This window comes from Cricetulus griseus, chromosome 3, assembly GCF_003668045.3.
Source record: "Cricetulus griseus strain 17A/GY chromosome 3, alternate assembly CriGri-PICRH-1.0, whole genome shotgun sequence".
Taxonomy (NCBI): domain Eukaryota; kingdom Metazoa; phylum Chordata; class Mammalia; order Rodentia; family Cricetidae; genus Cricetulus; species Cricetulus griseus.
This window is the reverse complement of record NC_048596.1, coordinates 54,581,997-54,725,319: the sequence shown is the minus strand read 5'-3', so window position 1 is coordinate 54,725,319 and position 143,323 is coordinate 54,581,997. Positions and strand designations below refer to the sequence as shown.

The window sequence follows — 143,323 nt, the reverse complement described above, 5'->3', positions numbered from 1 at the left end:
GTGCCACTGCTGCCCAGCTCTTTTTTTTGGGGGGGATTATTCTGCTTCTCATTTCTCTGTCTGATCTGCACACTAGCATTCCCAAGAGAGATAGTTAGAAGTAGAATATTAATAGCAGAGTTGGTTCAGAGGGAAGCCATGGAGGTTTGTTCACCTCCCTATACAGGAGCTACATGGGGTTGGTGAGTGTGTCACTGATGCAGTTTTCTTTTATTAAGCACTGTTGGTGGATAAAAGAAAATCCCATTAATTGTTTCTGTCACACCATAGAGAGTATATAGGCTTCTGTGAGGGCATGAACTTGGATATTTGACTAGACATTTTGCAATTGATTGTGGCTATTCAACTTGGATAAGAAGACTATTAACCTAGGGGAGAGCGTTTTGTTCCCTTTTCTAGTACAGGTTCTCTTAGGCCATCTTGGACATCAAGCAGCCTGTGGAGGACCCTCTGTGTAGCCTTACCTGGGCAGGGAGTGGTGCTCCAGGAACCCTAAGGCTGGGTAAAGGTGCCTCTCAACCCAGGTCACCTAAGTATAGTCTAAATAAACCTCTCCTTTAGTGTTGAGAGTGCCAGAAGATTTGTAGACCTTTCCCTCTTGTGGCAACCAGGCCAGTGGATATGTGTTGATTTAAGTGTTGGTGTCCTGAAGTTTGAGGCAAAGCCCAGCCAGTGACATTGGACAGCAGTTCTCACTCACTGGGAACCAGAACCAGGCTGCCCTGGCCTGGCTCAGTCTTCCTTGGAGCTTAGTTCCAGAATCCACACTTAACCTCTTTTCTTAATTTATCAGTTCCCATTCCCTCAAGTTCCTTTCCCTTAGGTAGGAAAAGGAAAAGGCTATTTCTGGAAACCTGTGATGATTTTCAGAGGTCCTTCTCCTAAGCAGACCCTTCCCACATACTTTCCTATGTGGACTAGGAGTTTTGCATTTTAATGGTTTACTGGAAGTCACAAAGGGCCAGGTCCATCGTGCACTTTCTGCAATACCATCTTATTCTCCCTTTAGGTTTATTTCCATAACTATTTACCCAGTTGGAATTGACAGAGCCAGCAAAGAGAACCTGCCCCTGCGCAAAGGTCATTTCTTTTTGCCAAGCCCTGCCAGCAATAGTGTGTATTCCAGCAGACCCGGTGGCTAAAGAAATGCAGGTTGGTGGACTTGTTTGCTGGCATGAGGGGGCAAAAGAACAGGACAGGGGAGGCTATGAAGAGCTGGGGGGTGGGGAGGGCAGGGTGGAGAGATTCAAGCAGTTGCTGGCACCAGGACTAAGAAGAGAGGAGACAGACCAAAATGGGGCCTTCAGCTGGAACCAGGCATCATCACCCACCAGTGCATACTTGTTAGAGTTGGGACTGCTGCCTGGTTACCCTTTCTGCTCCTGTAGCACGAGACTTTGAAATATGTAGTGGGAACCTTGGAGCCTGGCATCCTGCCCCCTGAGGTCCCTGGCCCATTTCCCCAGAGTTCCCCTGAGGAGAGACCACCAGCATAGCCTTTTGTGGGGTGGGGATGAATCACTCCAGACCCTGGTCTCTGTGTAGCACTGCTGTGCTTTGGGCACTGCTAAGTAGCTGAAGGAGTAGGTTTCAGACCCCTACTGGGAACACTGTAGGAAACACTGTCATCAGAAGCCAGCAGAAGGCCAGAGCCTGTGTAGTCACTGCTGTGATCATACTGTGGGGAAAAGCACAGTGGCTCATGAGCACACCCCAAGCCCATGGGGGCCTCCCTTCCCTGTAGCTATCTGTCTCCTGCAGCTGGCAGCTTCAGATCCACAACTTGGCAGGACACCTGAACCTTAGGCACATTGCAAACTCTGAGTTATTCCTCCCTGTGGAGGGTGAAAGAGGAGGCTGAGCAGCCCTTCCTGTTGCCCTGCTAGGCCCATTGCTGGTGCTGCCTGATGACCTGGTGAGCCTCTTTTCATTGGCCCAGTCTAGGGGCTTGCAGGGTGTTTCCTTTAACCAGCTCTGGGTAGAGTCCTTGTGGGTAGCAGAATTGCCCCTAGGGGACAGAGCCTGTATAGAGTTGAATTCAGCACTTGAGCTGTGGTTACCTGCCTGAGAATTATCTGGGTTTGTTCTCAATCCACGTTGCCTGATCCCAGCCTCTTAGTGAAGTTTTTCCTATGTGCTTTCTTCCTGGCACCTCACCTGTGGGCCTCACTGAAGGGCTGGCCCAGTAAGATGGCACACAAACAAAATACCCTATTCCTCAGTAGGCGTGAGCAGTGAAGACCCAGGCACTTACTGAGGTTGGTGTTTCCCAGGTGGCTGGATAACTCCAGCATGGCAACAGGAAGTACTTAGGCTTTGAATTCCTAACCCATTTTTGAGGACATCCCTCATATCCCTTCAAACCCATGATGTGTTGACTGTATTTTTAGAAGTACCTCCATTGGCCGGGGAGAGTGGCTCCTGGCCCAGGCTCACCTCAGGGCAAAGTCTGAGGTTTCTTTGTCCATATGCTCACAGTTCTCATCTTGTGTCCTTTTGGCACATTGACCCTTTGGGGTGCTCTGAGTTGTCCGCCTGTGCAGGAATAGCTAGTGTCCCATGTGATTATTCTTCTAGTCTGTGTCTAAGCCCCATTCCCAGGAAACAGTTATGATTTTTCCTATATGGAGCCTGTGTTACTAGGCTATCAAAATGGTATTGGCATAGTAATATTGAGTTCTTAATATATACAGATCACACACACAAAAAAATGTTTCCCTGGGGCCCCACACATCTAGGGGTACCCTGCCCAGGGGCTGCCTTTGTGTCTTCTGTTCTGCTTGCAGCTCTGGGCCTGGACCAGAAAAGTGGATAAGGGCCTATTGTTTGTCCCTGGGGCTTGAATGGCACTTTGTTTTCCTCCTTCAGCTCTAGCCAAGTGGCTTTACTGTGGCTACGGGTGCTGGTATTACAATCTCATTTCAAATAAGAAATCTATTCCCAGAAGACCTCATGCTGCCTACTGAATATTATGGGCTTTGAGCCAACTATGGTGGCGGCTGGGTAAGGGCCCATTATGGGGCCAAGAGAAAGTATCTTCCCTATCAAGTACCTGGAGCTATTAATACTTAACTTGGGTCTAGGTGAGAGAAATACAGGGAGGATTTGTGGATGAACCAAGCTGGGGGCAAAGGCAGAGGATGTTGGCTGTGCTTCCCTCCCCTCTCTGTCCTCTATCCCTTTGTCTGTAGTCATCATGACTGTCACATGGGTCCTCTAGTTGGAGGTACCTGTTTTGACTGATGATCAAAAGAAGAGAAAGGTTGCACAAGGCTAGGTGAGTTGGATTTGGCAGTTAGGAAGCAAGGCTGTCCAGCCAGCTTTATGCAGGTGCAGGTCAGCTCCCACCTGGTCCTGAGAATCACATCTGCTCACTGCTCTCTATAAGTTACACAGCAGGGCTCGCTGTTTGCTTTGTTCCCTACCCCCAGGATAGTAGCGAGTACTGTCCTCACTCACTCAATGGTTCTTAGAGGGCTCCCCAGGCCCTTTCAAGTCCTCAAGCCCAGTTCAAGCAAGTCTTCAGAGCAGAATAATTTTCCTAGCTATACTGACATATTACTTTTATTTTCACTAGTGATGTAAAATTAGGGGAGGCAAAACTACTGACACTTTTTCAGTAATCAGGCTGCACATCCCAGACCCTTGCTCTCCACCTCATTTAACATTGGCTTTAATGAAGCAATGAAGCAGATTCATGTAATCAACATTAGTGTGCTGTGCTTGGGCACATATTCTTACCTTTCTGTGTGATAAAATGGGAACTAAGCATTCTATTTACCAGCCATGGGGGTTGTGTGGGAAAAGAACTCATCCGGACCTATGAGTTGTACAGTGAACTTTATGGGTTTTTAGAATGCACTGCTGTAAAACTGTGGTTATGACCATGGTTACACAGATTTGAGTGCTTTCTAAACTGTTTTATTTTTCCCCAAAAGTGAACATTGATGAGTCTGTTGCTTCAAAGGAAACAGCTAATAATACCATGGCCTGTGGTAAAGTTAGAGCTTGCAAGAACAAATTAGAGTTTGTCCTGAGCTGATCAACTTTGAAATATCTAAAGGCTTTTTTTGATGATATTCACCTTGGTGATGATATTATAAGGTGGCATTCTCTTAATTCATTTTAGTCTGTACTGTGTTCCTGTCCAGAAGAGCAGCATAATTCAGAAAGCCAGTATTTTCCGGATGACCAGCACATGAGATTATAAAATTATGTTGAGCAAAACGACCCATTTACAAATTGAGACAGGCCAGTGAATTTAAAGTCACAGAGTCGGAAAAGTTCATGAGGTTTGAGATTCCTTGTCACAGTGAACTGCTTGTCTTTTGAGTTTAGATGTAATGTCAAGGGGAGTGACCTCAGTCATCGAGAGGTTACTAAAATATTTTTCTTTTGCATCTACATTCTGGGCTAGTCTAGGCTTTCCTTATAATCAACATCACAGTAGATTAAGTCACAAGTATACATGTGATGGGTGCTAGGGATTGAACCCAGGACTTTATACAAGTTAAGTGAGTGCCCAGTCTTCATTAATTTTTGGTAAATTTTTTGTGTGATTCTATGGGTATAACCCAGGGCTTCATGTATGCTAGGTAAGTGCTCTACCATAAAATTAAACTAAAGCCTTAAATTTTTTTTGTTTTGTTTTTTTAAGACGGGGTTTCTCTGTAGCTTTGGAGCCTATCCTAGAACTGGCTCTGTAGAACAGGCTGGTCTGCCTGCCTCTGCCTCCTGAGTGCCGAGATTAAAGGTGTGTGCCACCACCACCCGGCTGCCCTAAAATTTTTTTAAAAAAAGAACAGCTTTATTGATATGTAATTCATGTAAAATTTAGTGTGTGTGTGTGTGTGTGTGTGTGTGTGTGTGTGTGTGTGTGTGTGTGTGTGGTAGTGGGTATGCAGGCTAGAGGTTGATATCAGTTGTCTTCCTCAGTTGTTCTCCATCTTAGTTTGGTTTTGTTTTGTTTTTCAAGACAGGGTTTCTCTGTGTGTAGTACTGGCTGTCCTAGAACTAGCTCTATAGACGAGGCTGGCCTCAAACTCAAAGAGTGATATCAACCTGCCTCTGCCTCCCAAGTGCTGGGATTAAAGGCTTGTGCTACTACTGCCTAGCCTCCATCTTGGTTTTTGAGACAAGCTCTCTGAACCTGGATATTACCAATGTTGTTAGTTTAACTGCTCAAAAAGCCTCAGGGATCCTCCTGTCTCTGCTTCCTCAGTGCTGGGTTACAGATGTACACTGTTTCTTGCAGCTTTTCCATAGGTGCCAAGAGTTGAATTCAGGTCCTCATGCTTGTGCAAAAATCACTTTACTGCCCGGTTTTTTTTTTTTTTTTTTTTTTTTTGAGACTGGGTTGGAATTAGGATTGTCCAGGGAATGTGTATTTTAGTCTTATCTATTTTTTTTTTTTTTGAGACAGGGTCTTATTCTGTATAGCAAACTGACCTGGAACTCACTATGAAGCTCAGGCTGGCCTCAGATTTGTGGCAGTTTTTCTGCCCCAACCTCCTGAGCTGTGCGATTATAAGCATGAGCTACCATACACAGCCCTGCCCCTTTTTTATACAAGGCTTCATTATGTTGTTCAGGCTGATCTTGAACTCAAGAACTCAAGTGATCACCCTGTCCCAGTCTCCTAAGCAGCTAGGACTATAGGTACAAACCACTGTGTCTGGCTAGAATTTACCTCCCACCCTTTGTTTTGAGACTTGAACTTACCATCCCCCCCATCACTGTCTTCCAGGCGCTGTTTTTACAGATTTGACTGGCAAAATTCACCCCTCTAAAAGTGTTGTAATTCAATAGTTTAAAATTCAGTGGTTTTTTAGTATATTTACAGAGTTGTGTAGCCATCTTCACTATCTAGTTTTAGAACATTCTTATCACTTCACAAGGAAACCCTGTGCCCATTAGCAGTTACTCCCTGTTCATCTCCCTTCCCAGATCCTGACATCTACTATGTACTTTGTGTCCCATCTGGACACTTCATTTAAATGGTTGTATTACTTGTGCTTCTTTGTTTGTTTGTTTGTTTGTTTTATTTTGGTTTTCGAGACAGGGTTTCTCTGTGTAGATTTGGAGCCTGTCTTGGAACCACCTCTTGTAGACCAGACTGGTCTCGAACTCACAGAGATATGACTGCCTCTGCCTCCCAAGTGCTGGAACTAAAGGCCTGCACCACCACCACTTATTTGTGCCTCTTTGTATCTGTTTTCTTCCACATAGGTTGTTCTCGTATGTATGTATGTATGTATGTATGTATGTATGTATGTATGTATGTATGTATGTATATATGATTTATTAGAGTGGCTGTGTACTAATGGGAAGTCCAAGAATCCAGGTAGGCAGTTCAACTGGATGGATGGATGTTTCAACTGGTCTTCAGTATACACCAGAATCCTGAGGAAGTAGGCTCTAATGCCAGTGAAGGAATGGACTTGCCATGGAGAGAGCAAGGACAAGCAGGCAAAGAGCAAGAGCTTCCTTCTTCCATGTTCTTTATATAGATTGCCACTAGATTAAAGGTGGATCTTCCAACTCAAAAGATACAGATTTAAGATGAATATTCCCACTTCAAACTATTTAATCCTAGTACTTGGGAGGCAGAGGCAGGCAGATCTCTGAGTTCCAGGACAGCCTTATCTACAGAGTGAGTTCCAGGACAGCATGGACTACACAGAGAAATCCTATTTTGAAAAACCAAAAAGAAAAAGAAAGAAAAAATATTTCTCACAGGTGTGCCCAGATGACTGTGTTTTAGTTAATTCTATATGTAGTCAAGTTGATAACCAAGAAGTAGCCATCCCCAAACTATGTACAGTTAAGAAAACTCCAAAGCTCAAGCTGTAGTGCTAGGAGAAGGGAATGAATGGTGAATCCATATAAGCTTTGTGCAGGAGGCAGAGTTGAGGACTTGATGGAGATGGAGAGGCTCTGTCAACACTGGCCTAGAACATTCACTGCTTTGTCTAGAGGCCCCCTTCTTGGGATAGAAAGATGGGGGAGGCCTGGAAGCCTCAGCCCAGTGACCCCCACTGTCAGTGCTATGGTCTTGTGGTGATAAACTCTAAGGGATGGAGTGGCCAAGGGTGGTGGGCTTGGTAGTAGAAACTCATTTGCCACATTGAGAGCTTGCCTTTGTCAGCATGTGGTAAATTTGTTAAGTGTGGTGATCATTACTTTCTGTTTCTCCATAGCACACAATAACATTTCTGCTCTGTAGTGGGGTCTTCCTTACAATTTCTAAGTAAAAGAAATTCTCCCTGTCCTCTACACAGAAGTCACACAAGTTCAGTGCATCTTAGCTGGATTGGGGTGATGGGGTTAGCAAAGAGCTTTGTCTTTAGAGGGCCCAGCTGACGTGGTAGAATGAGCAGCTCTTATAAGATGGACCGGGAGTGAGGACAGAAAGACTTGGGACAGCCACAAGCTCTGTCCCTTGTCTGTGTTCTCTCTCCTGGAGCTGAGCTTGGAATGTCTCATTCCTCACTCAGAATCATCAACTGGCTGTGCCTGTTGCACCAGCATTAGTAGTGCAAATATCTGAGCAAACCTTTTGCAGAGCAGCAGAGAATGACCTGGCTTCCCTTTTATGGAGCCAAACATACCCCACTTTTTTTTTTCAGAGGTGAAGAAACAAACAGACAAAAATCCCCTACTACCTGAACTATCTGTCTTCTTTATCCATGGCTTCTGCATTCAAGGGATTGAAAATATTAGGAAAATATGTTAATGTTGTTGCTGGTGTATAGTATATTGTTCTGTATTGGTTGCTGGCTGTGTCTACACTGAGCACACACAGACTTTTTTTGTCATTATTTCCTAAACAATACATACAGTATGACAACTATTTGCATAACATTAGCCTTGTGTCAGGTATGAGTCATAGAGATGGTTTATGTATATGGAATGTGGCCAGGGAGTCACATGCGTGAGGCACATCATTTTTTGAAAATAGGTTTTGGTATCTGAAACAGTCTTGGAATCAGTCTTGGAATCAGTCTTGTTTTGGTACCAGATGACTGCAGTACTGTTGGTGTTTTGGGGTATTTCACAGTTGGGGGGGGGATTTATTTGTGTGCATGTGCTTGCATGAGTTTGTGTACCACGTGAGTGCAGGCGCTCACAGAGGCCAGAAGAGGGCATTGGATCCCCTGGAATTGTGCTATGAACCACCTGGTGCAGTTTTGAGGATGGAACCTAGGTTCTCGCTAAATGAACCATCCCACCAGCCCCATATTATTGGGGAGCAGTGCTAGATTTTTCTGCATCAAAATTGAAAACAACAAAATGAGTGAATGTCAGGCCCCTGTTTCCCCTTCCAGCCTGGTGCACATAGCTTGGACCCTCTGCCACCAGAACTAGAGTATCACCTAGGTTGAGCCTAAGCATTGCCAGTATCCCCTGAGCATCCTGGGAAAGGGATATCTCCTTCCTACCTGAGGCCTCTTCCCTACCCAGGGAGACTCACCCTAGAGCTGGTGCCTTTTCCCAGCTAAATTGAGCGAATCAAGGTATAACTAATGTTTTATGCTCATGAGATTCTCAACTCTCCCCTCAGTGCAATGGGGGAGGGTGTCAATGTCCTATCCTATATTTTGTCCATGGCATGAGAATGAGAATGTTGATGTCACATATCTAAAGGGATTCTCAAGAGAGTGGCCAAGATCTGTTGTAGAAGTGTCTCCTCAGCCGTTTGTGGTCCTAGGTCTTGCTCCTTGGTGGTGCTCAGGCCCCATGTGACCAGACCCTCCAGCTCTACATTCACCCAGTGACTTAACCCCCAGCAGCAATTGTCACAGGTCAGTGCAGCACTGGGAGCAGGGCTACTGTGGCTTCTCAGTGGAGCTTTCTAGATGCTGCTCTCTTCTCATCTTCTTGGGCCCAGCTCTGGTTTGAATGACTTGGGCTCACCTTGCAGAATCAATGTCTACTTGGATTTGTCAAGATTACTTTGTGGAACCACTCTTCCTTGGAGGACAGGAAGGGAAGGAAGCAGAAGCTGATATTATCAGCTCTAGAAAAAGATGAGAAGAGGCAGAGGCTTGACTGCCAGGTGAGTGAGGCCCTGGAGGTTTCAGCTTCCACTGGCTCTCCAGGAGAGTTGCATCCAGACTGTGCCCATGTGGGACCCTGGCCTGGCCCAGGGCAACCTGTATTTTATTAGCAGTTTCTCTGGATGTTGCCAGAATCGGGGGAAGGGGAGGTCCATTTAGTACTTACCCTTCAGTTCAGGAGGTCATATAAAGAGAACAGTAGGATGTTGACTGTGCTGCCCGAAGTACCCTTGTCAAAGCTCAGCTGCTTTGTTTTTTTGTAATGGCTATGTGCCTAGTGGGAGGGGCCCTTCCTTTCCTCACTGAGTGGTCTTAGGGCCAATACCACAAAGGCAATCTTTGTAGCATGTAGCATTTAAAAGGCTACTTGTTGATGAAATCTGGTGCAAGCTCACAGGCCTCAGGTGACATGGCCTGGTGAGGGATTGTTTCCTGTTCCCAGATGAACAACTGAGGTGACATTCAGTCTCAGCAGGAAAAAGGAAGCTCTTAGCCTCCTCCACTGCTTCTCCTAGACCAGCTGCCTCATTTCTTTCCTGGCTGGCTTTCCCAGTACTCCTGCCTATGAAAATTCAAATGTCATTTACTCCTTCAATGGGAACCATGAAAAATTGCCTTCCTACTACTCTCTCACAGCTCTTCACCTGGTTTTGTTTCTGGTTTGAGGCCTCTCTCTCTCTCTCTCTCTCTCTCTCTCTCTCTCTCTCTCTCTCTCTCTCTCTCTCTGTGTGTGTGTGTGTGTGTGTGTGTGTGTGTGTGCGCGCATGTAGCCATTGTTACTCTCACTCTGGAACAGAGAGCTTTCTAGACATTCTAGGGACAGGTCTTAGGGATGGAAATTGAGTAGAGGGGAGGGTGGACTAGATCATGTCTCAAGGGCCTGTGGGAACATCTGTGGTTGGAGATGGCAAAACCTTGTTTTGGACAAAAGGATATGGGCTGTAGATCCAAAGCTCTGGGTCAGCCTGCCTTCATGTAGTGATAGCTGTTAAAGGAACACAACAAGGGTCCCTTGTGGAACTGACACAGCTGCTGAGGTCAGGGGAAGGTCTGTTCTCAGTCTAGTTCCAAGTCAGGGCCACCCTGGGCTGTGAGGTGATATCTGTGAATAGTGGAGCCGAAGGCACAGCTTCCAGTGGGCATGTGGACACTGTAGGGCAAAGGCCAGCTTCCTAAGGCACGAGGCCTCCTGAACAGCAGTGAAGGAAAATGCTGCTACTGGCCTGTGAGTAATACTCATTGCTCTGTGTAGGGTCAGAGAGCTCTCAAATTTGCTTGGGAGGAAACCTTTCCCTCAGTTCAGGATCGCCGATAAGCGTGGCTTCTGGCTCTTTATCTAAACTGCAAATAGTCCAGATGCTGCCAAGTCATGGTAGCAACTCAGGAGCTGGGAGGCTATGTGTGTGCATGTGTGTACAGGAGGCAGGTGAGGGTAGGGTGGAGGTCAGTATGACTTAGTAGTTTTCCTCTGTCAGGTCTCAAACCCCCTGTATCAACACTTAATAGGGACTGTATCATTTCTGTGTGGACTAGATGGGACACAGGATTTACTCCTATCCTATGACTTTGTTCTCCATTCAGGAAACCTATCATTAGGAAGGGGGGTCTGAGGCAATGATACAGTCTCTATTAATCCTGATACTGGGGAATTGAACCAGTGACCTCATGCATGTTGGTTGAGTGCTTTGTCACTGAGCTACATCCTCCAGCCAGAATGATCCTGATGAGAATGAAATGTCACTTTCACAAAGGCCCTCTTATCTGTTCAGTTTATCTTCAGTCCTAATAGGCCTCAGGCTTTGTGAAAGGCTCTGTCAAGATTGAATGAATGCTTCCTCCCCTACTTTGGTGACTTAACCCTGTCACCTTCTGCTGGGACCTCACCACTTGCTATCCACCTACAACTGTCCTTTCTGTGGCTCTGAGTGTTCCCGTACCCCAGGAAGTCCTGCTACCTGCTTCAGATCTTTTTTGAGCTCTTGTCAGGTGGCATTCCAGCAGTATTCATTTGCCCTCCTCAGCCCACCTGGTTAGTTCATTTGGTGGTTTCTCCACCTGCCATTTCTGTGTCCCATTCCTGGCCTTCACTTATCTATTCTGGAGAAGGGTGTTTTCTTTCTTTCTTTCTTTCTTTCTTTCTTTCTTTCTTTCTTTCTTCCTTTTCTTCTATTTTTTTTCTTTTTCTTTCTTTTTTCTTTTCTTTTCTTTTCTTTTTTTTTTTTTGAGGTGAGTACAGCTGGCAGAGAAAAGCCGTGAAGGGCCTGAGCACTGTTTTTGTTTTGTTTTGTTTTGGTTTGGTTTGGTTTGGTTCTTCGAGACAGGGTTTCTCTGTGTAGCTTTGGAGCCTATCCTGGCACTCACTCCACCAGGCTGGCCTCACAGAGATCTGCCTGCCTCTGCCTCCCGAGTGCTGGGATTAAAGGCATGCACCACCAACGCCCTGCCTGAGCACTGTTTTAATAGAGAAAGGATGACTGTGGGGCTTGAGGGCACACAGCTCCTTTCCAGCCAAGATCCAAGTGTGTGTCATGGTTTGCCTGCCACCTCTATGCTGACCCCCAGTCATGGGCACCCTGTCCCATACTGAGCTAGTGATCTTTCCAAATCAGGCTTTGCTTGATGTGATGAGATTATTAGTTTGTAGCATGTTTTACCTCTCTGCCAAGGGCAGTTTACATGAATTCTCATACTTAATGTCCCCAAAAGAATATCTGAGCCTGAATTATTCTTATTTTTCAGTTTCAGGCAAGTGAGCTTCCCCCAGGCAACCTGGTTTATAAACACTGGGGGTAGGGATTAGAATTTGCTGGACCCTGACCTGAAGCAGAGCCTGTGCAACAGGAGCTGTTGGGGGGTTGTTTTTTCACTCTGGTGCACTCGCTGAACACGTGTTAGTGCCCTGCCAGCCGAGCCACGGTTTTCTACAGTGGCCCTCCCTCCTTGACCCTTTCACCCTTCTCAGCTGTATCACAGCTTCTTCCAGCTCTCCCTCCTTCCACAGTGGTACCTTGGTTACTTTCTCTTGAATGAGGTACTTTCTCATGTAAAAGTTGTTTCAAACCCCTACCATTTGAGATTCTAAGTTTCTTGGAGACAGAGGCAAAATGCTCAGTAAAATGGCTTTGATCACATGGAATCTAGTCTTCATCCTTTGAGTACACTTATCATTTATAATTGTTGAAGAGATAAGACAAACAGCCAGCAGGGGGTGTTGAGATTTAATTTAGCTCAGTGGTAGAGAGCCTTTAGGCCCAATTTGGTCCCTAGCTTGGGGGTAAGGGTGGTAGACAGACATGGACAGAAAAGATGGGACAGTACGTACCTTTAATCCCAGCACTCGGGAGGCAGAGACAAGTAGATTTCTGTAAGTTTGAGACCAGTCTTGTCTAGAGGGTGAGTTCCAGGACAGCCAGAGCTGTTACACAAAGAAACCCTGTCTCAAAAACAAAACAAAAAACAAAAAAAACAAAACAAACAACTCCCACCCAACCCCCCAAAAAGAAGAAAAGATGGGACAAAAATCACAATTAGCAGGTTTATAAGAAAATGATCAGTATTCACCAAGGGGCTGTAATCAAATCCAGGAGACACCTGTTCCCTCAAGAGTGAGTGCTATCAAAGGGACAAGTGAAGCTGGACATGTAGCAACAAGCCTGTAATCCCAGCATTTTGGAGGTAGAGGCAAGAGGATCAGGAGTTCAAGGCTAGCCATGAGCACATAGAGAGTTCTAGGCGTAAAGGCATATACCACCAAGCCCACCTACCCCTTTATTTTATTTATTCTTTTTTTTTTTTTTTAAAGATTTTGTTTGTTATGTATACAACATTCTGCTTCCATGTATATCCGCACACCAGAAGAGAGCACCAGATCTCATAACGGATGGTTGTGAGCCACCATGTGGTTGCTGGGAATTGAACTCAGGACCTCTGGAAGAGCAGCCAGTGCTCTTAACCCCTGAGCCATCTTTCCAGCCCTTTTATTTATTCTTTAAATTTATTTATATTTTATTTTATGTGCATTGGTATTTTGCCTGCATGTATGTCTGTGTGAGGGTGTCAGATCTTGGAGTTACCGATAGTTGTGAGACACCATGTAGTTGCTGGGAATTGAATCCATGTCCTCTGGAAGAGCAGTCAGTGCTCTTAACTGCTGAGCCATCTCTCCAGCCCCCAGCCCTTTATTTTTTCACTATTACAAATTTTTTGTAAATTTTAAGATTTTCCCATGTTGACTTCAGAACAAAAATTTATATTAAAACTGTATGTATATATTAAGAGTATAAGAATGATCAATACATGTACATACAATGAAATTTATTTTCTTTTTCTTTCTTTTTGCTGTTATTGTGTACCGTACTCAGAGCCTAACACACCAGGCAGGTGCTGTACCGACAAGCTATAACCTTACCACTGTGTAACATATAAATCCAGTTGTATATATTACCTACTCAAGCATTTCTCATCTCTTTAAGGTATAAACACTGAGAGTCCTTCCTAGATCTTTGAAATATTCAATGCTAAATTGTACTGCTGTAGCTACGCTATATGGAACCATACACAAGGTTGCTTTTCTCTACTTCAGTGTAGCTCAGTGCCCACTCCAGCCCTCTTTCCACTGCTTTCCTCAGCCTCAACTCCCGTGAAGTCAGTTGTTTACACTCTATACTAGTCTTTTTGTACCTAGTTTATTCTACATAGCATAATGCCCCCAGTTCTATGTTGTCACAAATGACAGGATTTCATTACTTTTTATGGCTCAATAATGTTCTGCTGTGTGTATGTACCAATGTTTTTAATACAGCCGGGCGGTGGTGGTGCATGCCTCCATTGACAGACACCTAGGTTCCCATGTCTTGGCTCCTGTGAACAATGCTACAGTAAACGTGGAGTGCGACTGCTTCTTCTATCTGAATTCATTCTTTTGTCCCTGTATCCAGCAGTGAGAGTGCTGGTTCTGACTGTAGTTCTTTGGTTTGGTTTGGTTTGGTTTGGTTTGGTTTTTTGAGACAGGGTTTCTCTGTATAGCCCTGGTTGTCCTGGAACTCATTCTGTAGACCAGGCTGGCCTTGAACTCAGAGATCCGCCTGCCTCTGCCTTCTGAGTGCTGGGATTAAAGGGGCATGCCACGGCTTTGTTTTGTTTTTTTGTGTTTTTTTTTTAAATTTTATTTATTTATTATGTATACAGTTTTCTTTCTTTGTGTGTTTTTTGTTTGTTTGTTTTCAAGACAGAGTTTCTCTGTGGCTTTGGAGGCTGTCCTGGAACTAGCTCTTGTAGACCAGGCTGGTCTCGAACTCACAGAGATCCGCCTTCCTCTGCCTCCCAAGTGCTGGGATTAAAGGCATGCACCACCACCGCCCGGCTGTATACAATGTTCTATCTTCATGTTTTGCCTGTATACCAGAAGAGAGCACCAAAATGTCATTATAGATGGTTGTGAGCCATCATGTGGTTGCTGGGAATTGATCTCATGACCCCTGGAAGAGCTGCTAGTGCTCTTAACCTCTGAGCCATCTTTCCAGCCCCCTGTTTTTTATGTTTTTGAGACTATTACTATGGAGTTCTGACTGTCCTGGAGTTTGTTATATAGTCCAAACTGTCCTCAAACACACTGAGATCCTCCTGCCTCTGTCTCTGAGTGCTGGAACTAAAGGTGTGTGCTACTATAATTCAGCCATAGTTCTCTTTTTAATCTTTTAAAAGCCTCCAACACTGTTTTTCCTTGTGGTTGTGCTAGTTTACATTCTCACCAACAGTGTGAAGGGTCCTATCTCCCCACATTGTTTACCAATATTTCTTGTTTTTGTTTTAGTTGTTGCCCTTGTTTTTCAAGAGGGTCTCATGTAGTAGCATTTGGGAGGCAGAGGCGGTGGATCTCTGTTGATCTACAGAGTGAGTTCCAGGACAGATAGGGACACACAGAGAAACCCTGTCTTGAAAAACAAACAACAAATCAAAAAAGCTAGGCCTTTTTATGCTCAGCTGGGAGAGACAGTTGAGCCTTTAAGAGCACTTAACTGCTCTTTCATAGGATCCTGGGTCTTAAAGGGAAAGAGCTGATTCCCTGAGCTCACTTCCTGTTCTCTATCGACACTGCTTTGGCTCACTGGCCTCTAGATCTTACAGCATGGGAAGACCCTGGCTCCAGGAGAACATTTGCATTCTAATTTGATTTTATTTTGGTTCAATTAAGTATGTTTGGAACCTACAACATGAGTAGGCACCGAGCCAGGTTCCTTGTGTGGGAAAACAGACTCTGACATTGAATGGAAGTAAAGATGCTGGAGTTTGCTACTTCCTGTGGGTCCCTCTGAGCTTCGTTTTTCTTATCAGTAAAATTCCGGTTGATTTTACCCCCATGGGATTATGGTGCAAATTAAATGAACTAAAAGGTGCCCGGCATAGAGAAGGCAGGAAATGAAAGTTCTTTTGCTGTGCCCCTGGAGCTACTTGTGTATGCCACATTTACATGACAAAGAGGAGGCAGATGTGTGTGGGTGGGCAGCAGACTCTGTCCTTCACATAGATCCAGGACACCTAAGTCCTCCTAGTACCAGCTCTTACCTATATATTACGTTTTAATACATCTGCTACAGTAGAAATCAGCAACAGTAATTGTTACAACAAAAGTTATGTGAGTGTGGTCTCCCTCAAAATATTTTGGTTTTACTCTTGTTATTTTGAGACAGGGGCTAGATAGTCCAGGCTGGCCTAGAACTCCAGCTCTTCTGCCTCTGTCTCTGCTGTTGTCTCCCGAGTGTTGGAAGTGTCTCTCTCTCACACACACCATTTTCAAAACCTCTCACTGTACTTGCCCTCCTGTGCTACCGTGAAACTACATAGACCTAGTGATGTCATGAAACAGGCCTAGTACCTGGCCCTGATTTTTGCAGTTTGAGGTTCAGTAGCAAAACATTCTTGAATTTCTTTTTTAATTCTTCATTGTTTCACAAGTAGAATCTTTTTTTTTTTTTTTTTTTTTTTTGCCAAAGATCTTAGCAATTTCAGCCTATGATTTTTTTTTTTCTTTCTTACTAAGAACTGTCATTTAAAGGAAGCATATCATGGCCTCTTGCTGCCGTTGTACTTGGGGCCATTGGTAAATAAATGAGGGTTGTCTGTATGCAGTCTTTGCTAATTTAGACTGCCACATAACTAGCAGGCAGGTAACATATACAGCATGATTTGCTGGACAAAGAGATGATTCAAGTCTACCCAGGGCTGAGCAGGACCAAGAGATCTCATATTACTCAGAACACACAGATCAATAATTTAAGAATTGCCAGACGGTGTTGGCACACACCTTTAATCCCAGCACTCAGGAGGTAGAGGCAGGCAGATCTCTGAGTGAGTTCCAGGACAACCAGGCTTATACAGAGAAACCCTGCTTCAAAAAACAAAAAGAGCTGGGTAGTGGTGGCGCATGCCTTTAGTCCCAGCTCTCGGGAGGCAGATCCAGCCTGGTCAACAAGAGCTAGTTCCAGGACAGCCTCCAAAGCCACAGAGAAACCCTGTCTTGAAACCCCTCAAATAAATAAATAAATAAATAAATAAATAAATAAAAGAATAAATGAAGAGCTGGAGAGATGAGCAGCAGTTAAGTGTGCACATTGATTTTTGCAGAAGGTCCAAGTCTGTTCCTGACATCCACCTCTGGCAGCTCACAACCTCCTGTAACTCTAGCCTATGGGTGATCAGAGTCCAAAGCATCTTCAGGGACCTTCACTTATGTGCACATGCCCGTGAATACCTACTCTTATTATTGCTCCCTTGCTGGAGTAGGGCCCAACCACAGCAGCTTCTGGGGAAAGTGGTTAGCCCTAGGCTTACTGCATTTATTTAAGAGACATGGTTTTGCTATGTTGCCAAAATTGGCCTCCAGCATTGCCCCCCCCCCACTGTGTGTGTGTGTGTGTGTGTGTGTGTGTGTGTGAGAGAGAGAGAGAGAGAGAGAGAGAGAGAGAGAGAGAGAGAGAGAGAGAAAGAGAGAGAGAGACAGAGAGACAGAGACAGAGAGAGACAGAGACAGAGAGAGACAGAGACAGAGAGAGACAGAGACACACAATATAGCCTGGAACTTACTGTGGAGCAGGTTGGCCTAGAACTCACAGAGATCACCTCTGCCTTCCCAAGTGCTGGTATCAAAGCCCTGCACCACCACATCTGGCATGTTTCTGCCTCCAGTTTGTTTGTTTTTGAAAAAAGGACTCACTATATAACTCTGTCCTGTCCTGGAACTCACCCTGTAGAGCAGGCTGGCCTGGAACTCAGAGATCCACCTGCCTCTGCCTCCCGAGTGCTGGGATTAAATGTGTGCACCACTAACTACCCCATGCCTCCAGTTTCTTAATCCTTCCTCCAGAGCCTCCTGTGCTGAGATAGTACAGGTGTGCATTGCCATATCTGGCTTACTTTTTATCTTTGTTATTTTGCTTTCATAAGTGATCTGTAGTTAGATGGAGAGGAACATTCCAGTTTGGAAGTAATTTTTATTTGACAAGTTTGAAGACATGCTTTGTACTTTTGTAGCTTCTCAAGTTGCTGAAAAATCCAAAACTTTTCGGATTTGTGACTGCTCTGTGTTCCTCAGCACATCTTGATCCTGGTGTGTTTATCAGGCTCCCAGCCAGCCAGTCCCTCATTGTCTTCCCTGGGAGTTCCCTGAATTATTATTAATTTTTCTCTTTATTTTCACCATTCCTTCTTTCGGAAATTTACTTAACTTTTGGATCTCTTGAACTGACCCTCTCATTTTACCCCATTCATGGCTGATGTGCAGTTTGTCTTTTTGCTTTAGTTTCTAGATTTCCTTTCATCTTAGCATCTCAACCCTTCTGTTGATGTTTCTGTTTGTTTTCAACATACTTTTAATTTCCTAGTGCCCTTTTCTCTGAGTAGTTCTTTAAAAACATGTATATAATATCCCATTGTTTCAGGGATATGGTCTTATTTCCCTGAGGGTTTTAATGATGTGGTTTTTCTTCTCCCTGCATAGTCTACTGCTTCTAAATTGCTTTTTTCCTGCAACTTTCTTTCCATCTCTGTACTCTTTGAACAAACCAACCCAGTGATCTTAATTTGTCTGTATATTTTAGGAGTGCGAGATTCAAAAGCTGCCTTAGTCCATAGTGCAGGGGGCTCTGTTTTGCCTTACAGTAGGTAACGGGATGAACTGTTTGTGGGGTCTTACATCCAGAAATTTTTCCTCCTCTCTTGCTGGTGTTCTAGATAGAAATGGCCTGCAGGATAGGGCAGGGTACAGTCATTTACCTCCAGTCCCCAGCCCACAGCTCTATTTTTGCAAGATCTTCAGTCCTTCCACTATGCCTTGTGTCCCCAGCCCCTGTCCAGAGACCCCTGCTTTCCCTTTCCAGGGGGTGTATTCTGTTCTCCCTGGGGTAATTAAGAAAGAGGTCTATCTGCTGGTTGGCTTTCACTCCATCCCATTGTTTAATATCTGCTCCTTCCCTGGTAAACATGGAGTGGGGGTGGGGTCGGTAGGGATAATCAGCCTTTGGGACTGACCTGTGTTACGTTACTGTTGTCACCTCTCCTGTTATCTCTGTCCTTGAGTGGTTTGTATCTTTTAAGAAAATCTGCTAGTTATAGTGGTGAATCTGCTAGTTACAGTGGTGAATGCTTATCTCAAGAGGATGGGGTGAGGAGGAAGATCTCAAATTTGAAGCCATCTTGGACTACATAGTAAGATTTTTGTCTAAAAGAAATAAAATCTCGTTCCTGGATTGTGTTGGGACTTGTGGAGGGAGGAGTGTTGAAACACATAACTCAGACCCCAACAGCAGTCATGCACCAGGGAAGAGAGGGTGTCCCAAGTTGGGACCATATAGAAGGAAAAAAAGATGGTGATAAAAAAAACAAAACAAAACAAAAAAACAAAAAAAACCAGCAGAGAGGCAGGTGGGCTGCATGTGTAGGAGCCAGAAAGTGGAAGGATGGTGGAGACAGGCTGGAAAGCAGGCTGCTGTTGTCATGAGCACGGCCTAGAAGCGCCAGAAGGACACCTTACCTGTCAGTGGCTCCTGAGGTGATGGTTACAGGATTTTACACTAGTTCAGGGCCATCAGAAGAGGGTGAGCAGTGTGGGTTCTCAGAAATGGGAGGCAAGAAAATTGTGAGGGACTCAAGAGGTGAAACTAATAGTATTTCTTGAGTAGATGATGGGTGAGGGGAGGGAAGAGCTGAAGGTGATGCCAAAATTTAGTCCTTGAGGAGATTGTGTTGAGAAAGATCAGAGTGGGTGTTTGGCCTGGTTTTATGCGCATGTAGGGATATAATGGGGAGATGAAGAAGAAACCAAGTTCAGCTATAAAATAGATGTGTGTACATCAAAAAGCTGTAATTTTAAACCCCCACACTTCAACTTGCAAATTTCTGTGGTTGGGAGGGGAGCTATCAAGGGTAGCAAGGATAAAGTCAGTCTCTTAGAAGACAGAAGGACAATTTTCGAGTTGTTAAAAATTATCAAAGCATTTTTATTTTGTGATGCTCTCAGGCTAATTAGTATTGCCAGTGGCTTTTTGGTACTGAACATATCTACTCATCGACAGAGGGCCTGTTTCCCTTCTTTAGCTCTTTGCCTATTTTGACTGAATTCTAGGCCCCTAAACAGAGAAAGGAATTTTTTCATTTAAATTCTGTAGTTAAAAGGAAAGCAGAGCAGGGGCTGTGTTCATTGGCCTGGCCCACTGTGGAGGTGTTCTGTCAGTGGTAGATAGGGGAAGTGAGGAAAGGGCTCTGATGAGAGGTTTTGGTAATTCCTAGGGAATGAATGTACCAGCTGTGGCCACATTCCAGATACTGACATGATGCCATTGAACATGGAGCCAGAAAGCAGTAGCACAGTTGAGGGGACCAGTGAGATGAACAAGACCAGGCCGATGGCTCCCTCTTGGCAGCTTGTGGTGCCAGCAGGGCCTTGTCTTTGAGATGGTCTGACTTTTCTGAGCAAGGTTTCTCCCTGCTGCTGCCTCAGCCTCTCTGGCAAGCCTCTGCTTTCTTCCTCCCCTGTTCCTGTCTCATGCTACCTTGGCAGCACCCAAAGAGTCACCATTTGAGTGAAGGCTGACTGTGTGACAGGCAGTGGCCTAGGCACTTTACATATCTGAACTCACACTTTATAGGTGAAAAAAAATAGAGGCTCAGAGGTGAAGCAGCTTCCTGGGTTTTCCCTGCTGTGTTGTATTGACAGTTGGGAATCCTCTCTGCTAGTTTCTTTTCTTGCACTGTCCCTATAGCATCTCAACTCCAGTGGCTTGTTAGAGTTGCCAGACAAACTATAGGATGCTTGGTTAACTTAAGTTATTAAACAACAAATAATTCTACAGTATAAATATACCCTAAGTATTACATGAGATTTACTTATACTTAAGTAGTTTTTAGTGCTAGTCTGAAATTCAGGCTGGGAATGACTGAACCAGGGTTTTGCTAGTAGACAAGTACTCTGTCACTGAACTACACCCTAGTCCATTAAAGCCAGATTTCAACCAAGCATTTTACATTTTATTTTACTGCTTCTGGTATGACCCAGCAGACTTCTATTGTGTTTTTAGGTAGGGTATCATAAAACCTAGGTTGGCCTCAATCCCGAGATTGTCCATGATTGTCCCAATTCTCTGCCTTCTTCTTCAGAGGGCTAGGATGGCAAGCATGTACTGCTTGACTGGAAGATTGGTGAGGTGTGGGAGCCACAGTCATGCTGCTGGGTTTCTGTGGTTTGATGATCCTGGGCTTCAAACCTCTTATTTTTGGTACATCTTAAATTAGAATAGACTCAGTGTCTGAACCCCAAACTCTTGCTCTTTGTCTTTAAAGAAAGACTATTAGGGCCAGAGATGTGTGTGAATAGTGGTTTGCCCCTGTGATGCCAACACTTTGGTAGCATAAGTAGGAGGAACACTGCAAATTCCAGGTTAGTCTGGTCTACACTGCAAACTCCAGACCAGCTAGGGCTGTGAAGTGAGACCTATCTCAAAATAACAGCAACAACAATGACCACAGCGCTCTATAAAAACATGGCAGACTATAGCCAGAAAAGTGCCATGTCTCATCAAGACAAGAGGGTGACCTCAGCAGAGATCTTGTCTGGCATTGCTCTTCGCTTTTCTACAAAAGTCACTTGCAACCCACTTCTTTGAAAAGTGAGTTCCTTGAACTCCCTCAGAGGCAAGTGCTGCTGCGTTTCTCTCTCTCTCTCTCTCTCTCTCTCTCTCTCTCTCTCTCTCTCTCTCTCTCTCTCTCTCTGTTTTTCGAGACAGGGTTTCTCTATGTAGCTTTGGAGCCTATCCTGGCACTCGCTCTGGAGACCCGGCTGGTCTTGAACTCACAGAGATCCACCTTCCTCTACCTCCCGAGTGCTGGGATTAAAGGTGTGCGCCACCAATGCCCGGCAGCTGCTGCGTTTCTAATCTCAGTCTTTTGCTGCTCGCAGTGGGCCAGATGTTGTCTCCAAGTTTAATCTCAGTGCAGCTTGTCCTTCTTATCCCAGCTCCTGGAGCAGCTGTGGCAGGCAGGCGTCAGTAGGAGGCCATGTTGTCTACTCAGCCCTGGGCTGCTGTTCTGCTCTTTTGCCTGTGCTTCCCGGCAGTGATGCCTGTGCCTTAGCCTGGGTACAGTGATGTTTTACGATTGGGACCGTCCCAGAAAACCTATGCATTTATTCTTTTGAGGAGGTGTTCTTGCTCAGGTCAAGACCAGCTTTTTATCTGAGCCTGGAACTTGTTCATCTCTTATATTCTTTCTCACTTCAGCTCTTTCTTTCTTCTAACAATTGCTAGACATCCTCCATGCAGGTGGAAGTCTGCCACATAGGTAATGGAGAATGTCTGGAGTAATATAAACATTTATTACAGCTAGCAAAAAGAAAAGGACAACCAAGTCAGCAGAAAAAGTGCAAGTGAAGTGAACAGGCAATTCACCAAAAAGAAAAACTAAAATATGTCCATGACTTTGAGATCATCTTTAACTTCTCTAATAGAGAACTCACAATGAAAACAAAATAGGAGTTTGGGGTTTAGCACAGTGATATTGTACTTGCCTGGCAAACATAAGGCCCTGTGTTTAGTTCCCCAAATACTCAAAAAAAATGAGATGATAAAAAGTGTAAACAAAATATCATTTTATACCTACAGAGTTGACCGAAGTCAAAAGTCTGACGTAGGAGTCAGTGATGACTTGGAGGATATCTAGGAGTTCTGTTGTACTTCAGTGGTTGTGCAGATTGCTAGAACACTGCTCTAGAGAGTTTGCTATATTAATGTCGAAGTTTATAGTTCTCTAATGCAGCAGTTCCAATGGTAGGTCCGTTTCTAAGAGAAATTCTTACATTCCTTTGAATAGGGGTCAAGGCTTTTCTTTTTAAATTTTATGTGTATAGGTATTTGACTGCATGTATGTCTGTGTACCACATACATGTCTATTGCTGCTGAGGCCAGAAGAGGTGTTATGATCTCCTGGGACTGGACTTAGAAAGATAGTTGTGAGCTGCCATGTGAGTGCTGGGAATTGACCATGGATCTTCTGGAAGCAGAGACAGTATTCTTAATACTGAGCCTCTCACCAGCCCCAGCTTTCATTTTTAATTTTTGATTTGTTTGTTTTGATACAGGGCTTCATGTAGTTCAGGCTGGCTTCAAACTTGTTTGGTATATAGCTGAGGATGGCTTTGATCTTCTGATCTCCTGCCTCGCCCTCCTTTTGTGTTGGGATAACACTATCACAGATGGTCATTTTTTGACATTTTTAATTGATTTTATTATGACTTTTTAATCATTCACAAAAACAGAGCAGTTAGTGTATTGGATTTAGTGTGCCCGTCATCTTAGCTTTAACAATCATTCTTACAATCTGTGGACTGTGGCTTTGCTTTGGACCTTTAAGAAGAAGAAGATGCAAGGGTGTGTTGGCACTGCCTCAGTCTGTGTGCGGCAGTCTAGTGCTGTTAATAACACAGACACTATGGTGTAAGCAGTGGACTTTGTCCTCACTTCCTAGATGCCGGGAAGTCCAAGACCAAGGTGTCTATATGGCTTCTGCTTGGTTCCTATATCACTGTTCTTACTACACCCAGGAGCTGTGCCCCCAGGACTTTTTCACATGCCAAAGGCCACACCTGCTAACACCATCAAGTTGAGGAATCACTTGTGAGTGTGGAAGGACAGGCAGATATAATCAGTCAATGAACAGTGAGTGGGTCTTCATTTGGTCATGACTCAACCTGTTATATTGAGCAGCATAGGGCCACTGAAATTAACAAATTAGTAATAAAAAATGAGAGCTGGAGGCATCGTTTAGTGGTTTAATCCCAGCATAAAACAGACAAATATGTGTGTGTGAGGGGGTATATGCATGTGCACATATATTTGCTTGCCTGTATGGCAGGTTGTGGAGGCTGGAGGTTGACATCAGGATGTCCTCCTCTATTGCTCTCCACCTGTTTTTTTTTTTTGAGACATTTCATTGGACCTCAAATTCACCATTTCAGCTAGACTGGCTGGTCAGTGAGCCCCTGGGATCCTTCCTATCCCTGCCCCACAAGTGCTGGGTTATAGGAACACGCTGCCATGCCTGGCTTTTTATGTGGGTGTTGGGGATCTGAACTTAGGTCCTCATGCTCCTAACCAGAAGCACTTTACCCCTGGGTACCCTCTAATGTCATTCCTCAAGAGCTATCCATCTCGTTTTTTGAGACAGCATCTCTCCTTGGCAGCCAAGCCTTGTAGGCTAAGGAGCCTGGGTCCATCTGTCTCCATCTTCTCAGTGCTGGCATCACAAACTAGCTACCATATCCAGCTCTTAGACAGCTACTGGAAGTCAAGGTCCTCATACTTGCATGGCAAGCTCTTTATCAGCTGAGCTTTCTTGATATCCAGTTCTGTACTTATTGATTTTTTTCTTATGAAAGATTTAGTTCATGTACCACTCCCCTCAGTCTCAGATATGTACCACGTTTCTCTTCCTGCAACCCTTCAGCACAGTGATAGGCTTACTTTTTCATATATTAAATTATTCAAATCAAGTAGTCACATCTGAAAGTGTTTGCTATGGTAGTATTTCCTTGTCTAACCTCTTACTTTACTGGAGTTGATGTTTGCAGTTCCTTCTCCATCAGCTAATCTGCCTTTTTGTTGTCTAATAGCCATGCCACTGGGACACCTGAGCCTTCCACAGTCTGTTACCTTGTAAATCTGCAGGTGGCTCTGCATGCTTGATGGGCATTGGCATGGGGCTCACCAGGTAGTTCCCTTTGCTCCTTCTGGTGGCAGACAGGGACTTGGCATGACTGAGACCTGTATTTTATAGATATTTATTGATTGATTGAAACAGGATTAAAAATGGAAAAATAAGGGGACATGGGATCCCTGGGGCCAGTTGAAATCTTTCACCAATGGATAGTCAAAAATTACAGCATAATTTGCTATGGAAGTAGTCTACATAAACACAGTGATTTTCTTTTTTTAAATAGAGATATTTCAAATGAGAATGTTAAAATAGTAATGAATTTAAGGCCTAACTGTATTTGACCAAGGATGGCCTTTCTCCTTTCTTAGCTATAAACTTGACATTTTCTGAGAATTTCACAAATAAGACTAGAAACTTTCATAAGGATAAAAATTAAGATTAAAGGGGCTAGAGATATGGCTCAGTGGTTTTTTGTTTGTTTGGTTGGTTGGTTGTTGTTTTTTGGTTTTTTGAGATAGGGTTTCTCTGTGGCTTTGGAGGCTGTCCTGGAACTTGCTCTTGTAGACCAGGCTGGTCTCGAACTCACAGAGATCCGCCTGCCTCTGCCTCCCGAGTGCTGGGATTAAAGGCTTGCACCACCAACGCCCAGCTGCTTGATGCTCTTGAAGAGGACCTAGGTGTGAATCTTAGTACCTACAACTCACAACCGTCTATAACTATAGTTCTGGGGCAATCTGACACCCTCTTCTGTCCTCCACAAGCACTGCATACACATAGTATATTTACACGAAGGCAAAAATTAAATAAACCAAGGCTAGAAACTCCATTTGCAGCAAAAGACGTAAGACATGCCATAACCCTTTGTGAACCTCTTAAAGGCCATGGTTTTACCTTACCGGACTGTGACCCTACCCAAAGCCCTGAGGAACCACCCTTTGAACTCATTTACCAAAATGGAAGGAAAAACATTTCCTTAGAAACCTTTTGAATAATGGAATTTCAAAGGTTGGAAAGATATCTCAGTGGCTAGGAGCATTTGTTGTTTAGGCAAAGGACCTGAGTTTTAATTCCCAGCACCTTCATGGTGGTTTACAACCATCTGTAACTCTAGTTCTACGGAATTCTCTTCTGCCCTCCAAGGAGCCAAGCACACATATGATGCACGTACATACATGTAAGCAAAACACCTATGTACATAAATTAAAATGAACAAATCTAGCTCATGCCTTTAATCCCAGCACTTGGGAGGCAGAGGTAGATGGATTCTTGTGAGTTCAAGGCCAGCCTAATCTACAAAATGAGTTCTGGGACAGCCATGGCAGTTACATAGAGAAACTTTGTCTCAGATAAATCTAAAATCAAAAACAATGGAATGGGGGGCTGGAGAGATGGCTCAGTGGTTAAGAGCACTGACTGCTCTTCCAGAGGACCCGGGTTCAATTCCCAGCACCCACATGGCAGCTGACAATTGTCTGTAACTCCAGGATTTAACCCTTATACAGGCAAAATCGCAAATAAAATTAAAAATATTAATAGTAAAATAAATTTGAAAAACAATGGAATGTTAAGAACCATAAGGCACTAAGAACACTAAGACACTGAGATGCAGCTACATTGAGAAGCTCAGCCCCCACTGGAGTGTGTGCTGCCCTTTCTTTGTGTTAAAGCCCATCTTGTTTTTTCTGCCTTCTACCAGCTCATCCTGAAATTCTCTGCGGTGAAGTCAAGAATTCTAGGTCCACCTAAGCAGAATTCTCTGAGAGCAACCACTCCAGCTGCTACAGCTGGAAGCATGGAGGCCTGGCCTATGTCCTACTGCCATAGATGTGATGGTCTGACTGTGTAGGACATTCCAGGTTGGAAAGGGCTTCCCTCAGGAAATTGGAAACATTGGTCCAGGAGCCTGATGCATACCTGTTGAAGATTGTTCTATACAACTTTTTTCCTCTCTGCTCAGAGGTGGTTTAGGATGCAATACACCCCTAGAGATATAAGGTCTTAATCTCAATGTCACCTTAAAAGAGGCTTCAGTATGTGGATTAAAGACCTTGTCAGAGGATGGTTCCTACATACTATTTCAGGGGTCCTTGGGAGACAGAGAGAGTTACACCAAGAAGGTGATGTGGAGGTAGAGGCAGAAAGACATTGAAGTGATGTGGCCACAAGCCAAGGAGTGCCATCTGCCACCAGAAGCTGAAGAAGCAAGGAATGGGTCCTTTCTATAGACCTGCCCAGGAGCAGATTTCATCTAAACTGTTCCTGAATTTCTGGCCTCCCAAACTGCAAAGGATACATTCCTGTTGTCCTCAGACTTCAGGCTTTTGGTCATTTGTTACCATCACCTCAGGAACACAACCACGGGAAGCACATCAGGTTCCTCCCAATCCTTTTCCAGTTGGAGCTTTCAGCTGAGTGGGCCAGAGAACCCTTCGACATGGAAGGAAGTGGGTGTCTATCTTCAGCCTCCCAGACTGCTGTCGGTTGTTCCCCATCCTCTAGTTTTCTTCCTCTCTGGCATTCCCAAGTAGCCAGTAGCCAGATAGTAGACTCCCTGGATGTGTCCTTTATTTTCTTCTGTTTCATAGGCTAGTCTTTCTGGTGATGTTGTCCTGAACCGTCTTGTTATCCCACTTGTTACGTTAAAAACCTTTCTGCAGCTCTATTTTTAATTTCCTAGAGCTTTCTCTTGTTGCTTTTTAAAATAACTGCCGCCTCTTAATGGATGCAATCACTTTTCTTATTTCTCTGAGGAGATTAATTATAGTTTTTCTACGTGTCTGCTCTCCATATTATTTTTCCCTTCAAAATCTCCATTAAAACATTCCCAACTTTGTTTTGGTCGTTTCCTCAAGTATTCAGTGGCATTTGGCTGATCATTCCTATAGAATACTTCAACCCCAAAGTGCACTGAAGGTGTGGGCAGGTGAAGGTTGGAGAAGGCTATAGATGTGGACAGTGGTCTTCTCTCTGGGAGAGTGGATTGTGGGTAGGCTTTTCCAAACATCTGCATCAGTGGGTCTGGGTTGGCTTCTGTCATTGTAATGGCTTGGGAAGGCAGTGAGCTTAAGAGAAGATGACTACTTCAGCTCACCCTTTCAGAAGTGGTCCATGGCCTGCTGGGCCTGACTACAAAGGGAACATGTGGTAGAGCAAAACCAGCTGTCTCATAGCCAGGAAGGGAAGCTGGGAGACCATGGTCTCAGGATGCCTTTGGAGAACATCCCCCAGTGACCCAAAGTCCTTCCACTGGACCTCATCTCCCAGAGACTCTATTACAGCGGTTTTCAACCTCTGGATTGAATGACCGTTTCACAGGGGTCACACATTAGATATCCTACACATCAGATATTTGCATTACAATTCATAACAGTAGCAAAATTATAGTTATGAAGTGGCAACAAAAATAATTTTATGTTGGGGGTCACCACAACATGAGGAACTGTATTAAAGGGTCCCAGCATCAGGAAGGTTGAGGACCACGGCTCTGGCGCTTTCATGTAGAGCCACTCTGAGGATCAAGTCTACGTGCTGCCCATCTTGTAGAGTGCAGCCTCTATTGTCTGCTGTCACCAGTTGCTTCCAAGCTTTCTCACTTTGTCTTTGTTTTGTGCTCTTTAGGAAGGAAGTCCCAGGGCTGGCATATGGCTTACACTATAATCTCAGCCCTTGGAAGTCTGAGACAGTAGGAATTTGAGGCCAGCCTTGGCTATTAGTGAGTTCCAGGCTAGCCTGGACTACAAAGTAAGACACTTCTTCAAAAATAAATAAATAAATTCGGAGAAAAGAATACAATCCTCATTGGAAATAGAAATAAGCCCTTATGTTTGAGTTCACATCCTATTAGATCCTTTCCTGTTTTATTGAAAAGGAAGTCTTCTGAGGCCGGGCCCTCTAGCTTACCTGCCTTTCTCTTCTTTCCTAAACTTTGTGAAGGCTCTCATTGAAACTTTAGGAAGCCTGATGGAGTCTTGACCTCCTTAGCTTTCCACTTATCATTGCCTTCCCTCTCCTGACAGCCCCCCACTCCCTCCTGCCTCTCCAAGACAACTCAGGTCACTAGGGAGCTAGCTCTGTGGAACCTGGTGGCTGGTGGCTGGTGTTCTCCTGCTTCTCAGCACCCTGTGCCTCAATTCTGCTCATCCTCTTCCTTGGATCCCTTTCTCACAGCAGCCCCTTGCTGGGTGCTGGCTGCCTTCTTTATGTTGTCTCTCTCTCTCTTCCCCAGCCCTGTCCATGGGTGTTTCCACATGTCTCACTGGGACAACTCCCCCAGTTAGCTCCTGCTGAGTTCTCTACCACCTGTTCTCTCCACCTGGAAACTGGCAGTCAACACCATCCCTTGAGCTCTCCAGTGAGCTCCCAGCTTCTACCTCACCTGCGTCTGTGATCACTGATTTGTTGTCACTGTAATTCATCTTAAAACAGGAACCCAGAGTCTGCCTCCCTTCCCCCCTGGATCTTTGCCTCCTATCCAGTCACACTGCCTCTATCCTCCCTGCTCCCCCAGGGTCCTTATTCCCTCTCCCAGCCATCTCACAGGCATTAGAACACCTCCCTGACTCACCGCCTACTTCCATTCTTTCCTTCTCAAACAGCTTCCTCAGACCCTGCAGAATGGTACCTGCCAATAGCCACACTTCTGCTCCTCCCTGTCAGGTTATTCCACAGCGTCCTCTGAGGTTGGGCACAGCCTACTCTCTTCGCTAGCATGCAAACTCTTGACTTAGATAGAGCCCAGATATCTTCCCATGAGCTCCTTTTTAGCATCCTTGTTCCCTGCTGTGACTAGGACACTGACTAGGAGATTTACTCCTGTTGCCCCCGCCCCCCACATCACCCCCAGCCTCTCTACTACCACCCTTTTGCTGCCTGGCCTCCCTCCTCTGCTGGTCTCCTCTCCCTCCATTAACTCCTCTTCCCCCTCCTCCCTCCACTTCCAAGCTTAGTCTGTGATGTCTTTGCCCCTAGAGGCCTTCCTGCTGGCTCAACCCAACTTTCCCAGCAGCCTCACACACCACAGCCACAGCGTCACTGTTCACTTCTCTTTCTGCTGCCTCCCACTCACCTTCCCCAGCTGAGCCAGTCCTAAATAGCTACATGCTCTGAAACCCGGCTGCAGCTGCACCCTGCAGCAGGCTGAGCAGAGGAGAGAAGGACGCATTTGTACTACTGGATGTGTTCCCAGCCAGTGGTATTAGGGTCTGCAGAGGCCTGGCCACCTGTTGGGAGTTTGGTTGATTTCCCAGGATCATCACTTCAAAGGATTAACTCTGGGAAGCTTAAAACAACTGAGATTTTGGCTCTGATTTGAAGGCTAGAAGTCCAAAATCATGGCATCAACAGGGCCATATCCTTCTGAAGGTCTTGGGTCCTTTCTGACCGCTTCCAGATTCTTATGTTTGGCATTGGCACTTGGCTTCCTAGGCTTGTAGACCTACCATTATAGTCACATGGCCAGAAGCATCTTATTATCTTCTTCCATCTGTGTATCTCACTGTCCATGTTTCCCCATTTTTTAAAATTTATTTATTAGTTCTAGTTAAGGAACAAGCTTGTTTCACATGTAAGTCCCTTCTCCCTCTCTCTCCCCTCACCCCTAACCCTCCTCCCCCACATGTTTCCCCATTTTATAAGAATACCAGATATATATCAAGTTAGGAATGGCATCCAGTTGCTGTCAGAGTTCCTTGGTAAAGACTCCATTTGTAGATGAGGTCATATTCTGAAGTACAGGGGTAGGAGTCTAAGATATCTTTTTGAAGGGACACATTTTAGTCTATGTGTCCTGAACTAAGCAGGCCCCAGAGACTCTCAAGGCTTCTGAGAGTCTTGTTCTTATCCAGCCAAGGCCTTTCACCTTCCATCTTAGACCATGAAAGAAGAGTATATGAATGGAGAACAGGCCAACATAATTCTCTGGAAACTTCCTGGGCCATCAGTCACACCTGCCATCTGCCTTGCCTTACTGCAGACATGGTCCAGTCAGGTTTAGGATGGAGACTTTAGTGCTTCTCAACGTTCACCACAATCAGCCCTGAAACTTACTCTCCCCGCACCCCACTTCTCTGTATAGTGCTGGCTGTCCTGGAACTCACTCTGTAGATCAGGCTGGCTTCAAACTACCAGAGATCCCTCTGCGTCTGCCTCCCAAGTACTGGGATTAAAGGTGTGTCCCATCATTGCCCAGCTGAAACTTGCTTTCCTTAGTTCCCACCTTTAGCTTGTGTCTGAGTCCATTTGGGCACTTTAAGAAAATGCCAGAGACCAGGGAGCTTATAAATAACACACACTATTTCTTGTAGTCTGGAGGCTTGGAAGTTCGAGGTCAGGGTTTCAGCATGTGGATCTGGGGCAGAAACAAACATCCAGTCTGCCAGGTATTCTCTACTGCCCTGCCCTTTGTCCTGCCAGCAGCACACTGGGCTCTAAGCTTTGTGGAGGGGAGACTTGTATGCACTGTTAACTTGGGTGTACTGTTCCCAGAGGGAAACTATTAACCTTTGCTAAGCGCACAGTAATATTTCTGAATGAATTTTAACTGCCACACTATTTTGCAAACTGACTTTGTGGCCTGCAGTATGTATTCCTTGATTCATTCATTCATCATGCATTCATTCTTCATTGCCTGCCTCGGGCGTATATTTAATTTTGGTGCCAGGCACTATGCAGAATGTTATAGAGAGAGTAGAGGGATAGATAGGCCAAGGATATTGTGCCTGAGGTGCTCACAGTGCCCAGAGAAAGATGAGACAGATGAGTCAGCAAGTTGTAACATTCAATGTACCTTGCTAAGGACACAGGTTCGTTGCAGGGAGACAGGGAGACGGCCTCAGCAGGAGCCCAATGGGTGAGAATGAGATGGCTGCCCAAGTAGGGCTGTCAGAGCCAGCTGGTGAGATAAGGGTGTAGGAAGTCATTTCTGTTCAGAGTCCTAAAGGATGTGGAGAAATCAGGGTAAGTGCTCTTTCCTATTGGGAGTGGGGTGTAGGCATCAGGTTGGCAGTGATGGCTTCTTGCACCAGAGGGCAGTGTTGGCCTTGAGTTTGTCACTCTCCCTATGGCCTGGGACAAAGTGGCCATCTCCATGCCAGTGCCCTGTGACCTGTCCCTTGTCCTCTTTCTGCTGTTCTCTAGCCCTTGAGATACCTTCTTGCCTCCTGTCTCTGACTTTTAACACAGATAGAAGCTCTGTGTAGCAGCAGACACTTGGACTTCCTCCTTCTGTAGCATTTCAATAGAAGCTTGCTGAGTACTGTTGGACCACATAGGCACTAGTGATTGTAAGTGGCTCAGCTCTACATAGGGCCACTCAGAGCCCTTTGGGCTCAAGCTGCCACAGTGTTCCAGTGTTTTGCTGAAGCTCAGAGATCCTGCAGTGCCTGCAGGCTGGGCATCTCTGTTGTGCTGTTCTCCTGTCTTCTCTGTTACCTTGTGACACCTCCCACCTTTACCCTCCCACCCTCCATCCCCACTACCCAGAAATCTTAACCTCAAACTGTCCTTTCCCCTGTGCTTTGATATCAACTACTGTAGCCTAAAAAACCAGACATGTCCTCCTTTAATCTGTCCCTTTTGGCTGCCAGTTCCTGGGCCCCCAGCAGACATGTTTAGGATCCTATGGAGCAGCCTAGAGACAGAAGCATATCAACCAGAGGATGGCAGCCAGGGAGGAATGTTCTGCCAAGACTTTCTGGTTCACCCAGCCTACAATTGCTTGCAGTGGTCCAGTATGGCTAGGGTGGGCTGAGCTGGGGCCTGGGAGGAGGAAACAGGCTTTGTTGGTTAGTTTGCTAGATACTTGGGCCTGTTTCTGAGTTGTCCTTTCTTCTTACTGCACAGCTGGCTGCTTTCAAGTACACCTGAGTCAGCATAGGTAGTCAGGATCTCTGGTTCTTCAGAGCCACTTACTACAAGTGCCTCAGGCAGGAAGTCACCTTTCCCTTCCTTGTGACCCCTCTCCTACTTACTCTGTGAAAACAGATATAGTTAAGATCAAAGCCATGTAAGTTCTAGAAGGAACATCCCAGGGCCTTCCACTTGACTGCAGCACTGACAGGGCTGTTCTGCCCTGTTCCCAGCCGGGTTGTTCTGCTGGGGGCATCTCTTTGGCAGCACAGTGGCCATTTTATGAGGACCCAAACTGGCCTGACATGGAATTCTGTGCTGCTTCTGGTTGTAGGAGGCAGCCTGCAAGCTATATTTTAGGTCAGAAGGAGTGGAGTTTCTAGGGACATTTGATAGTTTATTGGGTAAATTGAAACTGTCCTGGTATTTCTGGCATACATGATCACTGGCACTGTTGCTGTCTTTAGTGTTCAGCACAGAGTGCTGATGGGACCCTGTGTGCAGGTCAGGAATTTGTTGTTTGTTTTAAATCATAGGTTTCTAGTTTGGGTATTTTGGGTGTTTAAGTGCCTGTCTAAAAAAAAAAATCACAGCTCAGTTCCATACTTGGGACTTAATTCCTATCAGGTCAGAGCTTCCATTTTGGAGGGAAGCATTAATGTTGGACTCAAACATGGCTGGTGTTAGTTAACCCTGAAGTGCTTGATTAATGATCTATAAAGGAGCCCTTTAAGGAATGGATCCCTTAGAATCACCTGCTGGCGCCGGGCATTGGTGGCGCACGCCTTTAATCCCAGCACTTGGGAGGTAGAGGCAGGTGGATCTCTGTGAGTTGGAGGCCAGCCTGGTCTACAGAGCAAGTACCAGGACACCCTCCAAAACAATTACAGAGAAACCCTGTCTCAAAAAACAAACAAACAACAAAACAACAACAAAATCACCTGCTGGCACCGGGAGCTTGGCAGTGGCTTCGCATTGTAGAGTCCACTCAGGCAGCACAACAGACCTAATGCTTGTGATGTTTGGACCTGTGCCCTGCCTCATCCAGCATTTTGTTGTAGGCACCATCCTAGCTCCATGATTTTCTGTTTGGAAGGGGGAATGCTGAGTTCATAGATCCAGTGCTGTAGAAAACTGAAGCAGTGGTGGAAAGTCTCCATGAGCTGCCTTGAGAGGGGAAAAGCAGGTGCTCCCTGCTTTTCTGTGGCTCATTCTTGCTCAAGAGAAGTTATTTACACATCCCCAGTGACAGTCACAGCAGTCTGATTTCCCTGTTCCTAATGCACAACCTGAGACCAGGGAAGGATCTGTCAGCCAGCATTTGCAGAAAATAGCAAATAGGCCTCTTCAGACTGCTAGCTCTCTGAAGAGGAACATGGGGTGAAGGGTCTTTGGGGAATAGTGGGTTGCTTGTCCTTTTTTTGTCATCTCCTCCATCTCTGTGGGCAAGAAAGGAGTTCTGCTTGTGTGTCATTCAAAGTAAGCAAGATGGTGTGGTGTCCCTGAGGCATGTGCCCTGTCCCAGTTGCTGTGCCTGCAGGATCCGAGAGTGCCTCCCCCATGTAGGAGGAAAGGCTTCCTTTCTGGAAGCTTCAGGCTTAGTGCAAACTCCAGGTGCACCAAGTAGGAGGGCTTTCCCTCAGAGGATTTAAATCAGATAGATTCTCAGTCACATTGTCAATGGGGACTTCAAGATAACGATCCAACCAAACAGGGCACTCTGTGGGCTAAGTGGAAGCCTGCCTGCCTTCCACTCCCACTTCTCTATCCATGCCATCATTTGGAATGAGAGTGACAGGAGACATCTGGGACAGTGACACCCTGAAGGTCTGTGTCTAGAAACACCTTCTGAGATGTGCTATTGTGAAGAAAGAGGCTGCTCACATCAGGATGCCAGGGCTTGGGCTTGGGCAGCTTGGATCCCCATTAGTACCCAAAACAGTAGTTCTGGGGAACATGGAGAGCATCTCACACCTCAGTGTCCACCCTAGGTCTTTTCACCACCCTAGGTGTCCTTCTCTCCTACCTGATCCCCACGCTTTATGACAACCCTAAGCTGTCCCTTCAGCTTTGGGGGATGTGGTGAGGCTCAGGTGCAGCTGGGTCAGCCTTGTTAGCTGTTCTCTGGGACCATCTCAGACCCTCAAACTCAACAGTCCAGTTAGCTGTCACATAGGTTGATGAGGGCCTCTGATGGGACACTGTCCTGCAGTGGGGTGTCTCTGGTTGATCATGATTCTGAAAGGCCCTGCTTATAGGCCTCTGAGGGCAGTGGGATTCAGTGAGGGCAAGGCTGGATTAGCAGTGGAGATGCTTCAGGAATAAAGTGGTGTGTTTGCTTGTCTGTATTGTCAAGGCCTTACCTTGTGTCTAGCATTGTGTTGAAATAGGGGAGAGGCAGGTTGGAGCAGAGGTCTCCTGTGACTGTAGTAGTGAACCAGCCTTCAGGGCAATGTGACCCTTGCTTCCTGTCATATCTAACACAGTCCCTCCCAAGCAACCCTTCTAGGTACCACTCTACCCTCTGTTGACATTTTTCTGCCTGGAACTTCAGGTGACAGTATGTCCTAAATCTAACCACGTAAGTCTGCAGCTGCTTCCTAGCCTTAAAATACCTGTCTTGTAGCCCTGCCCATCTGTGAGGGCGCAGGGCACAGGCTCTAGTCCACTGCTCATCTACTTTCTACATGACCCACTGCCTGCCCCGCCTCCCTAGGCTGGCCCTCCCAGGCAGCCAGTGGCCCAGGTTGTCCTCAGGAGGCGGCGCCCCTTCCCCTGATTTCAGCCTTGGCTGCAGCCCAGGCCTCCAGCAGCCTAGTGCTGGAGAACTTTGTATTCTGGGGCCAGTGACCTCAGGTGGAGCAGCTGTGGGTCATCTACCACGTCCTCTGTGTAGCACGCCTAGGTGCTTGGCTGGTACAGGGTGACTGTTCTGGAACAGGTGCGGCTCTGACTCAAGTTCTGGGGTAGGTTTTTACATGTGATAAAAGCAGGCTGTGTGCCTGAGGACTGGATACTTTGTGCTGTGGGGTTTGTGTGTGTGTGTAAGGGCTAGATAGATGTACAGTTCTGTCCTCCAGGAACCTGCCCGCTGCTCCCGCAAGGTGACCAGCCTTTTGATACAAATCTGAAGAAGTCTCTTTATCTGGAGAAGGGAATGGGGAGCCTTCAAGGTGGAGAGTGGGAGTGGGGGGTAAGGGCACCAAAATGGCCTGTTTACTTATAGGATGAGAGTCAGGTGCTCAATGGCCAGATCAAACCCATCAGGTGAGGGACAGTCAGGGCCTCCCCAGAAATAGGTTGAAACCTCCCTGGCGGTTTGAGAACCTGGTGCCAGCCATAGGCTGCTTGCCACGGATCGGATAGATCCAGCTGAACTGTAGGTGGGAAAACAATTATGAAGGCTTATGCCCAGCTCTTGGGGACCCACCAACCTCATCTTGCTACCAGGGGGAAGCCCAAGCCCAGGAACTCCCCTTGACCTTTCTCAGCAAAGGTCTATCTTCTCTACCCTTCCTTTCTTCTCACTATGTTGTCCAGCCATGAATTTGAAATTGTCCTCCTGCCTCAGCCTCATAAGAACTGTGATTACAAGTACAGTTTAAAATTCTTTTCCTTCCTTCCTTCCTTCCTTCCTTCCTTCCTTCCTTCCTTCCTTCCTTCCTCCCCCCCCCCCCCCAGACAGGGTCTCTCTGTATTGCTTTGGAGCCTGTCCTGGAACTTGCTCTGTAGACCAGGCTGGCCTTGAACTCACAGAGATTTGCCTGCCCCTGCCTATTTTAAAATTTTCTTTTACAATTATTTATTTTTGGCAATGAGTGGGCATGAGTACCATAGTGTTTGTGGAGGCTCTCTCCCATCATGTGGGTTCCTGAGATTAAACTCAGCTCGTCAGATTTGGCAACAAGCACTTTTACCAGCCAAGTTATCTTGCCAGCCCCATTTTCTTTTCTAATTATAAGTAATATGCCCCAGCCTGGTTCCAAGCCAGCAGCAGTCTGACCTGTTGTTGACCTGGAACATATCTTGAAGTGGACAGTCAAGATGAGTGAATGATAAGCTATACTCGTCTGAAGTGGACAAGTTCGACAAATTAAAATTGAAGAAAATTAATACTGAAGGAAAAAAAATACTGCAGTCAGAGAAAACTAAACAGCAGGAGAAAGAGTATGTTAAAGGATTGTGACATGAGGGTGTCCTTCCTAGTGCAACCAACACTGTCCGACAGTCCTGGTTTTAGGCTTGCTTTTATAAACCTATGTGTTTGTAGACATTTAAGACAATCGCTGATGGCTTCTCACTTGTGCTGGATGGTTAAGTGTAACCTGGATCCACTGATCCCTTTGTTTGTTTTTAAACTTATTCATTGATGCATAAATTCCAGATGGCAGATGCTGACAGTAATCTTTCTCACCACTGATGACCATTGTGTTTGTAGTCTTTGTGTCCCTATAGCAAAGCCAGTTTTAACTTATAATAGGGTGGCTACATTGCTTTGTCATTAATGGTTCTGAGGGTGCATGTTTTTGCAGCTTCTCATGTTTATTTTCATCTCAAATGTAGCAATGAAAAAATATAGTTATTATTTTAGAAAATAATGTGCTCTCATTGGATAAAATATGTGGATTTCTGCATATGGAAATATATAGGTACATAAAGGTGAAAATAAACACACTGCGCCCATCTAAGCCTATGGCAGTGAGGTGGCCCTACTGTCACAATCTCACCAGTTGCCACCCTTGCTTCAGAAAAAAAAAAAACTTCATAAGATGGTATAGTTTACCTTTCATTTTCTTAACTTCACATTGTATCATAAACATTCCAATCGGACTTTAAATCCCTTCTTGTTTACTCTTGTAAATGGCGTTGTTTTGAACACCTTCACATCTCAGTCCCTGTTTCAGAATATGGATATTCTGGGTTCCTGGAGTAGAAATGACCCAGCCAAGGAACAGGAGACGTACATTTTAAAAAGAATTTTAACTTTATGTTTTGATATTTAACATGTTTTTACAACATATCTTGGTTACATCCATCCCAACTCCCCTTCCACTCTCCTCACACCCTCCCAACACTGCCCCTCCCTCTTTCATGTGATTTTGTAAATATTGTGAAAGCTTTTATTTTGTTAAAACTAGGCTTAGTGGCCCACACCTATAATCCCAGCCCTTGGGATGTTGATGCAGGAGGATTATACAGTAAATTCAAGTGACCCTGGGTTATATTATAACAAGACGTGGCATCAAGAAATGAAGGAAACCATCATTTTGCATTGTATCCCAGAATTTTGCACTGGAGCTCAGACTGGCCTTGAACTCTTAACCCGCCTTTCTCAGGCTCGAAAGTGCTGAGATCATTCATTGTATCAGTGGGCCTGGCTTGAAGGCTCTGGATATATTGAACCAGGGCTTCCAGGGTAACCGGACAGGACCTGGAGGTATGACTTATGCAGTGTTTTCAGTTAGGAATGTTCTCCTTTCTGAAGTTGTTGTGACTTCATGGGCAAGGGCAGTACCTTGCTGTATTTCAGTATTTGGATATTTGGTAAGGGAAAGCCTCATGTGCTGTCTATTTTGTTTCTGTCAGAGCTTCTCCTAACCATTGACCACCGGCACCATACTGTGTAACTTACAGACCTTGTTTAAACTTTGTCAGTAGTCCCTTTGTACCCTTGTTGGCTATAAAAGTCCAGGGTCCAGTCAGCGCCTAGTTGTCTTTTCGGCTTCTTTTCATCTGAACTGATTCTGGAGTCCATGTCTCATATGAACTTTTACATGTTTGTTTTTTGTTATTGTTGGGTTTTTTGTTTTTTTGTTTGTTTTGAGGTGGGGTCTCTCACATAGTTCTGTAGACCAGGCTGGCTTCAAACTCACAGAGATCCACCTGCTTCTGCCTCCTGAGTGATTAAAGGTGTATGCCATAATTCCTGGCGTCTTTCACATATTTGAAGCATTAATTTTGAAACATTAATTTCACACATTTGAAGCAATAAAAATAGTCTTGGGAAAAATAGTGTGCCTCCATTGAACAAAATATGGGAGTTAGGCTTTAGTTAAACCTGGGTTGTGTATCTGAGGCGGAGCCCTGTAGGAGTGTGGCTTCCATCTTGGTGGATAACTTCAGGAGGTACCAACAATGTCACTTTGGTGTTGGTGCTGGACTGTCATCTCTTAATCAGTGAACAGCTGGCCCTGTCTGTCCACACTGTGGTTAGCATTCGGATCCACCAATTCCTCTTTCCTCAGTTCAGTTATCAATGGCAAATTATGGTCCAAAAATATTAAATGGAAAATTCTAGAAATAAACAAGCCATAAGTTTTAGGTGGTATGCTGTACTGGGTATGTAATAATATCTTGCCACCTCCCACCCAAATTGAGAATTATCCTTTTGTGCAGGGTCTCCATGCTGTATTTGCTACCTGCTTGCTGGTTGGTTAGTAGTGTCTCAGTCATCATTGACTACTGTGGAACTGCTTGTGTTTGGGTAACTAGTATTTGACTTTAGTAGCCCCAAAACACAAGAGAAATGAGACTGACAACTAAGATTTGCCAGGGGGAAGCTATCTGTTTTGTTTAAGTGAAAAGGTGAATGTTCTTGAGTTACTGAGGAGAAAAATATATGCTGAGTTGCTAAGATCCACAGGGAGACCTGAGAAAGATCACATTCGCATAGTTGTGTTATAGCATTTGTTATGGTTCTATCTAATTATTAATTCCTGTTAATCTCTGTTTGTAATTTCTAAGTTAAACTTTATTATGGAACATATATTAAAAGAAAAACATTTTTGCAGCCACATGTGGTAGTACAATCTTGTAATCCCAATGTTTGGGAGTTAGAGGCCTGAGCAACAGGAGTTCACAGTTGTCTTTGACTATTTATGGATTTTTAGGCTAGCCTGGGCTATGTGAAACTTAAAAAAAAAAAAGAGCCATAGCTGCCATGGGGTTTAGCACTATCCAGATAAGACACAACTACAGTAAGTCAAGATATAAGCTATTTTAGGAAGACTGGAGCCTGGAGTCCAGCAAGGTAACAACCCACTTTTGAAGCCTGGAGTTCAGCAAGGTGACCCCCCAACACACACTTTTGGAGCTTGGAGTCCAGCAAGGTGTTCCCCCAGTTTTCAAGCCTGGAATCCAGCAAGTTGTGCCCCCTCCCCCACTTTACACACACATATACTTTTGTGTAGATAAGTTATATGTCCCTGCCCGCCCTGGCTGCTGCATGTTACCTGGGACAGACACAAACTTGAGGATTGCCTCAAAGCCTTATTCTGCCTCTCAGAGATCATGGCTGACCCTTGTTTCTCAGGACATGAGCTCTGGCTCAGGACTGACACTATATTCCTGACCTTCGTCGTCAATGCTCTTGGGTAGCTGTCTCTTTGTTGGCGCTTCCTCCTAGTCAAGCAGAAAAGGACAGGCAGGCCCTTTTGATTCTACAGTACATCCTCAGCCTGGATTCATACATCAGCTGTCATCACAGTGCCAAGTTTTCCTCCCTTGCTCTTCTTCCTTCACTCCTATCACTGCTTATACCTCTACAGTCTTCCTGTGTTGGCCCATTCACTGAACAGACTTCATTCATTCCTCAACTCAGTGGATCTCTTAGTGAATGTTGCCTGCTGTACCCAACACCCTTCCCTGACACCAGCCTAATTTCATGGCCCACACTATTAGTCAGAGGCTGTGTGTCTTTCCTCAGCCTCTGGGACGGTCTGATGGACACCCTCTGTCCCCATCTCTACCCTGCCAGGATGTTTCCAAACCCTCTTAGACCTGATCATGGCCTGAGGGAGGCAGTGACCAGCATGTCTGTCCATGCCTTCAGCCTTATTTCACACAGGGCTCCTTGCCCTCTAGCTCCTGTCTGTGAAGCTTGCTTCATTGTACCAAGCTTGTTCCCTTGGAGCCTTGGCGTTTGCTGTTCTCACTTGCCACTTCTTTTTTCCCTGGTCAGGTTCCAGCTCCTGTGTCCCCTTCTCAGAGAATCATCTGTGATACCCAGCTGCAGTAACCATCTTTCCCCCAGGACATTCAAAGACATGACCTTTGAGTAACTTTTTCATCGCTTGTTTGGTCAGAGGCATTCTTGTGCGTGTTTCTCTCTCTTTTCTGTGGGATCTCACAGGAGATCAGGCTCTTTCTGTGCCTTGTGGGTAGAGGTGGACTTGCAGCCACCCTCCTGCTGCCTCCTCTGTGTAAGACTTGCTCATGCCTTCTCTATCTGTTCTGTGGTCTCCCTCCTTTGTATTGCTGGCTGTCCCTGTGACATTAGGTTTCCTGCAATGTTTGTTTTATTTATTGAGTTTGCTTTTGTGTTAAAAAAAAAAGTGGCTGAGTCAAGCATTTTTACTTTTTACCAAGAACCGAATCATTCAGTTACAGAAAGGCCAAAGTCTGAGTGGAGAGACCAGATGCAGACTTGGGCCCTGCTCTGTCTTCTCCTTCTTTCCTGGGCCTGGTTGTCTATCTTTTCCTTCTCTCCTTCATCCCTCTCTCCCTTCTTCCCACCTCTGTAGCTTTCTTTTGATTTTTGTTGTTGTTATTGAGGGAGTGGGTGTAGAATCACACTGAAGTTCAAGCTGTCCTGGAACTTACTATGTATCCAAACTCAGCAATCCTCCTGCCTAAGATTCCTGAATAGTTGGGATTACAGGTGTGAACCACCACATTTAGCTGTGTCTTTAATTTATTTATTTATTTACTTTTTAAAGATTTTATTTATTTATTATGTATACAACATTCTGCTTCCATGTATATCTGCACACCAGAAGAGGGCACCAGATCTCATAACGGATGGTTGTCAGTAACCATGTGGTTGCTGGGAATTGAACTCAGGACCTCTGGAAGAGCAGTCAGTGCTCTTAACCTCTGAGCCATCTCTCCAGCCCATGTGTCTTTAATTTTTAAAAGGAGTGGTCAGCTATGAAACCCATTTGTGGTATATAATTTGTCTTCAGTTGACTTTTAAAAATTATGTTGCTGTATAGTACACAATGCCAGATTTACTGTCTCAGCCAGTGTACAGTTCAGTGGCTTAAGTCCATTCCCAGCCATTCCACCATCTACTAAGTTCTTTTCATGTTACAGACCTGAAACTTTGTCCATGTTAAATACAGCTCCCTATCCTATCCTACCTCAGCCTAGAACAGTGCCCTCTCTCCTCTCTTCATCAGCCTGTCGCACCATCGTAACCACTCTAGGACCCACTGTCAGTGGAATCCCAAGGCAGGTGTCACTGTGACCAGCCCCTTGACTTGTCCTTTGTGGTTGTCATGAATATTTTACTTGCTATCCTTCAGTAGAAGAAAGGTCCAGGCCTCTGTTTGAAGAAAGCTGCGTTTTAGCTGAGAGCCAAGGCCACTTCCTGAGATAGCAGGTTGACAGAATCAACACATGGAAGAAGTCCATAGTGGATGTTGGTGGAGAGTAGGGGAGTGAGCCTGGGTACAGAACAATCAAGATGCACACCAGGCAGGGTCACTCTGTAGCCTTTGAAATGTAAACACTGTGCTAAGCATGAGGCTGTTAAGTTGTGCTGAGCTCCACTGGGTTGGGTTTGCTTGCTCTCCAGAAACCTACCACAAATGGAATTGGAGATGGCACTGTCTTCTTTGTGGTCTTCTGAGGGTTAGGGTCCCACTGTCTTTCTGGATGTGGGGTGCTCAGTACCTAACCTGCTCTAACTGGACCCTGATTGCCCCTCCTCAGATGCTGAAGTTCCAAACAGTTCGAGGGGGCCTGAGGCTCCTGGGTGTCCGCCGTTCCTCCTCTGCCCCAGTTGCCTCCCCAAATGTCCGGCGCCTGGAGTACAAACCTATTAAGAAAGTCATGGTGGCCAACAGAGGTGAGTAAGTACTACCAGTATTCAGGGCCTAGGCCAGCCTGGTCTGGCCTCCACCTCACTCTGCCTTGCCTGTCTCTTTTGTGTTTCTCTCTGGACCCAGAAGTCTAACTGCTCACCCTGCTTGTCCTAGGTGAGATTGCCATCCGAGTGTTTCGTGCTTGTACGGAGTTGGGCATCCGCACAGTGGCCGTCTACTCAGAGCAGGACACAGGCCAGATGCATCGACAGAAAGCTGATGAAGCCTACCTTATTGGTCGTGGCTTGGCACCTGTGCAGGCCTACCTGCACATCCCAGACATCATCAAGGTGGCCAAGGTAGAATCAACTTGGCCTAGGAGATGCCAGGGTCTCCTGGACAATATTCTGTGTTGTGCCCTGCACCCACACCCACCAGTAGGATGTGTGTAGGGGGTGGAGGTAGAGTACAGCACAGCAGGAAAAGGAGAAAGAGGAAGGCATACAGGTGTTTCTCCTACCACTTACAGGAGAATGGTGTAGATGCTGTGCACCCTGGCTATGGGTTCCTCTCAGAGCGAGCAGACTTTGCTCAGGCCTGCCAGGATGCTGGAGTCCGGTTCATTGGGCCAAGTCCAGAGGTGGTCCGCAAGATGGGAGACAAGGTGGAGGCCCGGGCCATTGCCATCGCTGCAGGTGACACACAACTCCCCCTGGGGATAGTAGAGAGGGGCCACTGTGAGAGTTTGTTTCCCTGACAAGATGTAACAGAGATTTAGCCCATTACAGAGACCCCTGTACCCTCCCAACAGGTGTCCCAGTGGTCCCTGGCACTGATGCCCCCATCAATTCCCTGCATGAGGCCCATGAGTTCTCCAACACTTATGGCTTCCCCATTATCTTCAAGGCTGCCTACGGAGGTGGGGGCCGTGGCATGAGGGTTGTGCACAGCTATGAGGTGAGCAGGACTGCATGTATGCTGAGGGCTGGGTGCCAGGCAGGCATCCCATGGTGGGCTCTGGGAACTGGCCACAGAGGGTACACAGTGGTCCCATGTCTTCCTGGCCTTCCCTGCCCTTCTAGGAGCTGGAGGAGAATTACACCCGAGCCTACTCTGAGGCCTTGGCAGCCTTCGGGAATGGGGCACTATTTGTGGAGAAGTTTATTGAGAAACCACGGCACATCGAGGTGCAGATCCTGGGTGAGTGGGGAGTTGTGTGAAATAGGAGAAGCCTAGATCTCCCTTGGTTACAGCAACAACTTTTGGGACAGCCTTTCCAGGGACCACCATCTGGAAAGGGGCCCTGGGACAGAGCAGAAGTCAGGTGGCCAAGTAGCCACAGTACCCAAGGGGCCAGAGGGCATGTAGGAGAAAGCACTTGAATTCTAGGGAAGACTGAATCCAGTTTCTTGTATGCTCAGGGGACCAATATGGGAACATCCTGCACTTGTATGAGCGTGACTGCTCCATCCAGCGACGGCACCAGAAGGTGGTAGAGATTGCTCCTGCTGCCCACCTGGACCCCCAACTTCGTTCACGCCTCACCAGTGACTCTGTCAAACTTGCCAAGCAGGTGAGGACATGCTCCTGTGGACATGAGTCCATATTTGAAAACTTTCTTGGTACCTCTGCCCAGATTTTCTCATGGCTTAGAGGTATAAGCATTCCCTGTTGAAGGAAGGAGGAAGGCCCTGCAGGGAGGAAAGGGTGCAGACATCTTCTTGAGGTTGGAAGCAGTGCTTGTCACCCTCAGTGATAGCAGAAGTACCTGGCCCCAAGGGGAGGCATGCTGGCCATTCCTTCTACTCTTGCTATACAGACTAACTTTTCTGTTGCACCAGTTCACCCTGGTCACTGTAAAGAGAATGATAGTCCTTAGATTCTGGCAGTTATGGAATGTCCTCATCACTGGCTCCTAACCTCTGCTGCCCATTCCCTCACCGAGGTGTCTCTGGCAGTCTCGGCTTAGCTGGTGGAGTGGATTCTGGGTGTGGAGGTGGGAGCTGTGCCCATAAGCAATGACTTGCCCCAGCCTGGCCCGGGAACACTGGCCATGGCAGCAGGGTACCACCTACACCTTCCCCACTTAGACTTCCCATCTCCACGTGTGTCACATTATCCCAGGTTTGAGCTCCATGGCCTCCAGCTGTAGGCAGCCAGGGTTCAGGACAATGGGAACAGAGTGGTTCTGAGACATGGCTCAGCAATGAGCAGAGCACTGTCAAGGACTGGTAGAGCTGGGGCTGCCACAGAGGAGCAACCTCACTTTGGCCTTGCTCTGTTCTTTTGGCCAATGCCATTAATCATAGCAGCTCAGACTCTAGGGAGTGGGTGTATTATTCTGGAAGGACCAGAAATGGAATGGAAGTAGAGTTGCATCACCACTGCTAGTCCTCGAGTGGCATCACTTGAGGCGATGGCCAGAATGGGGACACTGGTCAGAGATGACAGACTAGCACAGGGGGAAAGGAAAACCCTTCTGTAGTGGAGAAGCGGGCTGGGAGGCCCAGGACTGCAGGAGGGAGGAGACGGCTTCGAAAGCAATAGTGAAGGTCTAGGGTGGGTTGGGGCATGTCTTCACCCAGACTTGCTGGGTGTGGCCTGGACTTAGTAGCTTCCAGTGGAACCTTGAGCCTACAGAGTGTAGGGGTGGAGGTATATATTGGGTCCTGGGTGCTGGCCACTGCAGGAGAGCTGATGGTAGGTGGCTGGATTGCCACAAGCTCTTCTGTTGCAGAACCTGTGTTGTGGGTAGGCTTGTGTGGCACAGTCCTGACCCTGGGAACCTCTATTTACTGGCCAATCCTGCAGGTGGGATACGAGAACGCAGGCACTGTGGAGTTCCTGGTGGATAAGCATGGAAAGCACTACTTCATCGAGGTCAATTCCCGCCTGCAGGTGGAGCACACGGTCACTGAGGAGATCACAGAGTGAGCACGGGGCCTAGGGTAGGGGCAGGGGCAGGGGCAGGGTTGGGAAAGGGGCAGGGGCAGGGGCAGGGGCAAGGGTTCATTTGCTCTCACTTTAGTGGACCTAGGGACTTCACTAAAAGAGCTTACCCATCCCTCACAATGAGGAGGCTAGGTACTACAACGCACTCCATGGAGCCCTCCTGGCTGTATTTGTGAGGAAGGGACCTGTCAGCCCATTTTACAGATGAATAGACCAAGGCTCAGAAAGAGGTTAAGAGAATTACACAAGTCCACATGGTGGACTCAGTCTCTCTAGCCTTGCCTTCAGTTCTGTGACATTCTGTATGCCCAGGCATAGCCTTTAAGTATTTTTTCCATCTTTGTTTATATATAGTTTTATGCCAATTAGACATTTATTTAGACTTAAAACAATTTTTGGCATTTATTTTTATTTTGTGTATGAATGTTTTCCTCAGTGTGTCTGTGAGCAATGTGATGCAGTGCCCATGGAGACCAGAAGAGGGCATAGATCCCTCAGGACTGGAATTACAGAAAGTCGTGAGCTCTAGGTGTATGATGAGAATTGAACTTAGGTCCTCTGGAAGAGTAGTCAGTGCTCTTGACTGCTGAGTTATCTCTCCAGCCCCTTAGATTGATTTACAAAAAAAGATTTATGTATTTTATTTTTATATGTATGTGTTTGCCTACATGGATGGTCACCACAGGTGTGCCATTGCCTACAGAGACCAGAAGAGGGCTCTGATCCACCAGAACTGGAGCTACAGAGGGCTGTGAGCTGCCATGTTGGTGCTAGAACCAAACCCATGTCCTCAGCAAGGACAGCCAGTGCTTTTAGCTGCGGAGCCATCGCTCCAGCCCCTAGAAATTTTACTCTCCTTTAAAACTTGCTATTTGGCCAGACATGGTGGCTCACACCTTTAATCCCAGCAGAGGCAGGCATATCTGGCTAACCTGATCTACATAGTGATTTCAAGGGACAGCACAGGCTATGTAGAGGAGACCCTGTCTCAAAACAAAACAAAACAAAATGACAACAACAAAAAATTTATTTGCTGAAGGCATTCCTACACCATTATTCTCATGAATACTTTTACTGGCTGTGGACTGTTTCATTATCTGTACGTGTAATAATTCTGCTATCTTGTTTTCTGTTGGACAATGTACTGCTCTGGCTTTTGTGGTTCAGGGTATGTCTATTAACATCTGCCCAAATTTGCACCAGAGTACAGACTTAGAAAATCTACTTATTTTTATAAACTGTGAAAACAGCTTTCATTATTCCAGGATACTTTTTTTTTGTTTGTTTGTTTTTTGTTTTTTGTTTTTTGAGACAGGGTTTCTCTGTGTTGCTTTGGAGGTTGTCCTGGAACTCACTCTGTAGACCAGGCTGGCCTCGAACTCACAGAGATCTGCCTGCCTCTGCCTCTTGAGTGCTGGGATTAAAGGTGTGCACCATCAATGACCAGCTTCAAGATACGTATCTTGAGTCATTTCAGTATTAATCCTTGGTATTGAACCAGTCCACCTTACCATGGAACATTCCTGATCTGGTTTTCTCCTTGGCCCACTCAAAAGTAATGATGATGCTGCCTAGTAGCTGCCTTTGCCTAGTACATATCCAGAAGCCCACAGACGCCTGGCTCACTAGATTCACTCAGTGATACTCCAGCCATGTTCCCTGGTCTATTCTTGGTGCTGCTCTGTCAAGGACTTGCTTGCTCAGGTGTCAGAGTCCTCAGGTCTTGAGCCATGTGCAGGTTGGGCTAGCTGTGGCCTCTCTGACCCTCAAGCTCCTCTGATGGGGGATTACTACCATGGAGATCTAGCAAGCAGTGTCTGTGGCCTGCAGAGTGGGTACCATGTTGACTATCAATACCACTCTTCTTTCACAGGTGACATGGAGTATGGAGGCCAGATTGCCAGTAAAATACTGGCCATGAGCCTCAAAAACAGTGCATTAAATCTGGAGGGCCTTGCATTAACAGCTTTTGCCTGGATTTGATACCCTTTTAGAGAGCGGCTGTTGCTCAGGCTCGGTTCATACCACCATGAAAACATGGAGAGCCTTGAGGCCTCCAACTAATACAGTTCCCTGTTTTTGCTTGTTTGACGTTTGGTCCTGTTTTGCGGTTTTGATTATTTATTTATTTGTTTGTTTATTAATTAGATGGGGTTTCCTGAGGCCTACGCTGGCCTCAAGCTTGTTGTAAGCCAAGGGTGACCTTAGACTTCTACTCGTCCTGCCTCTACCTATCGCTGAGATTACAGACATATACCAACACATACCAATACCTGGCCTTGTGATTCTCATTTTTCAGCCTGCCCCCCCCCATACCCAGGGTAGCCCCTATGCTCCAATGCTGGGTGTTCCAACCCTGTGACCGTGACCTCTGCCTATACTGCCAATCTTGGTGTCATATGGAAGCAGGAGTTACCTTAGGGCAAGGGCAGGCAGACAGGGTATTGGAAGAGGCCATCAGGAGGATGAAGGGCAGGTAGTTACCTGTCTTCTGGAAGCTTCTTAAGGGGCTGTTTTCTCCCAGTGCCCTGGGGCAAGCAGGGCAGGCTGTAGGACCACCAGGTAGAGGACCTCAGGATACTTGGGCTAAGAGGAGGGTGCAGTAGCATTGGCCTGTGTGGGTCACAGAACCTCTTCTCCTCAATTCACCTCATTCTCCTCCCTCCCTGGTGTCCTCCTCATTTGCAGTGTAGATCTGGTCCATGCTCAGATCCATGTGTCTGAGGGCCGGAGCCTGCCTGACCTGGGCCTGAGGCAGGAGAACATCCGCATCAATGGCTGTGCCATTCAGTGTCGAGTCACCACTGAGGACCCTGCACGTAGCTTCCAGCCTGACACTGGCCGCATTGAGGTAGGTGACAAAAGTGTGCCACCAGCTCCAGCCTGGGTTGACATTCTTCACAGCCTCTCCATGGTGCCCAGGTTATCACCCAGGGTTCCAGGTGCAGCTGCTTAGAGCATATGGGAACCCAGTAATGTCCTAGAGTGAGTGAAGAGCATTCTATGGAAAGCTAGCAGATCACCTAGGAATGGGGTCCCCCAGATGTGAAGCCTTGGCCCTGATGCCCTGCTGGTCTCTACCCTCCTTCTGTCAGGGGTAAGGAGTGGCTGGCAAGGCAGGACCTTGTGGGGAGCAGAGAACAGGGGTCTGTGGCAGGGTGAGTCAAGTAGAAGGCCCCTTGGGAGTGAGCAAAAGAGTTCTTCAGAGGGCGGTACTGAGGGACGGAGTTCACCTCAGCTCTGTCCATTTTCCTCCCATCAGGATTGGAACCTTGGGCTCAGCTACTTGTCCCTTACATTCCCTTGTCTGTGGCTCCATCCTGCTCCCTCTCCCTGCATGTGGACAGCACTGTCTACTGGTCAGGGGATGCAGGACACAGAGGCACTCAGGGTTGGCACTAGTGTCCAGGGTACAGTGGCAGCAATGATGAGCATGAACTTGATTCCAGAATTGCAAGAATATCCAAAAGTAGTATGCTTGAGTATGGGGCAGGAGCAGGGTGCTAGGTCCATTCTGATGGCCTCAAGAGCCCAAGGCCACCATAATCATCTGTGTTCATTTCTGACTCCCTAGGTGGAGCAGCCTTGGGCTGGTACTGCCTTATATATAGCCCTGGCTCCTTTGCCCTTGTCTGGGAAGGGGCTGCAGGGTTACTGTTTCTCTCCACCTCCACAGCCAGGGGCTAGCGTTAGAGCTGGTCACCACAAGGTATTTTTAGATGGTGGTTCCTGCACACAGCTGAGTGTCCACCCTTAAATATTGCATGAAGTTCTTTATTGAACACAGCTTGTGCCCTTAGCAGCTGAAGGGTGATGCTGAGGGTGTTCCCAGGCCAGTTCCTCTGGCTTACCTCCCTCAATTTCTCTGTGAACCCCAGCTCCCCTACCTGCCCCATGCCTGTCCTGAGCACACTCACCCATGTGTGCAAGTGTAGCTACCCCAGACCTCAACCCCATCTGTGTCTGCCATTTGCCTTTTGCTTGCCTCTCTTGTGTTTCCTGATGAGCTTGGGTGTGTTTCCTTCACTGTGTTTCATCTCGGTGTCTCCTTCCTTCCCCTCTGCTCTTTCTCCCACCTTCCCTTCCCTCTCTACATTAAAAATAAAAACAACAAAAACAAACCAAGCTGGGTGTGGTTGTGCACACCTGTGACTTCAGCACTCAGCACTCAGAAGGCTAAGGCAGGAGAGTCATCATGAGTTCAAGGCCAACCTAGGCTACATTGTAAGTTCATGCTGGCCTGGACTACATAGTGGTGTCTCAAAAACCAAAAGGAAAACAAAGCAACAGTAGCCTTCCTTGGTCAGCCTGCCCATGGACCTGTAGTCTGTGTACTTCTGTCTGTCCCACGGTTGTTAGGTCAGGGACTGCTTTAGCTGCTTCATCCCCAGTGAGCAGCTGGTAGTAGGCATTGTGTGCTGCTCCGGAAGTGATGGTGGGCACACACTGTGTCTGCAAGGAGGGAGGGTTCTCAGGCAGTGGTGGAAGGTCGTGGGATCTGGCCCCTTCCTCCCTGGGCTGCTGGTTGGGCCGTGCATGACCTAGGAGCCCATGGGGCATTTCTTCCTGTCCCTTCCTTGTTGCAGCACAAGAGTGAATTCATGGACTCAGAAGGAAACTTGACTGGCCAAGGATGGGCTCTCTGAGCTCAGCCCTCTGGGGGTCATGCTGGGAGCCCAGTTTATCCCAGTTTCCGTCCCAGCTGCTGACTTGGGCTTCCTTCTGACAGGTTTTCCGGAGTGGTGAGGGCATGGGCATCCGCCTGGACAATGCCTCTGCCTTCCAAGGGGCTGTCATCTCACCCCACTATGATTCTCTGCTTGTCAAAGTCATCGCCCATGGCAAAGACCACCCCACAGCTGCTACCAAGATGAGCAGAGCCCTGGCTGAGTTCCGTGTCCGAGGGGTAAAGGTGAGAAGTTGCGTCTTCCCCCTGCCTTTGCCCACAGTGGGTCCATTTGGTCAAGAATTACCAAGTGGCAGGTGTGCTGTTTGCATTGTCCTTGCCTTGCTCTTAGTCTCAGTGGCATAGTAATCTCTCCTACCTGTTCTCAGATTGTTGGGTCTCCATGTATGCATGGATCCCTGGGCAAGAGCTCTCTCCCTGACGGATGAGGTCAGGCCCTCAGCCAGTGCCCAGCTCTCCTGTCCTAGCATCTGCAATGGCAGGTGCTTCAGAGTAGCCAAGAAACATATGAGGGACAAGGCTCTGGCCACAGTAGCTGCCTGACAGCAAGAGCCTTGAGGTGTCCATTACCTCCTTGTTGGGCTCTGTGTGTAACTGGTTTCTGCAGCTAGAGACAAATTCACAGCGGAGAATTGCTGTACTGTCCTTTGAAGCCAGCACCTAATCACGTCCTATGGGGCACACTTGAGTATGGGCTTAGGCCCCTAGCCCATTGAGTTCCTCCCGCCTCTTCCAGAGGCTCCTCCAGGGTGTTCTAGCTGTATGGGCAGTGCTAAGTGCTGACCTCATATTCTGTGTGAACTCTTCCAGCCCTTGATTGCTGCTGAAGTTTGGTGGCTTATGGGCCCACCATGACAGTGCTGTCCCCACAATGTTCAGTAATTTTTTTTTTCACTGTCCTGTGGGGTGGGGCAGAGCAGCCTGTCTCCCACAGTCCATCTTGGGGAGAGGTCAGTGTTTTCCTAGATGCTGGGTCTACATTCTGCTGTTCAGAGCTCAGAGACTCTGTTGAGGTCCGGGTTGCCCTGGGGGCAGAGGTATGCTGTAAAACCAGCTCCCTACATCCTGGATTCACTGTCTCTTGCTCTGGGGCCTGTCTTTCCTGTGACTGACCAGGGAAGGCAGGATGTGGGGTATACACTGGGCTGTCCCTGGGTTTTAGGTTGTACCCTGGATACCCGTTTCCACCCTTAGTGCAGGTACCCTGAGCCACACAACCTTACACACCTGTCCTATATCCCAGTGTGCTTAGATCCCAGCATCCTCTTCCAAGGGTGAGAACGGGGACAGCAGGATCCATGACCACAGGAACAGCAGCAGGATTTGGGGCCTATGTCTGTCCCCTTCCTACATATTCGTCTCCCATCTTTCGCATATTTACCTCAAGGGCCTTAACCCAGTATTTCTCTAGGTCATGTCTAGGTATGTTTTGGTGCCAGGAGGCTGGGTATGTGTAAGCTTGGCTGCATGCTGTAGATGCATAGTAGAATGCTCTTTAGGTTGCTTGGCAGGTCAGGGATGCCAGTGTCTACTTTTGCATTTCCATTAAGCATGCAGGTGCCCATGCAGGACTGACCTATCTGAACAGCTGTCAATTATAAACAGGCTGTGGAGCCCAGCCAGGCATCACCCTACCCAGCAGGTCAATGCCAGCTTTCCAGGAAAGCCCAGCATACAGCTGTGTATCTTAGTACAGCTGGGTGGTGCCATCTCACACAGAACCTTCCCAATAGTCCCGGACTAATGCCTACCTTCTGGCAAGACCAGTAGATACCAGCTCTTGACTATTGCCTGGGCTTCCCCCATAGCTGGCTGTGAGTCTTGCGCTATGAGGACCAACTCTGCTCGGCCTGGCAGCTTTAGCCTGTATTGGTCTGTGACCTCTAACAACCTGCCTCCCTCCTTCCCAGGGACCAAGCAGAATGAGAGCAAACATTTACACTGAAGTGTCCCCAACAATTTTATTATAAATAGAAACAAGACTCCCTCTTGGTGGCTGCAGCCCCTGCCTTGGTGGCTCTGAGCACCTGTTGGTGGGACCTGTCCCTTTAGTCTGGAGGCCAAAACCAAGGAAAGGGCTTGCTGTCCCACCAAGTACTTGGGGAGCCTGAGGTACTGAGGATAAAAAGCAGAGTGGGGCCCAGGGCCGTGCTGCCCACCCAGGCTGGGTGCTGCCACCTGGGCCCAACAGTGGCACTGCTCCTTCCTCAGGGCACAAGAGGCTGCCCTTCCTGTCACACTACACTCTCCTCCAGCCGCTCTGTACTGCCCCCCACACCCCGGCACCCAGCTCCCAGCAGCCCCCCATGTACAGAGTGACTCCGCCTGGCCCAGGCTCCTCCCAGGCGCCTGGCATACCCATAGCACCCACCAGTGTCTCCCAGGTCCAGGGAACAACTGCGCTGGGGACGGGGTGGAGGGCTCCGTGGTGGGTGGCTCTTGGGCATGGGGCTGGTGCCACCATTGGTCTGGGATTGGACATGGCTGAGTTTGAGTGGGAGGCGGCCATTCCCAGCTCCCCGGCCCCGAACCAGCAAGGCCACAGTGAAGACCAGTAAGGCGGCCACCAGGACCCCCCCCACTGCTACAGTCAGGGTCCCGCCCAGCACATGGGCCTGTAGGGCATGGCACAGGGGTGTGGCTGGTAGCGTAGAGAAGTGGGCACAGCCCAGCAGTCTGGTGGCTGTAAGATCGGAAGGCCCAGCAGCAGGTGACAGGGCCAGCAGGCAGAGGTCGTAGTCAGCACCAGGAACCAGGTGCTTGAGCAGGAAGTGGTGGCTGGAGGCCGGTACGATCCTGCAGGCAAGGGCAGGTGGTCAGAGCCCAGGGTGGGATACAGGCCCCATTCCCACCTCTCATGTTTGCCCTAGACAGCCCCTCAGGCCTGTAATGCCTGTCAATACACAGGCCTGTGTCCCTCAGCAAGGCAGAGATGACAGGCAACCATTTGTAGGGTAGTGTCAGGTCACAGACAGGAGCATGCACTGACACAGGCCTCAGGCAATAAGAGCTGGGGCAGGGTGGCACCAAGCAGAGATAGAAACACCCTAGTGTGCGGGGCATGTGCTTCAGCAGACACCCCATTTGCCGTAAGTGATGGTCAGGAAGGCAGATGCACACACAGCCACACCTGAACAGCTTATAAAGCTGCCCCCTTCCTCTGCCCCAGGGAGCCGGGCCAGCTATGCTCCAAGAATTTGGAAGTAGAGGAGGGGCAGGTACAGGCCTGGAGGGGGGACAGGCAGGGCTTGGGGACACAGGGTCAGCAGGGAGGCACAGTAAACAAAGCGGGCTGAAGGGCCCATCCTCACCGGTAGATGAGGGTCTCGTCCTCGCTGCTGTTGTACTGGATTTGGAACATCCACACTGGGTCAGCCGGCCGCCCCGGGCCCCAGCTCACCAGGCCAGAGGTGGCAGTCACCTCCGTCACTTGCACGACTGGTTCAGACTCTAAAGTCCCCTCGCCTTCGGCAGCAGTTCTAGCAGAGGCAGCAATGTCTGAGGGCCCAGGACGGCCCCCCTCAGCACTGGTGTTCCCACCATGGGGCAAGGCCAACACCCGGAGCTCCACTCGGGCTGTGGCCTCGCCAGCAGGGTTGGTGGCGATGCAGGTATAGGCTCCTGCATCTCCAGCGCCTGTCACCCCAATCTCTAGGGTCCCATTGGGGAAAGCCCAGGCTCGGGAAGAGTTGCCAACCAGCCGGTCATCAGGGCCAACCCAGTGCATGGTGGGCACAGGGTCACCAAGTGCCCTGCATCGTAGAGTGGCCCGCTGACCCTCTAGCACCCATAGGCGCTGTGTGTGGCGGGCAATCAGCGGAGGCTCACAGGAGAACTCTCCCTCAGGCACTGCCCAGAAGTAGCGGCCTGCCAGGGCTGGTGGAGAAGCGCAGGTTTCCAGGTCATCAGGCCGGGCCAGCCGCCGCAGCCACAGCAGCTCACAGTTGCAGTGCAGTGGGTTCCCACTGAAGCTCAGCACCAGGGGGGAAGGTGAAGCTTCAGCATCCCGTCCTCGGGAGAAGAGTGGGTCAGGTGCCAGTGTGGCCAGGCGGTTAGAGGTGAGGTCAAGGCGGGAAAGCTGGCTAAGTTGGGCAAAGACACCTGGGGGCAGCGCATCGATGAGGTTATGGTCCAGGTTAAGGGTATGCAGGGCAGGCATGGCACCTATGCCAGCCCAGGGGACCTGCCGGAGATTGTTATAGGATACATCCAGGTCCTCGAGACTGTCGAGGAAGTCATCAAAGGCCCCTGGCGCAATGCGTCCCAGCTGATTGCCACTGAGAATGAGGTGCTGCAGGTTGACAGGGCCCCGTAGGCTGCTGCTGCCCAGCTCCACCAGCCTGTTGCCATCCAAATGCAGGGAGCGCAGGCTCTCCAGGTCCCCAAAGGAGCGGGCCCCAATGCGGGTGATAGCGTTTCGAGACAACGTTAGGTCCACCAGACCTGTCATGTTGCGGAAATCAGGCGGTCCCAGGGCCTGGATGAAGTTGTCAGCCAGGCGCAATTCAACTGTGCGCCGGTCCACGTTGGGTGGCACAAACAGCAGGCCTCGGTGGGCACAAAGGGTGCTGAGCGACTCCGACAAGTTCTGGCACACGCAGGGCAGCGGGCAAGCGGCGGCTCCACTGGCCAGCAGCAGCAATAGGAGTGGCGGGGCCATGATGAGCACCCTGTGGGAAAGGGCCGCAGCCCCAGGCACAGGTGGGGCTAGGGCAGGTGCCCACTTGTGCCCAGGGCACGGTCCCAGGAACTAGTTTCCAGAGTCTGGACTGGGGGACGGTCTGGACTGGGGGACGGTCTGGACTGGGGGACACAGGCTCAAGGAGGACCCCAGGGAGAAAAGATGGCTGGGGCTTCAGGCTCAGGCCCCCCCAGAGTAAAGGTCACATTTCCCAAGCAGCTGAAGAGAGTCCAGGTACCAGGGACAAGGTGAGGCATGAGGCAGGAAGTGGAGGAGGGTCAAGAGCAGGGAGGGTCCCGGAACTTCCTTCAGGCATCCTCTGGAAGGGCCAGCCCCCTCCCCCCACCGTGCCTTCCCCTTCGTGGCTGAGGACTGCGTTCCCCCAAATCTCTGGCGTGGACTGAGGCTCCTCCCCGGGCGGGCCTCCCGCTGTACCCTGTCGGGGCGGGGGAGGGGGCTCACCTGGTGTTCGTCGCTCAGGGGGCGCGGGCCGGCCTCCCCGAGGGCCCAGCCGGCCTCTGCCGACTCCAGGCCGCTCTCTCGCGGGGGGGAGGCCCAGCCCGCCAGCCGCGCGCCCTCCGGCCCATGGCGCTCGGGCCCTCGGCCCCGGCTCTGTCGGCTCCGGCACCTTTTCTCGGCGCCGTTCGCGGTGGCGGCGGCGACAGTCAGGCGGGTGCGCGCGGGCGGACACGCGCGCCGCGGACACGCACGTGGAGGGCGGACCGGGAGGGGCACGGGGATTCACCCGGGCCCCAGCCCGGCTCCCGAGGTCACGGGGACACGCGGCCACTGCAGCGCCCACGGGTGGCACCCAGTCACGCCCGAGGCCCGGACAAGCCCGCCGCGCTACCCCATGGCGCTGCCGCAGCGCACTCACCCTGGCACGGGCGCGCGCGCCCCAGGCCACCCTGGCGCCCAAGCATCCTGCACCGCTCAGGCGGGCGCCGCGGCTCTGCAGACAACCAGACAAAGCGCCAGCTCGCAGGCCCCTTCACCATCTCCCAGAGACGGGTCTTTGTCACATGTCTCTGTGCACCCTCCCCAACACGCCCACATATGCCCACACACCCACACGTCCCCGCACCCACGGGCAGGGCCGGGCGCAAACCCTCACAGTTGCTGGGACCCTCGCGTTCACAGACACACACTGAAGGTCACAACCGTTCTGCATCACCGAGTCACGTGAAGGATCCCCCCACAGGCCCGGGCCCTGGGGGCCTCGGGTGGTGCCCCCAGTAGGGCTTCTGCGGGTGGGGCCTGAGGGCTCGGCCACGGGACCGGCGTCGCGCCCCGCCCCGCCCGCCCCGCCCCGCCCCTCCCTCCTCTGCTCGGTCTCCCTCCCGCCCTGCTCGGCGCTCCCCAGCCAACCGGCCTCCGCCTCCAGCCCGATTGGTCTGTGCTTCGCGGCTTCCCAGCAGGCTGGCGGTGGCACGCTGTTTGAAGCTGTGCGTCAGTGGTCCTCTCCGTGTCGCTGCTCCGCCCCCCACCTCGCCCCCACCGCCACACGCTCCCGCGGGTCCTTTTAGGGAGTATGGCCTGAACGGTCAAGATCTGAGGTGACCTCAGAGCCTGGGCTTGGAGAAGAGTGCTGATGTTTCAGAACCAGGTTGGATATCACGGTTCTTGTTTGCCTCCACCATTAGGAGTGGTTCACCTAGTTGGCGTGAGAAGTTGTCATTTCCTACGGGGCATCTCTTTGCCTCTAGGCCAGTACCTAGACCCCTTCTGTCTACTCCTCTCCCTCCATACCTGATTCTCAGGAGCGGGTGGGTAGCAGGAATTCAGGGAGACAGAGGCTGGATTCTAGTCCGGCCTGGTACAGCTGCTCAGCCTTGAGCAAGTTACTTAACTACAGAACAGTTTTCTGGTGGGGACCTTGTGCTGTTAATTGCCTGTACTATTCACACCTAAGGGAGTAGGAAACCGTGCAGCTTGAGTGAGGGGCTTTTAAGTTCTTGCAGCTGGAAGCCACTGTCTGGATTGTTGCTGTTGCTGGGAGACCTCAATTTTTACAGAACAATTTGGATCTTTAGTCTGGTCAGCTGGGATGTGAACTGGTGCCAGACACTTTTGCTTCCCCTGAAGAGTTTCCTTCACTCAAAACACACACGTGTTCTAGCATCTGCCATGTGTTACCCTGTGCTGGGAGCCAGGTGGCTTCTGGCCCTGCTCCTACCACTATGGCACTTCCAGCAGAGGCAATGGTGGTCGATCTGGTAGTAGCAAATGGAAGGAATCTGTATGGTGGTCGGAGGCTCTGAGGATCCATCTCACTCACTGCAGCCCTGGGGTCTTCAGATGCTTTGATCCCTATTTTTTTAGTGCAAGGGCAAGTTTCCAGGAGACAAGCAGATGCAAGGCACTGGTAACAGGCCCTGCTTTGTAATGGTTGATGGCTCTCTGTCAGAAGCTGATGGGCAAGGCACCCCACTTGTCTAAACTGCTGGGCAAAGGGGGCAGTGTTGAGACAGCTCCTGGGAAAGATGTGCGCTGAGCAGAAGAGATTAAGAGTCCAGGATTTGTCATGGGACAACGGTCCACCATGCCCAGTCGGTCACTCAGGAAGGTGGGGAGCCAGGGTAGAAGGCAGACAGACATCCTTCTACCAGATAGCTGGGGAGCACAGGTTGCGGGGCTCCATGAGGGATGTGGAGATGCTGACTCCCAGGTGGAAAGCAGCAGGTCCAGATCAGGGTATCCTGAGGACGGTGCGTGTGAGAAGTGGAAGAATAGGGGAGGAAGTCCGGGAGGGACGTCAAGGTGGGAGCTGTTAGTAAGACAGTGAGAGGATGCTGTTGGAATTAGGAAGCGGTGATCTCACGATAGTGGGATCGAGAAGCGTGGCTGGTGGGGGCTGGAGGGGTTTATGTGCTGATACAGGAGAGGCAGAGCAAGGTTCTAAGCTGGGGTGGGGGATTGGATCTTAAGTTTGTAGACCCAAGCAAGAGGGGGTGGCATTGGCATATGTTCTGGGGCGAGCAAAGATGGAGGGTGTGTATCCAGCCCTTGACAGCTTCAGGGATTTCCAGAATGATGGTGAGATGGGAGAAGCCTCAGTGCTCCAGTGTAGCATTTGTGGTCTCTCTTCCCTCCCTTGAGTTGCATAGTGACCCCTCTACCTCTGTCTTGCAGACCAACATCCCCTTCCTGCAGAACGTGCTCAACAACCAGCAGTTCCTAGCAGGCACTGTGGATACCCAGTTCATCGATGAGAATCCTGAGCTGTTCCAGCTGCGGCCTGCACAGAACCGGGCCCAGAAGCTGCTACATTACCTCGGTCTGCCCACCCTTCCCTCCTGTTTCTTGTCTCCCACCCCATAGCTCTGCCCTTAAGGTCCTGTACTCTCCTTTCTGTCTACATGGCCCATGATATGTTTTCACTGCCTGGACCCAAGAGGCCTGGGTGTCCTGGGGAGAGTCTCTGTCCCAGAGCTCACCTGCTCACACAGCTGCCCTTGACTTACTTATTAAGCCCAGCTTGCCTTAACATATTGTCCACTTCCTCCCTAGGACATGTCATGGTAAATGGCCCTACCACTCCAATCCCTGTCAAGGCCAGTCCCAGCCCTGTGGACCCCGTTGTTCCTGCAGTACCTATAGGTAGGCGAGATCCAATTTTACCAACTCAAGGTGGTAACGGGAGATTGCTGCCTACAGGATAGCATTGATGTTTTCCTCTGCCCTAGGCCCACCCCCACCTGGCTTTAGAGACATTCTTCTGCGAGAGGGGCCAGAGGGCTTTGCCCGAGCTGTGCGAAATCACCAGGGACTGCTGCTGATGGACACAACCTTCCGGGATGCCCACCAGTCACTACTGGCCACTCGAGTGCGCACACATGATCTCAAAAAGATTGCGCCCTATGTTGCCCACAACTTCAACAAGCTCTTCAGCATGGAGAACTGGGGAGGTAGCTAGAGGAGGGCTGGGGTGTTAGACAGTGCTAGCAGGGATTGAGTGCCCAACCCAGAAGGCCCAGGACACTAGGGACAGAGAGATGCTGACAGTGGGACAGTGAGGGCAAGGGTGTTTGTTCCACAAAAACCAACTACAGCCAGCTTCTGTTGGAACAGAGGCTGCATGGCTGGGATGTAGGCCCTGTCCTGAGTAGCTTGAGGGCAGGGAGGAGGTACAGAGAAGACCCTGAGTTTCCTGAGCATCAGTGGAGGGAGAGGCTGGTGGGGGCTCAACATGAGGAACCCTGGAAGTCAGCAGGCCATGTAGAGCATTGTAGGGTCCTTGTGACATGGGGTGACCAGCCCCTCTCTTCCTGTGCAGGGGCCACATTTGATGTTGCCATGCGCTTCTTATATGAGTGTCCCTGGAGGCGGCTGCAGGAGCTCCGGGAGCTCATCCCCAACATTCCGTTCCAGATGCTGCTTCGGGGGGCCAATGCCGTGGGCTACACCAATTATCCTGACAATGTGGTCTTCAAGTGAGCCTGGGTTGGCTGGGGCCACACTGTAGTGGGCTCCTAGTGTCTTTGATGATGCTGTACGGGGACTAAACACAAAACTGCAGAGGCAGAGCTTCTGGGTCTCCGTGGCAGCAAACACTGAGGGAGGGGATTTGTCCCAGGAATCACCCAGGCCTTATGGCTTTGCTTAGTGTTCTCCCCCTCAGCCACCACCCCTGTGCCAAGCATCTTTACTAATCTCCAGGCTCAGTCAGGCTGGGCAGTGACTGTCACGCTCCTGGCCCAGGCTGACCTGGAAAAGGCCTTATTTACACTTTGAAGCCCCTACTCCCTTGCCAGGCCAGACTTCATTCCCCAGGAGTTAGGAGCTGGAGACAGAAGTGCAGGTAGGATTCACCTGCTTTCTCACCTGCCAGGTTCTGTGAGGTGGCCAAGGAGAATGGTATGGACGTCTTCCGAATCTTTGACTCCCTCAACTACTTGCCAAACATGCTGCTGGGCATGGAAGCAGCAGGCAATGCTGGGGGCGTGGTGGAAGCTGCCATCTCGTATACTGGTGATGTAGCTGACCCCAGTCGCACAAAATACTCGCTGGAGTACTACATGGGCTTGGCTGAAGAACTGGTGCGAGCTGGCACCCACATCCTATGCATTAAGGTGCCAGGGCTTCTTTTCCATCTCTTCCTCCCACCATACCCACCACGACTTGCAACACGGAAACACACCATGCTCCTCCTCACTCTATTTCCTTCACTTTTTAGGACATGGCCGGGCTACTGAAGCCTGCAGCCTGCACCATGCTGGTCAGCTCCCTCCGCAACAGATTTCCTGACCTACCGCTGCACATCCATACCCATGACACATCAGGGGCAGGTGTGGCAGCCATGCTGGCCTGTGCACAAGCTGGGGCTGATGTTGTGGATGTGGCAGTAGACTCCATGTCTGGGATGACTTCACAGCCCAGCATGGGTGCCCTGGTGGCTTGTACCAAAGGGACTCCTCTGAACACAGGTAGGATGGAGTAGCCCATGCCCATGCCCCTCTCAAAGCTGTGGTTGGAAATAATCCCAGTGGAGTCTGGGACACATAGAATTCAGATGCCTCACTCTGCTCCCACCCAAGTTTGAGATGGGATCTGGCCTAGCCCTGAGTCCTGGAAGACGCCCCTGCCAAGCTCTCCTGACTCTAGCTTCCCTGCAGAGGTGCCCCTGGAGCGTGTGTTTGACTACAGTGAATACTGGGAAGGGGCTCGGGGCCTGTATGCGGCCTTTGACTGCACGGCTACCATGAAGTCTGGCAACTCAGATGTGTATGAGAATGAGATCCCAGGGGGCCAGTACACCAACCTACACTTCCAGGCCCACAGCATGGGGCTTGGCTCCAAGTTCAAGGAGGTCAAGAAGGCCTATGTGGAGGCTAACCAGATGCTGGGGGACCTCATCAAGGTGAGCAAGGCCCTTCTCTAACGGCCCTGCACACTACACTCCTGTCTGTGCCTAGCACTCTTATACCAGAGACCTTTTCTCTTCAGGTGACACCATCCTCCAAGATTGTGGGGGACCTGGCCCAGTTCATGGTGCAGAATGGGTTAAGCCGAGCAGAGGCTGAAGCTCAGGCAGAAGAGCTGTCCTTCCCTCGCTCTGTGGTGGAATTCCTGCAGGGCTACATTGGAATTCCCCATGGAGGCTTCCCTGAGCCCTTCCGCTCTAAGGTAGGGAAGGTGCCTTATGATATGAGACAGGGACTGCGTACAAGAACCTGGCATGACCTCTGCTTTGCTCCTCAGGTGCTAAAGGACCTGCCAAGAGTAGAGGGGAGGCCTGGAGCCTCCCTTCCTCCCCTGAACCTGCAGGAGCTGGAGAAGGACCTGATTGAGCGGCATGGGGAGGAGGTGACCCCAGAGGATGTCCTCTCTGCAGCCATGTACCCTGATGTCTTCTCCCAATTCAAAGACTTCACAGCCACCTTCGGCCCACTGGACAGCCTCAATACCCGCCTCTTTCTTCAAGGACCCAAAATTGCAGAGGAGTTTGAGGTCAGTGGTTCTTGTGTTTGTCCACACTCAGCCCCAAGGACTACAGCAACCCTGCGGACAGCCTTGTTGTGAACCTAGAGCAGAAAGTGTCCTTGTTGTATGACCAGAGGCTAGGCCTCTCCACATTAACTAAGAAGATCCAGGTTGTATAACTTCCCTGAGTCAGGGCCCAGGGCCTGCTCTCCTAACTTTCTCCCCACATCTGGTCTCTCACCTTTTCTGCAGGTGGAACTGGAACGGGGCAAGACTCTGCACATCAAAGCCCTGGCAGTGAGTGACCTGAATCGGGCTGGCCAGAGGCAGGTTTTCTTTGAACTCAATGGGCAGCTTCGGTCCATTCTGGTTAAAGACACCCAGGCAATGAAGGTACAGTGCCCTCAGGGCCAGCCACGTGGTAGGGATGGGCCTGACCTGCTGTCTCATGTCATCTCTGTCTTGTCTGCAGGAGATGCACTTCCATCCCAAGGCTCTGAAGGATGTGAAGGGCCAGATTGGGGCCCCTATGCCTGGGAAGGTCATAGACATCAAGGTGGCGGCAGGAGACAAGGTGGTTAAGGGCCAGCCCCTCTGTGTTCTCAGTGCCATGAAGATGGAGACTGTGGTGACCTCACCCATGGAGGGCACCATCCGCAAGGTTCACGTGACCAAGGACATGACACTGGAAGGCGATGACCTTATCCTAGAGATCGAGTGATCTTGCTTCAGACTGGCAGCCTGGCCAACCCTACCCCAAGCCTCCCAACAGAAGCTGTGCAGCCAGGGCAGGCCCAGGCCAGCCAGTACCTGAGAGAGGATGGCCAGACCCCTGAGGCCCTGTTCCATGGGACAACACACACACACGACACACACAACTTGCAGTGGCCCATTCCTGTCAGCCATTTGTCCTTGCCTTACTGGCAGGCAGTTGCTCACATACTCATCTCTTGCCAAATAACCATCTGCTCCTTGTTGGAGACTACAGGTGTCCAGCAGGTGGCCTTGGGACCTGGGGGAGATGGTTTAGGGGTTCTACCTCTGGGGGTAGGGGGAAGACCTAATTTGCAGGTCCTGGGAAATTTGCTCAATAAAAGTGGCCTTCCCTTGCCCTCCACACTGGGTCATGTAGTCTACCCTATCCCTAGTGCTGTCCCCAGTCTGAGGCAGTGTGGGTGGGGTTCTCTCAAATTCCCACGAGATCTAGGTCAATTGTTTTACTTTAAAAAACTTCCTGGATGTTAGGAAAGCAGATCCCTGTAGCCTGTCTGGCACCTGACTTTGGGGGAGGACAACTCAGTGGGCCTAAGCTGCATCCTCTCTGGACCCCAAGTTGTGAATGTACTATCTACCCCCTTACCTCCACACCGCCAGCTTCTACACAGGCTGGAGAAGAACTCAGCAGGAAGGCAGGTGTGTGAGTGTGGCTATGTCACAGACAACCTCAGGGAATGACTACAGCTTCAGGGGACAGGTTTCAGAACAACCTTGAACAAGGGAGACTTAAAAGGATATTCACAAATTAAAAAAAGACAGAAAAAGGGCTAGCCGAGAAAACAAGAACAATGCAGAGGATGGTGAGCAGGTCCCAAAGAACCTTGAGCTGCTGTGTTGCGTGGCAGAGTCCTTGCCATGAGCAGGGCTGTGACCTTTGTCCTGGATGAGGCAGAGGGGCAGCAGTCCAGGTAGAACCAGAAGCCTCTCCATCTGTGGGACGGAGAAGGGTCCTCTTGTGCTCTAGACCCACATCCTTTTGTAGAATAAGGCTCTGGAGCCACTTTCCCAGCTCACAGGACACGGGTCAGAGCTACTCTGTGACCTCAGTATCAAAGGTACCCGCCCCAAGATGAGATGCGATGGGTTTCCACCTGGTACTTGTAACTCAGCCACAGGAGCTCAGGAAAGAGTAAACCACAGCCTTGGCAGCTAAAGGTCCCCCCCATCCTCTGCTGTTGGGACCTGCTTGCCAGACTCACCTGCTGCCCACATTAGCAGGTTCAAGGTAGCCAAGAGAGGGAGTGTACATACTCCCAAGTGTTGGCTTGGGTTCTCACCAAGATCCAAGTACACGAATTCTCAAAGGTTCAAAGGACCGTATTACCCAAGTTAAATCTCTTTAATATCCCAATACAAAGTCTTGATGCAAAAAGACAATGAGAAAACCCTGGGAGGAGGGGTTTTATAAAACCCACCGAGCAGCTTTTTTTGGGGGGTGGGGCAAAAGAGCTAAGAAGCAGTAGTCCAAAGAGGGAGTGCACAGCTCCTAGGATTTTGTCCTTGTCCCCTCACGTCCAGCTGCTCCTCAACCGTTCTTTGAGAGGCTGCACCCTTTGGATATCTGCTCCTTCCTCTTGGTCCCTGGGGTTCAACTAGCTCTGGCTTCAATCCCCTACAAAAATTCCTGAGATCTCGGGGACCCCAGCCAGCCCCTCCCTTGCAGTATTCCATGATAAGGAGGGGCTGCAGAGCCCATCAGAGTTCACTGGGGTATACACAAGAGTGATGGTCAGGAGCACAGTAGGGTCTCTGAGGCTCCTGTTCGTTCCAAAAGCACGCAAAGGGGAAGGCTGCCATAGAGCTTGGGGTCCGTCAGGGGTTGAAGCAAAAGCAGGAAGAGTCCCACACCAAGAGCATAGCCTGCCAGCAGTGGCCACCTCTGTGGATGCTCCAGGGCTGCGCACACGGCAGGGAAGCCCATGTAGTTGCAGAAGGAGTGGCAGAGAACTGGCCCTATCAGGTGTCCTGGAGAGGGGAGACGGGCAAAGTATGAAGCAGCCCCACTACTGGTGGCCCTTCTAGAGTTAGTGGCCCTTGTCCCCTGAACAGGGCTCAATGACCCTCCCCACCCATTCATGTGCCCCCATGTCAGGACCTCTGCTTCCACCTTTTAGACCTTAAAAAGCTGAGGGCCCTGGCTTAAGTCTGCCTCAAGGACTGTGGTAGAAGAAACTTTGTCACAGGCATAGTATTCCCCTTCTCCCGCCCACATCCATGGGGCCCTGAGAATGCATGAAAAACTGAGGACCAACCTGTGCGGATGAAGAGGAAAGCCGTGTAAGCACCAAAGACAGCGGTGTAGGAGAACTGGAACGCTGGAGACGGAGGCTTCGAGTGACCACACCAGCATGCTCACCCTGCCCCAGTACTGCACACCAGAGACCACCCTTTCCTCTTGGCAGTGGCTGCCTGCCCACCATCTGTGGCTGTTCTCTGTACCCTACCTCCCAAGATCAGTGGTCCCCATGCAATATTTATAGCCCTGTATTTCCAGTCCTTTCTGTACAGTGGCTGTCAGGGATATCATAACACCCCAACCCTCACCTGTCCCAGGCAAGCTCCCCAGGCTCACCTGCAGACAAGAAGATATTTCCCACGCTGCTTTGGCGGAAACGTAGCTGCTCAATAATGTGATGAAAGTGGGCTGGAAGGAAGAGGTACAAACAACATCGTGTCTCTCTGGCCTGACGTCCAGCTCTCCCCTCACCCCAAGCCCTCATTTTCAGCCCTCATGCTGGGAACATCTTTGCTGGACCAGTTAGACTCACCAACTCCAAAAAAGAGTGGGCAGGTGAACACAGCAGGGCCCAGACCTGTGCATGGTGCTAACATGGGCAGCATACAAGCCCGGAACACCAGCTCCTCTGTCAAGGGTGCAATAACTTGGTTTCGTAGCCAGCGCATGTCTGTGAGGCAGCGGGCCCAAGAACGAGGGGCTAGGGTAAATATTCAGGATAAGTAATGAGTGCCAAGTTACTAAAAATACTCACTCCTCTCAGGGGCCCTCTCCCACAGATTTATTCTGGCCAAACTCAGGTCAGGAATCCTGAGAATCAGAATGGGGAAGGGAACAAACTTTATAAGACCTAATTTCAATATCTTGAGATATAATTGACAACAGTAAGGTAAGGCAACAGTATACGAGGGAGTCATAGTAAATTCTGATACCAAAATTCAATCAAGGCCAGTATTTGGGGAAGCCAAAGGATGGAAGAACAAGGGAAGATGCTGTCTGACCCATATCAAGTACTGTTTTGGGTCCTGAAAGGCCTCCTCGAGTACCAGGAATTTACAAGGTACCCAGCAGTATGATGCCTTTTACTGATGAAGAAACACACCCAGAGAGGTGACATCTCACCTCTTCAGTCCAGATCACATCTCACTGACTCCTCTCCCCAGTGTCCTGGACTGCCTGTGCCTACCTTTTCCTCAGTCTTGAAGACTCACCCAGGACAACCTTCAGCCCATCTGTCAGGTCACACGGGCAATCCATAGAGAGCTGCATCAGTGGACCCAGGAATAGGATCTGGGGGCAAAAAAAAAAAAAACCAGATCAAATGAAAGCCCCACCACAATCCAGTGCCCTTGGTCAGTGTCATGAGACCTCAGGCTTCCCGAGTTCTAGGGTTTCCCAGCAATACACACCTGGGGGCTCAAGGGCCACATCATAGTTTCTGTCTGTCATCTGCCAAAGGCAGGCTGGACACGGGGCATTTCATTACACTAGTGACAACAGAGTAGGAAAAAGGAAGCAGGACTCACCATAGTTAGCAGCAGGGGCAGCAGAGCTGCTGGGAAAATGCCCTCCAGCCTGAAGCCCATCAGGGTGAGCAGTGATGTGCCTGGCTGAGCCACAGGAAAGGGGGCATCAGTGATGTTCCCTCCCACAACAAAACCTGGGATCCTTTCCCTGGTTGCCCGCGCCCCGCCGCCTTCGCACCTGGATGCCAGTGAGTTCCCTCCAGAGCAGCACGCAGAGAGGGGACAGGCTGGAGACCACCAGGACGCTGGTGAAACGCCGCTTGATGACAGCAGGGTGGTCCCTAGGAAGGGAGCCGTAGGTTGAGCGGGCCTGCAGCAGCCGCTGGCCGCCGCGGCCCCACCCCCGTCGGCCCAAGCTCCGCCCCTGCCCCGCCTCGCGGGGGCGCGGATCCCGGCCGCGCGCGCAGCCCCCACACCTGGGCAGCTCGCTCTTCCACACGTAGAGGCTGCCCACATAGGAGCAGGCGAGACTGAAGCAGGAGAACACGGACACCCAGCAGCACAGCCCCGGGCCCGGGCCGCTCAGCGCGGCTGACTCGGGCTGCCGCTCCGGCCGCGACACCGACAGTAGACGCAGCCCGTCCCCGCCCAGCGCCGCCATCACGCCCGGACCCGCGGCGCGCAGCAGTGACGCAACTACGTGGATGACGTCAGGTGGCGGCGCGAGCGCCGGCTCCCCCGGGGCGCCCCTCCCCTTGAACTGTAGTCGACGCGTCTTGCTGGCAGCCGCTTTATTGAACCCTAGAGCGCGGGACACGCGTGCCCGGGGCATGTTTGGCCCGATGGGATTCTCAGCAGGGGGCACTTAGAGCCTGCGCCCCGGACTCAGCCACTCGGACAGATTGGAGACCTCTTGCAGCCACAGGTCCTGCGGGAGTAGAGGAGACGGTGGTGAGGACCCAGCCGCAGCCGCCCAGGCCCGCAGCCGCCCAGGCCCGCAGCCGCCTGTCCCTCCTGCGCCCGCCACGGTACCTCCAGGCCGCCCGCAGCGCTCGCTGCGTCGGGCGCCGGGGCCCTGCCGCGGGCTGCTGGGGCTTGTGGTCCTCCGGCAATGGGGGAGGCCACGGCGGGCTCCTGGTGGCGCGTGGCGGACTCTGGAGGGCTCGGGTCCTCGGCGGGGCACAGAGCTGGCGATTCTTCCCTGCCCTGGCTGGGGCTTCTTCTCTTGAGCCTCTTGTTTTCAGCTTGCCCGCCGGTCTCTAGGAGAAGACAGGTTCACTTCACCTCGCTCCCGCAGCCTTGTGCTGGCGCTGGAGTCTTGAGGCGGGGATGGGGCGTGGGGGGTGAGCGAGGGGGTATTCTTAATGAACTCTCCCACTCTATCCTTCCAGCTGAAATCCTTTTCAGCGCCTGGCCTTCCGTAGCGTTCCTTCCCCTTTTAGCTGGACCTTGATTAGGGGCATCTGTTACTATCCGCTCAGATTGAGTAATATGAATTTCAAGCTCCGATTGCTTCGGGCAGAAAGCATCTCAGTCTCTCTGGTGTTTAGGCAGTTACTACAGTGACAGCTTCTTGTTGTTGATATTTAAACAGGCTCTCGTGTAAGGCTGGCCTTAAACTGATCATCCTGCTTCTGTCTCCCAAACGCTGGGATTACAGACACGAGCCCAGTGATTCTCGACTTGTGTGGCTCGAGACCCCTTTGGGTCGAAGCCCTGTCTGTCACAGGGGTTGCATATCAGATACTTAATTGATTCATAACAATAGCAAAATTACGGTTATGGAGTAGCAACGAAAATAATTTTACGGTGTGTGTGTGGGGGGCACCACAACATAAGGGTTGCATTTTAACGTTAGGAAGGTTGAGAACTACTGTTAGCTTGTCTGTAACAGGTTCACTTGTGGAATCAAACTCAGGGTCTAGACAACAAACACTCTGCCACTGAGCTGCACGCCCCGCCCCCGCCCCCACCCACCCCTTAGGTGCAAATTTACAGCGTCTTTGCCTTAGCACATTCCTCCTGAGCAGCTCCCTGGGAATGTCAGCCACAAAAGCACTTTTCCTTAGAAAACTTAATGCGCACACTAATAAGTACAATGCACCGATTGCTAGTCCTCCTAACTTTAAAGTAGGAACGAATGCTGCTGCTCCTGCTCAAGACCCACAGTCGCTGTGAGAGCCAACCAATCCCAGCAGGTGGCAGCATAGCCGAAGTGCAGTGCAATAGTTGGATCAATCCAAGCCGTGGTTTTTATTTCTCGGCTTTAAGCCCAGGGTTTACCCATAAACCTGGAGCCTTACCTCCAAGGGACTCCGGACCGATATTCTCATGCCAGTTTTCCGTGCTCTGGGTGGAATGCCTCTTCTGTGGAACCGGGTGCTTTAACAGAAATTCCAAGTGAGTTTTGCAGAAGTCTGAATGAGCCTTAGTGAGACGAGAGCTGCCTGATGTGAACTCTAGGACCCAAACTTGGGTCTGCTGCAGGAGCAGCATGGTCCCTCTTAACACAGCCCTTTCTCCAGCCCTTCTTTATGTAGTCCTGGCTGTCTGGAACTTGATAGGCAGACCAGACTAGGCTCAAACTCACAGAGATCCTCCTGCCTTTGCCTTTGCCTCCTGATTGCTGCGATTAAAAGCGTACATCATAATGCCTAGCCATGACTATTTAAAATAAATATTTTGGGGGAGGGGAGGAACAGGGACTCATATATCCCAGGACTGACCTTGAATGTCTGATCATCTGTCTCTCCATATGTGTGTATGTGTACATAATTAAAAAGAAATCTTTAAAAAGATGAAAAATGGCTGGGCATCGGTCACAGCACTTGGGAGGCAGAGGCAGAGGCAGGCGGATCTCTGTGAATTCGAGGTCAGCCTGGTCTACAGAGCCAGTGCCAGGATAGGCTCCAAAGCTACATAGAGAAACCCTGTCTCGAAAAACCAAAAAAAAATGAAAAATGACTACTTGCATAGCTCAAAAAGTACATGAAAGCTCCATATACAACCCTAGCACTACATAGAACAGCATAGTAGCACACACATGTAAACCCAGCACTCAGGAGATGGTGGCACAGTGAGTTCAAGATCATCCTCAGCTACATAAGATTAAGGCTGTATATAAAGGTCTCTGATACACAGTGAGACCCTGCCTCAAAAGCAACAGCAAAACTCCCACCTGCAAACTCTTCTTCAAAGAATACCATGGGGGAAGTGAAAGGTAAAACAAGAATAGGAGAAAGTGTGGCAGGGCGTTGGTGGCGCACGCCTTTAATCTCGGGAGGCAGAAGCAGGTGGATCTCTGTGAGTTCGAGGCCAGCCTGATCTCCAGAGGGAGTGCCTAGATAGGCTCCAAAGCTACACAGAGAAACCCTGTCTCGAAAAACCAAAAAAGAAAAAAAAAAAAATAGGAGAAAGTGAGGGGTGAGGCTTAAAAGAGAGAAGCTGGGTTCAATGCAGTTCAGTGCGTATAGGGCTTGTTTTTAGTGTGATGGGGGTGTTCTGCAGGTTGGTGGATAGAACGATAAATCTTAGCGGGGAGGTGGTGGCTGGCGCACGCCTTTAGTCCCAGAGCTCGGGAAGCAAAAGCAGGTGGATTCCTGTGAGATCCAGGCCAGCCTGGTCTACAGAGTGAGTTCCAGAACAGCCAGGGCTACGCAGAGAAACCCTATCTCAAAAAACAACAAAAAAGGTAAGTCTTATGTAAGAATTACAGCACAGTAAAATACATTCTATAATACACTGCTTTTTTTCCCCCCTTTCTCTCCCTGCCTGCTCCCTTGAAACAGTCTCACTGTATAGTTCTGGCTGCCGTGTAACTCACTATGAAGGCCAGGCTAGCCTCTGTCTCCCAAGTGCTGGGGTAAAAGGTGTGCACTATCATACCTGGCATCATCATTAAAACTTTTTATGTTATAGAAGCTGTGCAGTTAGTCATTGCTCATCATTTCTGTGGATGGGTTCCATAATCTCCCAATATACCAAAATCCTCAGATGCACACGTCCTCAAAGGTGTGTGCCACCATACCTGGCCTACGTTGGCTATTAATACAAGTCCTTACTTGTGTAATTACATTCCCAGAAACACACAAAGGTTAAAGATAAACCTCAGAAACAGTGCAGTTTCAGTTTACTCTAGCCTGAGAAGTCATGTGTAACAGGCGTGTCCTTCTCCTTTTAGAAACTGGTCTTACTAAGGGATGACCCATATGAGATGGGTAGCACTGTGAGAGCCTTGCTAACCCATCAATCTCTGGACCCCTAGAAAGGCAACCCAGTCCTCAAAATACAGCTCCTTGGAGCATTCGATACTAGTCTGCACCCTAGCAAGTGAAACCTTTCCTTAGAGAACTGCCCATTTCTCCTTAAACTATAGATGGGTTAATTCTATATTAGGTGAGTTGGATGGTTAACATGAAAACAGTGATTGGCTCACAAGTAAAAGAATTTGACCTAATGTCTTGATCATGTAGTTTATAGCTGAAGCCACTGGGTGCCACTATTGTGCCACCAACGAGCTATAACAGTGGCTAGTACTGGAGGGAAGAAGTAATGACAAAGGATCTGTGTGCACTCTTCTTCCTTGGGCTTGCCACTCAGTCCTACAAAGGCACAGTGTGATCAGGCTTTGAAACCCTGCCGGCTCCTAGCTGTGTGACTATCAGGTTTTAAGTTTTACAGTTAACCTTATCTATAAGATGGACAACTAAGAACATCTTTATGGAGACTTAAGTGGAAATATAGATTAGGTATTCTGTAAATTCTCCTTTCTTCATGATCCCTGAGTTCACTATGGATGACCCTAAGACCATGAGCCATCACTAGAGTCAAATAGGCTCCAGTGGTGAAGAAGTCAGAACGATTCTTTCAAACCTCACTGGGATTCCAGAGAGGTCTACACAGAAGATCTTCAGAAGCAGAGACAGTCCTCGATCCTGAGGGGTCTTCCCGGGTCCTAATGGTGGTTCATGCCGTACTCTCAAGATGTACCCGTTGTAGTGAACTGGACTGTGCCCTTCCCCACATGTCCATGTCCTAACAGCAAGTGCCTGCGAATGTGAGATTATTTGGAAAAAGGGTCTTGGCAGATATAATTAAGGATTCAGCCTGGGCGTTGGTGGTGCACGCCTTTAATCCCAGCACTTGGGAGGCAGAGATAGGTGGATCTCTGTGAGTTTGAGGCCTGGTCTCCAGAGCTAGTGCCAGGATCGACTCCAAAGTTACACAGAGAAATCCTGTCCCAAAAAACAAAACAAAACAAAAAAACCAAAACAACAACAACAAAATTCAGAGATAGGACCACACTGCATGCTAGATTGAAGGCAAGCCCTCCTAAAGCTAGAGAAACAGTTGGGTAGGGAAAGGATAGGTGAAGATGGAGGCAGAAACTGGAGTTATATAAGCCACAAACTAGGAAACCAGAGAGACAGGATGGATTTTCTCCCAGTGTCTATGAAGGAAGCATAGCCCTGCTCACACCTTGACTTTGGACGTCTGGCTCCCAGGACTAACAGAATAAATGATGTCTTTAAGTCATAAGTTTCTGGTAATGTCTTAGAGCACCTCACGGAGACTACTAACACAGTAGTTATGAGTGTTAGATGCTTGAGGTGAAAACCAGTGAGGTTTTGCAGTGAGCCAGCTGAGAGCTGCAGACCAGAGTGATGAGCAATGACAGGAGCAGTCTGTGTGGCTGAGAAGAGGCAAATCCAAGGAGTCCCAAGATCCTTCCATACTGAGCACCTACATTCCATTTCCAGTCAGGTAGACCAAGGTACAAAGGGGAAAACAAATGCAGAGGGCATGTTTGAAGGTCCTGTTCTTTCAGAAAGCCTATTAAAAATCACTCTAGGAAGTGAATGATGAGATACAGTTTGAGGGGCTGGAGAGATGGTGCAGCAGTTAAGAGCGCTGTTCCTTGGGAGGGCAGGAGTTTGGTTTTCAGAATCCCACGACCACATACACCTGCAGCTCCAAGGGATCACATGTGTGAATCAGTATTCTCCCTTTATGGTTGAGCAGTACTCCACCATATAGATACACAGCAAGCTGCTTAGCCACAAGCTCTAGACACAAGATAGTTCCCAGATTGGGGTTCCAACAAACAGGTACTGTGAACATAGATGATACACTAGATTCTGTGTGATCTAGTGGGTAGCTAGGGCAGATAGGTGTATGTGTAATTTCTAAAGAAACTGCCAAATTGTAGGTATATGTGTAATTTCTAAAGAAATTGCCAAATTGAGCCAGGCGTTGGTGGCGCACACCTTTAATCCCAGCACTCAGGAGGCAGAGACAGGCGATCTCTGTGAGTTCGAGGCCAGCCTGGTCTCCAGAGCGGAGTGCCAGGATAGGCTCCAAAGCTACATAGAAAAACCCTATCTCGAAAAACCAAAAAAAAAAAAAAAAAAAAAAAAAAGAAACTGCCAAATTGCCTTCCAAAGGACTTGTCTGCCTCTGCCTTTTTTTGAGACAGGGTTTCACTATGTTGCCCTCAGCTGCCAGAGCTGAGACTACAGGCACATGTCACCATGTCCAGTGATCTTTTTATTCCCAATATCTTTTTATCTGAATTTTATACTACTAATAATGAGCTTATGTATTTATTGCAGCTTATATATTTTATATGGGCACTTTTATTAAGTGTATGTTCACTAGAACTCTTAAAATACTTTCTGGAGCCCATGGCTTTTTGTTTGTTTGTTTTGTTTTGTTTTGTTTAGTTTTTTGAGACAGGGTTTCTCTGTGTAACAGTCCTGGCTGTCCTGGAACTCACTCTGTAGACCAGGTTGGCCTGGTCTCAGAACTCACTGAGATCTGCCTGCTTCTACCTCCCAAGTGCTGGAACCAAAGGCATGCGTTACCACCCACCCATGGTTATTTTTTAACTAGAAATACGATTTCTTCCATAGGGTTATGGAAAAGTTAAATGTTGTCTGTAACAATGCCAGCAATGACTCAATGGTAGAAATGGATCTCAGTGCCCTGCCATGCTCTCGGCTTCTGCAGAGCACTTGGTTCTGTGACGTTTCTCTGGGCCAAGGCATCTTTGCTGAAGGCCAGCCATACTCTCTGAAGCATTTGTACTCATCCACCCTGAATCAAGGGTTCCCACATCAATATGGGAGATGCCCCCTAAAATACTGAGTATTATCACTACACTTACCTGTTCTGTGTCACATGAGCAGTGGTGTAGAAGTTGGTGCTGGAGGGTATCATAAAATATTTTGTGTAGTTTGGTCCCAAATTCCTGTGTGTCAGCTGCCTGAAATTCATGAGAAATAGAAAGTGATGAGTTCACTACTGGAAATCAAAAAGGAAGCACTGCAGACGCTGAGGAAGGCAAGAGACCATACATAATGTAAATGTAAATACATTCACCACTGCATTTACAGTTCTGTCTCTATGGGATCACAGAGGGGCAGAGCAGGGCCTGAGATACTTGGTAAGTAGCTCCCATATGTCTTCCCACCTAAGCAAGATCCTTCAACCAAGATCTTTGTCTACAGCAGATAAATATCCCAGGGAGCCCTCTGTCTCATGACTGGGTTGTAGAAGACTCCCTTCCATAAGATGAGTGAGAAAGCAGTGATTCCACTGAGGCTGTGGAATTCCTCAGCATGGAGGAGGGACAGGTAAGAAGCCTTCCTCAGACAAGCCTTCTGGAGACAAGAGAGCCAGAGAAGGCAGTCTGCACCAGGGCCCACAGATCTGCCTTTGACGCTTTAATACAGGACTGTGGGTATCAGAGGTAAAGAACATGAGGAGTCACCTGAAACCATACACTAACTTAAAAAAAGATGTATCTTTATGTGTGTGCTTGCATGCTTGTAAGCCATGTGTGTGCAGGGTCCACAGAGGCTGGAAGAGGCATCGAATCCCCTGGGGCTGGTTGTGAGCCACCTGATATGGGTACTTGGAACTAAACTTGGGTCCTCTGGAAGAACAGCAGTTTCTCTTGTAACAGCTGAGCCATTTCTCCAGCCCCTACCACGTTAATTTATAGATGAGAAATTGAAATTCAAAAAGAAGTGGCCCTCTCAAGATCATGTAGGACAAAAGCCAGAGCCACTACTAATTACTCCATCATCCGCATGCCCAAATGTGAAGCCATGACTTAGAGGCACTTGCTTATAAAGGCATTATTCTTTGTGCCATTAGTTGGAAGCACTTTATTCTAGGAAGCAATTTTAGATAAAACAAGATACCACATGAAGTATTAACTGAAGCACTGCTTATATACAGCAATAAATGTTAACTTAAATGCACAACACTAGAAGACTGGGGTATTAGATTAAGTAATAAAGTAATAAGTTTATTAGCCAAAGCAAATTCTAACCTTGTTGAAATTGGTATTTTATATACAAAATATAGTTCCTTGGTTTTAACAAAACAATGCGATGTGCAAAAAATAAAACTATAGTGATAGAAATTAGTATTTAAGTTTTTCTATGTGTTATATTACTTTTTATGAAAAAAAGCACATAAAAATGAAGGAACAGTCAGGTATGGAAAGCAGAGGCAGGAAGAGCTGTGTGAGTTCAAGACCAGCCTCACCTACACAGAATTCCCGAGCAGCCTAAGCTTGTCTCGGATATGCTGCCGATACCACTGGTCACCATATAACACCAATGGAGAAAGGAGAATAACACATACTGAGAGCCATCATGTGTAATGTACTTTTAAACTCAGTTTCTTCAGCTACTACAACAAATTTCGTAAACTAAGATAAATGCTACAAATTTTGTTACAGTTTTGGGTATGTGATGGTGATGGTTAATGTTAAAAGCCACCTGGACAGAAGGCCTCTGGACATACCAGTGATCGGTCTGATTACATTAACTGATGTGGGAAGACCCTTCTTAACTGGGTAGAACCATTAGTTCCCTCGGCAGATCATGAACTGTATAAAATGGAGAAGAGAGCAGACTACTGGCACGCACACACATTCATTGCTGTGTGCCTTAGTTTCTATTTCTGCAGTAAAACACCATGACCAAAGCAACTTGGGGAGGAAACATCTTACAGCTCTCAGGTCACAGTACCACGGAGGGAAGCCCCGGCAGGAACTCAAGGCAGAAGCCATGGAGGAACACTGCTTACTGACCGTCCATGGCTTGCTCAGTCCACTTTCTTACATACCCCAGAACCACCTGCCCAGGATAGCGCCATCCTACCATATCAGTCATTAATCAAGAAAATGTCCCACGGGCTTACCTACTGAGATGAGGTTGCCTCTTCTCAGATGACAATAACTTGTGTCAAGTTGACCAAACACTACCCAGCACACTGCTCTTCTGAATACAGATGCAGTGTGATCAACCGCTCAAGCTCTTGCTGTCCTGACTTCCGTGATGAACTGTGCTGAGGTAAGCCCTTCTCCCTCAGGTAGCTTCTGTCAGAGTGTGCCAGCACAGCAATGTTAGAAACCACGGTCCATGCCACACAGCTGGGCTCTGGTCCGCTTTGGGGTCTTTTCCTGTGCCCTCACATTGCAGAAGGGTAAAGGGTTTCTCTGGAACCACTTGATTTTTTTTTTTTTTTAATTTACAAGATGGGGTGCCATGACACACATGTGGGGGACAGAGTACAACTTGGGGGGGTTGATTTTCTCCCAGGGATCAAAGTCAGTTTGTCTTGCTTTAGTAGCAAGTGCCTCTACCCACTGCCATCTCACCAGCTCATAGGCTACTTAATAAGAACTAATCCTGGCCAGGTAGTGGTGGCTCACACTTTTAATCCCAGCAGAGGCAGAGTTAAAGTGAATCTCTTGAGTTCAAGGCCAATCTGGTCTATGGACCGAGTTCCAGGACAGCCAGGGCTACACAGAAACTGTTTCAAAAAACCCAAACAAACATGGGGGTGGGATGGAGGTTGGTGGGGGGCATGGGAGGACCTGAGGGAGAGGGAACGAGGATTGGTATGTAAAATAAAATTGTTTTTAATTTAAATAAACAAACATCCTGTTGTGGCGTATTCACCAGAAACCTGCTCAGACATGGGTTTAAGCCAATAGAAAGGCTGTTTGGGATCCTAGTGTAGCCCCGAGTCTTTCTCAGGGTGGGCACAAAAACCATGTCCTGGGTTGACATACTTAAGTTAACAAGAACAGTTAGTCAGAAGCAGAACTGCAAAAGCCAAAAAGCAAGGTTAGTACATTAAGAGACTTCCCCAAAACTATGGACTTTGACAGACTAAGTCTTTGCTTTAGTTTTTGGCAGGTGGTGCTGTCAACATGTTGAGTTTTACAGCCTGAATAGTAGTTCTGCCATGAAGTTAGCTGTGCTAAGGCTTTGGGGCCTACTAAGGTCTGGGGCCCTGTTACAATCCCATTCATATGACCACCTCTCAGAGAACAGAACAGCCAACTGAAGAGCACAACCTAAACTATTACAAGTTTCCTTTAGGACAGTGCTTTGATCCCAGTACCTGGGAGGGAGGGGCAGGAGGATACTTATCAATTCAAGGCCATCCTGGTCTACATAGTGAGTTCCAGGACACCCAGGACTTTTACATAACATAGAAAGACCCTGTTTCAGCTGACCCACGCTAGTGCGAGTTCATGGACTCTGGACTGTCAGCTGGGGCACCTGTTTAGGCCCTCTGAATGTGGGTGACAGTTGTATGGCTTGGACAGTTTATGGGGCCACTGGTAGTGGCACCAGGATTTATCCCTAGTGCATGAACTGGCTTTTTGGAACCCATTCCCTATGGAGGGATACCTTGCTGAGCCTAGACACAGAGGGCAGGGGATAGACTTTGTTGACTCTTCTTGGAAGGCCTCACCCTCTCTGAGGAGTGGATGGGGGGGGACAGGAGGAGGGGAAGGAGGGGGAACTAGGATTGGTATGTAAAATAAAAAGGTAGTTTACAAAAAGAAAATTATAAAAAATCATCTCTAGGTTCATATCAATATGAAAAAAGAGAAAGATGTGTGTGTGTGCATGAGCACAAGCATGTACACGCACACGCATGTACTTGTACAACCAGAGAGTGTGTGTGAGGTCAAAGGACAACTTCCAAGAGCTCCTTTCTTCAAGTATATGGGCTCCAGGGATCAGACCCAGATGAGATCCAGTTTGGCAGCAATTGCTTTTACCTGAGATATCTCGACCGCTCCAAAAACTTAAAAATATCTTGAGCTGGGTATAGTAGCCTAAGACCACCACAATGAGGGATAGAATTTCAGTAAGTGAAGGTTGGAATGATATAAACATTCAGACTGTTGCATACATTTAGCTCCCAACCTATGAGGGGCACACGTTTTCCCCCAACTTTTGAACAAGTTAAATAAAAGCCTTATTCCATACAGCAAGTAAACAAGTCAGGAACGGACTGACCCCCAAGCCCTGATTGCCATGGGGCATCCCTCACTCCATTCTGTCACATATGCGTGGCACTGTGCCTGCTCAGTTATTTCTAGTGATTGTGTCACCATGAGGCAGTGAAGCATTTTCTACAAGGAGCTGAGAATCAAGGATCTAATTCTAGCTCTCTCTGAGCTAGCTGTGTGATCTAAAGAAAGTATAACTCCTAAACAACTTTTCTCATTTATAAAAATGGTACATATACTGCTATCCTTCAAAAATTTTTTAGTTAATTATTTATTTTTCAAGACAGGGTTTCTCTGTGTAACCCTGACTGTCCTGGAACTCATTCTGTAAACCACTTGAATTCAGATCTTCCTGCCTCTGCCTCCCAAGTGCTGGGACTAAAGGTGTGCACCACCATGGGTGTTTTGCCTGCATGTATGTATGTGCACCACATGTATGCCTGGTGCCTAGAGGCCTGGAACTGGAGTTACAGACGGTGATGAGCTGCCATGTGGGCACTGGCCATCCATCCCAGGTCTTCTGGAAGAACAGCTCTTTTTTTATTTTAATAAGGAATTCTTTTTTTTTTAAAGATTTTATTTATTATGTATACAACATCCTGCTTCCATGTATGTCTGCAACCAGAAGAGGGCACCAGATCTCATAACGGATGGTTGTGAGCCACCATGTGGTTGCTGGGAATTGAACTCAGGACCCCTGGAAGAGCAGTCGGTGCTCTTAATCTCTGAGCCATCTCTCCAGCCCAGAGCAGCTCTTTTTGTTTTTTATTTTATTTTTGGCCTTTCAAGGCAGGTAACCTGGCTGTCCTGGACTAGGCTGGCCTCAGAGAGATCCCCCTGCTTCTGCCTCCAGACCACTGAGATTAAAGGCGTGCACCACCACCTAACTGCTGAGCCACCTCTCCAGCCCCAACAAATACCTGAGAACACTCAGAGCTGGTGCTAAGTAGGGTAACACTAGAGGTGTTTCTCTCAGCACTGTATGGGTCATAGGCCTGCTGCAGTGTCACTCACTGGGTCTGCTGACCCCACCTGCATCTGCTAACCTCAAGAGCCTGGAGGCATGTGTTCCGGAAGCTGCTGCAGGTGCTTCCAGTAAGCACACTCATGATGGAACTCACAGCCACAGAGAGGGAGCCCTGTAGTCTCTGATGAGCCTGGAGTAAGGGGGAAACCACATTAGTTCCAAAGCACTGGCTCTTGAGAGTGCCAAGGGGGCAAAGATACCAGTCAAGGTAAAGTATCCACAGTTCCACCACCAATACTTAATAAGATAATAATGTTGTTTTCTGCCGGGTGTTGGTGGCACACACCTTTAGTCCCAGCACTCGGGAGGCAGAGGCAGGTGGATCTCTGTGAGTTCGAGACCAGCCTGGTCTACAAGAGCTAGTTCCAGGACAGCCTCCAAAGCCACAGAGAAACCCTGTCTCGAAAAAAAAATAATAGTAATAATAATAATGTTTTCTGTTGTGACAGAAACATTCTCTCCTTCCATAGAGATGCTATAATGATATGACATACCAAGAAAAGATAGTAAGACTCTGGGTAGGGACAGGGAATTTGGCTCAGTGGATAGAATGCTTGCCTAGCGTGCATGAGACCCTGGACCAGCACAGAATAAACCAGGTGTGGTAGCACATACCTGTAATCCCAGCACCCTGGAGATAGAGGCAGGAGGAACAGAAAGAAAGCCAAGATCATTCCCCACTAAGAGTTTGAGGCTAGCCTAGGCTGTATCAGTCCTGGTTTTCCAAACAAATAAAACATGTTTGGCACTGGAAAGATGGCTCAGTTATGACCAAGTACTGTTATCTGAGAGATTTTGTTCCCAGCACCTATGTCAGGCAGCTCACAGAACCTAACTCCAGTGTCCTCCATCCCCCCCACCACAAGCACATAATAATGTATTTTATTTTGTTTGTATGTTTGTCTCTATGTATTATGGCAGGGTCTCTCTGATAGCACTGGCTGGCTAGAAACTCACTGTATAGATCAGACTGGCCTGGACTTCAGAGATCCACCTGTCTCCACCTCCTGAGACCCGGGATTAAAGATGTATGCCACCACACCCAGCTTTTATTTATTTTTATTTTATGCATATGAGTATTTCTGCATGAATATTTTTGTACCATGTGTGTGCCTGGTGCCAGCAGAGGCCATAAGAAGTCTTTCCTCTTCAGTTGGCTGTTTTTCCTACAAGGGGTGGGCATAGGAAGTAGGAAGTATATTATCAAAAGTGCACAGATTGGAAGCATCAGCTCCAGGGAATATGTGGGATTGAGATGCACAGATACAAAGAGGCATGGCTGGATGGTGGTGATGCACACTTATAATCCCAGCACTCTGGAGGCAGAGGCAGGCAGGTCTAAGAGCCTGGTCTACAGAGTGAGTTCCAGGACAGCTAGGGCTACACAGAGAAACCCTGTTTTAGAAGAAAAAAAAAGAGGAACAGGTGTGGCAGCAGTGTGTGTGTGTGTGTGTGTGTGTGTGTGTGTGTGTGTGTGTGTGTGTGTGTGATTTCTGTGGCTGCTCAAGCATAATCTGGTCCACCTTAAAGTTAAGCTTTAAGTGAAAGCTTAACTCCCTGTCCAGATTCAGTGTTAGGAACTCACTAGGGTGATAGAATAGAAGATGCATCAGGGAGACTATACACTCCCAGGTTATAATTTATTACCTGAGCAGCCTGGTGATGTCGTTCCAAGACCTGGTCCACGGCTGACTGGATGGAATCTTGCACTGTGCTGCGGCTCTCTGAGAGGATGGCACTGAGATGAGCTGTGAGCAAAGTGTGGAGTCCTAAGAGGATGAGAATGTTGGGGTCCATAAATGAGGATGACAGAGTTCAGGACTTCCGTCCACGTGCTCTGTCAGGTAATGATCCTGAAGAAGCTGCTTCCACCTCTCCACAAATAACTAATTTTTAGAGACAGCCCTTCCCAATTCCCATTTGCAAATAAATGCTTAATCCATGCTACAAACAGTGATAGTGGCATCTTACAAAGGAGAAGGAAATCTCTTAGCAGTGTCTAACCCTCTTCCATGCCCACTTGAGCATCACTGTTAAGTGAGTCTCCCTTGTAAGCAGTGTGCCATTTCTTTCCAATGTACTGTGGTAAAGAAAGGCTAAAACTTACAAAAATGACCCTGGGAAGACAGTTTAAAATGGGGTGAGGGCTAGGGATGCAGCTCAGTTGGTAGAGTGCTGGCCTAGTGTGTAAACAGCCCTGGGTTCCATCCCCAGCATCACATAAACCGGGCATAGTTCCACACAGAGCTTGAGGCTACCTGGGGAACACAGGATCTTGTCTCAGACTCATTAAACATAAGCAAAATGGAGGTGATCTCAGATAAAGTAACCATGGTTACCTTGCTTAGCATCACTCAGAAACTGACATGGGGCTGGAGAGGTGGCTCAGTAGTTAAGGGCACTTGTTCTTACAGAGGACCATGCTCAACTCCCAGCACCCACCTGGTGACTCACAACTGTCTGTAACTCCAGTTCCAGGGGATCCCACTCATGTTATGGAGCTCTGATCTGAGGATGCTAAGCACCCATGTGGTATATATACATACACATAGGTGAAACCTTCAGCATGCACATCACACACACACACACACACACACACACACACACACACACACACACTTTTCAAAAAAGTAAAAGAAGGGGGGCTGGAGAGATGGCTCAGTGGTTAAGAGCACCACACCAGCTACTCTTCCAGAGAACCTGGGTTCAATTCCCAGCACCCACATGGCAGCTCACAACTGCCTAGCACCCTTGCAAAGACATACATGCAGGCAAAAATGTCAATGCACATAAAAATAAATATATTTAGCCAGGCGTTGGTGGCACATGCCTTTAATCCCGGCACTCGGGAGGCAGAGGCAGGCAGATCTCTGTGAGTTCAAGGCCAGCCTGGTCTCCAGAGCAAGTGCCAGGATAGGCTCCAAAGCTACACAGAGAAACCCTGTCTCGGAAAAAAAAGTAAAAGAAGGACCAGTTCCTATCACAGGGCACCATAATGCTCTCCAGGGAGAGAAACTTGTATATGGATTTAAAAGGAATGTGGAACTAGAAATAAGAGAAATAGATTAAAGTTCTTTTTTAAAAATTTTTATCACCAGCTAATGGTGATGAGGTAACTTCCCTCTTCTCATTTCAGTGCAGAAAATAGCTTTGCTTATGTGTTCTCTCAGTTGTTGTCTAGATAAACTGGGGTCATGTAAAATGAAGTATTCTGAAACACACACGCAATGTTCAAAGGGGAATATTGCTGTTGCTATGGTGATGGAGCACGTGGATTCTATTTTATATACTCTGGACCCAAGAAGAACCAAGAAATGAGAAGTTTTTGAAGGCAGGCATTTAATTAAAAAAAAAAACAAAGTTATTCCTGAAACTGCTCCTACCACCAGATGCTTTTGGCACTGTGGCAAAATAAGGAGTTAATCATAGAAGTTACCATGACAAGGTGGGCGGGAGGCCAGCGACTGATTTTTTTTTTTTTTAAAGACACATGAACACAGCCTAATTCTGCACAATCTGTTTCCTAAAGCACAGAGCTCTGAAGAAGGTGCTCAAGGAAGTGAGAAAGGGTGGGGAAATACAGGTCATACTAACCCTGCTGCCCCTCACTGTATGTCCTCCAGAGGCCTAAGCCACAGCATTTAAGACACCTGCTATGCAACAGTTTTTAAATTTTATTCTTTTTTTAAGATTCAGAACTTCCTGTTTATCTGTATACATGCATGCATGTATGTATACACACATGTCTCCAGATGCCCACAAAGGCCAGAAGAGGGTTTCAGATCCCCTTCCTGGAACCTGAAACACGGACAGTTGTAAGCCACTTCACCAGGTGCTGGGACCCAACCTCTGGACCTCTGTAAGAGCAGTATTTGCTCTTGACCACAGAGCTATTTCTTCAGCCCTCACAGTGATTTTTGTTTTGAGACAGGGTCTCATTATGTAGCTCAGGCTAGCCTGGAACTGGCTGTGTAGACCAGGATGGCTTCAAACCTAGTGATGTGCCTGCCTGTCTCCCAAATGTAGGGATTAAAAACGTGTGTCATACACTAGGTAGTGGTATTGCTCGCCTATAGTCCCATCACTGGGCAGGGGGCGGGGCAGAGGCAGGTGTATCTCTGCATTTGAGACCAGCCTCATCTACAGAGTAAGTTCCAGTATATCAAGGGCTACAGAGAGAAACCCTGCCTCGAAAAAAGAAAAATAAATAAAACAAAAGGAAGCATGTGCCACCACACCTGGATTTTTATTTATTTTATTATTGTTTTTTAGCAGTGAATTTTTAAGGTTTCTTTTTTCTTTGTTGTTCTTATTTTTGTTTTGAGACAGGATTTCTCTGTGTAGCATTGGCTGTCCTGGAACTCACTCTGTAGACCAGGCTGGCCTCGAGCTCAAGAGATCCATCTGCCTCTGCCTCCTGCATGCTGGGATTAAAGGTGTGCATCACCACTGCCCAGCAGCAGTGAATTTTTTTTTTAAGATTTATTTATTTTTATTATGTGTACAGTGTTCAGCCTGCATGTTGCCTGCAAGCCAGTAGAGGGCACCAAATCTCATTACAGATGGTTGTGAGCCACCATGTGGTTGCTGGGAATTGAACTCAGGACCTTTGGAAGAACAGGCAGTGCTCTTAACCGCTGAGCCATCTCTCCAGCCCCGTGCAGTGAATTTTTAATCTAACACCGAGTTTAACTACTGAGAAGTTGCAGGCCTGTAGAGATATGCTGAACAGAGGTATGTAAGTTATCCTGGCACAACAAAAATGGTAAGTAACACTGTTTTCAAGGCATCTGAGTTCTCTGGGAATGTTCAATAGGACTTGGAACATAGTGTCAAACTCAAATTATCCTCTGGCAAGCATTTTAAAATGCCAGAACTACAGCTCTTAAGCCTCAGGCAGGCATGCAGCCTCTGAAAGGCCTTTGATATCACCTAGCTTAACAACTCATATTAAAGATTGAAGGGAGGCTCAGATGAGCTATGTGACTTGGTTTTCAAACATCACTGAGGAAGCTGCAGTTAGAGCAAAAGGAAAACCAGCTGTTTGAATTCTACCTGGAGTCCTCGCCATTGCTTCGCTCATCGGTTTGTGTTTGTGTGCACATGCCCCAGAATCTTCACAAAACTCTCCTTGCTTGAACTTCTTTAGCCCGAGTCTAGGTGCCATTTCTTGTAACTTTCCTCAGTTTAGAAATGCGTTATCAACTCTTAAAACTTTCTTCCCAGGGTTCATTGGATTAAAGCATGTGATTAAAACACTCAAAGGTGCCAGGTGGTGGTGGTGCACGCCTTTAACCCCAGCACTCAGGAGGCAGAGGCCAGCCTGGTCTACAGAGTGAGTTCCAGTACAGCCAGGACTGTTTCATAGAGAAACCCTGTCTCAAAAAAACAAAAACAAAAACAAACAAACAAAAGATACTCAAAGGCTTCCAAATATTTACTACGTGTGAGAATCAAGTTATGGAAAAACGTAACGCTTCAACCATTCTGGATTTTTACAATATATAGCAAAAATAATAAATGAACCTTGACCCAGGAAGCTTCACATCTTCAAAAAACCTAGTTGATTCAAACATTTGTGTTTTGTGGTCCACAAACTGAATTCACCAAGTTACCCATAGGAGGTTACTGTGCACCTAACAGACACATACCAAAGCACTGTAACTGCGCTTGCACAATGACTGGCTTCTTCCCTTGACTTTAGAAAGGCAGTGATAATTCTTTACATATTACACAAATATCCAGTTTAGGCAGATATATGTATTATTCCTATAGCCACTTCTTTACCTACTTAGCACACCCTCCTAGCTGTCGCATTATCCTACACATACCCCAGATTTCTACTTGCTGGACTGGGAATCCATCATGGAAATCCACAAATAGGAAAAGTAGCAGAGCTGGTCCCTGTGAGTCCATATCCTGAGACTGATTCCCCTCGTTGGACTCCACTTGATAACTCACATCTGGAAGCACCAAGTCTAAAGAAAAAGATAAAAGACAAATTTGTAAGACCCTTATACACTAACTTATAACAAATTTATAAGACCCTTATACACTAACTGACCCAGAACCATATCCTGACCAAGAAGGAACTACTAGGTCTAAATCCAAACATTCATTTCCACTCTCGAATCTGTTCCTCTACCCACATTATGGAAACAAAATAATATGCCTTTCATGAAGAACATTAAAATAGCCATGTATATAAAATACAAAGGAAATAGCACCCTTGTGCATTTGCTATGAAAGCATTATACAATAAATTTATTTCTTGTGTAACTTTTTTTTTTTTTTTTTTGAGAAAGGATCTCTAATGCTGGCTGGCCTGAACCTTGATAGTAGACCATTGCTGGGATTAAAGGAACACCCACCTGGCCTTTTTGTGGACCTTTCATTCTTCTTTTCTTTCTTTCTTTCCTTTTTTTTTTTTTTTTTTTTGTTTTTTCATGACAGGGTTTCTCTGTGTAGCTTTGGAGGTTGTCCTGGCACTCATTCTGTAGACCAGGCTGGTCTCTAACTCACAGAGATCCACCTGCCTCTGCCTCCCGAGTGCTGGGACTAAAGGCGTGTGCCACCAATGCCCAAGTTGTGGACCTTTCTTAAAACAATTTATTTTTTTTGTGCATTGGTGTGACGGTGTCAGATCCCCTGGGCCTGGAGACAGTTGTGAGGTGCCATGTGGGTGCCAAGAACTGAATCAGAGTCCTTTGTAAGAGCAGCAAATACTCAACACTGAGCCACCTCTCTAGCTCCTTCTTGTGGGCTGTTATTTTCTTATGTATACAGGCACTTTGTCTGCATGTATGTCTGCAGACCAGAAGAGGGCATCAGATTGTGAGCTGCCATGTAGGAGCTAGGAATTGAACTCAGGACCTCTGAAAGAGCAACCAGTGCTCTTAACCACTGAGCCATCTCTCTAGCCCCTCTAATGGACCTTTCTAAGGTAGATCTGGCTATTAAGAGGCAGAGGTCAGATTCAAACTTGAGTAATGATATTCCAGGTAACTTGTGCTACATGCCAGGTACCATGTTAAATTCCTTGTATGTACTTTCTCAAGATTTAGACTTCATAAAACTCTTGAGTAAGATCAATTTTATAACCTTTTACAAGTAAGAAAATATGTAATTGGGGGTGTCTCTGTCCACCCTGTCCCATAGCCGCTTCCAAATAATCACTTAGGGGCCTATATTAACACTCAGGCATATTACTAACTAACTCTTACAATTAAATTAACCCATATTTCTATCTATGTTTTGCCATGTGGCTCAAGGCTTGTTGTTACATCACTTTCTACACATCCTGCTTGTTGGGCAGCGGGCTGGCATCTCTCGATACCACCCTTCTTTTCGCCGTCATTTTAGTTTGGCTTTTCTGCCTAACCTTATCCTTCTTGGTATTGGTCTGTCAGCTTCTTTAGTAAACCAATCAGATCATAATCTACACAGTGTACAGGAATATTCCACAGTCTGGTTAAATACTTTGTCTAATGAGCTGAGTTACGGTATACTTTGCCCTAACAACTCCAAATCTGGACCCTTTAAAATTCCATAAGGGCAATCCCACACCCAGATTCACAATAAAGAACATCTCCCTGTGGATCCTAGTTCTGTCCTTTAAGAACTGAAGGAGGGGACGTGGTGTGGCAGCATACTCCTATAATCTTAGTACTTAAGAAAATAAATACTAGGAGGATTACAGCAAGTTGAGGACAGCCTATGCTACAAAGTTTGACAGGGTGTGACCCTGTCTCAAAAAGCAAAAAAAAAAAAAAAAAAAAAAAGAGGGGATATTTTCCTATATTATTCATTTACAAAGTTAACTGACCAAAAGTTAAGACACAGTTGATGTACGAGATCCTTCTGTATGCTGCAAATATGTGTTGTGATTTGGCCAATGGACAGGCAGGATTTAGCTAGGTGGGAATTCCAAGCAAAGAGGCAGGGAAAACCTGGGCGTTGGTGGCGCATGCCTTTAGTCCCAGCACTCGGGAGGCAGAGCCAGGCGGATCTCTGTGAGTTTGAGACCAGCCTGGTCTACAAGAGCTAGTTCCAGGACAGCCTCCAAAGCCACAGAGAAACCCTGTCTCGAAAAACAAACAAACAAACAAAAAACCAAACAAACAAAAAGAGGCAGGGAAAAGAAAAACAAAAGAGAAACACCATGCAGCTACTGGGAAGGTAGGACGCCTGGGCATTCTCCTGTAAGGTAATGCCACATGGAGACACACAGATTAATAGTTATGGGTTAATAATTAAGAAAGAGCTAGCCAGTAAGAAGCCTAAGTCAATGGCCAATTATAAGTAGATATTAAGTCTCAGAATGGTTATTTCATAACAGCTGCAGGGACCTGATTGGGTGGAGAGAAACCAGTTCAGTGGGACTAAGACTACAGGAAAAAAAACCTAACATGCTGAACTGTGGAAACAATGGAAACCAATAAAGTCTAAGAATAAAAATGAAAGGAGCAAAAAAATAATGAGGGCTGGGACTGTTGCTCTGTTGGTAGAGTGTTGCCTAACACACATGAAACTCTTCAATCCCTAGCACTGTATAAATCAGACATAGTGACACATGCCTGTATCCCAACACTTAAGTGGTAGAAGCAGAGGTTCAAGGTCATTCTTGGCTTTATATCAAGTTGGAGGCCAACATAGGCTACAATGAGATGAATCTCAATTGTTTGTTTGCTTTTTAAAGATTTATTTATTTACTATGTATACAGTGTTCTGTCTGCATGTATCCCTGTTGGCCAGAAGAGGACACCCGATCTCATTACAGATGGTTGTGAGCCACCATGTGGTTGCTGAGAATTGAACTCAGGACCTCTAGAAGACCAGCTAGTGTTCTTAACCACCAAGGCATCTCTCCCAGCCTCCTCAATTATTTTTTAAAATAACATCCCAGAAATCCAGTTAGACCTCCCTTCTATTCAAAACCCATGGCACCCCACCTGTTAAGACCACAAATCATTTCCTCTCAAAACTACTTACTCCCAGAGTCTGTCCAAGAATGCTCCCCTCTCATCCCATATTCTGGACACCTGTGTTCTCAGAAACAAAGACCCTTCCCTGGAGGCTAATTTCTTAGATACCCTCAAGATGCTGCTTTATCCCAAGATGCAGCAAAATTTTCATGCTAGTGAAAATCTTACAACATCCCTTTCTCTACTGGCCATTTTCTCATAGGGCTCAAATAGTTAAAATCAGAACTGAAAACCTCCAAGACCTTCACCGTGGTTGCAGCCCTATTTATTGATCCAGCCATTAACCATTCAATTTCTGATAAGCATGCCAATTGACTTATGTGCATGTGTTTGTGTACCCATGTGCTATGATGCACGTGTGGAAGTCAGAGTTCTCCTTCTACCTTGTGTATTCCAGGGAAAAAAACTCAGGTCATCAGGGCTCGGTAGCAGGCACCACTGAGCCATCTTGCTGGTCCTAACCTTCCAACGTTTACTACAACTTACCCCAAATTAACATGGTTAGACCCTCCATGCTTTCCAGGTTTAATGCCATTAAAGCTGGCATTTGTGCTGTGTTTAATTTCTCCTAAGTAGTTTTCTGTGCACAAACACTCATTTCAATAGGAATCATTTCTCTTCCACGTACAGAAGAGTGGTTGTTCCCTCACCTACTGTTCCAAAGCTCCCAAACTGACAAATGAATATGACAGAAACCTTCCGAGAAAGGTCTGGGAAAGCATGAGAAAGAGAGGCGCCAGTGGAAGAGAAAAGCAGGCACTCACCACGCTTTGTGTGGAGCACACTGCCTTTTCTAAGTGGACTCTCAAATGTGGTCAGATCATCATCCTCTTGTCAAGCCAAAGTATTACTAGGTCCTATCTTCACAGACATCTGCTTATATATTCATTTCTCTAATTCTTTGGTTTCTAATTTTTGGTACAAAATATAGATACACACCTGTATCCAAATTGAGATCCAAAGTGGGCACCATAAACAAATTGTGTTTCTTCGAGTCAATGAAATAAGAGGTATCTCTGAAGACGGTGGTCCTTGGCTGCTCCTGATCTGATATCAGAGGCAGACCCAAAGGTCCATATAGAAATATGTATAGCTGCTAAAGAAAACTGTCAAACTGTCTTACAACTATGTTCTTGTATAAAACAAACTTCATATTGGCTTGGTTCACACGCATAGGAATATATACATATGTTATAAAATTACATGCTTAGTTAGCTTTTTCCACTGCAAAGACAGGTATGATGTACCAGAGATCTACCAGGATCCTCAGGCTTTTGCAGGGGGTTAGTGAATGACAATTTATTGATTCATCTTATTCATCTGATCATAAATTTGAGTGGCACCACAATCTAAACACAATACTATGTTCTGGAGGTATGAAGATGAGTAACTAGATTCTGCGGTCTCAAGTTTTACCATATTTTAGTATGGTAGACACATAAAACCTAGTAAATTTCAATACAAGGTAGTGCATGCTTGGATAGAACTGCATACAAAGGAGTAGTTTCTTTTCTTTATTTTTTTTCTTTTTTTTTCTAAGACAGGTTTTCTCTGTGTAGCTTTGGAGCCTATCCTGGCACTCGCTCTGGAGACCAGGCTGGCCTTGAACTCACAGAGATCCACCTGCCTCTGCCTCCTGAGTGTTGGGATTAAAGGCGTGCACCACCAATGCCCAGCTAAAGGAGTATTTTCTAGAAAGTAATTGAGTGCATTTGTATTGAGAGAAACTTCCTCTCATTTTATCCAACCCTATTCTTCAATCAAGACAAAGGCCTGGAAATAATCACTCCCCTCTGGACTTTTGCTTTCTTGTGTTCGTTCCCCAAAAAGGATTTCTCAATATGTATTAGTACTTGACACTTGGAGGCAGATGTTCCTTGTTGGGTGAGGGGCTGACTGTATACTATGGAATAAAATGTTTTGGAAAGTCACAGAACAAAGGGAGGCTGGACTGTCAAAGTCTCTCTCACAGATCTCAGCAGGCATTAGCAAAGGAATTAAGTCCAACACACTAATTGCTCATGGTCAGAGGATCTTTGAGTTGCTTCACATACAATGTGAAGAATAAAAAACAGTATCTGGAGTCTAAGCATATGATTGGGTATTTTTTTTCTGCATAGCCCTGGCTGTCCTGGAATTAGCTCTGTAGACCGTGCTGGTCTTGAACTCAGAGATCACCTTCCTCTGCCTCCTGAGTGCTGGGATTAGAGGCATGCATCACCACTGTCCAGCTGGTGTTTTACTTTAAAAAATCTCATTTTCATTTTATTTTTACAGGTGTTTTGTCTGCATGTATATCTGTGTGACACATACATGCAGTGCCTTTCAGGCCAGAAGAAGGCACTGGGTCCCCTGGAACTGGAGTTACAGTTGTCAACTGCTATGTGGTAGCTGGGAATCAAACCCAGGTCCTCTCGATAAGTTGCAAGTGCTCTTAACCACTAAGCCATCTCTCCAGTCCTACACTCTTTGAGGCAGGGTTTCATGTATCCTAGCCTGGCCCCAAACTATGTAGTCAAGGATGACCTTGAACTTTTGATCCTGTCTTCACTTCCCGAGTACTGAGATTACAGTGTGTACCACTATTCCCAGTTTATGTAGTAGTGAAGTCCAAATGCAGGGCTTTGAACATGCTAGTCAAGCAATCTACCAGCTGACCTATATTACCAGACCTTAACTGGATGCTTAAAACCATTTACATTTAATATGAACACAGCCATGGATGGACTTAAATTTATCCCCTTGTTATATGTTTTCCATTTGTTCTCTTTACTATTTTTGGATTCTATTTTGGATTGAGTATTCTATCTCTGTTTTAACATATTAGTCATGACTCATTGCCTTAGGCTTTAATAATTATATCAGGATTCAACAGTTGACATATATAGAAGAATTCAACAATACATTTTCATTTCTTGCTGATTGACTCTGTGTTATTTTGTTGTCAAGTAAGATTTAGAAGTGGATCAAGACATATCATATACATGCATGAAATTGTCAAAGAATACATTTTTTGTTTTATTTTGAGACAGGGTTTCTCTGTGTAGCACAGGCTATCCTAAAACTCACTCTGTAGACCAGGCTGGCTTGGAACTCACAGAGATCTGCCTGCCTCTGTCTCCCAAGTTCTGGGATCAAAGGTGTGCATTACCACCGCCTGGCTAATGATTACAAATTTTAAAGGATTTCCCTATGCATTTTTATAATACTGCTTGTTAGTGAATTCTTGACTCTTTTGAATGTCTGAAAAAGTCTTATTTTTAATTCACTGTTTTTTTGTTTGGGAGTGGGGGGTTCTGGTGGGGGAGGTTCTCACTCTGTATCCCAGGCATTTTCCAGCTTCTTGATCCCATATAAGACTATAAGAATGAACCAACAGGACCAGCCCTTGTCTTCACTTTGTGTGTTTGTGTGTGCATGTGTAGGTCAGAGGACAACCTTGACTGTCATTCTTCAGATACCATCCACCCTGTTTTGAGAGTGTCTCACTGGCCTCAAATTTGTCAATTAAGGGAGGCTGGACAGCCAGTAGGCCCCAAGAATCCACCCATTATTCAGAAACAAATTTAACTCCAATCTGATGTCATGACACAAGAATTTTTCCACTTAGCCTGATGGGGATGGAAACAGTCCTGGCTTTGTGTGGGCCAGCACTGGCCTGACTAGAACCCTGTATCTATGCATTTCTCTACAGTTTTCCTATAAGTTCTAGTTACCTGGCTCTCAAATCATCTGGTCTCAGATACATCAGATTCTAGGAGATTGTCCCTGCCTGCTCCAAAGCCTGGAGATTCTCTCTGGCAGTCTGGCAATGCAATCTGCTTTCTCTTTAGAACACTGTTCTGCACAACATGTTATATAACAGCCTTACTATTTGCCTTGACAAAAAAATGGTCATCTACTTTGTGTTGAACAATTTTCTTTCATCCATAATTTTGGGGGTTCTGTTTTCTAGGGTCATTATAACAGTAACACTGGGATTAAAATAATGGTAATAGAGAAAGGGCAGCATTTACTTTTATAATGAAAATTATCTGATAGGGAAACAGAGTAAAGCTTAGGTCTTTGCACATCACAGCTGCCTATTGATGGTGTTCTTTGCCTTACAGAAGCTTTTGATTTCATGAGATCCCATTTATTATTATTATTATTATTATTATTATTATTATTATTATTATTATTGGTTTTTCGAGACAGGGTTTCTCTGGGGCTTTGGAGGCTGTCCTGGAACTAGCTCTTGTAGACCAGGCTGGTCTCAACTCACAGAGATCCGCCTGGCTCTGCCTCCCAAGTGCTGGAACTAAAGGCATGTGCCACCAATGCCTGGTGAGATCCCATTTATTAATTATCAATCTTAGTGACTGCTATTGGTGTTCTGTTAGTTGTCTCCTGTGCCAATGCTTTCAAGATCATTTCCCCTTTCTCTTTTAACAGGTTTAGTGTATCTGGATTTATGTTGATGTCTTATATCCACTGGGACTTGAGTTTTGTGCAGGGTGATAGGTATAGACTGACATGCTGAAATCCAATCAGATTGTTGAAGATGCTTTCTTTTTTCCATTGTATGATTTTGGCATCTTTGTCAGGTGTTCATAAGTGTGTGGATTTATGTTTGGATCTTCAATGAAGCAAAGGCTGACTGTAAAGCATGGTGGGATACTGATGAGGCACAAAGGAGGTAAGGAAAGAGCCATAATAATAATAAAAATTTACCTGCCTTGTGAACAACATTAAACACCTATGGTTTGCAATGATAAATTAAAATATTATTGCTAATCAGGCCTGGTGATAGTGGCGCACGCCTTTAATCCCAGCACTCAGGAGGCAGAAGCAGGTGGATTTCTGTGACTTTGAGGCCAGCCTGATCTACAGAGTGAGTTCCAGGACAGCCAGGACTACATAGAGAAACCTTGTCTCAAAAAAAATATTGATAATCCATCTATTCCACTTGTCAAGTCCCCAAAAGCATGTAATGTCTGATGGTACCAATTTGACTATCTGCACGTAGAAGGTAACCTGAGAAGCTGCACACCACCATTCATGCCTACACAACACACATGTTTATTTTATGTGATATTTGCAACATGATGTGGTCATATACAAAATCCCCATTGTTATAAAAACAAAAAGGTAAAACTCATGATGTCTTAAGTAAGTTTACAACTTGGTGCTGGGCCACCACATTCATACCTATCCCGGGCCACAAGATATCACAGCCATGGGTTGGACATCCTTGTGTGAAGACCTTTACGTGGATTATAATTCTCCACCACAGCAGGTGAAAATCAATCCATGAGACACTCTCATCTTTACTTTAAAGTGGAGGAAACAAAGAGTTAGGCTGGCTAAATCAGTTGCTTCTATCACACAGCATTTACACCCCTGTGTCCCAGACTCAACAAGAACATTTATTCATGGGATAAATCGGGTGGTGGCTCACATCTATCATCCTAGCACTTAGGAGATGGAGGCAGAAGGATCATAAGTCTAAGGGTATCCAAAATTACTGAGTTTGAATCCAGTCTGGGAAATAAGAGATCCTGTCTTAAAAGCAAACAAATAAACAAAACCACTCCTTGCCCTAGACTCCCCCAACTTCAGTAATGAATACTGGTTTCCTTATGTTAAGTTCTCCCATGTTAACTCTTGCCTTTCTATACACTTAGTTTTAACTCAGCTCTTATTCTGCTTCACTCTCTTATTTAGTAATTACTACCTCTTCTCCTACAGCACTCTGAACATGCTGTGAGACACTCTTGCCAAAGTATTCTGTGTTTTCTCACCATAGAGAAGGCAGGCCACATTCCTTAGTAAGGCATGCAAGATCTGGATCTACACACTCTGACTCCAACCATTTTTTTCTGGTCTCATTTCTACCTTTCACTATCTGTTGTAGTCTTCAGTTCTTTGGCAAATACTTCAACCCTAGCATTCACATTTTATAGAAATCACACAGTGTTACAGATAAATAATTCAAATATAAAGGCTTGCCTAAAATTAGAATTAAAAAAACTCATTTCTTTCTTTCTTTTTTTTTTTTTGAGACAGGGTTTCTTTGTGGCTTTGAAGGCTGTTCTGGAACTAGCTCTTGTAGACCAGGCTGGTCTCGAACTCACAGAGATCCACCTGCCTCTGCCTCCCGAGTGCTGGGATTAAAGGCGTGCGCCACCAACGCCCAGCAAAAAAAAAACAAAAAAAACAAAAAAAACAAAAAAAAAAAACTCATTTTTAAGGCAATTGGATAGAGCTTGTCAAAAGGATATGGAAACTGAAGAAATCCTATTCAGTTGGCTGGAGAAGACCTTGGGGCTGGGGCACAGAGCAGCAGCTGGAGTCAGTGTCAGTTCTCCCAACAAGCCCATGTCAGCCGTGCCATCAGGGATGGATAGCAGTGCTGGATGTCCTAGCACAGGGTGGATTCTGCTGCAGTATGATTCAGTTGAATTCAATTTTGGCTTACTATTAAAAAACATACAAGAGAAATTTGACTTTTTCTTCAAGAAATTATTTAATGGGCATTTTAAAATCCTTAACTGCTCAGTGTACACATGGCCATATGGCCCTCCAATCATCTTATCTGCATAAGATCAGAAAAATCTGGCATTTCAAAGACTGTATCATGGCTCCTGTTTTTGTTGTCTCTCATGGTAATTTTTTGTTCTCAAATTGAATTTTCTCCATTACTATTGTACTCTATTGTTCCAAGCATATGCTTCCAAAATCATTCAAAGATTCACATTGTGTGTGACAATGAGTGTGAGCAAATGGCCTAAAACTGGCCCCATAACACTTAAGAGTCGGCTTCTGTACACACTATACTTTCCTCAGCGTAGGTCTGAACAATGAGAAAAATTAGGCTCTTATAAACAAATACAAGAAAAGAAGAGAGAAGAGGAGGGGGATTGGAGGAGAGAAGGGGAGAGAAGAAGAAAAGAAAAGGCAAGGAGACAATTTCTAGCTTCTACCTCACATAATGCTGAAAGCCCACAACAAGAGTGATGCCACTGGACAGTCTCAAAGTAGGCTCCTTCTCTGCCCTGCAAATCAAAACAAAACAAAACAAGTCATCTCTGAAATCAGTCTCTAGTTGGCTCACCACTACTACCACCCAGAGATCACCTGAATTCAGCAACCCAAAACCAAAGGAAAATCACAACATTTAAGCTCATTCCTCTCAGTGACATGGAGAAATGTAAGGTTAGGAAAAATATATTTATTGGTTAAAAGCTAATATAGGATAAGAAAGTGTGAGGGTCTCAGGATTAGTTTCAAGGAGATTTTTGGGCTAAGAAATCAAACTATAAACCTGTTGGAAACACAGGTCAATCATGCTTAAAAATCATTCAGAACCATAAAATCATTTACCGACCCAAAGATCTCAGCAGAGCGGATCCCATTCACAGTTAAATGGAAATTAAACTTGAGCTGCAAAACAACAAATAAAGGGTAAGGTTTCATACTACTCCAGATAGAGATTTAAAAACATCCACACACAGAGCAGAGGAAGCTACAAGAGAAGTGTTGCTGCTTATACACCCAACCTGCTGGACCAGAAGAGGCCTCAGTGGAGTGCAGGGATCCCAGGGAACCACCTGGGATTTAAAACCTCCCCTTCCCCACAGACCAAAACCCACTAACAGTGAAGCTTCAGAGGCCAGTGCCCTTCCCCTTGACCCCCGAAGCACCACATGGAACATGCTAGAGTTAGAGAGAATCTGAGAACTTCATTTTCAACTCAGCACAGTTGTACAAGCAATTTACTCCATAAAAACTCTTCCTTCCTTTTCCTTTTTTTTTTGGTTTTTCTCTGTGTAGCCCTGACTGTCATGGAACTTGCTTTGTCATCAGGATGGCCTCAAACTCACAAATTCCCCTGCCTCTGCTGCCTAAGTGTTGGGATTAAAGGCATGCACCACCACTACTGGGCAAGACTCTTATTTCTTACTTTCTGTTATTTCTCAATCTTACACGTATGTCTTGGATGATTTTGCTTTTGTTTGTATTGTTCAGTTCGGTTTTAGGACTGTTTATACTTACTCCAAGGCATAATTTACTATGTTCCTCACCTGTATCTCTTATTCCCCCCTCTTATTTCTCTTCTTCTTCCTCTCATCATCCTTATCCTCTCACTGTAATTCTTAATTGTAATCCTCCAGATTTAACAATCCCAACTTCCCCCTGCCTGATGTTAAGAAATGTGGCACTAGAGTTGGGCATTGGTAGTGCACGCTTTTATTCCCAGCACTCAGGAGGCAGAGGCAGGCTGATCTCTGTGAGCTGGAAGCCAGCCTAGTCTTCAAAGAGAGTTCCAGGACAACCTCCAAACCTAAACAGAAATCCTCTCTCGAAAAACCAAAAAAAGAAAAACGGAAAAAAAAAAAAAAAGGAGCTCGGCACTAGAAAGATGCCATGCGACAGTGTTCAAGCAGAGGGTTTTGTTTTGTTTTGTTTTTTTAGGGAAAGGGATCATAAAAGAGGAAAGGGAAGGGAGCAGACCAGCCTCCAGAGACAGGAGCAGCAGGAGAGAGGAGAAACATACAGACAGACAGAGGGAGAGAAAGAGAGGAGGATGGGAGGTGGGCAGGGACCTTTTAAAAGGGAACATAGTGAATATGCACAGGTGGTGCTCTTAGTGGCTGCAGTTGAGGGCAAATCCTGTCAGAATCCCAAGGACAGGCCAGTAGAGATTCCTAAATACTAAATATCTGGTACTTTATCCACATCATTTTTTTTCAAATTTTAATCCTTAATTCTTATCCTTACCCATTCTCCATCTCTCCCACTTCTAATCTTTTGCAAATCAACTTTAAAAATTTTTAATTATCTGTAAATGTTCATATTGGTGCAGTGACACCAGAAGCCAGAGAAGGTGTCAGATCCCCTGGAGCTGGAGTTACAAGTAGTTATGAGCTACCTGATATGAGTGCTGGGAACTGAACTCAGGTCCTCATGCAAAGCACATACTGCTCTTTGTTTTACAAAAGATTAGAAGTGGGAGGGAAGACAATGTGTGTTTAACCACAGATCAATCTCTCTTGTTCCCAACTCATCATTTTATTGACTAAAATCTGAGTAGAATCCATACTATCCTTGGTTGTTTACCTCTAGCAATTATGAAGTTAGGGCCCACTGTTGTTAATTGGCTACAAAGGCATTTGCATAGCAATATAAAGCAGCTGGGCTGTGGTTGTTCTTCCAGTTAGTATCCTAAGAATATAGAACTTATGCCAGACACCCTTGAGCTCCTGGACTGAGGTATTATTCTCTGAAGTACATATTGAACTCTATCACATCCAAGTCCTACTTGGAAATTGCAAATACTTCAAGTGAAGCAATATAGCTGATTAAAAAAAAAGCAAAACAAGCAATGAAATAACAACAGATGATAAATCTCAATGCATTAACATAAGAAATAGAAATGAGCCGAGCGTTGGTGCCTCACACCTTTAATCCCAGCACTCGGGAGGCAGAGGCAGGCAGATCTCTGTGAGTTCGAGGCCAGCCTGGTCTCCAGAGCAAGTGCCAGGATAGGCTCCAAAGCTATACAGAAAAGAGAAACCAAAACCAAAATCAAAAAAAAAATCAAAGCAATCTCAAGTGACTTAACAACATGCCTTAGAGAAACAACAAGCCCCAAGTCAACAGAAGAAAAAAGTCACTTATGATCAGGGCAGACATTAACTACAAGAAAACAACAATAACAACAAAAAATACATATTTGGGACTCTGAGAAGATAAACAAGACATAAAGTTCTAGCCAAACTAACCAACAGAGAAGACTCAAATGAATGAAACGAGATAAAAAGGGAACCATTACAAATTGCAAATATGCAATTTAAAGAATCAGTAGGTCTTATCTTGAAAAAAAATGTATGTTTCTCTAAACTAGAAAACCTAAAGCTCATGATCCACCAAAATTAAATCAAGGTGAACCTGGCATTGGGGAGCATACCTTTGATCCCATATTCAGGAGGCTGAAGCAGACAGACCTTTGAGTTCTAAACCAAGGTCTAAACTTGGATTACATAGCAAAATCTAGATCAGCCAGGGCTACTCAGTGAGGTTCTTTTTCTTGTTTTTGTTTTTAAAAAACTATAATAAAGTGATACTATTTAAAGAGCAAACAACTTTACCTTCTGATGAACTATGATGACTTTTCGTAAAAACTGCTTTATAATCAAACAGTCTTTCTTCAAACTTTGAGGACTTTCATCAGCCTGTAACAAGAACACACACCCTGTAACTCCATGTATGTAAATCCAACAGGAAAAATAAGTTAAATAGGCATTTCTTCCTATAAAAGTAAATATTCAGGGTATCCCAGCCCACAACTCCAGTGGAAGCCCCTGCTCCACCAGGGATCAAGCGGGTAGCCAGAACTCATATAAATGCTTCCAACTCTCTCAGTGCCTGTCCAGCCCTCCCCTCCTTGTTACCGTATCCTGACCTCTGGAGGACCCTTGGCTGGACCAAAGAACATACCGGGCTGCCAGAACTTCAGCCCCCAATTCAGGTGGAAACTCCCTACTCAACAGAGGCCACCCCAGCCATCAGAAGTCTACCCCCCCCCCCAACTTGTGTGGAGACTGACCTACTGAACCACAGGCCACTTTAGCCAGAAGACCAGGGAGGAAACAGAAACAAAGGGAATAAAACATCCATCCAACAAAGGTAAACTCAGAAATCAGCACCTAGACCTCTAATCACCTCAAACCCAGATGCCTAGATGTCAGTGTAAGAACACAACTGGCAACAGCCAGGGCAATATGTCACCAATAGAGCCCAGCTATCCTACTACAGCAAGCCCTGAGTATCCCAACACAGCTGAAGCACAAGAAAATGACCTTAAAACCAACTTTATGAAAATTGGAAAGGTCCTTAAAGAGGAAAGTAATAAATCCCTTAAAAACTCGAGGAAAAGACAAACAAAAAATTGGAGAAAATGAATAAATCCCTTCAAGAAAGTCAAGAAAAACAAACAGTTGGAGGAAATGAATAAAATTGTTTGAGAACTGAAACTGGAAATAGAAGCAATAAAGAAAATACAAACAGGGAATTCTGGAAATAGAAAATCGAGGTAAGCAAACAGGAACTATAGACATCATCATTACCACAGCAAACATTACCAACAGAATACAAGAGATGGAGGAGAGAATCTCAGGCATTGAATATATAGAAGAAATAGATCCATGGGTCAAAGAAAATGTTAAATCTAAAAAATTCCTGATATAAAACATCCAGGAAGAGGCTGGAGAGATGGATCAGCAGTTAAGAGCACTGACTGCTCTTCCAGAGGTCCTGAGTTCAATTCCCGGAAACCACATGGTGGCTCAAAACTACCTTGAATGAGATCTGGTACCCTCTTCTGGCAACAGTCAGAAGACTGTATACATAATAAATAAATAAAATCTTTAGGAAAAAAAAAAAACATCCAGGAAATCCAAGACACTAAGAAAAGACTAAACATAAGAATAGTAGGAATAGCTGGTCGGTGGTGGTGCTCACCTGCAATCCCAGCAGTGGGAGGGGTGGGCAGAGGCAGGCAGATCTCTGTGAGTTCGAGGCCAGCCTGGTCTACAGAGCGAGTGCAAGGACAGCCTCCAAATCTACAGAGAAACCCTATCTCAAAAAAACAAAAGAAAAAAATTGCCTTGTTGGGGATTACAAATTGCTCCTGAAAAAATACAAAGAAGAGATTCTACTGATTATTTAGGATATAAAATAGGTCTACAAAAAATTAAACCCACAAAGGTACAAATTAGGAGAGATTTGTGGTGAACTCTTAATGACTTTCAAATATTGCACCACCACTGCCCAGCTACAATTTTTTCTTCACTTCTTTAAACATTGTTTCTAAAGTATCTACATTTGAATCAGTTAGTAAGATGTTGTGCATGTCATGATTAAACTATAGATTGAGGAAATTGCTTACATATTATTTCCAATGGCTATCACATAAAATATTGGCACAGGGTGGGGCTATTTAACATTCTCTGTGGGAGAACTTTCTATTGATATCTCTTAACAGGCTGAGAATTATTGTAAGTAGGCACCATGAAGGCAAACTTTTCTGTCTTTTTCTTATAAAGATATAGTGAAGAAACAATCTTTTTTCCCTATTTTTTATTTTTTATTTCATTTTATATTCCAACCACAGTTCTCCCTCCCACCCAACCTTCCACCCCCTCTCATCCCCCCACCTCCCTTACCTCTCCCCTACCCCCCCTTTTAAATCAGTAACTATAGGAGGCCATCCTTTGGGAAATAGGAGGCAAAGGAATTCTAGACTGTAAAGAGCCCACTGGCTGAATCGCATTATTAGCAGCTCTTAGATCTGTTACCATTCTCCATATCCGAGATTTCTTTTTAATAACAAGTACAGGAGAATTACAATCGCTGGTTGATTCTTCAATATGCTGAGAATTTTGCTGCTCCTGTACCAGCTGTTCTAAGGCCTGCAGTTTCTCTATTGTTAAAGGCCATTGCTCAAACCATACAGGTTTGTCTGTCAACCATTTTAAAGGTAGGGTTGGTGGTGTCTTTGAAAGATCAGGAGTTGTTGTGCCCTGTTCTTGTACAACCTGAAAGGTCGGTGAACTGTTCTTTATAATACCTTCTAATATTTTCCTCAGAAACATATGTTAACTTATGGTTTGTTCCTAAGATTGGAAGAATGTTAATCTGAGTATCCCATTGCTTTAACAAATCACATCCCCATAAATTCATTACATGTTAGCCACATATGGCCTTAATTTTCCTCTCTGTCCTCTGGCCCTACACATTCAACCAATCTTGTGCTCTGTTTTACCTGAGATAACATCCCAATCCCTAAAAGCTGAACATTTACCTCCTGAAGAGGCCAATTTGGATGCCAAGATTCTGGTGCAATTATTGTTACATCAGCACCTATGTCTACAAGACCTTCAATGACAACATCATTTATTTGTATTTTTAATTTTGGTCTTTGTTCATTTATAGAAGTTTGCCAAAATATTTGCTTTACGGTTTCTCCTGAATTTTTGTTCTCTCTTCTATAGTTGTTCTATTATCCAGAGCAGTATGGTTTCTTACAGTAAACATTAGGTTCTTTAATTGCTTTGGGGAGGAGTCTCTTCCATGGTGACAGGAAATGAATGAATGAAATTTGGCATGGGAGCCTGCAAGAGACCTTTCAAGGTAATTCCCAAAGACAAAGAGTTACCTTGATTGTCCCTTGTTGATCTACATTCATTAGTCCAATGCCTACCCTGGCCACACCTTCTGCATAATGCAGAATGGAGAGGCATTCTGTTTGGATTATGCTTAGAAAAATCATTATTTCTAGGAACCCCCTGTTTACAATCCTTTTTAGGTGACCTAGTTTGCCACAATTGAAACACTTGACATTTTGATTTTTCTTCAAACCTCAGGAAATATCTCTCCTATCCATGCATCATCATATCCATGAGATGCAATATTGACTGTATTTTAGATCCATTCTTCCTAGGGTGCTGATCTTGCCTTTAGTGGCCCAATTACCCTTTTGCATTGTGCATTAGCATTTTCAAAAACCAAAGATTTGATCATTATTCGACCAGCTTCTGAATTTGGTATCAAAAAACCAAATAATCCAATTTAAAACTTCAGTATAAAATCTAAACAGAGAATTCTCAACAGAGGAGTCTCAAATGAATAAGAAACACTTGAAGGAATGTTCAACATCCTTAGCCATCAGGGAAATGCAAATCAGAACTACTTTGGGATTCCATCTTACACCTGTTAGAATGGCTAAGATCAAAAATAAAAGTGACAGCTCATGCTGGCAAGAATATGGAGCAAGGGAAACACTCACTCTTCCATAGCTGGTGGGGGTACAAACTTGTACATTCACTATGGAAATCAATATGGTGATTTCTCAGAAAATTGAGAATGGATCTACCTCAAGGCTCAGCAGACCAAAGGACTCTCCATCCTATCACAAGGACATTTACTCAACTATGTTCATAGTAGCTTTATTCAAAACTGGAAACAATCTAGATGCCCCTCAAAGAGTGGAAAAAGAAATGTGACTCATTTATACAATGGAGTAATAACATCATGAAATTTGCAGACAAATGAATGGAACTAGAAAAAAACATCCTAAATGAGGTAATCCAGACCCCAAAAGACAAACACGATATGTACTCACTTATAAGTGGACATTAGCTGTTAAGTAAAGGACAATCCGCAGACCCAGAGAGGCTAAGTAACAAGGAGGGCTCAAAGGGGATGAGCTCTCTGGGAAGGGGAAATAGAATACATTTTGTGGGTGGACTGGAGCAGTGGGGATGGAAACAAGAGGGATCAGGCAGGGGGGAGAAGGATGAAGGGAGAGATGACTGGAATTGGGGGGGTGGTGGGCGATGTAGAAAGCTAGTGTAGTGGAAACTCCCTGAAACCTTCGAGAGTGACCCTAGCAAAGACTCCTAGTATTGGGGATACAGAGCTTAACTGGTCATCTTCTATAATCAGGCAAGGCTCCCAGCAGTGGAATTGGGACATCCATCCAGTCACAAAACTTTCGAGGGAGCCCATGCCTGACACTGTCTGGATGGCCAGGAACCAGAACTTGGACAGCCCAGAGACCCAGCATAGAACAAGACACAACTGGCAAAACAAAAAGTTGATGAAATGATTCCTAAAGATATTCCACTATATTCACAGATTGATGCCTAGCCCAATTGTCATCAGAGAGGCATCACTAGCGACTGATGGGAGCAGATGCAGAGAACCACAGCCAAACACTAGGGGGAACCAGTGGAACCCCACAGAAGAGAGGGAAGAGGATTATAGAAGCCAGAGAGGTCAAGGACACCATGAGAACATAACCCACAGAATCAACTAAGCAGGGTTCATAGGGATCTATAGAGACAGAAGCCACAATCATGGTCCCTGTATGGGTTTTAGCCAGGTCCTCTGCATATGTTATGGTTGTGTAGCCTGGTGTTCTTGTGGGACTCCTAACGGTGGGTGAAGGGCTCTAGCAGGTCCAAGCATGGCAAACATGGCTCTGGCAGGCCTTGCCCTTCCCTTTAATCTGTCTTGCTAAACCATTAGATTACATTCCTAAAGCTAGCTACCAAGGTCCATTCCCTTATTTGGCCACTTCTTCCTCCTGAGACTGACTACTAAGGGTCTAGCAATCAAAGTACTGAAGTCCAGTAATCAGAAGCCCCTTTGGATACCTGAATTAACATGCTCAATCAAAATTAACCAACTCATCTTAACACAGATTTTCCCCTTTCCCTGTCTTGAAAAAAATGTTTAGTATAGAATGTTTAAATTGTAGATCAGCAATGGTATTTTAAAATCATTTTCAGTACTTGACACTTCCAAAACAAATTCTTGAAACAGTTTCAAATCTTTGAACCTTGGTAATTACAGGGCGTATTACAAAGCAGGCTGATTACATCTAACAGTAAAGGCAACTAAGTAAAGAGAGTTCACCAAACAGATCTAAAAAAGAGGCTACAATTAATGATGATGGCTACCATTCACTCAGAACATGTTATGGGCCAGGAGTTAAGAGGAAGCATGAATATTTGTTAGTATTCAGGCATCTGTACTGCCCTGCCCTTGGGGTTCTGAAGGATACGCCCTCAGTTGCAGTCACTGAGAGTACCTCCTGTGCACATTCACTATGTTCCCTTGTAAAAAGTGGGCCTTGCCTACCTTCCATCTCTCTCTCTCTCTCTCTCTCTCTCTCTCTCTCTCTCTCTCTCTCTCTCTCTCTCTTCTATCACTCTTGTCCCCAGGGACCAGTCTCTGCCCCAGTCTCTGCCCATACTCCACTACATAGTGCTTTGTTTCTAAGAATGTCCATTTTCTGTTAATATAGCTAGCTATGTGGACAGGACAACATATACTCCATTATTTTTTCATTGAAAATGACAAGCAATGCTTATATGTGACTACTTAATATTACATGTATTTATTCACTCACAAAACACTAATATAACTTATTTGCACATATGGGTCTATAGAAATAAAACAACCTACAAATTAGGAAGGTTCATGGTTCTAGGAGAAATAAGTAATTTATATGACAATGTAAAAAGTTTTGTATTTTATATATACGAGATTCTACAGAAACACACAAACAGGTACTGCATCTAAATCTGATTAAAACACCAAGCAAGTTACATCAGGTCAGGGGAGAATAGTAAATTGTTCCCTTTAAGAGCTGATCATAAGCTGGGGACTGTACTCTGCTGTGGTTGGTAAAGGATCCTAAGATGTAGGATGTAAACTTGCCCCAAAAGCCATACACCGGGTAGCTTTTGTGGAGATCATACCCTGAAACCAAAAGACTATTGCAAACTCCCTGAATATCTGGAATGAGACCCTCCACTCCAGGCTGACTACTCTGAGAAATCACCAGTGATTGACTGGGCTTATTACAGGACAATGTGGCCAAGACCAGCTGGGTGAATGATTTTGAAAAGATGTTAAATGTCCTAGAGATAAATATACTGTCCTGGTGGGCACAGAAGGAAAGGAGGATGTTCATGTGTGGATTAAAGGTCATGATCCAGGAAAGGTGATAGTTCCTTCTAAACAGAAATCAAGTTTGACAAGAAATGACCCTATTGGCCTCACTAGCAGGAGACAGGAACAGCCAGTAAAGCCTTTTATGCATGTGTGTCAGAACCTCAATACCTCAGGTCTGGCATCTCTACAGAAGCAATGACCTCTTAAGGGCTATTATAAAAAACAGAAACTTCCTCCCCTGGGGAACAGAAACCACCATTTAGCTGAGCATGGTGGCACACTTCTATAATCTCAACACTGGAAAGGTGGGAGCAAGAGGATCAGAAGTTCAAGATTATCCTCAAAATCGAGGCCAGTTTGTACCACATGAGACACTAAAAAAAGGGGGGGGTATGTCTGATTATGTACTAGAAGTTTCTTTTTTAAAGTTTCTACTGGCAAATATTAATATACAGAATGATGGGTTTCACTATGACATCTTCATTATAGGTATATGGTATTTTTGATCGTAGTCATTCCCATTACCATCTCTTATCCCCCTTTGAGCCCCTTCCCTTTCCCATCCTTCTCCCCTCCCCAAGCCCCCTTCAATGTTTGTCTTTTTAAAAAAGTGAACCAAATCCAATTGTACCAGCACCATTTGTTGAAGATGCTATCTTTTTTCCATTGTATAGATTTAGCACCTTTGTCAAAAATAAGGTATTCGTAGGTGCGTGGGTCAATATCAGGGTTTTCAATTCGATTCCATTGGTCTATCTGTCTATTTTTGTGCCAATACCAAGCTGTTTTCAGAACTATGGCTCTGTAGTAGAGCTTGAAGTTGGGCATGGTGATGCCTCCAGAAGATCCTTTATTGTAAAGAGTTGTTTTGGCTATCCTGGGCTTTTTATTTTTCCATATAAAGTTGAGTATTGTTCTTTCAATGTCTGTGAAAAACTGTTGGGATTTTGATGGGGATTGCATTGAATCTGTAGATTGCTTTTGGCAGGATTGCCATTTTTACTATGTTAATTCTACCTATCCAATAGCATGGGAGATCTTTCCATTTTCTGGTATCTTCTTTAATTTCTTCCTTTAAAGTCGCAAAGTTCTTATTGTACAGGTCTTTCACTTTTTTGGTTAGTGTTACCCCAACATATTTTATGTTGCTTGTGGATATTGTGAAAGGTGATGTTTCCCTGATTTCTTTCTCATTGGATTTATCATCTGTATATAGTAGGGCTACTGATTTTTTTGAGTTAATTTTATATCCTGCTACCTTGCTGAAGGTGTTTATCAGCCGTAGGAGTTCCCTGGTAGAGTTTTTCGGGTCACTAATGTAGACTATCATGTCATCTGCAAATAGTGAAAGTTTGATTTCATCTTTTCCAATTTGTATCCCTTTGATCCCCTTTTCTTGGACATGCAGAAAATTGCAGATAGATCCATACCTGTCACCATGCACAAAACTTAAGTGCAAATGGATCCAGCCACACTGAATCTTCTAGAAGAGAAAGTGGGAATTACCCTTGAACAAATTGGCACAGGAGACCACTTCCTCAACATTACGCCAGTAGCACAGACACTGAGTTCTGCAATTAATAAATGGGACCTCCTGAAACTGAGAAGCTTCTGCAAGGCAAAGGAAACAGTCAGTAGGACAAAACGACCACCCACAGAATGGGAAAAGATCTTCACCGATCCCACATCTGACAGAGGACTGATTTCCAAAATATATAAGGAGCTCAAGAAGCTAGCCACCAAAACACCAAACAATGAAATTAAAAAGTGGGGTGCAGAACTAAATAGAGAATTCTCAACAGAGGAATCTGAAATGGATGAAAGACACTTAAGAAAGTGCTCAAAATCATTGGCCATCAGAGAAATGCAACTCAAAACAACTCTGAGATACCACCTCATGCCTGTCAGAATGGCTAAAATAAAAAATACTAATAATGACAATCTATGCTGGAGAGGATGCGGAGAAAAAGGAACACTCCTCCATTGCTGGTGGGAGTGTGAACTTGTAAGACCACTCTGGAAATCAGTATGGCGGTTGCTCAGAAAAATGGGAATCAGTCTACCTCAAGATCCAGCCATTCCTCTCTTGGGTATATACCCAAATAGTGCATGTTCATACAACAAGGACATATGTTCAACCATGTTCATAGCAGCATTGTTTGTAATAGCCAGAAATTGGAAGCAACCTAGATGTCCCTCAACTGAAGAATGGATTGAGAAAATGTGGTACATTTATACAATGGAGTACTACTCAGCAGAAAAAAGCAATGGAATTTTGAAATTCGCAGGCAAATGGATGGAACTAGAGGAAACCATCCTGAGTGAGGTAACCCAGTCACAAAAAGACAAACATGGTATGTACTCACTGATATATGAATTTTAGACATAGAGCAAAGGATTACCAGCCTATAATGTTCTTCACCAAAGAAACTAGGAAACATGAAGGACTCTAAGGGATAAATGGTCCCCAGGAATGGAAGTAGCATGAACTCCTGAACTAATTGGGGGCATGAGGGTAGGGGGGGAAGGAGCTGCTACAATAAGAACAAGAGAAGAGGAGTAGAGGAGAGGAAATGGAGGGGCAGAAATACTGAGTTGGGGGAAGAATAGAGGAAAGAGAGCAGGATGAGAGATACCTTATCAGAGGGAGCCACTATAGGTCGGTGAAGAGATCTGGAACCAGGGAGATCTCCAGAGACCTACAAGGATGACACGATCTGACAATCCAGGCAATGGTGGAGAGGATAACCCAAAAGCCCTTCCCCTAAAATGAGATTGATGACTTCTCTTTATGCCATCCTAGAGCTCCCACCCAGTGGCTGATGGAAGCAGAGACAGACATCCACAGATATACACTGAGCCGAAACTGGGAATTTAGTAGAAGAGAGGGAGGAATGAAGAATGAAGGGGTCTGTACCAGGTTGGAGAAACCCACAGGAACAGTTGACCTGAACAAGAGAGAGCACATGGGCCCCAGATGCTGTCGGGGAGACCAGTACAAGACTGATCCAGACCCCTGAACATGGATGCAATAAGGAGGCCTCTGCACTCCAGGGAGCCTCTGATGGTGGATTAGTATTTTTCCCTGGTGCAAGAAGGGACTTTGAGAGCCCATTCCACGTGAAGGGTTACATTCTGGCCCCTGGACAAATGGGGAAGGGCCCAGGACCAGCACAGGAAGATTTGGTGGACTTTGCAGAGCCCCCTTTGAGGGCCCTACCCTGCCTGGGGAGTGGTGGGTGGATGGGGTGGGGGAGGAGGGTTAGGGGTGAGGGGAGGGAGAGGGAGAAGGGACTTGAAACAAGCTTGTTCCCTAACTAGAACTAATAAATAAATTTTTTAAAAAAGTGAACCAATCAGTTTACTAACTGTTATATATATATATACAGGAACATGACAACATACCAGTGGCTATACCACCAAAGAAAATGTTTCTCTCCCTTACCCATTAACTGTTATAGATCTTCAGGGAGGGGGCAGAACCTGTTTAGAAGTGCCCTGTTTAGAAGTTTATTTTATTTATTTGGGTTTGTTGCTGTTGTTGTTGTTGGGTTTATTTTGTTTTGTTATTGTGACAGGGTTTCTCTGTGTATCCCCGACTGTCCTGGAATTCAACTCTTTAGACCAGGCTGACCTCGAACTCAGAGATGCCTGCCTCTGCCTCCCAAGTGCTGGGATTAAAGTTGTGCACCACCACACCCGGCTAGAGGTTTATTTTCAAACATGAACTAATGCAGTAATATTTGAGGCTACTTTCCAGAAGAAAGTATTAGTTTCTCTTTCTTCTCTCCCTCCTTGATAGGTATAGGTAAGATAGACGATGACAGGCAGACAGACAAGATAAATGCATACATACTCACATGAAAAGGTATAAATATATGTGTATATGTGTTTGTATGCATGCATATCTCCATCCCTCTTATCATTTAGTACTATACAAAAATAAGTATAAAACTGGAGAAAGGGTTTGTTATTGTTTTTTCAGACAGGTTCTCTCTACATAATACTGGAACTCACTATGCAGACTAGGCTGGCCTCAAAGTCACAGAGATCCAGATCCACCAGCCTCTGCCTCCAAAGTGCTGGGATTAAAGGTGTCCACTACCACCATCTGGCTCTGGATACATTCCTTAAGGTTTTAGAAATTATACTGCTTTGGAAAGGGGTGTTATCCAGCCTCATGCAGGGAGTCATATAAACACCAAAGTCACGATCTCTTTTATACAAGGCATTTCCCAGAGATTAGCTTTCCTCACATGACCAAGCTAAATAGATCATTTGGTTCAGTCTTTTCATGGGTGTCTCAACTAGTGTTTGCTGTAAATCTTCCTACTTGACCTGACCCTACACACACACACACACACACACACACACACACACACACACACACACACACACACACACCCTAAAATCCTACAATGAAATCTTAGGCACTCTCTTCATTTAAATATCTTTAAAATAGATTTATGATATTGGAGATGCAATGGAAATGATACTTTAAGGAAATCCTTACTCCTTTGAGGCCAGTACCACCAGTCTATAGTATTCTTTTACCTTTCATCTCTAGCACTGACTTAACTCCTGGTCATTAAGTTCACAGATTCCCTCTGTACTTCAAAGTCTGACTTTTACATCCAAGTGCATAACCAAGGAGCTAGGAGTGTAGTGACAAACTGCTTATCCAGCATGCTTGAGGCCCTGGGTTCAACTCCCAGCATAGCAAAAAGGTTTCATCTGCCTGTCAAGATGATCACACTAAAAAACAATTCAGTCAATTCCCTGATCTCTTCAACGACCATGACCTTGATTTCCACTCATTTTTAGCTATTCCCATTGTTACCTCTTACAACTTATTCTGGAAACTTTAAATCAGTGGTTCTCAACCTTTCTAATACTACAACCCTTTAATACACTTCTCCTCATATTATGGTGACCCACAATCCTAAAATTATTTCATTGCTATAGCACAACTATAATTTTGCTACTGTTATGAATTGTGATGTAAATATCTAATATGCAATCCCTGTGAAAGGGTCATTTGACTAAAATGAATCTCGACTCACAGGTTGAGAACCACTGCTTTAAACTTAAATGCCTCACTCTAACTGGAAAAGATACACACCAATATATTAACAGTTATTCCTTGATAAGAAAATTATATATACTCTAAATATTATATATACTATAAATATCTGATTTAATCATAATTATATTTTTCTTAGGGAAACAGTTTATTATCTCATTCTTTCAAGTGTTATAACCTCTTATGTCTTGCATTTATCTAAATTCAAATCTACTTTTCAGTATCATCAAGACCTGAGCCCCTTCTGGTTGGGTTAGGTGTCCTTCCTCTGTGCTAGGACAGCACTCAGTGCTTACCTCATTACGGCATCTATCTATTAATGTTTTGTAATGTTGGTTGACATGTGGGTTTTTCCTTTATATTCCAAGTTCCTTAAGATCAAATAACACATCCAGAGAATATATACCCGTAAGACCTAGCTCAGTGTGACTAATCTGAACAGACACTGCCGTCTAAATGAATAAATATTGAACTTGCATTGACCTACATTAATCAGACAGTTTAAGCTCTAATTCTTCCACTTTCATACGACACTAGGAGTCAGCCCAATTCTCTGAATCTCAATTTTGTCATCTGTAAAAGGGGATGATAATTCTTTCACAGAGGTGTCAGAGGCTTAAATATTTGTAAATGTTGGTCATGTGAGCTATTATTTGCTGATACTGGCTGAATCACATGCTCTCATTCTTAGCATTGCTTTCCTTGGTTCACTGGAATCACCTTTTTATTGCTTCTTGACATCAGCAATTTCAAAGCTGACTAACCATTAATTGCTCCAGATTGTTTACTTTTCCTTTCCCTAGAGAAGATAAGGCACAGTCAGAGTATCCTGATGTTGTGCCTGTTCCTTCCAGAAGGAATATGCAGTTATTCAAACATGGAGAGATGCTTCCCAGTGCTTCCTGGAAGATTTTGGTTTTTGTTTGTTTTGGGAACCAATTCTTAGCACAGGAATTACAGACACAAACATCACATCTGCCCAGATGTCATCTTGGTCTTTGACTTTCAGCCTCCAGAACCTTGAGAAAATAGATTTTTGTTGCTTAAGCCACCTAGCCATTGGTATTTTGTATGGAAGCCCAGACTAATGCAGCTGCCAAGGTCAATTAAATATCAGCCTCTCAGTAGGACACAGACATCATCATTTTGGAAGCACCTAGGTCATCTAATGTCTGCACAGCACCTTTATTTTACTTTACCTTCAAACTATGATGGAACCAGGCTTTCTTTCCTGTATTTGTAATTGTGTAAAAATAAGTCAAATGGTCAGGCAATGGTGGCCCCCGCCTTTAGTCCCAGCACTTGGGAGGTAGAGGCAGGTGGATCTCTGTGAGTTCCAGTTAGTTCCAGGACGGCCTCCAAACCCAGAGAAAGCCTGTCTCACCCCCCCCCCAAAAAAAACCCCAAAACCAACCAAACAAACAAAAATGTCAAATGATCAGAGTGTATAGAAGGACAAGAAAACTTGCCTTAAAAATCACTTGGAAGGGAGTTACACTTGATGTGTCTTGAGAATGGTCACCCTCCTCTGAAGCCCAAGTCAGCTTTGCAGAGAATCTGGGCAGCACAGATTGTATTTCTATAAGAAAAGAAATGTCAACAAATCAGAACATCAGTTTGTGTAAAGCAACAGAATCTGTGGTGTATTTATTAAACTGATAAGTCAAGAAGGCCTTCCCCTGATGAAAGATTACCTGCAAAACATAAAATATGGGAACTGGTCACACATCAGTAAATTGTTTCAATATTCAGAATTAGTTTCTGGAGGAAAGATACTTAATCTCATATCTTTAATTTTTTAGATTTGTTAAATCAACCTGAAATTTCAATTTCTACAAAGTCATGTACAGTGACAGACATTCTAGCCGATAGTCCTGCATTTTCAACAAATCAGTTCATTAATAAACACAAGTCCATTAAAGGAACTAATTTAGAGCTGAAAACATAAAAATTGGAGAATGACTGTTTCAAACATGTGCTTTTAAAAATTTTGCAGTCAAGCCAGATGGTGGTGGTGCACACCTTTAACCCCAGCACTTGGGAGGCAGAGGCAGGCGGATCTCTGTGAGTTCAAGGCCAGCCTGGTCTAAAAAGCTACACAGAGAAACCCTGTCTGTATGTGTTGACTCAGAGCTAGCTTTCCACAGAGCACCTGTGAGTCATAGATTACTCACCACAAAGAGAACATCAATGTATGTGCCATCTTTCTTTTCCATTTCCTGTACCTGAATTACAAAATACAAAAAACGCAAAAAACCCTCCCATTTTATAAAATACCCCCACTTCTTTAAAAGCCTAATGGCAATAAAAAAACACCTTGAAATAATAGTACAAGTAATCATACTCATATCAAATAGTGCTTTAACTATTTAAAAAAAGTATGGGCTTTCCCCAACATAAAAATCTCGACATCTGGCTGGGTGGTGGTGTCATATGCCTTTAATCCCAGCACTCAGGAGGCTGGGTAACATTTTTTCTTGTCATTGTGTTCTTCAAATCTAATTCAGTCACAAAGCCCTGGATATAATGGCAGCAAGGTTATGCTACACTGAAGCTCAGTGACCTTGCTAGTGAACCCAGATACTCTGCATCCGTCTTCAGTTTACCATTGACTGACTGCCTGACGTTAGAGAAATCTCTCTTTTCTGATTCAATTACTTTTCTGTGAAATAAGGATCAACTGTTCCTGAATCCCACGTCTCTTTAACTTAGTAAGGCAGTATAGAGATAGGGAAATGTTAATGCAGGAGAGAAAACGGGTTGTTAAATATCTCTGACTTCTTTAGAATAATCTTAATAACAATTTTAAAAAATTGTTTAAAAAATAAACAAAAATAAATTATGTACTTTAAAAACATCTACTCCAACTATCTCATTCTACATACCAAAAAAGAAATGAGCAAGCAAACAAGATATAGACTAAATATAAAAAGGTAAAAGAGGGCTGGAGAAATGGCTCAGCAGTTAAGAGCACTGACTGCTCTTCCAGAGGTTCTGAGTTCAATTCCCAGCAACCACATGGTGGCTCACAAACACCTGTGGTAAGATCTGGTGCCATTTTCTGGCCTGCAGGAACAACAGGCAGAACACTGTACACAAAATAAATTAAATCTTAAAAAAAAAAGGTAAAAGAATCAGCAGCAAATTATTTCAAAATAAATTTAGCCTATGTTGAAATTTCATGCTCCTTATTCAAACATATAGAACAAATATTTGTTTTTTCTTTTCTTTCTTTTTTTTTTCTTTTTGGTTTTTCGAGACAGGGTTTCTCTGTGTAGCTTTGGTGCCTATCCTGGCACTCAATCTGGAGACCATGCTGGCCTCGAACTCAGAGATCTGCCTCCCAAGTGCTGGGATTATGGGTGTGCGCCACTAATGCCTGGCCAGAACAAATATTTTTACATTTAATAAAGACACAGTCATGGTGGGGGAAAAAAGGAAAAGGAAAAATGTAATAGACCAGAAATGGAAAACAAAAGGAAAGAGGACTACTTGCTGATAAGCCTGACAACCTAAGTTCAATCCACAGGTCCCACGTGGTGGAAAAAGAGAACTGACTCCTTCAAGTTGTCCTTTGACTCCCACACCTGTACCAGGCATGAATAAACACTGTCTACTCACTTGAGGGATGGCTACAGCAAAAGAAAGCTGGTAGCACCATCAGTGATGTGTGACAAAGGCCTTAGCCGTGTGATGTAAGTAGTCACAAGACTCAGAACTACACAATTCATTATATCCAGGAGCTTTGCATCTCATTACCCAGGTAAAGTACAATCTAAGATACACACCTTTCAAGACTAGGGCTCAGCGACCCTGAGAACTTTTGACCTGCCCTTTGTCAACATGGGATGTATTCAAGCAAACAGATATGGACAGATAACTCTAAACTACCAAGTGACGAAGCTTGACACCATCAAAACTATAACACAACTTGTACCTGAGGAGTCAGTAATGAAACATTTTAAAATGCATATCTATACCTTCAACAAAGAAAAAGAAGCCATGAAACAAGAACTCACTATAATAAATTAAACCAAAAGTAGCTGGATGGTGGTGGCACACACCTTTAATCCCAGCACTTGGGAGGCAGAGGCAGGCAGATCTCAATGAGTTCGAGGCCAGCCTGGTCTACGAAGTGAGTTCCACATCAATCAGGACTGTTACACAGAGAAACCTTGTCTTAAAAAAAAAAAAAAAAACAACCAAACAAGCAAACAAAAAGTAATAGGGGAAACCTTATTAGAAATCTTGGACTTTAAAGATATGATGTTTGAAATTAAGACCGCATAAGAGGGAATCTGGAAAGATATCTAAGTGGTTTGGAGCATTTACTGTTCTTGCAGAAGACCCAGGCTTGATTCCTAACACCCACATGGTGATTCACAACGTTCACTGGAGTTTCAGAGGATCTAACATCCTCTTCTGACCTCCACAGGCATCAAGCATGCGTTAGATATCTGCAAACATTCAGACAAAACACTCACAGATAAAATAAAATGAATAAATAAAAAATAAAAATAAATATTTTTAATTAAAAAACCTTATAAATGGTTTGAATGTATGAGAATAAACCAAAAACTTGTTAGGACATGTTTTTAGCAGTATTAATAACCCAAATAATAACCCATAATAATAACTCATAATAACCCAAAATGGAAACAACTCAAATAGCTACCAAATGATGAGTACTGGCTTAATGAAATGTAAGATATCACTTCAACCATAAAACAAAGTATACACTGTGTACTGGCTAATCTTACATCAACTTGACACACAAACTAGAATTATCAGAAAGGAGAGAACATTAATTGAGAAAAATGTCTCCATAATATCCAGCTATAAGGGTTGGAGAGATGGTTTAGTGATTTAGAGCACCGGCTGCTCTTCCAGTGGACCCGGTTCAATTCCTAGCACCCACAAGGTAGCTCACGATTGTCTGTAACTCCAGTTCCAAGGGATCTGGCACCCTCACACAGACATGTATACAGGCAAAAACACCAATGTACACAAAATTTGAAAAAATAAATCTTTTAAAAAAGGATTCATCTATAAGGCACTTTCTTAGTTATTGATGGGGGATGACCTACTCCACTGTGAGTGGTGCAATCCCTGGACTGGTGGTCCCAGGTTCTATAATAAGCAGGCTGAACAAACCACAGGGTTGCCCATAGCAGCTCCCCTCCATGGCCTCCGCATCAGCTCCTGCCTCTAGGTTCCTGCCTGTTTGAGTTCCTGCCCTGACTTCCTTCAATGAAGAACAATGTGGACGTGTGAACCAGATAAATCCTTTCCTCCCCTGCTTTGCTTTCTCTGGTCATGGTGTTTTGTCGAAGGGATGGAAACCCTATCTAAGACATACTGTAACACGGGGAAATTCTTAAAAGAAAACTAAGTTTAGGCAAAGTGTCAGATATAAAAGGCTATGTATCATACAATTCCATAATGTTCAAAATAGGGAAACCAATAGAAGGGAAAAAAAAAAACGTTAATGTTGCCAAGGTACAGGGATTGGGGGCAAGTAGAGTGATTACTGCTGGAGTTAGGTTTGTTGTTGTTAGTTTTTGGTTTTTTGAGACAGGGTTTCTCTGTGTAGCTTTGGAGCCTGTCAGGGACTTGCTCTGAAGACCACGCTGGTCTTGAACTCACAGAGATCCTCCTGCCTCTGCCTCCCGAGTGCTGGGATTAAAGGTATGCTTTTGACACCACTGCCTGGCAATCTAGGTCTATTTTGTAGTGGAGAAACCAAAAAGAGGGATGAAGATACCAAGGCACGGATTTCCTACATTACATCAGCAGACGAAAGCATGAATATGTTCAAATCCTCAAAGTGAGAAATAAGCTGACACGGAATGTCAGCAGAGAAATGAACATTATAGAAAATCAAGTGGGTCTTTCCTGAGCCAGCATTCATGAAGCATGTTCAGTTCCAAGTGCTAAGACCATGAGCCCTACCAAGTAGGAAAACAGACAAGTTTGAGTTGGGTATCTCCCAGATGACAATCACACCAGAGACAGACTTGAACCTCACAGCCCAGCTGAAGGAGCTCAACATCACAGCAGCCAAGGATATCTACTGAAGCTGGGAGTGGTCAGAAAGCTATCATAATTTTTGTTACAGTTCCTCAACAGAAATCTTCCCCAAAAACCCAAGCCAAACTAGTGCATGATTTGGAGGGAACATTCAGTGGGAAGCATGTAGTCTTTCTGCTCAGAGAATTCTGCTTAGCCAGCTTGAAAAGCTGTATGAAAAACAAAAAGTGCCACAGACTGCATCCTGATACTATACATGATACAATACTCTACATGATACAATACTTGAGGTGTTGCCTTCCTAAGTGAAACTGGAAAAGGCAACTGAAAAGGTTTACTGAGACACAGTACAAAAGAACAACATAGAACACAAGGCTGAAACTTTTTTGGGTGTGTGTGTGTGTGTGTCTTTAAGAATTCCCCAGAGCTCTGAGTATAAATAAATAGGAAAGTTGGCAAGATGACTCAGTGGATAAAAGTGCTTGCTACTAAGCCTGACGACAAGTTGCCCTCTGACCTCCATGCATAATACGGTACACACATACCCATACACTTGCTCTCTCTCTGTCTCTCTCTGTCTCTCTCTCTCTCTGTCTCTCTCTCTCTCTCTCTCTCTCTCTCTCACACACACACACACACACACACACACACACACATACACACATGCATGCACAAATAAATAAATAAATATAATAAAAATTTAATGATAAGTATCATTCACAGGACAAAAAACAAAGAAAAGGAAATTACATGGAAATTCTGTAACTGAAAAGTTGAGTACTAGTGCAGAATTAATTCACTGGGTAGATTTGTCAGCAATGTAGACATGAAAAACTAGTCACTGAAATCACTAAAGACTGGTATCAAAAAATATCCCAAACAGGGGGCTGGAGATATGGCTCAGGGGTTAAGAGCATTGACTGTTCTTCCAGAGGTTCTGAGTTCAATTCCCAGCAACCACATGGTGGCTTCACAACCATCTGTAATGTGATCTGGTGTCCTCTTCTGGCATGCACTGTATACATGATAAATAAATAAATAAATAAATCTTTAAAAAAATATCCCAAACAGGGCACAGTGTAATGCATCTGTAGACCCAGCTACCCAGAAGGTTGAGGTAGGAAGAATGTTTCAGTCCAGGAGTTTGAGGCCAGTCTGAGAAACACAGTAAGACACCATCTCCCTTTCCATAAAGCAGTTTTATCTCACATAGAGAACAGAGGTTTGAAAAATTTGAAAAAAAATGAATAAAGTCTTAAGGATCTGCAGGAAAATATCAACCACTATAAACTATATATAATAGAAGTACCAGGAGAAGAAAATTAGAACAAAACAAAAATACTTTAAGAGCATTGGTAAAATCTCCTAAATTTTGAGATGTGAAAATCTCAGCAAACCCCAAACAGGATAAAAGCAAAGGAATTTACATTTAGGTGAACACTGTTAAGGTTATAGTCAGGCAGGCTTGAGATAGCTCAGGAGGCTGAGACAGAAGATCCCAGAAACCTCTGGCCAGCCAGTCCAACCAATTGGTGGTGAGCTGCAAGTTCAGTAGAGGGACTGAAGAAGACACCAGACTTAGACCTCTGGTCTTCACACTCTGCCAGTAGGAGTGCTCAGTGTGTAAAACCATGACAAATTATTTAAGTTTAACATGTTATAGGAGGCAGAGGAGGCCCTGAATTGTGCTGCTGTCATGACGCAACCATGGATGGTAAGGACTACAGCCTGAGTGAGACCCATGGGAAAATGTCAAAGCCTTTCCACCGGGTGAGGTTAACATAAATAAATGGCAAGCCTTCCTTTCTGGTCCAAGTGCAAATATCGATAGTGCATGTAGAAAATGTCCACCATAGCTCTCCTCCACCAGAGACTACTCCCCTAGAGACTATTCCTGAGTTAGTTAACCCTGCCTTCTTGTTCGCCTGTATGTAATAACTTTGCCTTTTCTTTGTCTGTAATACCCTGCCTCCTTATTCATCTACATACGATAACCTTGCCTCCCTGTTCAAATGTATCATAAGCAGTAGTTTAAGTCACATTTGGCTAATCTGACCGTTGAGGTTGTAGAGAGGCAGGTGTAGGCTTAAAAATATAATTGAATTTGTACCCACCCCATTCTCAGTCCATATTCCTTTTATGTGGGCCCATAGTAGTAAGTCGGCCAGGTCCCTTTTCTTTTGTCCAAGACTTGAGTGGCTGAGCACATCATGGTTGATGAATTTCTTAGCTGGGTGAGGTCCATGAACATGCAGTCAGGATCACTGACCCCTCTGCATTTGAAAAGTAGTGAATGAAGATTTGATTCGACATTTCTGAAAGATGACTTATCTTGCTGTTTTTCCTTTTCTAAAGTGTGTCTAGGGATGTTTTATAACATAGAATAATAGCCAGTATAAAAATGACATCAAACCAGTCACCGAAAGAGTGTACCTGTGTTGTCTTAATTAGTCTCGTTTTTTTTTTTTTTTTTTTAGAAATGCAGTACTACTGCCACTTTATTTACTGGTGCATTCTTTGCAAACATTTTTTAAAATATTTTATTTATTATGTATACAACATTCTGCTTCCATGTATGTCTGCAACCAGAAGAGGGCACCAGATCTCATAACGGATGGTTGTGAGCCACCATGTGGTTGCTGGGAATTGAACTCAGGACCTCTGGAAGAGCAGTCAGTGCTCTTAACCTCTGAGCCATCTCCCTAGCCCCTTTACAAACATTGTTATGGTATTATGCCAAAGTACAGGGGTCAGGCCCAGCAAAACATGAGTTTGATGAGTCTCTTGAAGAGACAAAACAAAACAGCAACCGGATCTCAACTTTGCCACTATCACAGGTTGCATTACGTAGCCCTAGTTAGCCTTGAATTCAGAGATCCACCAGCCTCTGCCTTCCAAGTGTTGGGATTAAAGGCATGCACTACCAGACCCAGTCTTAAAGCCTCTTCTTATAAAAGTAATATAGCTCATTTTAGAAATTAAGTAAAGGAGGCTAGATATAGTGGCTCACACCTGTAATCCCCACTCAGAAGGCTGAGGTAGAAGGATTGAGAGTTCAGGGCCAGCCTAGATTCTGTCTCAATACAAAACAGAAGGAAAAGGTGAAAATAAAGAAATGGAAAAAACAATAAAACTTGGGACTAGCAAGATGGCCCAGTGGGTAAACTTGATCTCTACACAGGCCTGATGACATAAAACCTTTGTTTAATCTCCAGGACCTATGGTGAAAAAGATAAAATCAACTCCTGAAAGTTGTCCTCTGACAACTACATGTGTTCTGTGGTATGCATGTGCTCATACTCAACAAACACATAAGACATTAACAAAAATAACATACACAGTGATACATTTAGCATCTTACTGTATTCTTTTTAGAATCCCCATCCACATGTATTTTGACACAGTTGTAGTTATTTACAATAATTTACATTATTTACAACATTTACAATAATTCTATTGCTTTTGTTTTGTTTTGTTTTTTGGTTTTTCGAGACAGGGTTTCTCTGTGTAGCTTTGGAGCCTGTCCTGGAATTTGCTCTGAAGACCAGGCTGGCCTCGAACTCACAGAGATCTGCCTGCCTCTGCCTCCCTGCTGGGATTAAAGGTGTGCACCACCAACACCCGACAATTCTATTGCTTTTTAATTTAATACATTGTATGCATTTTTCATGTTATAGCATAGTCATCTAGTCATTATTTTCATTTGCTAAACTATGCAGACGTACCATATGGCCTGGCTTAATAGCAGAACATCGTGCTCAATATTTAACCTTCAGCACAAAGGAAAAAGAAAAAAGATACTACCATAAATTAGCCACTTTTCTATTAATAGGCATTTATTGATGTTCATACTTGCCCCACTTACTTGTTAGCATGAACAGCAGGACACATCAGGAGCTCATACTGTGTCCTTCAGCAGTTATTTGATCTTTTAGAGACACCTACCTCATAAAGTTGTTTTGGAAGTTAGTGAAGTATATAATGCATAATTCATGCAGAACAGTGGTTATTCTGAGCATATGGTTCTCAATACATGCTAATTAACATTAATGACTCTGGAATTAATATCTTGCTTTTTGGTTTTTCGAGACAGGGTTTCTCTGTGGCTTTGGAGGCTGTCCTGGAACTAGCTCTTATAGACCAGGCTGGTCTTAGAGATCCACTTGCCTCTGCCTCCCAAGTGCTGGTATTAAAGGCATTCACCACCACCCCACCCAGCCTGGAATTAATATCTTAATGCACACAGCTTTTTATCCATTGAAAATTTTGGGGCTACCTGAAGTAGAGTTAAGTTTATCAAACTCCATATTTTTTTTTTTATGGTTCTTGAAATTGCTTTGTTGTTGTTGTTAAAAGATTTATTATGCATACAGTCTTCTGTCTGCAAATATGCCTGCACACCAGAAGAGGGCACCAGATCTCATTACAGATGGTTGTGAGCCACCATGTGGTTGCTGGAAATTGAACTCAGGACCTCTGGAAGAGCAGCCAAGCTCTCTTAACCTCTGAGCCATCTCTCCAGCCCCCTTGAAATTGTTTTTTTTTTTTTAAAAAAAAGGTGTGTCACGTAATAATAGCATTTATAATTTAGATGCAAGTTCCATCATACTTTGCTAGCAATTGGAAGCCAGGTTAAGGACATGTGTTCAATCCCTGAGCCCTACCTGGTTAAAGGAGAAAACAGACTCCTGCAAGTTATCCTCTGCAATCCATACATGCACTGAGGCATGAGGTGCACAAACATACTTGAAAAAATAAATTAAAGCATAATGAGAAATATTAAGGAGGTTTCTGGTGAGATGGATGGCTCAGCAATTAAGAGCACTGTTTCCTCTTCCAGAGGCCCTGAGTTCAGTTCCCAGCAATCAGCAACCATATGGAGGGAGACTCAACTGTCTGTAACTCCCAAATGAATCTAATGCCCTCTTCTAGCCTCCATGGCTACTAAGCACACACATGGCATACTGACATGCATGCAGGCAAAACACTCATACACATAAAAAATTGAGTTAAAAAAAGAAATATTGCTGGCTGGTGTTGATGCACACCTTTAATCCCAGCACTCAGAAGGCAGAGGCAGCTGTATGTCTGTGAGTTCAAGACCACCCTGGTCTACAGAGTGAGTTCCAGGACAACCAGGGCTACACAGAGAAACCCTGTCTAAAAAAACAAAATAAAATAAAAAAGAAAGAAATATCAAGGGAAGCAAAAGAAGAGAGAAGCCCACTCATTTCAGTGTCTTTGAGCTTTAGTCAGCCTTTCTAAAATCTTCCCCAGTGTGAGGCAAATTTGGCAGCAGAAACTCTTTAGAATGCATCAAAAACTTGGTCTCTTCTGGATTAATGGATAACTAGTGATTTATGAAACCACAAAATTCTTCTCTTTAAACTGAGGATAACAAGCTGATGTAAGTCTGGATTTCCTCATCTCTGAAACAGATAACAGGATAACAGGTCTGACCTACCTCTCAAAAAATGAATGATGTCATGTCTTGTTTAAAGAATAGGAAAGCTAGGCATGGTAGCTCATGCCTTTAACCCCAGCACTAGGGAGACAGAAAAAAAAGTAGAGTTCTGTAAATTTGAGACCAGCCTGGTCTACACAATACATAATATGTTCCATGTCAGGCAAGGCTACATAGTGAGATCATCATTAAAAAAGGAGAAGGTTAATCATCATTTCCATAACAGAGCTGGTAAAAATCTGATTGAACTGAATTATGCATCCTTTCACAAGAAAAATGAGTACATCCACAAAACTGCAAAAATTTAAAATTCTATCAAAGACTCTAAATTATGAGTTTCTATTACAGAGAGAAGAGACTAAAGCTGTAAGACAGCACCTGTGGGGGAGAGGCAGGTGTTAGATAATTTCTCAGCCTAAGAGTTGTTGACCCTCTAAAGTGCTAAACTGTAATAGTTTTATTCTCTGGATATAAGAATTTCAGATTTATGGGGAAGGGCCCAGGCCCAGCACAGGAAGATTTGGTGGACTTTGCAGAGTCCCCGTTGAGGGCCCTACCCTGCCTGGGGAGTGGTGGGTGGATGGGGTGGGGGGTAGGTTGGAGGTGGGGGAGGAGGGATGGGGGTGAGGGGAGGAAGAGGGAGAAGGGACTTACATGTGAAACAAGCTTGTTCCCTAACTTGAATTAATAAAAAAAAAAAAGAATTTCAGATTTAAAAATTCAAAGGTTGACCATTATGAGATGCTCTCTCAATGTTGAATAATTTTAGTTCTATCAATCATTTCTCATTGACTTCCAACTAAACTAATGAAGAGGGCAAAATTACACGTTTAGTGGGGGGGAAGAAATCTGGAACGTTAGTAGCTCATTAGGAAAGCTCTTTATTAGCATTCATGAGAGGCCCTGGATTTAATCCCAATCATCACAAAAATGGAAGAAAAGGTTTCAATGATGGTGCAGCAAAGCAGTATTTATACTTTCGAAAGTTAGTATTTTTATCTGGTCTTTTGAAAAAACTTAAAAGATAAAACTTTTCTGACTTAGAAAAAGTAGCTATTTTTAAAATGCCTAACCAAACTGGATAGAGTTAAACAGAATCAATAAAAAAAGGGGGGAGTACTGGGGGCATAGCTCAGTAGTATTGCTCTTAACCTGGCATGTTTAAGGTCTTTCCATCTATCCCCAGAACTGCAATAAATAATTTAAACGAAGCTAATTATAAGCATGGGAACAAGGAAATGGTATTTTCAAAATGTAGGTAAGAACGTCTTTGCTATCTGTTACCCCATTAGCTAGCAGGGTTCATTTGGTTGATCTGTCTAGGTAGGCAAGTGAACCCTTCCTCTGTCACTCATTGTGCGTGTGTCCCTAATATAGCAGGACTGTTCTTCAGCCAATGTTATTTGAATAGCCGCCCTTTCCTGCTAGAGCCTCAAACAAGTTCTTACACAGAGGTAAATAGAGAAGCAAATATAATATGAAGAGACAAACAGAAAAATAAGTATAGACCTATAACTATGGCTTTCTTCTATTACCCATTTCACCATTCCTTTTTTTCCCCACCTAAATAAAGACATGCTAGGAAGCAGTTTCTAGAACCAAGCAAGTTGGACAAACTGAAAAAAAAAAACCATGTTTTACTAAATAGGCATATATTACAGAATTCAGCAGATAATGTATATATAAAGTAAATGATAAATAGAATTACATACAAGTGAATAAGCATACAATGTAGAACAGAATTTACACATTTAAATGTAGTTATGAGAAACTCTAAACACCTAGTTATCTATCTTAGTGTCTTAGTAAAGGTTTCTGTTGCTGTGATGAAACACCATGACCAAAAGCAACTTGGGAAGGAAAGGGTTTATTTGGCTTACATAACCTGAGTCACCACCTATTGAAGAACTCCAAGGCAACTTAACCAGGTGGTTACCTGGGGGCAGGAGCTGATGCAGAGGCCATGGAATGGTGCTACTTACTGGCTTGCTCCCATGGCTTTCTCAGCATGCTTTCTTATAGAATCCAGTACCACTAACCCAGGGGTGGCCCTACCCACAATAGGCTTGGCTCTCTCAAAAAGTCAGTAATTAAGAAAATGCCCTACAGGCTTGCCTTTAGCCTGATTGTATGGATGCATTTTCACAACGGACCGCTGACTCTAGCTCATATCAAGTTAAAATAAAATTACCCAATGCAGTGGCATTGCTCTTGAAAGTCAAGGGACTCTAATTGACAGGTGGCATCAAATTTGATCTTCATTTTTTGTTTGTTTTTGTTTTTAGAGACAGAGTTTATCTGTATAACAGCCATGGTTATCTTAGAATTCACTCTGTAGGACCAAGCTGACCATGAACTCATAGAGATCCACCTGCCTCTGCCTCCTGAGTCCTGGGATCAAAGGCATGTGCCACCATGCCTGGCTTGTTTTGTTTTTAACAAGCAAATAGGAAATGATTCAGAGAAGAACCTAAAAGTACTTTTAAAAGATTTTTTAAATTTTTTTATTTTTATTTCATGTACATTGGTGTTTTGCCTGCATGTATGTCTGTGTGAGGCTATCAGATACCCTGAACTGGAGTTACAGACAGTTGTAAGATGTCATATGTGTGCTAGAATTGAACCCGGATCCTCAGGAAGAGCAGCCAGTGTTCTTAACTGCTGAGCCATCTCTCCAGCCCTAAAAGCACTTTTAAATGAACTCAATAAACAATTGTATATTATAAAGACATAATTAACAAAAAATGAGTTTGTTAGATAACAAAGAAAAAAAACTAAGAAACTCACTCCTCATTTTTCTAGGCAATATTTCTAACCCTGGAGAATTATAAGAATGTTGACATAATTAAAAAGGAATCTTGAAGCTGGGAAGTGGTGGTGGCACATGCCTTTAATCCCAGCACTTGGGAGGCAGAGGCAGGTGGATCTCTGAGTTCAAGGCCAACCTGGTCTACAAATCAAGTTTCAGGACAGCCAGAGCTGTTGTTACACAGAGAAACCCTGTCTGGAAAAACCAACAACAAAAGGAGAAATAAAAAAAAAGCAAATAAATAGATACATCAAATAGTAATTTAAGAAAGCATGTTACACATATTTCAGAATAACTCCCAAACAGAATAGTTGATTTGACAAGCGATTCCATTGGTGTTAGCAGACATGTCAGTGATAGAATATGAAAAAAAATGTCTTGTGATGTAACTTTGAGGACTACCCTCTGGATTACCACAAAAGTTCTGTGAACACAGCTCCCTTAGAATCCTGTCACATCGTATTTTACTTGTAGAGCTGATTCTCATTTCTGTCACTACATGACAAGGCAGATAGTCAATAAAGGTTTACTGAATAAAAGCATGAGTCGTTAGAAACTGGAGAAGGATTAAAAGAAACAAGTCTAGAAAGGCAGGACACTTGGGAAGTTGCCTTGGTCTGCTGCTTATTTATACAGCATAAAGTATGAGCCTATTTGTAGAAAATGATCTGGAATGCCCAGATGGTAGAAGCCAAAGAGGTGAAGACAATGGAAGCTATATTATTCCAGCGATTCAGCTCCCTTAAAGAAGTACCTTATTCAGGCACTGACAGAAATCAAGTGAGGGATGAAGATGGCAATGTGCTCCCACTGAATTCAGAGATATACTACTAATTTTGAAAGATATACAACTCCTCAGCATCTGGACCCTGGTGATTAATGAATCAGCTTCCAGAAACTCCCTGATGAAGCTAATTAAACAGTGTAAAGACAGTGGACCAATTTAAAGCAGTTTGCTAACAGTGTTATAGGAATGTTAAATAAATAATAATAGTAATAAAGGCATAATTAATGACGCATAAGCCAAGGAGCTAAGGGATTTGAGTCTTAGTCTTGGCCAATTTTGTTTGTGAGCTTCACTGAGCAATTTATGCTACTAATTAGTATGAATAAATAGCATTATGGAGTGAAGGTTAGTATTATGAGCCCTAACAACTGAAGAATTAAGCTGAAGTTGGCTACTAAATGTGACTGACAATGAACAAATGACTCAATTTTTACTGCATATTTTATCCATAATATTTCATATTTGAACAAAGAGACATTCACTATTTATCATAGTTATATAAAAATATATTAAACAAAATTGTTTGAGCTTTAAAAATTAGCAGTTAAATCTAAGTCACCATGACACTATCTAAATTTTGTATTAGTATAAAAATGTGATTGTTCTATAAATGACACTTGATGCTTCTTCCCTACTAGTTACAATGGCAATAACTTACTTCTTTGTTGTTATGGGGTTTCATTTTTCAAAGCACTTTCACAAATATTAGTTGAAGCAGCTTTACATAATCTGACCACTCCTTGCACAAGTATGAGTTGATGTAACAGAAAATCCTAGCTGGTGTTGGTTGTGCATGCCTTTAATCCCAGCACTCGGGAGGCAGAGGCAGGTGGATCTCTGTGAGTTCAAGGCCAGCCTGGTCTCCAGAGTGAGTGCCAGGATAGGCTCCAAAGCTACACAGGGTTTTCAAAACCCTGTCTCGAGAAAAAAAAAAAGAAAAGAAAAGAAAAAGAAAAAAAAAGAAAAATGAAAATCCTATTACCTCCCCACTGCTCATAACACATTCCTTCTGCCTATAGAGATTCCTATTTTCACACATATCATCTGGAGCAGTGGCATTAGGTACGTTCTTTAAATTGTCTGTATCATCCCATGGAAACAATCCCCAAAAGAAGAGCAACTAACTATAAGTAAGAGAGACGATTTTGAGGCTACTGATCAATGATTCTTTTTTAGGAGGGGAGGGGATTGGGTTTTTGAGACAGGGTTTCATGTAGTTCAGGTTGGTCTCAAATTCACTAGGTAGCCAAGGAATTAAACTTCTGATTCTCCAGTTCTCAAGTGCTGTGATCACAGGCATGTACCATCATGTCCAGTCACAACCCACCACTTTGAACTTGAATTCAGGTCTCCAAAGTCTTGGATTTAGAGGAACTCTTCAGGACAGTAAGTTGATGACACCTTTCTTATGGGACAGCTTGGGAGTCAGTAGGGCAATAGGGCAGAGTGATTAAAATATAAGTATGATACAGCTCAGTTGGTAGTGTGCTTCCTTAGCATGCAAGAGGCCATGGGTCCCATCCCAGCACATCATAAATTGGACATGGTTTCTCAAAAACAATGAAGAAATAGAAGTGGGATGGGCATGATGGCACATGCCTTTAACCCCAGAATTCAGGAGGCAGAGGCAAGTGAGTTCGAAGCCAACTTGGTCTAAATAGCAAGATCCCAGGACAAATCAAGGCTACATAATAGAGAGACTCTGTCTCAAGAAACCAAAAACAAGCCGGGTGTTGGTGGCACATGCCTTTAATCCCAGCACTCGGGAGGCAGAGGCAGGCGGATCTCTGTGAGTTAGAGGCAGAGCAAGTGCCAGGATAGGCTCCATAGCTACACAGAGAAACCCTGTCTCAAAAAACCAAAGGGAAAAAAAAAAGAAAGAAAGAAACCAAAAACATCCAGGCATTGGTGTCGCTCACCTTTAATTGCAGCACTCAATAGACAGAGGCAGGCAGACAACAAGAATAGCTTTGTAGCACCAATAATAAAAACCCAGAGACAGATATTGGGGTTAAAGCTGAAGACCAGAGAAGCAAAGTGGCCAACCACTAGAGAGTTCTCACCTCTCCGAATGCTCAGACCAAAGGGCCTATCATGTCTTCTGATTGCATTTCCAAACTTCACTGTTCCTCGGACTCAAGCAGACTGCACTGAGCTCCTGCCTTATTATTCCTCTCTAGTGCTGGGGTTAAAGATGTGTTATCCCAAATGCTGGGATCAAAGGTGTGGTGTGAGCTCTGTTTCTCTTTTAGATTGATTCACTCACAAGTAGCCAAGGGTGGCCTTGAACTCACGGACATCCATCTGCCTCTGTCTCTGGGGTTAAAGAGTGATGGGATTGAAGGTGTGGACACCACTGCCTGTCCTCTATGGCTAACTAGTGGTTTAGGTGTGTGGCTAACTAGGGTTCAGTGTGTGTGTGGCTAACTAGCGGCTTAGCTCTGCACTCTGATCTTCAAGCAAGCTTTATTTTTTAGATATAAACAAAATATCACCACATGGTTCTATCCTCATTATCTCTTTAAAATTTAGAACTTGGGTTGTCTAAACATAAGGTTACTTCCAGGGAAAATGTTCTAGCTCTAAGAGCAGTTTATACCCATGTTTAGTTACTGTGCAACCCTGAGTGATAGTCAGGCATGCTGCTCTCTAAGAAAAGTGGGATATGCTGCCTCCCCGAGCATGGTCTGCCTCCATGGGTGTGGTCAGCTGTCCCCAAAGTGTATGCAACTGCAGGCATTAAGAAACTCAAATCTCAGCTGGGCAGAGGGCCGTGGTGGCGCATGCCTTTAATCCCAGCACTCAGGAGGCAGAGGAGGTGTATCTCTGTGAGTTCGAGACCAACCTGGTCTACAAGAGCTAGTTCCAGGATAGATTCCAAAGCCACAGAGAAACCCTGTCTAGAAAACAAAACAAGAAAGAAAGAAAGAAAGAAAGAAAGAAAGAAAGAAAGAAAGAAAGAAAGAAAGAAAGAAACTCAAATCTCAAGAATGTTGTCATGGAGGGGAAGAAGAAAGGCAAAATTAGATGCTTGATAACAAACTAGTAAATAACTGCTAGAAGCTAAAAAAGATCTAGATATTTTCCTCATAAAGTTGCAGATCAATTCCTATGAAAACTTTACATAAAAGCTCATTTTTAATTTGTAATTTACGTAAAAACATTATAGTGATTAATGTCACTCTAACCCCCTGTTCAAATTATCAAAATATAACTGGCAGAATAAGATATATACATCTAGTTATATGTACCTGCAGTATGCTCATAATTAGATATGACTATCTGGTTAAGGGTAACTTTTAGCATGCACATAACTAGAGTATTAAAGTAAAATTCTTTTGTTAAGATTTGGGGTTTTTAGTTTTTAAATTTAATTTAAAAATTTTTAATTTTAATGAGCATTTTGTTCGCATATATGTGTATCACAGGCATGGCTGATGCTTGAAGAAGACAGAAGAGGGAGCATGATCCCTAGAACAGAAGTAATAGTTGTGAGCAGTCTTGTGGGTGCTAGCACTGAACCTCAGTCCTCTGCAAAAGCACTCAGTGCCCATGTTGGGCAGCTCACAACCATCAGCATCAGATCTGACTTCCTTTCTAAACCCAGAAGACATCCACATACAAGTGGCATATATACACATGGAAACATACACATAACTGAAAAATAAAATACATCTTTAAAAAGAAACCTAGTGTTTATCTGAAAGTCAAATTTAAGTGGGTACCCTATATTTTTATTTACTAAACCAAGGAATTCTATCCTTCAGAATAAATCTATTTCAGAAAAACACCAAACTCATAGACAGAAAGATATTTAATCTCCTGGAAATTAGGTAATTGTTTACCTTGTAGAAATTTCTTGAAGACCAAGCCACCATAAATATTTCCTGTAGAAGCAACTGTAAGAAAAAAATGCAAAAAAAAATGGAAAACAATTAAGTAGATTTGACTTTAAAAAAATCAGTGGATCTCTGAAAATACTGCTTTTAGATATGGAACATTAAAAAAAGACCTTATTAATGAGTTCAGTATAAATAGAGGGCAAAAGAGGTACTATGAGGTACAATGAATATGTGAGGGTTGATGATAACCAATGGCAATTCTTTTCACCTATATTTAGCACCTATAATCAACACCGGGACTGTTCCTTTAGATGCTATTATACTAGAAAGAACAGGATTATGGAAAACTCTAAACTGCAACTACTGATCAGAATACATGATGCCAGTAACTAACAATTGAGTGCAAGACTTGAAATACTGGCCATTTTTGAACCAATCTTACTCTGAAATAGAAGCTATTTTGTCAATCAATTTGGTTAAGAATTATTTGTACCTAGATACCTAGATTTCAAAAAGAGCCAACTTTTTTTATCCTCTTTTAAAACTGAATTTAATTAGAATTTTACCTCCTCTTTTCAGTATCCTCGAGGCTGGCCCTCCCTAACCCTGATGCAGGGAGAAGCTGTTCTCTGAATATGCTGAAGCTTCTGTGATGAAAACCAAAACTGTCTTTTAAGAAGTGGGTTTATTGAATCTAAACACTGAGCACTGAGATAACATGCCTCTTCCCCTGCTTCAGAAATGTTAGATGAGTCGGGTGGTGCAGCGCACGCCTTTAATCCCAGCACTCGGGAGGCAGAGGCAGGTGGATCTCTGAGTTCGAGACCAGCCTGGTCTACAAGAGCTAGTTCCAGGTCAGCCTCCAAAGCCACAGAGAAACCCTGTCTGGAAAAACCAAACCAAACCAAACCAAACCAAAAGTTAGCTGTTAGGTTTTTGCCCATCAAAATGGAAAATCTAAGAGTAAAGACATAACAATACTGATATTGAACAAAAATGAGGTTTCCTCAACAAAGAGTTGGAAGAAAAACTGGAGGAAATTACCTCAAAAATATGAAAATAGGGAATAAAATTTTAGAAAAAAAGTTCTACAAATCCACTGCTGTTGAAGAACCACAAGCAAAATTTCCCACACCTGACCTGGGGGATGGAGAGATGGTTCAGTGGTTAAGAGCACTACTGCTTTTCCAGAGGACCTGGGTTCAGTTCCCAGTGCCCACATGGCAGTTCACAACTGTCTATAACTCCAGTTCCAGGGTACTCAACACTCTCACGTAGACATACATGCAGGCAAAACACTAATGCACATTAAATTAAAATAAATTAAATTTAAAAATAAATAAATTTAAAAATTAAAATAAATAATTTTTAAAAAGTTTCCCACACCTGGGGGTGGAGAGGTGCCTTGGTCCTGCCTCAACGAGATGATGGGACAGACTTAGTAGACTTACCCTCTCCAAGGAGCAGATGGGAGGAGGGGGAGTTGGGGGCAGTGAGAAAAGAGGAGGGAAGGGGAACTGAGATTGGAATATAAAAAATAAATTAATAAAAAAGTTTCCCACACCCAAAGGACAAGATTTACTTGGAAAAGGCTGAACCCTGGGTATGATGGAAGAAAGCTGATCCCACAGCAAGGCACAGTACTGTGAATCTTCAGAAGAATGAAGATCAGCAACTTGTGGTTACTCTCTTCTTCCTAAGTACAAGTAGACTACAATTCAGAGATCCTTGGCAAGTGCAGAGCAATTATGGTAATAAGACTAAAAGATTGGGAACAGGAGTAATCCATGTAATTTTCAAGCCTAGTCTTAAAAATATTTGAGTTATAAGTCTTCTTCTCTTTCTCCATCATTAGCTGAATGGATAGATATTAGATTGCCTAGGGGAACATGAAGCCACAAGACTAAAATATCTTAGATTCTATTTTAAAACAAATATATCCCTGTACATACAATCACCTGGTGGTAAAATAAAGGAAAAACAAACATTGGATGTGTTAAATCACTGAAATTTGAAAAATTATCTATTATATCTAATAATACAAAGATAAAATGTTATATAAGCTTACAGGGAGAAAATGAAAAATAGGTCATATACAGAATAATCATAAAGACCAGAATTTTCAATAGCAACAGGGGAGTTACTAAACAACATTGTAACATCAGCAAAATTCTGAAGGGAAATCAATTATCTGCCAAACTATCAGTCAAGTATGGGATACAGACATTTTCAGAAATACAAGGTCTTGAGTAGGTCCCTAACCCTCTTTGTTAGGGAGCTACTACAGCCTAAGAGCCATCAAAATAGTGAGTAAGCAAAGAAATAGAGAGATTGGGATCCAGAAAACAAAATCCAACACAAGAGGAAAAAAAAAAAAGCAGGGACACCCAGAGAAACCCCTCAAATAAATAGCTCTATATACCAGAAACAGAAGGCATCAAAACTAAAGCAGGTTGGAGGCCATCATGGTGGCTTATACCTGTAATCCTACTTCTCAGAAGGCTAAAGCCAGAGGACTGTTAGAATTCAAGTTAGGAGACTACCTGCCTATTTCGGATCCCCACCAGCACATAAGGCGGGGGTGGTAGCATACACCTGTAACTCTAGCACTCTGGAAGTAGAGGAAGGAGAAGACCCAGTTCAGGGTCACCCTTGGCTACATGCTGAGTCATAGGCCATCCTGGGTCACATGAGACTCTTTCTTAACAGTCAGTAATAACAATGCCTTTAAATTTTTTTTAAGGGGCTAGAGAGATGGCTCAGAAGCTAATAGTGCTTAGTTCTGCTACAAAGAACCAGAATTCAGTTACGAACTGGGCAGCTCACAACTTCCATAATTCGAGCTCCAGAGGGATCCAACACCTCTAGCCTCCTTGGGCACTGGCATTCACATATTCACATACACACACACACACACACACACACACACACACACACACACACACACACGCACGCACGCACGCACGCGCACACAGAAACACACACAGAACTAAAAATAAACCTTTTTAATGAAAAAGATATTACCAAACAAATATGTTTAGAAACAGTAGCCTTTAGGAGGGAAAAAGTCAGGGGGCTGGGCCATCTCATAGCTCTTTTGTGTGTGTGTGTGTGTGTGTGTGTGTGTGTGTGTGTGTGTGTGTGTGTATAACATGTGAGTGTATGCGCAAGAAACTGTGTGCATGCATTCATGTCAAGGGTAGAAGTTGGTATTGTGTTTCTTCCTTAATTATTTCCCTAATTTTCCCCCTTCTTCTCATATATATGTGAAGTTTGAGTCATGTGAAGGGGCAAGACTGATGTTAGGGATCTTCAATTGCTCTTCCATATTCTATGAGGTAGGGTCTTTAAAACACTGATCGACATATATGGCTAGTTTCACTAACCAGTTTGCTCCTGGCATCCTAGTCTCTACCTTCCAAGGCTCAAATTATAAGCAGATCACCACCATCTGGCATCCACATAAATTATGGATATCTTCACTCTCAGCATATGCTGACCTGGAACTCATTATATATGCCAGGCTGAACTCAAATTCACAGCAACCCTCCTGCCTCAGCCTCCCAAGTGTTGTGACCACCACGTCTGGCCTGAACTATCTCACTTCTAAAATTGTATGCCTATACAACTTATAAAACTTGAAACAAAGGAAGTTTCCAAAAATGAATGAAGTTGATTTCTACATGTTAATACAAAACATTGCCTACTTTTACTTAAAAAGCATGTGAAACTATAATATACTAATTGCATTTTTAAATTCAATAACTGTGCACAATACACAGAAAAATATGGAACATATTGAATGTTAATAATTATTCCAGAGAGTCAGATAACTAGAAAGTCATATTCCATAATATGTTTCTGAAATGATGCACTATATGTCAGGTGTATATCACCTTTTTCTTGACATACTATAAATAAACTAACTACATGAAGGTCAGAGATAACAGAGTAGTACCATCTATGCCAGACATGCTGATGAAGTCCATTATGTTCAAAAAGTCTTGGAATTGTGATAAGAGCATACACCATTCATTATTTCTTTTCTTTTCCCTTTCCTTTATTTTTGCCTCTTTTGAAATTGTCAAAGTCCATACACAGAAAAAAGTAAAACTCAATATAATTTTGTTTGGAAAGAGTAACTTAAAACCAAGAGCAAAAGTAAAATTGTTTCGAGCAATTTTTTAAATTTTTATTTATTTTTATTTCATGTGCATTGGTGTTTTGCCTGCATGTATGATTGTATGAGAGTGTCGGATTACCGACAATTGTAAGTTGCCATGTGTGTGCTGGGGATTGAACCTGGATCCTCTGGAACAGCATCCAGTGCTCTTAAACACTGAGCCATTTCCCTAGCCCCTGCTTTGAGCAATTTTAATTTAAGATAGCTATATAGTCTCACAACAAGAATAATTCTTTTTACCTTCCCTTTATTGAACACTTATAAATCTATTACCAAATACTTATTAAAAATCATTTTGGCGCCTGGCATTAATGGCCCATGCCTTTAATCCCAGCACTCAGGAGTCAGAGGCGGGTGGATCTTGGTGAGTTCAAGGCCAGCCTGGTCTCCAGAGCAAGTGCCAGGATAGGCTCCAAAGCTACACAGAGAAACTCTGTCTTGAAAAAACAAAAAATGTTGCAGCCCAGGTGCAGTGAGGAGGGCCTGGGCCCTCCCCCAAATGATATGATGGACTTTGGGGGTCCCTGATGGAGGATATCGATGTCCCTGGGGAGGAGTTGGGGGATGGGTTGGGGGGGTTGGGGGGGAGCATGGGTGGATGGGAGGTCGAGGGAGTGGGGGGATAGATATGTAAATATGAGTAGTAATTAAAGAATTAAAAAAATCAATAAAAGTTGATTATTTGTATGCAGATGTCATACAATTACCTCAAAAAATCATTTTGACTTTATAGCTGCACTAGAAAAGATTGTGACAAATTGGAAACTTTATACAAACCATGACATGCAAACTACAACAAAACAACAACAGAGAATCAGTGATTTTCTTCTTCTACTTACTAGTTATTGCACAATGAAGAGAATTTGGCAAACGCTTAGAACTTAGTGCTTCTATGGAAATCATTAGCTGCCCTTCTAGCAATGCTCCCTTTACTATTCCTGTTTCACATTTCCAGTGAATGATTAAATATCTCAAAATCTGAAAAGAACAAAATCCAAATAAAACACAATCTTTAAAATCATGCTCCTAACAAACTTGTATGACAAAGTTAAAACTCTAACATATAGAATACTGTATTCATGCTTATGAAATCTCAGATTTACATTTGTTCAGAGCACAACATTGTATCTAAACACAAAAAATAGTTGGGAAGTGACATGAGTAGGCAGAATAGTTTAACATTATTCCAACCATGATGGGAAATTATGACTGTAAAGTCTCTGGGTAAGTTCATCTGGAAATGAAAATTAAAAATTAAACAGCAGTTTTTTTTTCTTTTTTCTCCAAATACAAGCCAACTATGGAGAAGACTGGCATCTAATTATGATCATCTTTACCATTCTAGCGAACATTTTTGAGGGGCAGAATGAGAGAAATGCTTAGCTACATTATTCAAGAATGCTGGAGGACCTGCCCCAAATGACTTTACAGATTTTTGATGATCCCTAGTGGAAGGCCTCACCCTCCCTGGGGAGTGGTTGAGGGATGGGATGGGGATGTTGGTGGGGGGCATGGGAGGATGGGGGGGGGAACTGGGATTGATATTTAAAATAAGATTGTTTCTCATTTTTTAAAAGATTTTATTTATTTATTTATTTATTTACTTATTTATTTATTATGTATACAACATTCTGCTTCCATGTATATCTGCACACCAGAAGAGGGCACCAGATCTCATAACGGATGGTTGTGAGCCACCATGTGGTTGCTGGGAATTGAACTCAGGATCTCTGGAAGAGCAGCCGGTGCTCTTAACCTCTGAGCCATCTCTCCAGCCCGATTGTTTCTAATTTAAACAAAATTTATATTTAAAAAAAGAACGTTGGGAGAGCCAGGAGGTGGTGGTGCACATCTTTGATTCTAGCACTCAGGAGGCAGAGGCAGATGGATCTCTGTGAGTTCAAGGCCAACCTGGTCTACAGAGTGAGTTCCAGGACAGCCAGGGCTACACAGAGAAACCGTCTCAAAAAAAAAAAAAAAATGCTGGAGAAGGAATGGAGAACGCATTCTAAGGTTAAGAGCACTTGCTCTTCCTGCAGAAGGCCAGAGTTCAGTTCTGAGCACCAACAAGGTACCTCACAATTTTGTTTGCTTTGCAAACCAAGACGGCCTTGAACTCAGAGATCCACCTGCCTCTGCTTCCTAAGTGCTGGAATTAAAGGCCTGCACAACCACACCAGGCTGAAAAGTCTTATTTTTATGTGTATGAGTATTTTGTCTGTACATACATAAGTGCACCACACGCTTGCTGCCCACAGAGGTTAGAAGGCAGCATTGTCACCAGGGTGTTGTGAATTAAACTTCAGGCCTCTGCAAGGGCAACAAGCACTATAAAATTCCTCAGCCAATGGTTCCTTTTTTTTTTTTTTTTTTAGGCAGAGAGTTCTGAGTAAACAAATTTGGGAACTAAGATCCTGCTTCGCCCCAGAGTTGGTGAAGACAGTTTCCAGGCACTTCTACAATCTAACAGCTTCCTTCACATTATCTTCTGATTTCCTGTGCACCCTCTGTTCAGATTTTTCCAGCGTCTTTATGTATAATGATAGCAGTTGGGAAAAGAATACTAGCTGGTGAGTCAGAGCCCTGGGTTCTATCCCAGGTTCTGTCATCTGTGAAATCTAATCCCCCAACTTCCTTTGACGATGACAAAGAAGACACGAGGACCACGAATACCCTAAGTTATCTCTGAGCCTGTGATTCTGTCTATATTCACCTGTACGGTGTCCTTTAGAAGGTCTGGAGCTAAGTGCTCCATTAGCTAAAGCTGCAAAGTTCAGCAATGGAGTGAACGCACGTGGCTAGTTGGTACCAGGTGTTCAATCAGTGCCATTCTCCAGAACCAAAGTTTGCAGACTACAGGTATGGAGAACTAGGATGAGCCCTTGGATTCAACCTTTTGTCATTCAGCCCAGGCTCTGCACCTCTCAGTGGCTGCCCCCGGGGTGGTATCACACCTTGTCCTCGCATTCCCGTTTTGGATAGATTGGTGCCTCCTTGCATATCCTCTGACTCCCTGGTCCACCCTTTCATGGCTGCACATTCCCTTCCCGCCTTTCCAAGTCCCCTCTCAGCATAGGTGGGTAAGAAAACGTTGGGAATCAAGCTGACCGACTTCTGCCCCCTCTCAGAATCATCTCAGGTTTAGCAAACACCATAGTTCATGAGCCTTCGCGTTCTCAGCTTTAGGTGGTGGTGTTAACTCCCACGAAGGCAAGCCCGGAATACACTGGTTCCTCACAATGGACCCACGAGGGTGATGGATAGTCCAGCACCCCCATGCCTCGGGCCTCACGCCCTCCCCACAATCCCCAAAAAAGCGGAATTTAAGTTTTTCTTGCCATTCACAGCATTTTCTCCTCCACCTCAGGAAATGCCAGATGCCTCCGCCCAAGCTTTGAGGTCTCCTCACAATACCCTCTTCTCAGAAAAGTGTTTTTTTCTCCCTTCCCAGCATCACCTCACAGACAGCCAAAGCCGTCCTCTCCATTCTGTAAGGAGAGCGGCCTGCCGCAGCGCTCAGGATTGCTAGTTGGTCACAACCTCTTCTTCCTCAGCTAGAGCTTCAACCTGGACGAGCGCCCCGCCAGGCCGCCGCGAGCCAGTCCCTTCCCGCCCGCCAGTGCGATCGCCCCGCCCCCGGCCTCGCGCCTGCGCACTGCGGGAGCTGCCCGCGGCCGCCCGCCCCGGGCGGGTGGGTGGGTGGGCGGACAGGTGGCACGGTTGCCAGGGTTGGAGGCGAGCCGGGAAGAGGCCGGGCGATGACTCCTGAGGAGACTTTCCCACGGTCTCGCCAAGACGCGGCCCTCGGCCCTTTTCAAAGCGCTTTGATAGCCCTCGGCGTTTTCCAGGGCCGGTCCCTGGAAAGCTGCGGCTGCGTAGTGCAGGATTCCCAAGCTGGCCCTAGACCCCAACCGGCCTCGCCTTCTGTTCTGAGGGCGGTGCCTGGGACCAGACTTTGCTTCCCACATCTAACAGAGGGAAGTTTGGGTGGCTAATTAAATCAGAATTTTAGGCAAACGATTTTTAACCCCATATTATGCATGCCATGCAATAAGATTTGGGATAAATACTAAGAAAATTATTTTGAAATTCAAAGCTGGGGAGCTGGGGGCCCTGTGTTGTATCTGGCGACCTGTCCCCAGGCCTCTCCCCAGTCTATTCTAGGAGGAAGCTTCCCACTCCCCACCAGACTCTTCCTTCTCCACGTTTGACTTCACAAAATGTATGGGTGACAAGCAGCTCTGAGTGTCCCCAGCTGGAAGGAAGTCCTACAGGCTACAGAACCGGCTTCGTGAGATGGACTTAGGCTCACAACTACCGAGAATCTGACAGATTGTTCCTTGGGTTGCCAAAAGAAGACACTGGTATGAAAGATTCTTGCCTGGCAACGAGTTACCCAAAGAGGAGGGTGGAACAGGGTGTTGGCCGCTTTCCTTCGGAGAAAATTCTTCCACTCCAGAAGCTGGGATTGGACAGAACCTGCTGTGGAGCTGGCAGAGTGCCTGCCCCGGACAAACCTTGGTGCTACCTCAAAGAACATGTCTCCTGGGACCGAATCATACCCCTTTCCAGTGTGCTCAGGACTCTTGCCCCGATTCCCCATCTCGGGTGTTCACAGCTAGACATACTGGAGAGGTGACTTTTATTTCTGGAATATTCATTTTAGTCATCAGAATTAAAATCTGACATTTGGGAAGTTACTGGAGTCTTTCCCTCCTTTTCACATCTCATTTAAAATATTTCCCATTGAAAATGTCAGCTCAGCAGAAAAGCTCCGCCTTGAAAATACCACTGGAGATAAAGGGTGGGGGAACAATAGCTAATGGCAAAGTACTTCAGGTGAGTTGGTTTTCTTGGCTATCAGCCCTCATCCTTGGAATGAGCCTCAGGGATAAAGGTACAGGGAACACCCAACACTATCCTGTATGTAGGCATATACTTAACAAAGTAGCCTGGTAGAGAGCACCATCCCATTGAATCTAGACCAAAGTGGGGCAGCCTTTGATAATAGGGTCTGCCTTCATGGCTTCCATAGTATTTATTCTTGTAATCAGGCAAGGTTTGATACAGACTTGACATTTGCTGAGCCCCAACACTGTGTGTGCTATATACTCTCTACCTCTTTCTAGCTCCACTTGTTAAAAGTAATCCTGAGTAACAGGTACTATTAAACAATGAAGATGAGGCTCTAGGGAGAGGTTGTGTAACACTCAGTTTGTAAATGTCACAACCAGAATCTTAGAAAAAAAAAATCTCCTAAGTCTTCCTTGCACTTGTCTGCATCTACCCAGTGTTTCTCCCACCTGGATGAGACCTGCCTGGCTGTCTGGGAGTTCTGTAGTGTGACATTATTGATGTTACCATAAAATGGGAACCCCCTCTACAAGATCCAATGAACCAAAGCAGTGATACCCTCCTCTCCTGCAAACCAGGATTTGAATAAGCCATGGCGGCGACTCACTTTTTTTACTCATCAGCTTGTATTTCCAACCTGGTTGGATCTAGTAAGGAATATGCTGTTGGATACCACATTATGAAACCATGTTCACTCAGATTCCTCCCTCGGGTCAACAAATTCTATACTCAGAAGGGACTGACCACTTATCTTCATAGATTAAGATGTGTGAGGCCAAAAGAAATTAAATGGCCTGACTAAGGTAAGGTTACTTAGTCCACCAAGTTGATTGGGTTGACTGAGAAGCTTTTGCGTGTAACTTAGCATATTTTTAGCCTGGTATCTTACTTGAAGTGTTTTCAAGGACCCACTCTCACTGATTCCGAGACTGTGTGGCATGCTGGTTATGCTGCTATTTCCCTACCCACTCAGAAATTGGACTGGTGTTTCATGTCTTTGGATATTGATTGTTCTGAGACAAAAACTAAAACAAACAAACAAACAAAAAAATACTGCCTGGCAGTAAAAACCCTACCCTCAGAGCTCCAGATTGACTCTGAAGACCCCAGAAGACAAAAAGGAGATTTGACTGGAACCAGAACATCACAAGCAATGCTGCCAGATAAACAGTGACATTTAAGCTGCCTTTTCCTTTTCAATGTGTTCTCTATACATATTCCGGAGACTTCTTAGGTTGTACCTTATTCTCAAGTTCCTCCAGATCATTCAGATCATTCAGATGCCTTGAAACAAGCTTACTTTAGGAATTTAGATGGAAAATAGCCTTGGGACCACCACCACCCCACTTCCCACCCCCATCCCCTTGTTAAACTGTTGTGAAATAAGGTTCATTTGAGGACTTTCTCTCTTGGGAAACAAGCAACTATGATAGGAGTTCCCACATAGACAATGAGAAAGGGTTAACTGCTCCACAGGGTCCTGAGAGAAGTCTGTCCCCCACCAGTTCCCATAACCGGGTTTCCTGAAATGGAGCAGGTCCCAGGTGCCTCTCCACTAATCACATCCTTGCAAATGGGGCCATGAGCTCAGATTAGCTCATCCCTTCACCTTCTTGAGGCCTTCTCCACCTGGAGCACAGAATCTGGGGCAGCCTCACCACTGACTTCCTATCAGGGGTCAGATAGGAATGCTCTCATCGAGGGAAGTTAGGTTAGGGAGCACCAAACGCCATAGTGGTGCCAGCTTCAATACCAGTTCATGGCTCTGACATCTGTTCTAAGACTTGCAGGCAAAGAGCAATACCAAGGTTTACATAACTGAAATATTTTTCTCTTCGCCCCCATTCCCTATGCTTTTCTTCCTCTCCTTCTTAAAGTGACTGGCTCTGGTACAAAGTGGCTTCCTGTTTTTCCTGGCTAAGTCACCCTTCACACAGTCTGATTCCTCATCTATCCATACCAGGTGCTGGGCCAGCCAGGAGACTTGATTTTTTTCCTTTTCCTATGAATTCTCCTTTGCTGGGGGGAAAAAAAAACACCTACCAAATCTGTCTCACAAAGTGGTTCATCCCTTCATAATTGGGTTTTTACCCTCTTTGTAAACAGAGATGCACTCACTGGAAAGGAAGTTGGCTTTGTGGCCAAGAGTATAGAAGCAGCTGAGTAACCTGGTCACATGTGGCCAAGGGAGCCTTTTGATCCGAAGGTCAATCAACTGGATTTTAAGACAAGTAGGCTAATTGGGACATAGATCCATCTTGAAGGAGCCCCGCTAAAAAGAGGTTAGTGCCACAAGCTTAGTCTTGGGTCCGTCTTTGGGAACAGTATCCCAAGCACTTCACCAGGAACCCAGGCCTGCCCAGCTTAGAGCCAGTAAGCTCATTCTTCACTCATCTCTAAAGATGACTTGATTTTATCCGTCCCGGCTTTAATGGCTGCCTTCTATTTCTCCAACTTTCATTTTCAGGAGTTGAAAAAAGGATGTGGGATCAAACATCTAAAAGGGTCAGTATGACTAACTCCTTCCCATTTTACCACTTACTTTAGGTGTTATGTTCTAATTTTCTACAACTAAAATAGTAAAATTCTCCAAGGAATATAGTTAAAATAACATCTATGAAATAATTTGTTAGAATCTTTAAATTACAAGAAATTTTAGAAGCCATTTAATCTAGTATTTCCCAGCCAGAGAAGCAATGTTTGTTCCAATTCCTTCCCTTCACCCCACCCCACCTTCTGAGTAGCCACTCTCTTTCCTCTGTCTTTTCCTGGTATCCAAGGTAGAGAATCAAGCCAGTTTGCATAGTGTACTTAAGAATGGGAAACAGTTGACCTGCTTCGCTTCCCAATTTGTGCAATAGTTAAGCCATCACTCACTCAAGTTGATATCTAGTTTTTACTTGAATGTCTTGTTAGGAAGTCGGCCACCACAAACCATTCCACTTTGGAAAGCAGCGGTTTGAAAGGGGTTTTCCATCACAGGAGCTACCATCTCCCTCTATTTCCCCAGCCCTGTGTCTTCCACTCATTAGTCACAAATCTGCCCTTTGAAACCACAGAGAATCAATGTAATCCCCTTATAAAAGGCCCTGGGGAATACTCGGGATGGTTATTGTTAACCTGTCACGGTGGTTCAGACCTGGCCTGAATGATTGTATTATAGATGACCTGAGCTTGGCACACATGTTGTATTCCTAAAACACTGTATAAACCAGTTTCATGTGAATCAAATCATTTTAGACATACAGGGAAGTTGACTGCTTTAAAAACCCTGTTATCAGTTCTTTCATAAACGGAAGTGGGGGCTGGGCATTGAACCTGGGGCTTTATACATGCTGGGCAAGCACTCTACTGCTGAGCTACATCCCGCCTCTTATTTCAGTTTTTAGTTTTGAAATAAGTGTTGTCTAAATTGTCCAGGTTGGCCTTGAGTTCACTTTCCAGGCCAGGCAGGCCATAAACTTGTCATCTTCACCTTAGCCTCTCAAGCAGCTAGCATTATAGGCTTGAGGTCCACTGGGCTAGATTTGGACAATCTTTATCTAATGCAGAAATCTCCCCTGTTTGACTTTCATACAGATCTAAATTTTCATGCATTTACGTTTTCCTCATGGCAAAATTTGTGTACATACAAAGCATGCAAAATAATGATGATAGACATAGCAAACACTGCCAAGCTCTTATCTGACACCTGGTGCCTCACACCTGCCATGTATTATTTAATTTCTCACCACAACTTCCTTTTGTAAAATTATCCTGATTATTTGTAGATGAGGAAATTCAGGCTTAGGGAAGCTGCAAATTTTTTCTGGTGATAGACCAGACCTGAGTTCAAACAAGGTCATAGAGTCCAAAGTCTATTGTCTTTACCATCAGGAGGCTTCCGATGCCAGAGCAGTTAGAACAACTAAGTATACCACAATATGAGTAAATTGGGCTAAGACACTGAAAACTGACCTAAATGTCTACAGCTTCAAAGATAGACATAAAACTTACTCTTCTTGGATATGGGCACTGTAGGTTTCTCAGAACAATTCACATATTTCAGGACAGCTTAACTGATAAGCCCTCAACAACTTCTCTTCAGCAATTAGTATTAAGTAGATGCTGCAAAATTTTATTTCTGGGGTATGGGTTAGAGCGGTTCCTTTTTTTCTAGAGCCTTTGTACTCCCAGGGGTTAATGGCATGAGCTTTTTAGAAGAAAGAAATGGTTCACTATTGGCTGGTAAAAAGTTACTGGATATCATGGTTGATCCCAGCCTGCTCCTAGATGGGTCAAGATCATTCAGATGAGCCCAGTTTTTAATGGCATTTAGGTTTTCGAGTTAAAAATAGTTTGGCAGGGATGGAACATAATAAGTGCCATTTCGAATCTAAACTGGGCAGAGATAAATGGGTGTGACATCTCAGTGTCCTCCAGTTCCAGTTCCCCCCATTTAGTCCTACCTTGTGTAAGGAAGCTTAAGGTGTGACTCTCCTTCAGTCCTCTGTGCCCTACAGCAACTGCCCCCACCCATCAAAGGGCTCCATTGGGCTAAAACATCACCTGCAGTCTCATGTGCAGACTTTCTTTCAAACACATGTCGATCTTTTGCAAATCATGCCCGAAGCCATCAAGCTGATGTCCTGGTCAATGCTAGTTACAGTTAATCAAGCCTGTACTCTGAAGGTGCATGCTCCCTGGGAGCTCATCTTTCTAACCTTTCCTTGGGCAGCAGGCTTATTTACAATCCTAAATCAAAGACTCATGTGGGAAAGAATGCAGTCTTCTTTATATCTCAGCCCCGGTTTCTATGAATGATAGAAGAATGAACCTGACCAAGTCAAGACAACTCAATCAGTCTTAAAAAATTTGCAGCTTCCCTAAGCCTGAATTTCCTCATCTACAAATCTTTAAATTCTGTTTCTTAACGATCCTCTTACCTGCCCCATCTTGTGGTTTTCTACTTGACGGGTTATATAACACCAAGGAAGGAGCAATCAGGCCAAATATCACTTTTTTGTCTTTCTTGCCAGATAAAAGTGTGGCTTCCCTCATTTGCCCTTGGCTATTGGGCTCTGAGGCCACTGTCTGCAGCAGAGATCCCTCCCAGGTGGCTTTTGTGGTATAGCTGGAACACAGGAATGGTTTCTAGTGCTACTTGCTACCACAGCTCTTCCTGTTACTACTGAATTTCCATCTGGACCCTGGCCTAGGCCATTCATACAGTCTCTCTCTGGGGTTCTTGGCCCTTACTCCACACCAACCCCACAAGCATCCTGGCTTTTAGTTCCCATCATGCCCCCATTAACCCATATATACCTCTAAGGGTATGGATACCAAGGAACTTTTCAGAATTTCCTCCAATTATCAAGGAGCCAAGGAAATCTGGGTTTATGGGATGAGATGGAAGAGCAGGGCAGGGTCAACAGGGAGGGTTACACCAGACTTTCTTTGCCAGCACATGTCTACACAGTGCTACTAATAGGCTGAGGCAGTTGCATGCTACTGGCAACAGGTATTTTGAGAGACTGTTTCTTCTTAGAGTTCCAGGAGTGAAGTAGAGTCCTGGACTCTTCTGTCTACTACTAGGCTGTGCCAAGAGCATCAGAGCACTCCTGCTGTTATGTCCTCAGCCTTTCCAATGCTGCTCCAATCCCAGAAATTATATTTTCTGTGTGAAAATCCACATGTCTTTTCCAATCCAACAGATGATGGCATAATCTCTGAACTTTAGGCTTACTGAGTCTGTCTGTCTCTTGATATTTAGAAGTTGCTCCTGGAGAAAAACTTAAAATCCTTCTCAAGCACCTGGCTCTTAGAGCTGAAGAGCCAGACATCTTAAGAATAGTATCCACAGATTTGATTCAAGACAAACTTCTAAGCTCCAGCAATTCTCCTGTCTCAGCTTCCTGAGAAACTGGAACTATAGGAATGCACCATTAGCATGACTCTTGGCATAGCTTTTTTTGTTTTGTTTTGTTGTTTTTTTCGAGACAGGATTTCTCTGTGTAGCTTTGGAGCCTATCCTGGCACTCGCTCTGTTGACCAATCTGGCCTCGAACTCACAGAGATCTGCCAGCCTTTGCCTCCTGAGTGCTGAGATTAAAGGCATGCGCCACCAACGCCTGGCTTGGCATAGCTGGATAAGAGTTTAAAAGCAAAAGATGAGAGATAACTCAGCCAGTAAAGTACTTGCCTTGCAAGCAGAATGACCTGAATTCTGAGTTCAGTTCCCAGAACATATCTTAAAATCAGTCAGCCAATCAAGCAAGCAAGAAAGCAAGCAAGCAAGCAAGGTCATCATGGTGGTATCTTCTTACAATCCCAGCACTAGGGAAAGTGGAGACAAGCATGGGGGCTCTCTGACAGGGCTAGTTTAGCCTACTTGGTGAGTTCTATGCCAGTGAAAGACTGTCTCAAAACAAATGGTCAGAACATGGTCCAAGATTGGATTCTGTGAGAATTCTGAGTGCTTGTGAGAAAACTCCAAGAAAACAAGAGTCTTGTGACCCCATTTTTTCAAAGCATGGAATTGATACTGGGCGGTGCTGGCACAGGCCTTTAATCCCAGCACTTGGGAGGCAGAGGCAGGCAGATCTCTGTGAGTTCAAGGCCAGTCTGCTCTACAGAGTGAGTTCCAGGATAGCCAGGGCTACACAGAGAACCCCTGCCTCAAAAAAAAAAAAAAAAACCAAGAAAACAAAACAAATAAACAAACAAAAAGCACACCCATGTGTGGCTTGCCCTAGTAATTGTACACTTTACTCATGTGACTCTTCATAACCTTCAGAATATAAATTGTCTGATGCTCTGAATAAAGTTGGCTATTGCATGAAGCTTTAGTCAGTCTTATTTATCAGTTCCATTCTCCAGGGTCCCAAAACTGCTAGAGCAGTAAACACAAACAAACAAATGGTGGATGGCACTTGATGAATGACAACAGAATTTGTCCTCTGGTGTCTGTACACATACATATACAAATACCTGTGTTTGCACAGATGTCACACAGGCATTTTCAGGGGGGGGGAGAAGAAGGAGGAATTTAGAGGAAGAATGGAGGGAGGAAAGGAGAGAAAGAGAAAGAGATCACAAAAACTAAGACTTTAATTCAGATATTCAGGTATCTTGGTAATGAATCCATATAGAGAGCAATCCACACATAAAGTTCTTTCTGCTGCTTAAATGATGTAACACAGATTGGAGATAAAATAATTGAGAAAGAATCTGGGGATATGGCTCAGCGACAGAACATCTGCCTAGCACGCATGAGTTCCATTCCCCATACTATAACGCAAACAAGGCTA

General features: G+C 45.1%; 4 protein-coding genes across 8 annotated transcripts; 1 reads left to right on the top strand and 3 right to left on the bottom strand.

Annotated features, from left to right (window-relative positions):
- Window positions 1-41,816: 41,816 nt before the first annotated feature.
- Pc (pyruvate carboxylase) lies at window positions 41,817-61,372 on the top strand. The gene is given in 20 exon segments (NM_001252297.1): window positions 41,817-41,952; window positions 42,083-42,267; window positions 42,438-42,603; window positions 42,720-42,865; window positions 42,991-43,108; window positions 43,330-43,481; window positions 44,720-44,838; window positions 47,549-47,711; window positions 49,590-49,772; window positions 57,361-57,505; window positions 57,739-57,828; window positions 57,915-58,136; window positions 58,505-58,661; window positions 59,060-59,300; window positions 59,405-59,654; window positions 59,844-60,088; window positions 60,175-60,354; window positions 60,430-60,678; window positions 60,904-61,044; window positions 61,124-61,372. Coding segments are annotated over 20 exon segments (3,537 nt in total).
- Window positions 51,490-54,831, bottom strand: Lrfn4 (leucine rich repeat and fibronectin type III domain containing 4). Of its 2 annotated transcripts, XM_027408671.2 has the most exons (3): window positions 54,691-54,831; window positions 52,859-54,217; window positions 51,490-52,343 (listed from the first exon to the last, which is right to left on the bottom strand). In XM_027408671.2, the coding sequence occupies exons 2-3, from the start codon at window positions 54,205-54,207 to the stop codon at window positions 51,782-51,784; spliced, it is 1,911 nt and encodes a 636-aa protein (XP_027264472.1). In that variant the 5' UTR covers window positions 54,208-54,217; window positions 54,691-54,831; the 3' UTR covers window positions 51,490-51,781. The 2 variants fall into 2 exon arrangements, with proteins under 2 accessions (XP_027264472.1, XP_027264473.1); XM_027408672.2 differs by lacking the exon at window positions 54,691-54,831 and having other exon boundaries at window positions 52,859-54,222.
- A 1,374-nt stretch (window positions 61,373-62,746) lies between the features above and the next one.
- Window positions 62,747-65,825, bottom strand: Rce1 (Ras converting CAAX endopeptidase 1). 4 transcript variants are annotated; one of them, XM_035442046.1, is made up of 8 exons: window positions 65,607-65,823; window positions 65,369-65,471; window positions 65,191-65,274; window positions 64,876-64,954; window positions 64,197-64,364; window positions 64,001-64,072; window positions 63,681-63,756; window positions 62,747-63,393 (listed from the first exon to the last, which is right to left on the bottom strand). In XM_035442046.1, exons 1-8 carry the CDS (start codon window positions 65,789-65,791, stop codon window positions 63,033-63,035), a joined length of 1,128 nt encoding a protein of 375 aa, XP_035297937.1. In that variant the 5' UTR covers window positions 65,792-65,823; the 3' UTR covers window positions 62,747-63,032. The 4 variants fall into 4 exon arrangements, with proteins under 4 accessions (XP_035297937.1, XP_027264474.2, XP_027264477.1 ...); XM_027408673.2 differs by having other exon boundaries at window positions 63,024-63,393; window positions 63,681-63,743; window positions 65,607-65,822; XM_027408676.2 differs by having other exon boundaries at window positions 63,024-63,393; window positions 63,681-63,743; window positions 65,191-65,270; window positions 65,607-65,639.
- A 47-nt stretch (window positions 65,826-65,872) lies between these two features.
- Window positions 65,873-135,148, bottom strand: CUNH11orf80 (chromosome unknown C11orf80 homolog). Its single transcript, XM_027408677.2, is given in 17 exon segments — window positions 65,873-66,389; window positions 67,434-67,512; window positions 72,296-72,394; window positions 77,509-77,619; window positions 79,137-79,258; window positions 83,321-83,467; window positions 87,413-87,566; window positions 92,743-92,932; window positions 93,439-93,510; window positions 93,843-93,898; window positions 96,607-96,690; window positions 109,535-109,644; window positions 127,001-127,054; window positions 132,020-132,158; window positions 134,638-134,700; window positions 134,703-134,777; window positions 134,780-135,148. Coding segments are annotated over 17 exon segments (2,298 nt in total). The 3' UTR covers window positions 65,873-66,015.
- Between the last annotated feature and the right edge of the window lie 8,175 nt (window positions 135,149-143,323).

What these genes read in the sequence shown, in the direction of transcription:
- Rce1 (XM_035442046.1), bottom strand. Translation starts at nt 65,791, where the DNA reads ATGGCGGCGCTGGGCGGGGACGGGCTGCGTCTACTGTCGGTGTCGCGG. An exon ending in CCCACTCTTTTTTGGAGTTG is followed by an intron (nt 64,073 to 64,196) that starts GTGAGTCTAACT and finishes TCTTCCTTCCAG; the next exon opens with CCCACTTTCATCACATTATT. An exon ending in AAATATCTTCTTGTCTGCAG is followed by an intron (nt 63,757 to 64,000) that starts GTGAGCCTGGGG and finishes GGTCACTCGAAG; the next exon opens with CCTCCGTCTCCAGCGTTCCA.
- Lrfn4 (XM_027408671.2), bottom strand. Translation starts at nt 54,207, where the DNA reads ATGGCCCCGCCACTCCTATTGCTGCTGCTGGCCAGTGGAGCCGCCGCT. An exon ending in GACGAGACCCTCATCTACCG is followed by an intron (nt 52,344 to 52,858) that starts GTGAGGATGGGC and finishes CCTTGCCTGCAG; the next exon opens with GATCGTACCGGCCTCCAGCC.